This window comes from Oryza sativa, chromosome 2 (genome assembly GCF_034140825.1).
Source record: "Oryza sativa Japonica Group chromosome 2, ASM3414082v1".
NCBI classification, from domain to species: domain Eukaryota; kingdom Viridiplantae; phylum Streptophyta; class Magnoliopsida; order Poales; family Poaceae; genus Oryza; species Oryza sativa.
This window is the reverse complement of record NC_089036.1, coordinates 20439792-20583970: the sequence shown is the minus strand read 5'-3', so window position 1 is coordinate 20583970 and position 144179 is coordinate 20439792. Positions and strand designations below refer to the sequence as shown.

At 41.6% G+C, this 144179-nt stretch overlaps 8 protein-coding genes and 1 long non-coding RNA gene across 11 annotated transcripts; 4 read left to right on the top strand and 5 right to left on the bottom strand.

Annotated features, from left to right (window-relative positions):
• Positions 1 to 21710: 21710 nt before the first annotated feature.
• On the bottom strand, positions 21711 to 23393 carry LOC4329591 (U-box domain-containing protein 27). Its single transcript, XM_015768272.3, has one exon. The coding sequence runs from the start codon at positions 23374 to 23376 to the stop codon at positions 21859 to 21861; it is 1518 nt and encodes a 505-aa protein (XP_015623758.2). The 5' UTR covers positions 23377 to 23393; the 3' UTR covers positions 21711 to 21858.
• A 24875-nt stretch (positions 23394 to 48268) lies between these two features.
• Positions 48269 to 49103, top strand: LOC112937850 (protein IDA-LIKE 2). The gene has a single exon (XM_026022861.2). The coding sequence runs from the start codon at positions 48451 to 48453 to the stop codon at positions 48709 to 48711; it is 261 nt and encodes an 86-aa protein (XP_025878646.1). The 5' UTR covers positions 48269 to 48450; the 3' UTR covers positions 48712 to 49103.
• A 19908-nt stretch (positions 49104 to 69011) lies between these two features.
• Positions 69012 to 71322, bottom strand: LOC4329589 (uncharacterized). Its single transcript, XR_001543030.3, has 4 exons — positions 71014 to 71322; positions 70821 to 70904; positions 69817 to 70606; positions 69012 to 69729 (listed from the first exon to the last, which is right to left on the bottom strand). It is a non-coding gene; the product is annotated as an uncharacterized lncRNA (long non-coding RNA).
• A 1878-nt stretch (positions 71323 to 73200) lies between these two features.
• Positions 73201 to 79336, top strand: LOC4329588 (uncharacterized). Its single transcript, XM_015768791.3, has 8 exons — positions 73201 to 73371; positions 75354 to 76534; positions 76651 to 76741; positions 77053 to 77210; positions 77320 to 77371; positions 77497 to 77588; positions 77698 to 77791; positions 78426 to 79336. Exons 2-8 carry the CDS (start codon positions 75470 to 75472, stop codon positions 78896 to 78898), a joined length of 2025 nt encoding a protein of 674 aa, XP_015624277.1. The 5' UTR covers positions 73201 to 73371; positions 75354 to 75469; the 3' UTR covers positions 78899 to 79336.
• Positions 79337 to 91709: 12373 nt separating this feature from the next.
• On the bottom strand, positions 91710 to 99628 carry LOC4329586 (ribonuclease J). Of its 3 annotated transcripts, none has more exons than XM_015771724.3 (17): positions 99400 to 99628; positions 98346 to 98574; positions 97899 to 98022; positions 97434 to 97490; positions 97127 to 97318; positions 96972 to 97049; positions 96312 to 96494; positions 96136 to 96216; positions 95418 to 95483; positions 95248 to 95340; positions 94700 to 94825; positions 94423 to 94536; positions 93863 to 93958; positions 93675 to 93772; positions 93100 to 93515; positions 92458 to 92906; positions 91710 to 92121 (listed from the first exon to the last, which is right to left on the bottom strand). In XM_015771724.3, the coding sequence occupies exons 1-17, from the start codon at positions 99515 to 99517 to the stop codon at positions 92026 to 92028; spliced, it is 2616 nt and encodes an 871-aa protein (XP_015627210.1). In that variant the 5' UTR covers positions 99518 to 99628; the 3' UTR covers positions 91710 to 92025. The 3 variants fall into 3 exon arrangements, with proteins under 3 accessions (XP_015627210.1, XP_015627211.1, XP_066163837.1); XM_015771725.2 differs by having other exon boundaries at positions 97913 to 98022; XM_066307740.1 differs by lacking the exons at positions 96312 to 96494; positions 96972 to 97049; positions 97127 to 97318; ... (2 more) ...; positions 98346 to 98574; positions 99400 to 99628 and having other exon boundaries at positions 95418 to 95494; positions 96136 to 96202.
• A 3588-nt stretch (positions 99629 to 103216) lies between these two features.
• On the bottom strand, positions 103217 to 104766 carry LOC9268455 (protein MKS1). The gene has a single exon (XM_015768243.3). The coding sequence runs from the start codon at positions 104541 to 104543 to the stop codon at positions 103716 to 103718; it is 828 nt and encodes a 275-aa protein (XP_015623729.1). The 5' UTR covers positions 104544 to 104766; the 3' UTR covers positions 103217 to 103715.
• A 17569-nt stretch (positions 104767 to 122335) lies between these two features.
• LOC4329585 (E3 ubiquitin-protein ligase PUB23) lies at positions 122336 to 124004 on the top strand. The gene has a single exon (XM_015768786.3). The coding sequence runs from the start codon at positions 122462 to 122464 to the stop codon at positions 123788 to 123790; it is 1329 nt and encodes a 442-aa protein (XP_015624272.1). The 5' UTR covers positions 122336 to 122461; the 3' UTR covers positions 123791 to 124004.
• A 4189-nt stretch (positions 124005 to 128193) lies between these two features.
• On the bottom strand, positions 128194 to 132329 carry LOC4329584 (digalactosyldiacylglycerol synthase 1, chloroplastic). Its single transcript, XM_015771305.3, has 7 exons — positions 131597 to 132329; positions 131046 to 131078; positions 130350 to 130437; positions 129799 to 130265; positions 129455 to 129721; positions 129025 to 129374; positions 128194 to 128911 (listed from the first exon to the last, which is right to left on the bottom strand). The coding sequence occupies exons 1-7, from the start codon at positions 132278 to 132280 to the stop codon at positions 128392 to 128394; spliced, it is 2409 nt and encodes an 802-aa protein (XP_015626791.1). The 5' UTR covers positions 132281 to 132329; the 3' UTR covers positions 128194 to 128391.
• Positions 132330 to 137638: 5309 nt separating this feature from the next.
• On the top strand, positions 137639 to 142913 carry LOC4329583 (basic leucine zipper 34). Its single transcript, XM_015768007.3, has 5 exons — positions 137639 to 137853; positions 138368 to 139025; positions 140878 to 140953; positions 141298 to 141424; positions 142393 to 142913. The coding sequence occupies exons 2-5, from the start codon at positions 138457 to 138459 to the stop codon at positions 142599 to 142601; spliced, it is 981 nt and encodes a 326-aa protein (XP_015623493.1). The 5' UTR covers positions 137639 to 137853; positions 138368 to 138456; the 3' UTR covers positions 142602 to 142913.
• Positions 142914 to 144179: the final 1266 nt, after the last annotated feature.

Sequence of the window (144179 nt, the reverse complement as noted above, 5' to 3'; positions counted from 1 at the left end):
AATCTCCCGTGTCGCTCTCTCCAGGGCAACCCGGGAGGCGAGGCGACCGTCACCAAGGCCAGCCGTTCCCACGCGTACACCGCCTCGTCGCCACCGGCGACGCTACGCCCGTTGGGGCGGTGCCGCCGCCGGCGCCCCCCCTCCCCCCACCCAAACACCACGACCTCCTTCCACCGTCGCCTTCTTCCTTTCTCTCTTTTCCTTTTCCACATCCAAAACTCTTCTACTCGGTGTCTTGTCTCCCAGCCCTGTTGCAGCCTCCGGCGACGGCAGCCGGCCGTGGTGGTGGGTGGGGGATCCGCCTCCTACCACGCTCCTCCTCCCCTTCGGTCCCGTCGGAGTTGGAGCTTGCCGACGGCTTGCTGCTTCCGCCTTCTGGCGAGGTTGTGCGGTGGGGATGGGCCGGACGGCTTGCTACCTGCAATGTCGTGCGGTGGGTTGCGACTCCGCGTGTCGCCGGTGGCCAGATTCACCTTCCCCGTTTTGGTTGGATCAGCAGCGACCGAGGGGCTGTGTGTAGGGCGGCAGTGGATGAACTCGGGCTGCTCCACTGTGGAGTCGTTGGGTGTGTGCTGCCGATGTGGTCGCCTTAGTGACAACGCTGCCGTCTTTGCCAATGTCTGCTCAATTCCCTTTTCTTCTTGTCTACCCGGCGGTTGGAAGCATTTTGAGCCTTGCCACGACCAGCTCAGCCCAAAATTGCATGTCTAGGAGTTCGCTGGTGCTTGTTGCCTCCTCTAAATCTCCTCAATTCTAGCATGCTTCTCATTCGTTTACTTGGGTCTGTCTTTTCGTTGGCACACATGCTTCTCCAGCGGTTGTGATGCTCCCGATCTAGGTTCTTCTCTCATATTGATGTTCCATCCACCAGTAAGATCCCCATCTGTTTCATTTCTCTTTTGTTCAGCCCCCGGATCGCCTTCACCCTCTCCGCTTGGGTGTCCCTAACTGCAATGTTCAGCGGCCCTTCCTCCTTTGGGGCTTCCTTCCCTCGAAGGGCGTTAAACTGGCTAGCAATTTGTTAAAGCCCGATTGAAGACGACTTCTTGAGGGTGGCCTATGACCCCATCCTTCAGTGGCCTAGCCTCCTTTGGGGCTTCTTTCCCCAATTGTCGTTAGTGGGCATTGATTCAAGCAGCGACATGACTAAGTCGTATTTCTGACGGCTTGATGTGGATGGTCTTGGATAACCACAGTCTTTCGACTGCCAGAGAACCGAGCCGGCATGCGCGTGGCAGTGATGCCCTCTGGCACCTTCGATTCCTGGTGTTTCAAGTCTGCATGCGAATTGGATGATGTCGAATTAGGGTTCTAGCATTAGTTTGATTTGGAATTTGGTTGGGTGTTCTTGCAGGTGGCAAACGTCAAAGCTTCTCCGCTTATATCTATGCATTTGTGTGTGTACTTAGTAGGGATGTTGTGATGCATTTGTATTCTCTTCTCTGTATATCTCCGTGTATTTTTTTTATTATCCTCCAGCGCTTCTGTGCTTGCGCAGACGAATCTGCCCTGTGTAAGATCGTTGGAAGTAATATATTCAGGTGGGCATTAATTCGCCCCTAGTGACCAGTAAAAAAATCATGTGCTTTCACATTTTAGGAGAGAAAAAGGGAGAGTATATAACAGTATAGTAAACAGCTAAGCATCTGTGACCGAATATTTTGGGACATAGGGAATACGCAGTTAGGCATGTGTGCGCGCATATATGCGGATGCTATTCCAGAATATTTTCGAATTTTACTTAGTACCAACCAATTTTAAGCTGCCTAGATTTTAACAACATAGCAAATAAAGGAAGCATCCTGCGAAGATTTTGGTATATATGTTGCCCATGTGTTTCTCTCCCATGGACATGAATACTTTTAATTAACGTCAAATCAAACAATCAACTTTAACTCTACATTCTCAAAACGTTGGTTACCAGTTTTGGCATGACATCAAAAAACAAAATGGCCCATCATGATTTTTTTTTGCCTTTGTTTCTTAGGCCTCTCAAGTGCTCCTAGCTGGAGCGTTCATCAGTAGTGCCACGGAGGATTCGCGTCGACGTGGAGCGGGCGACCGCGTCTTAGATAGGTTTCTCGCCCCCAAGTTGAGCGACGCGAAACTTCGTTGCGGCGAGGGCGCGAGTGGAAGGGGAAAAGCAAGGCACGCGCGCTGTGGGCAGCGTTTCTTCGCTGCCTCGTGCCCTCGCGAGCCTGTGGGGGGGTAAATCCCCAAATCACCCTCCAAAATCCCCACGACATCAGAGATGCTAGCAATTTCAGATTGAAAAAACATCCATCTCGAAAGAATAATCAAGAATAGAAACAGATTGAATCACAATTATTCTTCATTAAAATCTGAGAAAGAGAACATAGATGATAAAACAAGAAAGCACAAAATCCTTTCTCTTTCCCAGCCGGCGGTGGAGGAGCTGGAGTGCGGCGAAGAAACCAAGCAGAAAACACAAAAACGCCGCCAAGAACGCTGTCGACCGCGCGCCCTTTCTTGACCCGCCACCAAGAACACCGAGGACGAGCATGCCCTCCTCCCGACCACCGCCTTGGCCAGGTCGATGCCGAGCTCCACCGCCACGCGAGCGGCCGACGGCGAGGCGAGGCGGCGCCATCGACCCCGCCGCCCTTTCTTGAGCCGCTGCCAAGAACGCTGAGGACGAGCGCGCCCTCCTCCCGGCCGCTGCCTTGGCCAGGTCGACGCCGAGCGGTCGGCGGCGGCGGCTGCCGCGCACCCTCCTCCTCCTCGCGGCAGCGGCGGTTGCTGCCATGCTCGCCGTGTCCACGTGCTTAGGGTAGAGAGCGGTCCTCCCATCACGGTCGCGCGCTTCCAGCGGATGGAGTCGGTGGAGAGGAGGCTCGGCGGTGGAGGGGAGGATTAGGAGCGGCAGAAGAGGAGGAGGAGGAAGAAACGCGAATGAATCGAGAGGAGGGGAGGATAGGAGCGGCAGAAGAAGAGGAGGAGGAAGAAACGCGGACCGCTCGAGGGTAGTTGAGGAATAAATTCGTTCCGCAGACCCGTGTCCATGCGCTTGGGGTTCCGCCCACTGTGGGCCCTGTTTCCCCACAGTAACTTCATCCAATTAAGCCACACATATATGGGTGTTTGCACTGTGGGGTGAATGTATTTGGACCAATTTTTTGAACTAGGGGTACGAGCCCCATAGCTTGCACTGTGAGAGGCCTTAGCATTAGCAACTGAAATTATGTTGCCCTCTAATTCACGGCACTATATACTTACTGTACCTACTTATGTACCTACATCTTAATAAATGGCACGCTAGCTAGGATGTGTATATACGTGCCCTCAATCTACTATCTCTCCGTCCTAAAGTATCGATTACCTCTGCGTTTTAAAATATACTCCTCGTCTCTGACACGATGTCGTTGATTTTTTTAAACATATTTAACCGTTCGTCTTATTTAAAAATTTAAATAATTATTAATTTGTTTTCTATTATTTGATTTATTATTAAATATACTTTTATGTATACATATAGTTTTACATATTTCATAAAAATTTTTAAATTAGACGAATAGTCAAATATGTTTAGAAAAGTCAACGGCGTCAAATATTTAGGGATGGATACAGTAAAAGATTTTGAATGGATATTTTATTATATATTTTAAGACGAAATGAGTATATAACAATATTAGCGTGTAATGAAGTACCGAACTTTTGTGTAAGCGGAGGGAGTATAGGATTATAATGAAAAGTACGGCTTCAGCAGACGATTTACTTAAACTCTAAGCGTACGAATACGATTCAGGCTGAAAACTAAAAAGATGTTTTGTATAGCTGCCCTTGATATTGAGTCATGTATATACATTGTTCGATTACAACTACTCCATTCCAAAATATAATAATTTTAGCATTTGGAATTGATCAAAAAATATAACAATTTCTACACTAACATTCTATTCTCAACTAATTACAACACCCTCCACTATTCAATTTTTACATATTTAATTTCACCTACTTTCTCAATAACTGTGTTCACCTTTAAAAATTCTTATCCAATTACAATCTTCACATATTTAATTCCACTTACTTTCTCAATAACTGTATTCACCTTTAAAAATTCTTATATTCTGGGAAAGGATAATACTAGATTACTTTCTCATCATAAAATATATCAACTTTTAACATTTATAATCTATTTCAAAATATAACAACTTCACTTCTCCAAACCAACTATAACCATCTCTAATTTATTACTTCACATACGTTATCATCTCAACAAATCACGGTGATTATCAATTTAACTTTCACAGCCAAATAAATTATACTTACAAAGTAGTACTTTTTAACAAGAAAAATGTTTAAATGTCATTCTAAAAGTTAGGGACGGTATGGTACGTCGTATATTTATTGTAAGTTTTTTTTAACTTTTAAATAAAAATATGATATAATTATACTACAATTACACTATAAATGTACTATAATTACAGTACAATTATATATATAAGTTGTATGTAACTAATAAAAACATGTGTATCTTATTCGAAAAAAAAATAAAAAACCTGTGTACGATCGGGTGGATACGGCTGATGCATCTGTACGGGCAGCTACCGTCCCAAAATACGGAGTATAAAGAACAGGGCGAGGTGGAAGGGGGTACTGATCGTATAAACATTCGTATTTAAAAGGGAATTAATAGCTTGGAACGTACATACGTTAAATGTAGGCAGCCAAGGACGTACAGATACCGTCCCAAAATATAAAGAATATGATTAGAGATGGATATGAAGAAAACATGTAGAATTATATTGAAAAATATTATGAGTGGTTGAGATGATGAAGCATATGGAGAAATTAAACAGAGAAAAAATTGTGATTGATTAAAAAGAGAACATAGATAGATACTACCTCCGTATTTTAATGTATGACGCCGTTGACTTTTCGATCAACGTTTGACCATTGTTTTTTTCAAAATTTTTGTGTAAATATAAAAATATTTATGTCATACTTAAAGAACATTTGATGATGAATCAAGTCACATTAAAATAAATGATAATTACATAAATTTTTTTAATAAGACGAATGGTTAAACGTTGAAAAAAAAGTCAACAACGTTATACATTAAAATATGGAGGGAGTAAGTTATTATATTTTAGAACAAACTTTTGAACAGAGGAAGTTGTCTATATACTACTATAAAAAGCCACTAGTGGTGATGGTGGCTGGTTTTGTTACCACCACTTTTATACTGTTTACATATATTTATCGATACTGTACAATAATTTAATATTTATTTTGAATCAAATAAAGTAAACAAGTAATACCATGATATTTGATAAGAAATACTCCCTCCGTATTTTAATGTATGACACCGTTGACTTTTTAATAAACGTTTGACCACTCGTCTTATTCAAAATTTTTATGCAAATATAAAAATACTTATATCATGCTTAAAGAACATTTGATGATAAATCAAATCACAATAAAATAAATTATAATTACATAATTTTTTAAATAAGACGAAATGTCAAACATTTGTCAAAAAGTCAACGGCGTTATACATTAAAATACGGAGGGAGTAGTATATTTTGCTTATGCTATTATTATATATATATATTTTTCTTTTAACCATAGTAAAGTATGCCATTTTGTTACTCCCTCCATTTCATATTATAAATCGTTCTATTTGTTAATTTTTTTAAGTTTGGCTAAGTTTATAGAAAAAATGACAACATTGACAACACTACATTAATTTCATTAAATCTAAAATTAAATATATTTTAATGATATATTTAGCGTTAAAAATAGTACTATGTTTCTCTATAAATTTAATTAAGCTAAAAAGGTTTAACTAGTTAGAAAATTAAAACGACTTATAATATAAAAATCAAGGGAGCAATACAGTACTCCATGAAAGTAGGCATGAGCAAAATCAGTCACATGGATGGAAGTACAGTTTGGTTTGTCTTTCCTTGGCAAGGTAGGCATGGAACTCGTACACATGGATGGACGTACAGTTTGGTTTGTCTTTCCTTGGCAAGGTAGGCATGGAACTCGTACACTCGTACTAAAGTAGTAATAATAAAATTAGTAGTACAAGTAGAGTAGAGTTGTATTTTCTTTATTTTTAAAATATAAGAGATTTTAATTGGATATGATACATATAGTACTACTCAATTTTCAATTTTCAGTACAGATTTATAGATTTATAGTATCAAAGATATGTCTCAACTATTCAAAATATCTTATATTTAAGACGTAGGGAATATGTGAGACCGGGGGTTGCTGTTGGCGCGCGTGCGCCGGCGGCACGCGCGCCAACTGCTTCCGGCCCATCAAGCCCATCAAACCATCAGCCATTTTTTCCTTTTCTCACGATTTGTTTTTCCTTTTTCTTTTGCGATATTTTTTTCTTTTTTTCTGATTACTTTTTTTAATCTTTAGCACACTTATTTTTTAAAAAAAATGTTTTGAGCTGAAAGTTTTTAAATCTTAAATTGAAAAATTTTTAAATCTGATTTGAAAGTATTCAAATCTCGAGTTGAAAGTTTTGGAATCTGAGTTGAAAATTTTCGAGTCTGAGTTGAAAGTTTTCAAATCTTGAGTCGAAAGTTTTTGAATTGGACTCGAAAGTTTTCAAATCTCGAGTCGAAAGTTTTTAAATCTGAGTCGAAAGTTTTCATATTTTTTCAAATCTTAACTTAAAAATTTCAAATCTGTACTTGAAAGTTTTCAAATCTCAAATTGAAAGTTTTCAAATCTGAGTTGAAAGTTTTTAAATCTGAGTTGAAAGTTTTCAAATCTCAATCTGGACAAACTTTCAAGTCCAGATTTGAAAAATTTGAAAACTTTCAATTTGAGATTCGAAAACTTTCAGATCGAGATTCGAAAACTTTCAAATCAAGATTTGAAAAAAATTGAAAATTTTCAAATCAAGATTTGAAAACATTCAAGTCCAGATTCAAAAATTTTCAACTCAAAATTTAAAAACTTTCAAACTCAAGACATGCTAAAAGATTAAAAAAATAATCAGAAAAAAGTGTGAAAAAAAACGAAAAAATCGGTAAATAAAAGAAAAAAAAAGGTGGGATGACGCGAGCGCGCGTCGGCGCTGGGCCCTTTGGGCCGAAACGCGCACCGCCGGCACGCGCGTGCATTAGCGATTCCGGTGAGACCGTGAGGGTGCAGGGCACGAGGAGTCCAGGATCGAGTAGGCAGTGTTGTGAAACAAATCTCTTGGAGATAAGTTTCTTGTGGGCCAATCCGAACCGGAGTAGAGATAAGATCTATCTCCTCCTAAGACCCCTATATATACAGGGGCAGGGTGTGACATCTATAGCTGATGGCTGGCTTGTACTTCAGATGAGATCTATAATGAAGAGATAGCTCCACCCTATATCTATGTTTATTGTCTACTTCTGCAATGTTCTTGAGTGCAAAGGGATGGGCGTGGGTGTTCTACATCATCTCACGCCTCTACTGCTGTGGGAGGGACAGGGAACGGATCCGGTGATCCGCTAATAGGCGCGTTGGTTTACAACATGTTATCAGCAGCTCTCCGTTCACCGGTTTGTCGTTCCAATCTGTTGTTGTTGTTGTTAGATTAATTTCTAATTACAGATTGATCTGCTATGGTATTGCTTTTGTCTACAGTACCATCGACGTTGTCGATCTGATCGGTCGTAAACTCGTAGCCACGCCGCCTTGTGTGCTCGTGCGGCAGCTGCGCGGCCGGCCGATCTCCTCCACGCCACGTGCACGAGAGGAGGCGCCGCCCAGGCCAATCGCCAACACAGCGAGTACGTGAAGCGATGTGGTCCGCTGCACCACGCCCGCAGTCGGCGGGCATACGACGCGATTTGCGGGCTCTCCACGTACGTGCATGCAGCTGCGGCCTGCGGGCACGCCTCGGAGGCGTGCGCACCGCCGGCCTGGGAGTTCGACCGTCTGACATTGGTTCATGCCATCGATCGGTTGTGTGTGTATGCACGCCGGTCACAAGGACCAAACGGCGAGCCAGCCGCAAAAGCCCAGCGCCTCGCATGCATGAATGAATTGGTTTGCATGCACGTTGGACAAGCAGATCGATCGACATGCATCTCACATCTACTTAGTTGAAGTTAATTTGTTGATGCTAATTAAAGATTGATTTTTTTTTTGCCTGTTTACATGTCCGGCCGGAGCTACGACGCGTGCGGTCGTACTGACCACGCGCACACATGTGCCCAGGACTGCGCGCTTGGACTCGCCAGATGGCTGGCCGCGTATGTGGTACGCGCGCACTACGCCCAGTAGGAGCCTTGCGATGCAGGTGTACGTGCATATTTTTTTGGCGAGCACGTAAACTGAGGTAATTAGTAAGATTAGTTTCTAAACTAATTTACTAATATATAGATGCATCCGGGCATGTGTCTATTAAGGTATGCGGTCTATATATATGTTTTTATGATTGATTATATTTTCTCGTTTTTATCATATTATGGATGCTTTGCTTGCAGTAGATTTGATCCTGCTCTTGATCTAGCGGTAGATTAATTTCCTGCTTTTGATCTATATATGCATCTATTTTATTTGATGAAAACTAGAGAAAACCGTGTGAGAGAAATCACTAAAATTGATGGGAAACCCTAGACTGGAGACGTACCTAATTCGGCTAGGCCAAATCGGCCGTCTCGCCCGCCTCCCTCGCATCTCTCTGTTTCTCTCTTTCTCTGATGATGCCACACCGGGAACACGGTGACATAATCTCAGTCCGTTTTGCTAGACTTGGAGACGTGTAAACCGTCGTTCGCTGTCGCTGTTGGGTATGCCGTCGACCTTGTGTCGATGCCGCCGCAGGAAACCGCCGTTTCGGAGAAAGCCCTAAACCCATGTCGTTGTTGCCGCTGGAGTTAATGCTGAAGCGATGTGCCGCCATCGTTGACCTCCCATCAACGCTGCCGTCGAGCCGTGGTGGGAGGATGATGGGTCGTCGCCTGCCTGCTACCGGATTAACCTCCACCGAGACGATATGGCCGGATGCAATTTGGTTGCCGTTGTTGAGGTCTCAGTTGCCGTCGTTGAATTCGCCTCGCCGCCGTCATGAGGATGCGCGGGTCGACGCGAAACTCCGTCGTGTGCCACCGAGCCGCCACCGCACCAAATTGCCACACGGGAGTGATGTCGTTGCCGCCGTCCTGCCAATCGGGGTAGTGGATGGGTCGTCGATGACCTCCTCGCCGTGCGCCGGCCTAAATCCCTTCAAAGTCGACAGTCGACGGCCTCCAACGCCGCCGCCGTGCCCGAGGGGCCTGTGTGCCAGGAGGTGGACGCCGTTGCGGACAATGAATGGGAAAGGGGAAACCCTAATTCCCCCCTTCCCTCTCTCGGTCACTTAGGCGAACCGGCTGGGTCGGTCTGCCTTCGCCATACCGAATAAAGCCCAATAGTAACGAGACAGCCCAAACAAATTAATAAAAATAATAAACCTGGAAATCCTCATGGGCCTAGAGTTTCGGAAATTCGGCCCATTAGGCATTTTGGGCTACACTGTGCTTGCTAGCCCAAATAAGATCGTGGCCTGAACGGTAATTCGGCCTGATTAATTTCAGTTTATTGACAACTTGCGTTTAAGCCCCCGGAGTGTTGGGTTTTTATGCTATAGTTCACTGTTTAAATGTCTTGTTGCTTAGGCCCTGTATAGTTTGGTTTTGCATGTGGGTCTTCGGACTCGTAAATAACCATGTAATGGTGTTTTTTAAGCATTGCTTTGCTTTTAAAATTGATGCAATTCCAACTAAATAATCTAGAGATGGTTCTCTAGGTTATGATGCTTCCATAAATTGTGTTCACATAGTGTAGAATCCCCCATTGGAAGCATTATGATGGGTTTATTTTCCTGCATTTATGTGTGATGGTTTTCTGTGTGGCATAAATATTGGGAATATAATGCCAAATAAGACCAAGTAAATAATAGAAAATCACCTAATGCATGGAAATTCTGGGAAATTAAATATCCATGGCTATGGATAAGACCACTCTTTACTGATACACTCCTCCATACATAAATGGTGATATCGATGTGTCTACAAGATGGAGTCACGTATACTTGTTGTACGAGATCCATGCTTTTGCCGAATTCACTGTGCAAATCGTCCGTTTGCGTGTTGCGTTCTCTAAGAACCGCATGAAACGATTCGGATGATAGTGTGGGTGATTTCACGTAAAGGCCCTCAATGACTATTGTCTGGCTTTGGGCATTAATGTAGATCACTCTATCCCTATGATCACACTCAAGAATGGGATTTTGAGTCGTTGAAATATGTGGAATTAGACAATGTGTTTGGGATTCATTGTGCCTTTCCTCTAGTGGCTTAACATCTCAATCAGAGTATGGTCGGACTACGGTCGACATTTTGCTTTCCCAATGGTTGAGAGCATGCTTTTCTGATTTGGAGATAAATGATTATACCTCAATTTCTGGCAACGTGGAGTTGCGAGGTTCAATAATTTGAGATATTTTTCACTCGGTCCGGTGAAAGATGTAAAGTGTTTTCCATGTGGTGGAACGACACTGTTCATATGGTTGCCCCTGGTGTGCACATATCTTCTCAATATTATTTGGAACCTATTGTCTTGCGAGGACACCGGAAAATTGGAGGCAAATCTAGCGGAATAAGCCCGAGGGTAGATGCTGTGAATAGGCGTGATTCCCACTCCACTATAGCGTCAACAGCTAAACTTGGGTGTTGACCCAGTCTTGTCCTCGCGTGGATCTAGCGCTAATGACCACCTTTGGTTGATGTCGATGGTTGGTGGTGTCTGTCTAATAAGTTGTTCTGACAACGGGAGTTGTATTGCTAGTTTTGAGCATGTCCTAGGAGGACATTGGCCGCTATACTATTGCCAAGCAGTTTATCTTTTGCTTAGTTTGGAACTTTGCATTAGATCGATATTTCTCAGATAAATAACGTTCTTGGTCTTTCATGTTCTATTCTAAAGCTTATCTTCATGCTGGAATTGATAAAATGCTTTAGTTTAGAAGAACAATTAGTGTATAATCCGAGGAGTTACAACCACTCACACAGTCCGATGTAACTGTATTTCAGACAAATGTTGGCTATGCACTATTGCGTTTTATCGCGCTCTCGTAGTCGATGACTACTCCCTAGTTGTGTTGGTTGATCATCCACGGGTTGATGACCATGCTTGTCGCACACTGGCGTTTTTCGCTTGTGGACATGTGCAAGCGATGCAAAGGTTCGTCGTGTTGCATGCGTTGAGCTCGTTATGCCAACGACGGTTGCACCGACACATTCCACTATTTTTGTGGATATGTCTGAATATAATGGTTTTATTATGAATATTACCATTGTCAGAGGTATTGATTATCTCTTGATGGCTATGTCCAGGGGACATTAGCAAATGTGGTTTGATAATTCGCTCATGGATCGTACCTAATACATGCTGCTTAACTATGACCCAATTCTAGAGTTTGGTATGAGTAATTGGGGTCAAACTTGGGCATTAAACGAGATGGACTTTAAAACAACTCTGCACCACAAAAATCTTCTTGGCAGCGCAGGCTAGTGGCCGCGCATTTTGCTATCATACTCCTTGTTGAGCGCATCAGAATGCGTTTTGCCACCATAGGTTGCCTTCTTAAGCATATGACATGCGATGTCTAACGCACGTCGATCCGGAATCGATTGTGAGTTTGAGTGGCACTAGGTGAGCATTAATCCATGGAGAGTGCATTTGGCTAAAGTATTTGCATGTTGGTTGCATATACATTTGGTAGCAATGGTGGTTTTTGCAGACCTGTATATCCTAACTAGGAGGTTGGGGATAACCCTTCGGAAGAAGGAAGAAAACAGTATTCATGCCACTGTATTGGTATATGTCCAGGCTCACTGCATATAATGGAAAAATCTCTCCTATTAAAGTGTGTAATATTTCCCAAATATATCACCACCGTAGCATACATTCGTGGGAGAACATTTGTGATCGAGGTGAAATTCCTTAATCCTATGCCACGATATGGGGATTGGTAGTATGCTATTGTAAGATATCTCGGCATTAGGGGGAGAGAATTGCCCATTTTGGAATGCCTGGAGATTTCTTTGAGTGAACGCACTAAATGAGCTGAACTTGTATGTTTAGTTCATACTCCTGGTTGCTTGGTGCACGGAATTTTTGCCAACAAAATCATATGAGGAACAACTAGATAGTTGTCAAAAATAGTAATGCTCCCAATTGTGGTAAATGTGGATAGACCCGGGAATAATATCGTGTCCATATAAGACTTATGGCATTTGATCATGTTATGCGGGGACGCCTGCTAACACAGTCCGTAGGCCTCAGTCAGAGCATTAGAGTTCTCACTGGATGTGAGCAGACTCCTCTAATTCTCCGAAAGGAGAACTCACCTTTGGAAGGTGACATACCTCACAATGATGTTCGTCATGGAGATGACATTCCTAGCAATGCGCGCATATTATGGTGCTAGGAATACGGAACAACCATGGATCGATCGTTTTGGGAAATGACGAAGATCTAGTTAAATGTGTAAGTGGGGATAAATGTGTCGACACTATGTCGCCTCTTGCTAATAATTCTCTGTGAGAGAACCCGGATCCGGAAAAAGTCCTTGGCATGAGCATGCGATGCTCAAATCGGGTCAAATGGAAATGCAATTGAGGCTGAACCGAATCGCTAAGTAAAAGTCGCGAATGTTGTTCAGATTTTTACGGGTCATTATTGAGATAATGAGGTGGTGATGTGCGATGGTTCAAGTAGGCCCTAGATGAGACATCTCCCACGTTAGTTGAATGTTCTGCTAAATAAAGGTATTGGCAAAATGGCATGAAATTAAATATGCAGTTAGCGGATTTAGGAAATCCATGAGGTCTTGAATAGACTCCATAGTGAAATTGCGGCATGCAAATCTTGTACCAATGGGTATTCCGGTAAGAGTACCATCTCCCGTTGGGAGAAAATCTCATTGACAGAATTTTCTCTAAGGGGGAGACCTTATTGATGAATTTTCCTCTGAGATACAAAATAATTAGTAAGTCTGAACACACCATATTGTATAATCCCTTGGAGGGATGATGACCCATTTATGACCCGGTAAGATTGAAATGAGGAACCTGATAAGATCACAGACGGGGTCTATAGGCACATGTGCATCTCGCGATTATCATTGGAGTGTGTACACTCGTGAAATCTGTTCCACCTGATGGTTGGAATGGTGGTGTCCTCTAATACCTATTGAGGTATACTTGGTGTTGTTGGCTGTGTGTTATCCCCCACAGTGCTTAAATTTTTAGACTAGCTAGTTACTCTGATTGTTACAGCATGTCTTTGGAAGGCTTATGGTTGATCTTGTGGATCCCCAATTGTTGTTGACATCATCAGAGAAAGTTGCAATGATCAAGACCTAGTTCTTGATGGAGTCACGCCGAGAAGGTGCGTACCGTTGTGACTTATTTATCCCCATAATCCTTCTGAAGGATGAAACAGATTGCGTTGCACAACACTGTGGTATTGTGGTATATGATAGTGATGGAATGCATTACTCTCTATGTTCCCTATTCTCGTTTTAGCGGTGAAATGAGACAAGTCTTTTAAGACTAATGGTTTGAGGATCTGAAGGATTCTTGCGTACGCATACATCTGAGAGATGTTTAATGCTATGGGAACATGGTCTGTGACAAAGGTTGTCATCAGGGGGAGTATGTGCTATGTGTTGATTGTCATTTGCGAGACATTGAAATGTCTTAGAGTATGCTCAGGGTATTGACTCGATGATGATCACTTAGACCTGTTTCTAAGGTCCTATCATAGGAAGACCTGTCTTTATTGACCGACACCAGATACAAGTGGGCTACCTCAGACTACTGAGGCGAGGTGAGGTGAGTAGCAATTTAAGTTGAGTGATAATCTAGAGTATTGATCACCTAGTCTCTCCCAACTGTTAGTTCTCGAAAGCTTTTCCGGAGAATTGGGATAAGAAGACTTTGATGTTTGCTAGGTTCAGGGGGAGAGCACCCTAGAACATGACCCACAGTATGGACCGTGTAGTCTATAGTGTTGTACTCTTTTTCCTTGAGTGAGTGGAGCTGTTGTTCCTCACATAAGGTTTTTAACGAGGCAACAACGTGCAATGCATGAGCGATAACTATGTACTCTTTCTCCTAGCCTTTTTCCCACTAGGTTTTGGTAGGAGTTTTGACGAGGCATGAGTTAGTCGCGGATTAGCCCAAGGGGGAGTGTTGCGAAACAAATCTCTTAGAGATAAGTTTCTTGTGGGCCAATCCGAACCGGAGTAGAGATAAGATCTATCTCCTTCTAAGACCCCTATATATACAGGGGCAGGGTGTGACATCTATGGCTGATGGCTGGCTTGTACTTCAGATGAGATCTATAATGAAGAGAGAGCTCCACCCTATATCTGTGTTCATTGTCTACTTCTGCAATGTTCTTGAGGGCAAAGGGATGGGCGCAAGTGTTCTACATCATCTCACGTCTCTATTGCTGTGGGAGGGACAGGGAACGGATCCGGTGATTCGCTAATAGGCGTGTTGGTTTACAACAGGCAGATTCTCCACGGCATGAATCTCACCGTAGGGCTAGGCTGAGCCTGGGGAGATCAGCCAGCCTAGCCCACCAGACGCCAAAGATCTCATAGTCCACAAACTAGAGTCTTCAGGCCTCATCTCTTGATTGACCTTTAGCCGAGAACAAATCAGCTCAAATTACGAATAAGTTCACTTTAAGTCCATCATGTTAACGTTGAGTTTGAATCATATCCCTCAACCGCAAAAACAAGTATAACGCATCCCTCATTTTTCCAAACTGGTACAAATGTAGTCCCAAGATAGTATTGAAGCCATTTTCACAGACGTGGAAACAGAAGCAAAATTTTATTAAAAAAAATCATGTAGAACCCATATGTCAGTGAAACATCATCTTTTCCCTTGTCCCTCTCCCTCCGTCGGTAGCGATGGCGGGCGGAGCAGCATGGACGCTTCGAGCAGGGAGCAACGCAGCAAGTAGAGCGGAGCGGCGGCAGGCATGCTCTGAGCAAGGAGCAGCAAAGCAGGCAAGAAGACTGGAGCGGCGGTGGGCGAAGCAGTGCGGGTGCCGACAGCCCCAATCTGAATGGTGCGTGGCAAATCAATGTAGGAGGCCGCCAGCTCCCCAACGGCGACGCGGACCGACGGATCATGGGAGTGGAGGCAGCGGTGATGGTGGTGGTCAAGAAACCGGAGGGGTTGCCGGTGCGGCAAGCCTCCATCACGTCGATTTGGAGTTGAGGGTGTCCCTCTTCATCCTCTTCGACACCATTGTTCTCCTCTCCACCGACCTGCTGCTCTAGATCCATCAGCACTCCTCTCATTGTCTTCATCGCCGTGGGAAAGATGAGCAATAGAGGAGCAGCGCCTCATTGTTTTTACTGCCGTGGGGAAGACAAACAATGGCCATGGTCGGCCATCCCCACTGCGCCATCGTTCCAATTTGCCTGATTGTGTCGTCGTCACCACTATCAACATCCGGTGCGGCTGCCGGCCTTCTCGCTTCCTCACTCTTCGCCTCAGTGTGGGCGTCGAGCTCCCTCTCTCTTCGGTGGTACAGCAATGGAATAGCTTGCAGGGGATGAAGGAAGGCACCGCTATAGCCACCTCCTTGACCTCCCCCACCATGGCGGTGAGGAACGTGGTTCGGTGGCAGCTGCATGAGCTCCACCGCCCGATGACCTCCTGTGCCACAAACGCCGTAGACGCGGTAACCCCCACCATAATCCCCTCTGCTGACATTGTCGCCGTCGCTTTCGCCGTAGCGGCCTCCGCCGCCTCCGCTACTAGGGCAAGATCCGCCAAAGAGCGTGCCACTGCCACCGCTAGGTTTGGAGAGATGTGAGCTGACTGTCGGCACGCGCCAGCCCTCATGTGAAGAGCTTAAAAGAGAGATAGGGGAAGAGAGGGATAGTGATGTTTTTTTGTCTAACATATGGACCCCATTGTTGTATATTTCTTTTTGTGGACTGTAATAGCCACGGCACCTAAAACCGGTCTCAATACCGCTTATGACTACACTTACACCGGTTTTAAAAGATCATGGATGCATTTTACCCTGTTTTTCGGTTGAGTGATAAGATTCAAACTAGGCCTTTTGATAGGGGACCTAGAGTGGACTTATTCCCCGAATCATTTACAGTGTGCGGCAAACCTCACTTCCAGCTTATTAGCAACGTGTAGTCCGTTTGCACCCATTAAAAAGCTGGCCCAATTTAAAAGACCAAACCGTTAGCGTTAGCAGGCTTTAGCTCCTCCTCGTTCACGCAGGCCTGAAAATTGTATGGGCAACCACGCAACGGATGACCACATGTGAGTTCCAAAGTAACGTGATTTTAAAAAGAGATCTCAATCCCTCCGCAACAAGGAAGAAAATTGCTTAGAAAAAGAAAAAAAATGTCGTAATTTCTTTTTAAGTTTTTTTTTTAAAATATAACTATAATAAATAATTCTCGCTGTCAACAGAGCAAAATGGCTTGGCTTGGCTGGAGCCTGGAGCAAGAAGCATCAACCACCGGCAGCCAGCTCGATCAAAATCAGCTCAACGTACCTCGTTGTCTTCCTTCAAAACTTGTTTGGTTAATCCTAAAAGAAAACGAAATTCCACATCAATACATATTAAATAAACCATCAACAAATCACCCTCAATCTCCTTCTGACATGATTAACCAAAAAAGATCTTATGGTTCTAATTGTAGAGCTCCAACTTCTAAATTTAGCTTCAGAAGTTAGGGTTTGAAATGGAGTTGTGGAGCTGCCTAAACCCAACTCCACTTTTCTAGTTCATTTTGTCATGTGAGAGAGCTCTATTCAGCTCCGCTCCTATTTTAAGTGGAGCTGAAACTGTGTGGCTGAACTCTAACTCCAGAAGAAATAGAACTGGAGCTGGAGTTGTACCAAGCCCGTACGTACGCTACATGCGCGATCAGGATCGCCTTGCCTCCTCCATCAACCGTTCTGTCTGGCCTCCTCTACTCTCCTATCCCCTTTCTTGAGGAAGACCGGCCACATTCGACCAATCCATCTATCATCACCATCACAAAACACCACAGCTAATCCAGCAATATTCTAGTTGCTGCACTGCAGTACTACACCCTAAGTACGCAGTCGCACACATGATTTAGCTAGTTAGCATGTTTTTTTTAATTGTTAAATGTCACGTTTTGTACATAAAAAACAAAATAAATAAATTGATTATTGTTTGATAATTAACAATCCATTAATTATATGCTAATCATAACTCTCGTGTGACTAATAAAATATTTTCAACCTTTGTCTAGAAGGACCTTTAATCAAGTGTCAATTTAAAGATGTGAGATCTCAATGTAGTGACTAGTGAAACGAAAGGAAATTGGAAAGAAGAAAGAAAACCGGCGATCGATGATCGAATGCAAAAGTCAATCGCGTGGCTAGCAAGTGATTGATTCAACCTCATCATCTTAATTCATTTCCTCCATCCATTTTCCTCCTCTCTGTAGCATCTTCCGTCTCTGCTTGCGTACCCTTCTCTTTTAACTACTGTCTTCACCGTACTTCTAGGTCGGTAGCCATATATTGGCTGTGTTTGGGTTAAAATTGGTATGATGTGACTGAAAAATAGTGTGTGTATGACAGGTTGATGTGATGAAAAAAGTTGAAAGTTTGGATTCAAAGTTTGGATCTAAACACAGTCATTGTCAGCAGCAAGTCGCATTAACAGCCAAACAACAATGTCACACATTGACCTTTTACCCTGCTAATAAAGATTCAGCCTAATTCATTCTCTCCTTTTCTCAATCAGCATATGAAGTAATTAACCAGCAGGTTAATAATCTCCTCCTGCTGAAATAATGCCCTTGTCATCAGGAAGTCTCTTGGTCCTTGGAGCGTTGCGCTCTTCCAGAAGTAGCACACGTTCGGTTTGACGCTGTCAATCTTCGGTGATGCCACTAGGAAACAGGTGGTCACGGACAATTTCTTTTCTGGACAAGGAAAAACGAGAGACATCGGTGTTCAGTTCAACCGAGCGAGCAGAAGCTACGGTGACCTAACATTTGTTCGCCGATGCAATGTGTATTTGAGAGAGAGAGAGGGGAAAAGAAGAAGATTGAGAAGATATATAAAACAAGGTGAGATATTAGTTAGTACATGATTTGACTATAAATTATTGGGGATGGTTAATTGGTTGGCGACATATTTTTGGGTCAAAAATCTTGCAGAATTCTTACTATGGGATTTGCTTCGTGATTCAGGTTTCAGCGACCTCTTCTCCAGCAGCTCTAAGGACACATTCTTCTCTAGCTCCGATAGCTCCAACGGTCCTGACATAGGCAAATTAATAAATTCGAGTTTAGAGTCCTAGTTTGGGGCGGAGATGGAAGGGGGTACATCGCTTGGCTTATAGGGATGACCGCGGGAGACGGTGACCGATGGTGGACATAGACGAGTGATGAAGCGGCGGTGGCGGTGGCGATGCCAAAGCCGTGAGGATATAGGAGAGCAGGAGAGCAGTGGGCCATTGTTGATGGAGAGGGCAAAAACAAGCTTATACTTAGAAGGTGGCTGCTGATGGTGATGGATCCGATGATGGGGAGTCACTAGAGACAGGGAAGATAGCGGAGCGGGGGAGAGAAGGGAAGAGGATGAGGGAAGGGGAAGGAGGCTGGCCAGGGAAGGGGGGGAGGTGGGGGCTCACCGGTGCTGTTGATGCCTTTTAGCCAGCCGACATGGCTGGACGGCAGCACATTGAGGAGGTGTCACGGTCGAGTGCTCGAGTCGTGTATCGCACGTGGTGGGGCTAGGAGGGAGAAGTGAACAAGGGAGGAGAGGATGTGTAGGGTTAGTTTAGAGGTTGTGTACAAAGCTCATAGCTATCAGGCGATGTAAAATTCACCTGATTAATTCTTAGAGGTGTTTTCTTTCAATTGGTAGATAGACAACCTTTAATTATTTTGAACATGAAAAATAAATAAATATGACTTTTTAAAACAATTTTCTTATAGATTTTTTTTTAAAAAAAACATACTCCATCCGTCCTAAAATATAAGCATTTATGGACCCTGACACGGTATCCGAGATGTTATTTTGACCAATAATATCTATAAAAATAAGATGTTTTAAATAAAAAGAGTTGTATATTATGATAGATTGTTTAATGATAAATCTAGTAACATCAATTTTACATGATTAATTTTTTTTACTTTAATGGTAAAAGTTATAAAAGTTTGACTTGTCATTACGCTAAAAATGCTTATATTTTTGTACGGAGGGAGTATTATTTATCGGTTCGATAAACGTGGACATGAATAACAACGGATTTCTTCTCTTTGTCCGCTGCAAAAGAACGCAGCCAAATCAAGCGTGGGTAACAACGGATATGCTTCGATCTCGATCGCTTGAGTTTGTTGAATCGAACAGCCAAATGATGGCGCCGCGCGGCGTGCAAAATCCCAGTCCAGTCAAAGGATTCATCAAGGATGCCTTTGCCGGGCAGAAATAAAGAAAGATTTGAGGTGAGATCTGATGATTCCCGGAGGCAAAGTAAACAGTGGCCAACTTGCTTTGCGATGCGTAGGGGCATATGCAGTCAAGCAGGGGCATCAATGCCGGCACGCACCTCCTCTACCAACCTTAATCCTCCTCCCTCACATTCCTTTCCTTCCTGCGCATCATGGTGAAATCACGTTTTCTTGACGAAATAACGTGACAATCTTGAGGTATCGACGTGGGACGAAAGCGGATTTCGGTGCGATTTTCGAATGGTTTTCTATAAATTCAAGTTTGAAACAGTGAATTCTCGATCGAAATTTGCCGATAACTTTCATACCTCTTAAGGTCAAGATCACCCTAGTCCATCATATAGGTAAATCCCATTGCCATTGTCAAATGATAGTCCGTCAATAGCTAAGATCCTACTGCGATAATACAAGGATATACGTCTAGATGTAATATAGAGAGAGTGAGACTCACGTTTTTTATATAGGTTCGAGCCCCAAAAGAGTAATAGCACTACACCAATTTATATGGATTGGCTAGAAATATCAGACCATTGCCAAGTATGAGGTGGGTTCTATAATCTAATCTAGCCAACACAACTAATCTCAACAGAACATAAATCGGAGATTAAGTCAGCGACCAGTCGTGGGCTCCTATAATCATAGCTTTAAACCCTGTCACTGAACACCGGATTACTACCAGATATGGTTCTGCTGACTATCACACGTCGATAGCAATGACAAATGTCAGTGAGGTAATAAACTGATAACATTTTCAACCATTAGCACTTTACCAAAATTTGAAAACTCTAAACTTCTACTTGAAATCCTCTACCTTCAAACAAAAAAAAAAATTCTCATCCTACCAAATTGTGGCAACGCCACCAAAAAAAAAAAAAAAGCTCTTACTCTCAAAATTGATTTTTCATCATTGTTCCGGTTAACACGCAATCGACTTATTAGCCACAACGTACAAATGTCTTCCAAAACATGGCTTGTATCTAAAGAATTTTGCTAACTAGAGTACTACTACTCCTAATAATTAACAAGGGTACCATTTTGTACCACGAGCTGCTCCATTTAATAAGCAGTATATATATATATACTACTCCATTGCTTAAGAATCAAGACAGCTACTACCATTACCGTGTTTCTTCTTAGCTGTACTGAGATACAAGTGAGAGTGGGCAGAGGAGCCGCGTTGCCGGCGTGAGCGCACCGCAAAATTGCATGTGGTCGTCGACCTGCTTCCTCTTCCTTCCACTCATCCCATCTAATCCATCCATTCATCGGAACGTACACGCTTTGCCGCCTCCTTTTAGAGCCCCATCGATTAGCCTAATAAACCAAAGCAAATGCTAAAATTTAAATTTTTAAACTTAATTTTGATATTGACTTTAAGATATTGTTAACATAATTTTTTATTAATGTTGGCTTTTAAGTCGCTACGAATAAATATATAAGTTTTACCTATAAATTAATTTTTATTTCCTGATAAAATGTTTCGAGTTATTAGAAAATATAGGTAACTGATAAAGCTCTCAATCCTCTCTTTATGGCTGTGTTTAGATCCAAACTTCTAATTTTTTCTATCACATCAACATATCATACACACACAAAGTCACATCGTATCAATTTCAAACCAAACTTTCAACTTTGAAAAGGTGCTCGGCAGCTGGTTTTCTTTCTCTTTTCTCAGGTCAAAAAGGCACTAGTCTACAAATCCTGCAATTTTTAGGATAGCCATGCAGAGAAGATGGATGCTGCTGAGTCAGATGAATAATGCCCTTTTGTGCCTGCATGTATTATGGTGAAGGAGATTTCAATGACTCTCGTTGACTTTTGTGTGATCTCATAATCTTTCGGTCCACCTGTCAGGATCCGGTCATCAGATCATGGTCAGCGGTCAATACTCCCTACTCCAGTATCATAGCGTGTGTAGCTGGATAATCTTTCTTTATCCTGATGAAACATGCTCCAAGATGGAGCAAAGAACCATGCTGGATGTGCACCTAATGCATAGTATTTTTTTTTATAAGCTCTTGTTTTGACCGATTTTAATGGAGAATCGAATCGTTTTGGTGTTTTTTTTTCCCAAACGATGGTTTGTGCGATGTGAATCGTGTGATTGATGCAAAGATGAAAGTCATTCTGCCCTTCCCTTGCAACACTGAATTTGTTTGAACACATCATGGCAGTACTGAATTTTGGCCAAAGAACAAAGAAGAAATTTGATCTGTTTCTTTCTAGGAAAAATTTCTCTAACCATGTACAAGTTTGTCTTTCTCCAGTCTCGATTCTTTTCCTCTCTATCGAACGAAGCTGACAAATTAATGGAGAATTTGAATTTCTCTTTTTTTTTTTGGGTTTTAGAAAGGCATGATGTGGGTGGTCTTGGAGTCGTAGCCGGCGAGGCAGCTCTTGGCGTTCACCTTGAACATCTTGAGGAGCTCCGACGCCATCTGCCTCGCCGCCGGCGAGCACCCGCTCTGCATCAGCAGGAGGAGCTTCGTCAGCCCGCCCTCCGACGCCGCCGCCGCCTCCACCGCGCGCCGGTCCCTGTACCGGTGGCACACCGCCCACAGCACCGACACCGCCGCCTCCGCGCCGCCCATCCCGCCGCACCTCATCATCCTCGACACCACCGCCGGGATCGCCGCCTCCGCCACCTCGCACACCGCCGCGCGCCCCTCCGCGCACCCCACGGCGGCCTCCAGCACGCGCAGCGCCTGGGCGTGCGACCCGCCGTGGTGGTCCGTGGCCAGGACGCGCACGGCGGCCGGGACGGCGCCGAGACGGACCATCTCGGCGCGCGCGCGCCGCGTCGCGGCGACGATGGCGGCGAGGCAGGAGAGGCCGGCGTCCACGGCCTGCGCGTCGAGGCTGCCCTTCTCGTCCGTGGGGCCGACGAGCCGGATCAGCTCCGCGACCAGCTCCTCCGACTCGGCGACCGCCGCCCTCACCCCCGGCGCGGTGGCGCCGCGCGCGCCGTCCCGGAGCAGCGACTCCACCAGCCTCGCCGCGTCGACGCGGGCCTCGAGCCCGCTCCCGCTCCGCATCACGCGCGCCAGCGACGCCGCCACCGACGGCGCGGCGCCCCCCGCGGCGAGCGCGGCGGCGACGCGCCTCCTGTTCTCCTCCTCGATGCAGTCCGACGTGGCGAGCACCGCGAGCACCCGGACGGCCGCCTCGACGGCTTCCACGCCGCCATCATCATCATCACCCTTCCCCCTCCTCCTGAGCACCGACGCCACGGTCTCCGCCGCGCCACCGGCCCTCGCGAGCGCGTTCTTGTCGAACTCGTCGACGTCGTCGTCAGACAGGAACGCCGCGAGCTTGCGCAGCGCCGGGCACGGGTCCACCCCGGGCGCCGCGACCCGGCGGAGGAGCTCCGCCGCCGCAGCAGCCGGGGTGGGGCCAACAGCCGATGGCGCCGCCGGCGACGACGGCGCGGCCGTGGAGGCCCAGAGCGCGATGAGGCGGCGGAGGGTGAGGTTGGGGACGAGGTCGGTGGAGGGGAGCGGGAGCATGGTGGCGGGGCAGGTGGTGTTGCCGGAGTCGATCCAGCGCTGGATGGAGGCGCGGTCGTAGGTGACGCCGGTGCAGAGGCTCACCGGCGAGCGCATGACGTCGAGGGAGATGGGGCACCGGAAGAACGTGGGTACCTTCACCTCCAGGCCCTGGTACTCCGCCGCGAGCCTGCCGCCGCCGCCGCCCATCTCCTTCCTCACCATGGATGGCTGCTGCTCGATCTCGTTCCGACCACAAACACTTGGTGTTGCAACAATGGCGATGGCGAGCTGAGGCCTGAGGGTGGAAGTGGAGGAGATGGAATGGAATGGAGTAGAAAAGGGAGAGGAGGAGGAGGAGGAGGATGAGGGGTCCATGTGGGGGGAGGAGGCTAGTATTATAGGCAGTGGTGGCCTTTTCGTTTCACACCCTGACTAAGGAAACAATTTACGAAACGCTCCTTGGATTGTACAAGTACTCTACCTGGAAATGAAATGCAGAAATGGCAGCTCAGTTCGTCCTCACGCGCTATTTTCAATGCTAGCTTTTTTTAAAAAAGAAAGAAATTTATCACCCACACGCTATTTTAATGTTAGCTTGGAAATGGACTTCTATGAGAAATATAGCCAATTAAATGTAGAAAGCATACGGCAGATCACCCTTTTGAATGAAAAAGGATATCATTGAAAGTAGTTTAATGGTAGTTATTCATCTTCCTATATTATTTTGTACTATCATTGGGGATTTTTTTTCTTTAAAAATAATGTTAGATTTGTTCCTAACAATCTGAAACATTTACCCTTCGAAGATATGCATGCAAATTACAATATCGAATCATAAATACATCTACAATAACTCTATTATGGAAGCACTCCCAAAAGCTTGAGTATGAACACTTTATATCTTTTGTCGTCATGCCAGCTCTAAGAAACGGTAGCGAAAAATCCGTGGACATATTTTGACCGTGATAACTAGCAAGAAACAAGCCAACCTTTTATATTCTTAAAAAAAATATCAGACTTAAAATTCTTTTGTGCTGGGCTGCGAGTAGCTTTGTATAGCTTTCTTTTGTCTTTTTGTTGACACCAAAATAAAAAAAAGGGCTATCCAAACTTGATGCTACACAAAGCTATACACTCTCTTTGAAATTCTTAGGATCTCCTAATTACAGACAAAAAATTAATTTTGCAATGCACTACATCCAACAAAAATTGGAGTGCTCAAAGCTACCACAGCTACCTAGTACAAATCTAAAAATAACAAAAAAAAAACAGTGGACCCACTACAACAAAAAACTCGTATAGAGGCACTTTTGTAGAGGCATTTTGTAAATTGCTTCTACAATCAGAAGTTTTATAGTGTAGAGACACTTTAAAAATTGCCTAGAAAACTTTTACTCTAGAGACATTTTTATATCAGTTTGTTAGATTTTATCTTGTAGAGGCATTCTTTCGGCACTATAAAATGCGTCTAATATGTAAAGGCATTTTGTTGAGACATTTTAAACTATGTAGAGACACTTTTTAGAATGATAATGTGTACTAAACGACTAAATATAAGTAATTAAAGGAACAAATATACAAGTAATGACATGGAGTTGAGTTGGTTAGTGTATCGAAGATTAAAATGATTTAACCAAAAGATCATGAGTTCAAGACTTATCAAAAGCAAGGAAACTATTTTATTCTCTTTTTTGACTGGTTTTATATGTTTGCGGTACAATTTAGTCTCTAAAAAATGCCTCTACCATCTTATAGACATTTTATAAAATGTCTCTTCGTTTGTAGAGACAATTCACCATAAGACACTTATTGGACATTTTTTAAAATGCCTCTACATTGTTGTAAAGGCATTTGATAAGTGCCTCTACAGTACTAGAAAAATGTCTATACAGAGTATTTTTCTTGTAGTGACCGTAGATGAACGTCCAAGCACCAAGTTGTAATTTTGGGGCTTTGCAGGGTGGCCAACGGAAGGCAGTGAGAAACTGAGGTGTGGAACGAGGAAAGCTGGGCAGAGGAGAAAGATGGTCAAAGGGGAGGAAACGAGGATGACGTATGGACGGGGCGCCGAGGAGGTCGCTGTCGTCGTCGACGCTGCTGCTGCTTTTTTGTGGTCGTTTTTCTCGGCATTGTTTTTCCCGTTTTGCCAGTTGTTTTTGCTGCCACTCGAGGCGAGGCGACAGCTGCGTGAGATGCTGAAATTCCATTCTCATTTTCTTTCACCTGTTTAATTATACGCTCTCGTTAAGGCTTCATTCTTTTCTCACAAGGAGACAGATTTTATCTTGATTTTTGTTATTCCGTTTTTTAAACTGCTAAATAGAGGCATTAAAAAAACTGCTAAATAGTATATTTCATATAAAATCTTTTTATATAGAAATTGCTTAAAAATAATGCTAAATAAATTATTTTTTAAATCTGTAATAATCAAAATTTAATTATTGATGCGGTGACAGCTTTTCTTGTTTATTTTTCATATCCTAACTTTATCTTTATATTCAACATCACCCTAGTACTTTGGAATGACCGGTTTTTGGTGACTTGGGCCCGTTATAGGCAATAGTCAATTTGCATACTACCGTCTCCAGCGATGTCGCATAACGAAATTGTGCTGTGATAGTGCTATTTAAACTATGGTTTATGCAATTTGGGCGGTGACTCGCATGATGCGTACGTAGCACGTCGCTAGTGTTCCCATTTGGGGTGAGATAGATTTAATTTGTTGTCCAGGCTTGCTGAATGCAGTCAACTCCCTCATGCATGGGTTGTTTTTTTTTTTTTTTATAGAAGTAGGGAAACAGAATTTGTGCATGAGAAGTTGCCTGGACGTCCTGTTCCTAAACGGAAACTAAGGCTCTGTTTATTCCAACTTTTTTTAAAAAAACTTTTAACTTTTTTATCACATCGAACTTTCCTATACACATAAACTTTCAACTTTTTCGTTACATCGTTCCAATTTCTTCAATCTTCTAATTTTGGCGTGGAATAAACGCAACCTAAAGTATAAACTTTCAGCTTTTCCGTTACATCGTTCTAATTTCTTCAATCTTCTAATTTTGGCGTGGAATAAACGCAACCTAAAGTAGTAGTTGAACGTTCTGACAACGAGGGCCCATTTTTAGCAAGCTTTATAAATATAGCTATGGATTATTTGCTTCACGTTTCTAAAAAAAAATATTTTTGTAAAGAACCTTTATGTATCGTATTAATTAGACCATATGTTCTAAATTATTTATTAATTATTAAATTTATTTCTAAAAATATGTATTATTATTTTACTAAAATAATCTAGCGAATAAGAAGTTTTAAACAGGCCTCATATGCATGCGAGGGATCATGAATTTCAAGGGGAGAGAGAAGAAATCTGTTTAACTAGAAGCAGATTAATCACTAGTACTACTCATTTCATCCCAAAATATAAGACTCAACCATCCCTAACATAAAGATCAAGGAAAAAAATTAATCACCTTCTTTATTGAATCATATTCATACATACTCCCTTCGTCCCCTAATATAATGGATTTAGACATTTTGCTTGTACTGTTTGACCACTCGTCTTATTCAAAAAATTTGTGCAAATATAAACAACGAAAAGTTGTGCTTAAAGTACTTTGGATAACAAAGTAAGTAAAAAATAATTTTAAATTTTTTAAATAAGATGAATGGTAAAACAGTGTAAACAAAATGTCAAAATCCCTTATATTAGAGAGCGGAGGGAGTACAAGCAATGGAGCCCATCGTTTCGAAATAAGCGAAACGACATATTTACAAACGAAAAATGATTTGTGAATAAAACTTTTATATACGTGTTCTTAGCGATTTAAAAGCAAATGCTGAAAAACAAACTTCGATGAAAAAACCCAAAATCAACTCCAAATTTAAGGTTGAAAATTCAAATTTTAGCTGATAAGCATAAGCATAAGCGAAAAGATGAGGCCAATTGGGGGGGTCTGATGGTAAAGGATTTAAAATAAACCAAATTTAAATGATTAAGAAGTGATAGTTAATGTATGCATGTATGCACGTCTTATATTATGAGACATGAGAGAAAAGTGGTTGTGTATTATATTTTGGGACAGAGGGAGTAGTAGAGCATCACCAAGAGTATCCCAATAATCAATTCCTAAAACTATATATTTTGGATCTTCAAAACTGAATATAGGAAGTGAGAAAACCTATCTCCAAGAGAAAGCCTAAAATTGATTTCCTATAATGAAAAATAGGCTCTCCCTTTAACTACCAAGTACCAACGGACAAAATTAATTTTTCTCTTCCTCCTTCATTTTGTTAATTTTCTCTGTGCGCGCGCGAGAGAGCGATTGGGAAAAAAAATCGCTCCCTTGAGCGGGAATGACATATCCAGAGTTGGGAATCTGGATTATTGGAAGACATGCTAGGGATTCTGTTGGATGCGACTTTTAACCAAAATTTTCTAAATTTAAGGATAGGGAATAGAATAAGAAAGCTACTGGTGATGCTCACCCTTAATTTGTTGAGTACTCCCTCCGTATTTTAATGTATGACGCCGTTGACTTTTTAACAAACGTTTGACCTTTCGTCTTATTAAAAAAAATTATGTAATTATAATTTATTTTATTGTGACTTGATTTATCATCAAATGTTCTTTAAACATGACATAAGTATTTTTTTATTTGCATAAAAATTTTGAATAAGACGAGTGGTCAAACGTTGGTTAAAAAGTCAACGGCGTCATACATTAAAATACGGAGGGTATATTATACAGCACGTATATACGTAGAATGGAGCATGCATATGGTACGTACGTATAATACCGGTGGATGTGAAGTACGTACTGGTAGCGTAAATGATGGGGACTAGCCCTAGTCCAGCCGTTAATCGGTTGTTTTTAGTGGAGAGTCGATGGCGCGTAAGTAGGTACGTAATTAGAGCAGGTACAGTAGCATACTATTAACTAGCTATAAATATATTTTAATGTGATAAACAATGAGAGAGAAAAGTAGCGGGCTACATATCTGTAGCTAGCTGCAGCACGGACTCCAAAACACAATATATGTATAATATGTGGGACCATATATTAATAGCAACTATTGTATCAATTGGCTATTAGATTGGTTATAGATGACCAGTAGTGGGCTATACTATTAAACTTGCTCTTTATGGTGGTGCATTAGAGCAGGTACAATAGCAGGCTATTAGCCGGCTATAAACATATTTTAATGATATAAACGATGAGAGAGAAGAGCAGCAGGCTACAGATCTGTAGCCAGCTGCAGCACGGACTCCAAGACACACTGTGTGTATAACAGGTGGGGCCATATACTAATAGTATAGTAAACAACTATTGTATGAATTGGCTATTAGATTGGCTATAGATGAATTGGAGCTGGTAGTAGGCTGTACTATTAGACTTGCTCTTAGCCATTAGCAACAGTGAACAGGGATCGAGGTCGGCCAACGCCAAGCTGGAAGAGGACGTTAGCTGGTGCCACCGCCCCCGCCCGCCGCCCACGTACGCAGGCACGCGCCGTGTGGCGCCGTTTACTCGATCGTATATACGCTGATACGCGCAGACAGCTCAGGGAGTGTACTCCAATATACGTCTACGTCTACGTCTACGCGGGGGATTTGACTGCGCCTGGCCCCCCGCGGTAAAACACAACCATTTGGCTGCGCCTGTGCCTGCGCCTGCGCGCGCGGAAGTTTCTAGACTTGCTACGACCACTACACGACGCCGTTTGCCTACGTGGATCCAGTCCGAGACGCCCGCGGCCGGAAGCAACTGCCAACGGCCAACTGGCACATGGTAGTAACGGTTTTTCTCGGCATTGTTTTTCCCGTTGCCAGTTGTTTTTGCTGCCACTGGAGGCGAGATGAGAGATACTGAAATTCCCTTCTCATTTTCTTCACCTGTTTAATTATACCCTCTCGTTAAGACCATGTTCTTTTTTCTCTTTAATTAACATAGTAGTATACTACTAGTCCTTACCTCAATTTTTATTAGCATGTTTTTCAAACTGCTAAACGGTGTGTTTGGTACGAAAGCTATATATACGAAAGTCGCTTTAAAATATAAATCTATTTTCCAAGTTTGTAATAATGAAAACTCAATTAATTTTATACTGATGGCATTCTTGTTTTTCGTACCTCAACTTTATCTTCATCTTCATACTACTCACTCCATCTCAAATTATACAACAACAACCTTATCTTTAGAAAAACCAAACTTGGTAACTTTTAACTAATAATTACGCTAGCAAGCCAAAATCTACATCAAGTATTGTGTATGTTATATTATTATTCGCAGGGGTGTGCTTGGACCTGTGCGGGCTGTGCTACTGAACATGGCCCCCAAATTTTAAGGGCCCCTAAAATATTAAGTATGTCCCATATATAATAATATTAGAGGCTTTAATTTTATTAATTTGCAGTCTAAATAGTAGTAAAACAAGGCCCAAAACGTTGCAGAAGGTGAACCGATCCATCTTCCATCGTACTCCCGTCCAGGCATCAGCGTCGTCGCGTATCGCCGAAGTCCCGACACCGCAGCCGCTTCGTCTCCTCTCCCCAATCCCCTCCGGCCTCCGCTTCTACTTCATCGCTGATGATCGGCTGATCGCCACGCCCGTTTTAAATTTTACTATAAAAAATTTACTAGGCTACTAGGACCCCATTTTAATATTTTATATGGGAACCCGATTTGACCGGGACGCCCCTGATTATTCGTATTTTAAAATGTTTTCATGTGATATATACTAAATTTATACATCCTGATGATACAATATAAAATGAATTAATAATCAAAATATACCATTGAATATCGTATAAAAAAATATATACTTATAATTTAGTAAAGAGGAGTAGAATTTTAGATGGACCGGTTTTGGTGCCTTGGCCCCGTTGGCAATAGTCAATTTGCATACTACAGTACTCTCCAGTCTCCAGCGATGTTGCTTAACGAAATTGTGCTGTGATAGCTCTAGTTAAACTTTGGTTTATGCAATTTGGGCGGTGACTTGCATGATGCGTACGTACCACGTCGCTAGTGTTCCCATTTGGGTTTTTGTTGTCTTCGTCTTGCTGAATATAGTTGTTCTTTTTTTTAGAAGTAGTGAAACAAATTAAATTGCACAACTATATAATCAAACACATATATAATGCGTGTGAAGTTGCCTAGGCGTCCTGCTCCTAAACGCAAACTAAAGTGGTAGGTGAAAACTCTGACCACGGTTTCTTTTTTTTTTAAGAAAAAAAAGCAAACTTCATTATAGAAATTAATACTAGATTATTTGCTCTACGCTTCTAAAAAATATTTTTTAAAAAAGCTATCTTGTACTCCCTCCGTCCCAAAAAAAGGCAAACCCTGGATTTCCGTGTCCAACTTCGACTGTCCGTCTTATATGAAATCTTTTTATAATTCATATTTTCATTATTGTTAGATGATAAAATATGATTAATATTCTATGCGTGACTTGTCTTTTTAATTTTTTTCATAATTTTTTCAAATAAGACGGACGGTCAAATGTTGGGCACGGAAACCAGGGTTTGTCTTTTTTTTTGGGACGGAGGGAGTATTGTATTAGTTAGACTATATGTTCTGAATTATTTATTAAGTTTATTTCTAAAAATATTTATTACATTTATCTCACTAAAATAATCAAGTGAGTAATCAGTTTTAAATCACAGACCCTAGATCATTTGCGTAGGGTCATGAATTTCAAAGGGGACACAGAAGAAAAAACTGTTGAACTAGATGAGTCTAGAAGCATATTATTACTCATTAATTTGTTTGTTAACCCCTCCAGAGAAGACGGCTAGCTCAGACCTGGTGAGAAGCTAATTAAGCAATCGGCGGCCTTGTGGACTTATTACCGGCCCGGCGATTTGTTGACTTTATCGTGTACAGAATGTACAGTGGACCATGCATATGGTACCGTAATATTGATCGATGACGAAGTAGCGTAATCGATGGGGACTAGCTAGCTAGTCCAGCCGTTAATCGGTTGTTTTTACTCCAACCGATCGATCGATCGATCGGTTTTGACCCGCACGCCCGGCCCGGCCAGTCGATCGAGATGTACGTGGAGAGTCCACGGCGCGTACGTACGCTACGTACGTATCGGGCGGCGTCAAGGTCGGTGTAGCAACGTACGCATGCATGCGGCCAAACGCCAAGCTGGCGCCACCGCCCACGCAGGCAAAACGCCGTGCCGTTTAATAGGATAGCCGACTACTATCTCCAAATCATCTTATATAATAGTTACTTACTATACAATTAATATTTGGTCCTACCTACAATACACATAGTACGTCTTAAAATCCGTGCTACAGCTGGCTACAGATCTGTATCCCGCTGTTCTCCTCTCTTTTATCTTATCTCTTTAAAATATATTTATAGATGGATTATAGTCTGCTACTGTACCTGCTCTCAGTGTCTCCAAATACGTGTACTACTAGTACGCGACTACGCGGGGGCGGGATTTGACTGCGGCTGGCCCCGCGGTGAAGGTGAGAAGCATCTATCTATCGCCGTCGATATCCAACGCTTGGCTAGCTAGCTGCGACGTTAACCGTGGCCACCTACCTGAATGCTTCTCTTCGAACGTCCGAAGCAAGTTGAAAAATCGGATAGCATCCTCTGACACATATACACATCTCTAACCATATAACATGCACCTTTAACGATATTTAAAACGAATTTTCTCTTAAATTATTTATCTAATGTACAATCCGATCACACCGTTGTATTCGTTGTAATTAAATCTTTACAACAAGATGTCTCATGATTATATTTCGATAAAAAATAATCATATGTTTCAATCCATTAACACTTTTTTGTTTTATAGGTGATAGGGACATGTTTCAATATGTGTCTTCAGCGTGTTTCACAAAATTCACAAAATAACTGTTACTACTCTCTCTCCTCTCTCTCTCTCCACCACATGCATGATGCATGCATTTTAGCTAGTTTCAAAACGATTTTTCTCTTAAACTAATTATTCAATCTACGATTCGATCACACCGTTGTATTCTTTGTAATTAAATCTTTACAACAAGATATCACATGATTATATTTTGATGAAAGAAAAACATATGTTTCAATCCATTAACATTGGTTGTTTTATTTGTGATAGCGATATGTTTTAACGTGTATCTTCATCATGTTTCATAATTTTTTTAAATGTTTCAGTTGCTGATTTTTTGTTTCACCCTATATAACTTGATGTTTCACTCGTTAGTTAACTGGAACATTTAACTGACTGATTCTTTTTTTGCATGCTGCATACGTAGGTGGTGTAATGACGTGTAAACAGTTGGGCGTCCGATATTCGGTGGAATATCGGAGTTCCGAAGCAGAGTCGTCTCCCTACCTGCTGTGTGTTGGTCGATCGATCGGCGCGCGCGGAAGTTTCTAGATCTTGACTAGCGCTACGCGACGCCGTTTTGTTCCGTATCCCTCCCGAAGGTACGTACGTACGTCGTCGTCCAGGTACAGAGTCGATCGACTCCTACGCGGATCGAGTCCGAGACGGGCGGCTGGAAGCTAGCTAGCTAGTGCCAGCTGCCAACTGGCAAAACTGGCACGTACTCTAGCTTACGTGTGATGCTCGCGGCTCCAACGCAGCTCGCTCCATCGGGGTCACGCCACTGTTTGCCTCCGCCGCGCTCTTGGATATTTTTCTCTCTCATTCTCTGCCTACTTAAACTAAAATATATAGCAATCTACACTGATTAAACATATAGTAATAAAATGTATTACATCTGTTATATTCTAAAACACGAAAGTAGCTAGCTAACCCCGTGACGGAGCCAAAATGTACTCAAGAGTAAGGCTGAACTACTATAATCTACATAAATTTGTCTTTTATTTTTCAATTTTTGAAGTATAATTTCTATGGATATTTGGGCATAAGAGTAAGACTCTACTCCTATATATCCGCCCCTTAGCTAACTATCGCGTCTCTACAATTGTTACGTTAATGATTTTTTTCCCCAAGACTAATAATGTTGCTACGATATGCTATACTGAGTGTACACGTACACTGCATTCGCACAAGTGGAACCAGGATTTTTCTAAGTCTAAGACTCAACTAATGTATAATTTACATAGTTTTGTTTTTTGAAGTTTTAAAGTACTACAATTCTAATGGATTAAAGTAGAAGATTAGAATTGTTATTCCTGTCTCCGCTCCTGATTCGCATTACTTCATCACCCCATATCTACTACTACTTAAAAAATAAGAGGTGCTTCCATCGTCCGTCAAAAAAACCGGGTGAAAAAAAAACCGGAACGAATCCGATTCATCAACGCGGTAAAAGAAAAATCGGGAAAAAAAAAGAATATGTCCGATTCCACGAAAATAGGAAACAAACTCCCATCTGTTATACCAAGTCCTATTCGGTTAGCATCACCAGGAGAACCGACACCATTCACAGAGAGAGAGAAAGAGACGACGCCGCCACCTCTCCCGCCCCCGTCGGACCGCAGCCGCCTCCATGCCGCCGAATCTGGCGGAGGCGAGGTCCGGCCCGCCGCCCCTCCCACCCCCGCCGGGCTGCAGCTGCCTCCACACCGCCGGATCTGGCGGAGGCGAGGCCCGACCGGCGTTCCATGACGTCCGCCACCACCACCACTGCCGCACCTCCCCACCATGCACAGAGAGAGAGAAAGAGACGACGCCGCCGCCTCTCCTGCCCTCGCCGGACCACAGCCGCTTCCATGCCGCCAGATCTGGCGGAGGCGAGGTCCGGCCCGCCGCCCCTCCCGCTCCCGCCGGGCCGCAGCCGCCTCCACGCCGCCGTTGTTCGGGGAGAGGGCGCCGCGCCGTTGGTTGTGGGGGAGGGCGCCGCCGCCGCCGCTCGCGGGAAGAGGGGCGCCGTCGCCGCCGCTCGGGGGCGCGGAGGGGAGGGCGGCGATGTGAGATGGGAGGGAGGGAAATGGGCTAGGGTTTCGGCGGCTGAGGAGAAGGAGGGGTTTTGTTTCCCCGATATCGACGCTCGGCCGTCCGATCAAAACCCTAAAGATCGGACGATCGGTGTCGTCCAGGCCGAAATCAGCCCAAGAGGGATCGAGAGTGAGGCCACTTTTCTGGCCCAAGCCCAGGTTGTGGCCTGGGGAGGGGAAGTGCACTTGCGCGTGCACAAAAGGCCGTGGACCGACCGGCAAGGGCCGGAAATAAGTCTATTTTAGGTCCCTCAGGCCCAAAAAAAGAGAATAAGTTCATTTTTAGTGCTCATTTTTTCAGAAGCATTACAATTATAAGTTATTGAATGTGTTTATTTCGAAGCAAACCTAAAAGGAAGTATTTTCTTTCTTTTTCCAAGTAAATAATTGTTAAATGACGTTTGTATTAATAAAATTAACAATTAAGCTCTGAAAAATTCAAATATAATTTCAAAGAGCGTAAAATTAACAATTAAGCTCTGAAAAATTCAAATATAATTTCAAAGAGCGTAACTAATCATGGAGAATTTAAAAAAAATTAAATTTAACCATGTCATTTTATTTCTCACACTTGCTTTACTTGTAAATTTATTTAATTATACACATACCTACTTAAAAATACCAAATATTTCAGCGAATTTGTATTTTAATTAATTGCATATTTTTCTAATCTGTACGCTTCACATTGTAACACACAGGCACTTTTGCTAGACCAAACAACACTTTTGGTCAATATACACACTCCGTAATCACCCGGTGCAACGCACGGGCACTTTTGCTAGTCTAACCAAAATTAAACTAATCATGCATGCCGTCGAAGCACTGTACACATTTAGATAAAACATAATTTATCACTCACCAACTACGACTTTAAATCATTTCGAGAGCTGTACAGTAGTTAGCTTTGACCTCTTCAATTATTTTGTTGAGAAAAGGAAAAAAAAGGAGATCGAAGCTGTGACGGACAGCGCGATAATTTGCATATATTGTGTGCATGCTGTGCGCTTTTGGTTGAGTTGCTCCATCCCACGAACGACTGTACTTCGGTTCGGTCCAACCAAATCTATTCTTATGTCTTCTCCTCCACAGCTATATATTGTAAACCACCAATCTCGGCCGGCCTCCTTGTATTGTCAACCCCAAATTAAAATTAGTCAATCGATCAGTAACCCGGCCGGCCAATCCCAACCACAACGAAGTGATTAATTTATTAGCTTCCTTTAGTACTCCATCCAGCCACTATTATAAGAAAAAGGAGTTATATATATGATATGCTATGGTTAGGAAAAAAAACTTTGCTAGTTCCAAATCAAAGTTAACTAAAAGTTAAAGGAGTATGTTTTTTTGGCGAGAAATTTTAATAAGGTTTGGTTACAATACAGTGGGAACATGCTTTTGCGACCAACCACATGAAAAGAAAAAGGTTAATGGAAACGACCGAAAGCTAGCAGCACTGGGGACCTAGAAGGCTAGAACTCGATCGATCGACGCAGGTCAGAACTCAGAACAACCTTTTTAATGTCTTTTGTTTGGGAATACACAAGACATTGATCAAAGGGCTGGTGCTGCTCTTTTATCTCATACTATGTTAGTCAAATTCTTATCCTAACAAAGATAAATACATTCTACTTATATTTTAAAATGGAGAGACTCCAAATTAGAGACATTGATACAAGGGCTAGGGCTAATTCATTGCTATTTAATTTAATAAAGTCAATTTTTGTAGTTTAATAAGGAATGCACGAATGTTGTCTTAATTAGATATTAGTTAATATCCTAATATATTAAAATTTGGAAACTTTGGATTTATATATATCGTTTTAGAAAATGTTGCTTTCTTCAAATTAGTATTACATCTTCGAAATAGTGTGTATCTACATCTGGAATTATCATTTAAAATCTTAAATATGTGCTCAAATCTGTACAATTCAAATTTTAATACAATAGTATTAGTGTTTAGACCATCTCCACTTAAATGATCATGGAATATTCAGAATATTTCGAAATATGCTGCAATTTATCCTTTCCATTTCAAAATATGGGACGTATTTTGTTTTGTAAGGTTAAGGCTTAAACTAAAATTGATTCCTTATTTATATACTTATATGATACAAAAGTATAATCATGCAAAATTACTTTTGAAGACGAATACAATAACATTAATTTTACTTCTCAAAAATTATATTATAATAGAGTAATTGTTTATCAAAGTCTTGTTCTAACAAAATAAAATACGCTTTACTCTATTATATAATATAATTTATAATAGAGTATATTTCAAAATGGAGTGAGTATTAACTAGGATGTCTGGATGTGGAAAACAAATCAATGGTTAAAATTGCTTGACTACATGTAGTTAAGATGAAGCTGAGGTGGACTTTCTAGGGAATGTGTTCTTGTTTGTGCAAGTTGCCCAAAACTTACATTTTTTCTTTAAAAAATAATAAGATAGATAAATCATATTCAATTTATACAAGTAAAAAAAATTGACTGCACGTGAATAGTGTTCGTGTGAGTACTATTTGCAGTCACTAATGAGTTATATACCGGCCAAAAATATTTCAAGAATGTGATATACCACTAATTAGACGATTTAGGCTGTGTTCATGTGTTATGGTTGGAAACTTCTTTCTTCTGGACAAGTAGCAACTCATTCCGTATAATTAGTTAAGTATTAGTTTAAAATTAACTTAAAACTAGATTAACGTAATTTTTAAAAACAACTTTTCTACAGATGTTTTATAAAAAGAATAATATTTAACAGTTTAGAAAGGATGTGCGGGAAGATAGACTTAATAATGCAGCCTTAAAACCGTGGGTAATACGGACTATGGACTATGGTAATTAAAAGCACCTTGTGTTCTTCACGCAACACGTGTTCATACTTACATATGCAGTCATTTCCAAAGGTCAAAAGTCCAGAACTATGCCGTTGAAATTCGGTGCATTCCGCGGGCCAGCAGAGCACACACACAACTCAACTCCGCCATGCTTGCTGGCTGCGGATCAGATAGCCAAGTTGCAAGCCCAGATTGACTACTGCGATAGTTTCTTGCATAGGTCAGCTTTTCACACGGCTTTTGTCTTGGCGTCGGCATGGTTCACAAGTTCTCTGGAAGAAGAAGAAGAAGAAGCAGATGCTTCCTGCTTCTGCTGCTGCTGCAGCTTTCAGATAGATAGATTCCAGATGGTCCGGTCAGCAAATGCCAAAGTCGCAGGCCCCGGTGAGAAAATGTTGATAGCTGGGTTTTGTTCAGAGTAGCTAGCTGTTGTTCGGACTTCAGACTTTCAGAATCTGTGAAGAGAGTTGTGATTCTTCCACGGAATAAGTTCACTTTAGGTGTCGTAGGCTGTATTTAGTTTCTGGAATTGAAGAGAAGTTTGGGAAAAGTTGATAGTTTAGAAAAAAAAGTTAGAAGTTTATGTGTGTAGGAAAGTTTTGGATGTGATATGATGTGATGGAAAGTTGGGAGTTGGGGAGAAGTTTGGTGTGAACTAAACACACCCTTAATTTATTGCCTAATTTAATTTTCGTCCTTGATCCGAAAATCCAGATACAACCATCCCTCAATTTATAAAACCGTGCAAACGAGATCCCTCGATAATATTGTCTCCAGTTTTGGCTAACGTGGTGTCTTTGATTAGATCTTTGTCCAACATAGCATTGATGTCATTGATGTAACGTTTACATGGCAGTTTGATCCAAAAAAAGAACAAAATTAAAAACTAAAAGAATAAAACAAAATATGTGGGATCCGTCGTTAGCCAAAAAAAAAATAGTGGGACCCAAATGTCTTCCAATACTCTTCACCTCTCGATTTTGCTATATATTTGTCGACAAATTTTCTCCCAAAAATTTTACAGATGTAATTACAGTACAATCGTAGTGTAATTACACTGTAACTTGTATGTAATTACACTGTAACTATAGTGTAACTTGTATGTAACTTTCAAAAATCTCTACGTAATATGTTATTTCGGTAAAATAGAGGTTGTGGGAACAACTCCTTACACATATGTGTGTTGTGATTTTATTTTTCTTCCCCACAAAAACAAATCTTACATGAAACTTATATACAAGTAACACTGTAGTTACGTGCAAGTTACAGTGTAATTACATATAAGTTACAGTGTAATTACACTACGATTGTACTATAATTATATTTGTCAAATTTTTAGGAGAAAATTTGTCGACAAATGTATAGGTGGTACGATAATTATACCACCTATACATTTGTCGACAAATTTTCTTCTAAAAATTTGACAGATATAATTATAGTACAATCGTAGTGTAATTACACTGTAACTTATATGTAATTACACTGTAACTTGCACATAACTACAGTGTAACTTGTATATAAGTTTCATGTAATTTTGAATCTTTAGATCTATTACAAGATTTGTTTTGGTGAGGAAGAAAAATAAAATCACAGCACACATATATGTGTAAGGATTTATTCTCACAACCTCTATTTTACCGAAATAACATATTACGTAGAGATTTTTGAAAGTTATATACAAGTTACATTATAGTTACAGTATAATTACATGCAAGTTACAATATAATTACACTACGATTGTATTGTAATTACATCTGTCAAATTTTTGAGAGAAAATTTATCGACAAATATATAGTAAAATCGAAACCAGATATAACTAGTCCCCCAACTTACAAAACTAGTGCAAACGAGGTCCATCTGCGGTTTGGATGGTGGTTTTGGCTGACGTGACGCATACGTAACTAGTTTGACTTGGTCCTCATCCTACGTAACGGTGATGTGGCGCTAGAGCAAAATATAAAAATTAAAACAAAAAATGTGGAACTCACATGTCAGTCAGATCTGGAGGGAAAGAAGAGCGGCCTCTCCGCTCTCACCACGCGTCGCGTGCCACTCCTCTCACGCTGCTCGCCGCGCCCGCTGTCCTCGTTGCGTTCCTCTCCCTCTTGATCTGCTGCCATCGGCGTTCTTGGAGCCCGCAAGCCACAGGTGGCCGGCTGTCACCCGCTTGGATGACGCAGCCGTGGGAGCGGGGGAGGATGGAAGAGTCCCATCTGGTTTTTGGGTGCAAGGACGAAAATAAGACTGGGCTACAAATTGAAGGATCTCAAGTGAACTTATTCCTTCTAAGGTTCTTCCACTATACTAAGGTTTTTGGACCAACAACAAACCGAAGGCCCAATACAATAATGTTTGACATGCAGTGCCTTTATGGGCTATAATTAGTTGGGCTGATGTAATATTCAGGCCAATAAATTAACTCGAGCTTCCTGTAAAAAAAAAGAAAAAAAGGAAGAAACTATTTCACCTACTTGAGCTCCCAGTTGCTCGCTTTAGCTGTTACATCAGGCTCTCTACCGATAATTGTTTTTCCATTCCTTTGTTTATAAAACTATTGAAAAAAAAACTGCCAACGAGTAGAATGGTCTCACACTCTGTACTAGCTTTGCAGCCTGGGCCTTGCTCTCCTTGTCTCAGGCCTACTCGAAGCAAAAGCTACACTACAAAACTACAAAGCTACACACAGCCCTACACTACGGGCTCCTTTGGATTAGAGCATTTTCAAAGGAAAAAAAATGAGGGACTTGGAATTCTTATTATTTATATCATATTTTGATTGTTTTTGCAAGATTTAGACTTGCAAAATTCATTTTCCTATGCCACAATTTCAAAGGATTCTGGGTTCGTTTGGAAGAAAGAAAAAGTAGAGGATTTTTGTAGGATTGAAATCCTATGAAATTTTTTTCTAAGTGCTCCTTTGGGACATAGGAATAGCACTTGAGATTCCTACAAAATTCCTATGGAATGGCTCAATTCATGGGGATTTTAGAGGATTTTATACATGAGGTCATACCTCATGTTAATGACCTCATGGAAAACTTTCCTTTGGTCTATCTCTCTCCAAATTCTTATACTTTCATATGGAACATTTGAACAACAATATTCGCACAATTCTTGTATTTTCGAATTTATAAGAATAAACTAGATATGCCATCTCGATTCCTACGTTTTTAGGGCCCCTTTGATGAATCGCAGGATTAGGAAAACATAGGATTTTGATTGGAATGTAAGTGTAAAACAGAGGATTGTAAAACATAGTAAAAACACATTAATGACCGTTTGATTGAACCGTAGGACAAACACATGAATTGGATGAGAGAGATGGACTCAAAGGAACGCTACCAAGAGATTGAAGCTCTTGGTAAATTACCTCCAAAATCTCTTTAGGATTCTCCATTCCATAGGGATTTCAAAGGATTAGGCCCCCTTTGAATCACAGGAATGAAAAAACGGGGGAATAGGAAAAACATAGGATTCTGATAGGAATACAAGTGTAAAACAGAGGATTGCAAAACACAGGAAAAACATAGGAATGACCGTTTGATTGAGCCGCAGGAAAAACACAGGAATTTGAGGAGAGAGAAAGACTCAAAAGATTTTTAACATGAGGTAGAACCTCATGTTAAATTTCCTTCAAAATTTGCATGGGAAGAGGCATTCCATAGGAATTTTATAGGATTCCATAGGATTCATTCCTTTGATTCAAAGGGCTATATAGGAAAAATTCCTATAGGAATTAAATCCTTTAAAATTCCTATGAATTTCCTTTGAATCAAAGGGGGCCTTAGATAGGATTCAATCCTTTGTTTCAAAGGGCTTTATAGGAAATTTTCCTATAGGATTGAAATCCTCCCAAATTCTTATGTTTTTTCTGCAAATCAAATGGGCCCTGAATCGTAGTAATAAAAAAACGGGGGAATATGAAAAATATAGGATTCTAATAGGAATGCAAGTGCAAAACAGAAGATTGCAAAACGTAGGAAAACACAGGAATAACCGTTTGATTGAACTGCAGGAAAAACACAAGAATTGGATAAGAGAGATAGACTCAAAGGAAAGTTTCCAAGAGGTCGGAGTTCTTGCTAAATTTCCTCCAAAATCTCTATAGGATTGTCCATTCCATAGAAATTTTCAAAGGATACTATGGGAATCCTTTGCTTCAAATGGCTTCATAGGAAATTTTTCTATAGGATTGAAATCCTTCAAAATTCCTATGATTTTCCACCAAATCAAAGGGGCCCTTACTGTTTCTATGTTTTTTAATTCCTGCGTTTGAAAGGAGCCCAAACATGAGCTCCAACCCCATGTTTTTATTTCCTTGGAAAATTACAAAGCAATTTCTCACTACTCTCACTGAATCTAAAGGCTCATTTGGAACACATGATTCTTAAACACACTATAATCGTAAAAAAACAAACATAATTGTACTACCCTAGCATCTCAAATCGTATGAATTAATAAAGCATGAGAGAACTACAGAAATGATTGTTTAGATGAAACACAGAAAAACAATAGAAATCAGAAGAGAGGTAAACTAAGTATTATTTTTCAACAGGTTGGACCTCATGTTAAAACTTATCTAGAATCCCCATGTTCATTTTTTTGCCAAACCAAAACTAGACTAGCATTTGGTTATAGGCAGGGCAGGCTAGCTAGAACGGGTGATAGTATATACTCCGTATCATTGAGCCATTGCCATTGCTAGTCGCTGTTTGTTTGCGTATGATTGAGCCATTGCGGCATTGCCAATCTCTGTTTGTTTGTTACGTTCGTGCAGTGGCATGCTAGCTTGTCAGTACATATACTAGCTAGCTAGTAGCTTCCAAGTATATATGGATGGCTCCATTTCTTTCTCCTTGATTCATGGTCATGGCCTAACTTCCTCTGGTTTTTCGTTCAACCTGCTTCCGTTCTTTTCCGATTGTTAATACTCCCTCCATCCTAAAATGTTTGACGCCGTTGACTTTTTTAAAAATGTTTGACCGTTCGTCTTATTCAAAAAATTTAAGTAATTATTAATTCTTTTCCTATTATTTGATTTATTGTTAAATATACTTTTATGTATACATATAATTTTACACATTTCACAAAAGTTTTTAAATAAAACAAACGGTCAAACATGTTTAAAAAAGTCAACGGCGTCAAACATTTAGAGAAGGAGGGAGTATATACTTACAACCGAACAGTGTGTACAACAGTAAAATTTAGGTGATGCAACTCCAACTTGATGACTCAACTGTAGCATATGCCTGTGTGGTCATTGTGGATGTCCTTTTGTTAAATTATGAATTTATGCATAAAAAGACAACGTACTACTTCCTTTTACCTCTACTAGCAAAATGTCTTGTGCGTTGCAATGATAATGAAGTATAACCTACATCACAATATGTTTTAAAGCCTCAAAAGTAAAAGAAAATAATTCATGCGGGCTATTCATCAGCCCGCATTTGCATAATATTTTAGACATGTATGTTGAGCTAAACATTAAACTAAATCATTGCTTCTAATAATAGAAAATAAATCTAAATTATTTAATTTATAATAGATTTTGGAGTAAAATATGGCTCGCCACGATTAAATCAACCAACCAAACCATAACGTTCCTAACATTTAGCATGCGATACATATCCTAAGTTTCAATCCTAAAATGTCAAGAGTTTACTCCTTCCGTTTCAAAAAATATATAAATTTTTTTTATCAGAACTGACACATTTTAGTACTATGAATTTGGATAAATAGTTTGTCCAAGTTCGTAGTACTATGATGTGTTATATTTAACCAAAATCCTTTATATTTTGAGACAAAGAAAGTACATGGGATACAATTATTTTGTCCCTTATTAACAACTCTGTAGTAGCATTGTTACTCTATCCGTTTTAAAATATATCAAGCTAGTATAAGATGAGATACATTTTGAATCTGAGGATACAATGAATATGTTACTATTTTAAGAGGAAGATAGTAGTACGCAGGAGTACTTCAACTACTTCTGTTCTACGAGGTGGATTCCAGCTCTCCCTGTCGCAATCTAAAGGAGCCCTTTGTAGTTTGTACAGGTCAGGCCTGCACTCTGCATGCAGTGACAAGCAAGCCAGAACTCTTCATTCAGTATTCACTGGTCTCTGCTCCCTCCCCATGCAGATGTGCCCATGTCGATCTTGATCGTCCGGTTGCAAACTCTTTGTCGGACTGGCCAGCTTCTTGTCGCTCCTACGTTTTCTAATCTTTCAGAAGCCGTCAGTCTCTCTCCTGTTTCCTATGAAGCTTGTGTCAGCTTGCACATCGTTGTTAGGTATACTTAATTTAGTTTCAGTATTGCTGCTGCTGTCTCTGCAGGCGCAGCCATGCTGTGAATTGCCGATTGCTGCCTTGCTGGTGTGCGAGTCTGAAGCTTATCTTGATGCAATGCAAGCCTGTTGTTTCTTGTGAGATACTAGCTGAAAAGACTTTGATTAATTGAGCAGCAGGAGCCAGGCATTATTAAGAGGTGAGTGAGTCCATGCATGTGACATTCCAAGATCTCACGCATTACCGGGAGCGATATATAGTTTAACATTCAGAGTTGACAATTTTCAGTCAGGGTCTTGTCAGATAAGATCGACCTTCAACGCCTACCCACCAAGCAGATATACTCCCATTGCATCTGAATCCTAGGCAGCGATGATAGTTCACCACAAATCTTGGCTTTATCATGCAAATGCTGAACCTGTAATGCAGTAATTCGTTGGAATGAGCAGAAAGCTAGCACATTATTATGGTTCATGATCAGCAATACGTTGCGATGCAAAAATGTCATTAGCAGCAGCACTGCATGCAGGCATAAGAATCTGCAATAATTTTCGCAAGGACATGAGATCGATCGATGGAGAGTGGGGCTGGGGCTATCCCAGCGGAAAGAGGAGCCTCGGCTCGAGATATAATTAAGTGGCGTTGCATAGCTTTTGCAGAGCAGCAATGCCTTTGCTTTGTCTGAGGATTCAGTACAGGGCTACCTGTAGCCACAAACTGTTTACTAGTTAGGTGACCACACTAATCGAACAAACCAAGCAACAACAAAATACTTCTAGTTTTAAAAAGAAAAAAAATTGTTAATCTCCTCCTACTAATCTATCTGCATACTGTCAGAGATAACTAACATGATTAAATTAGCAGGCAAAAATCATTATCTTAAACAAAATTAGCAGGCAAAATTCTGCAGCAGATTGCTGAAACCCTGGGGTTTGCTGCTGCATTTCAACCTGCATTTTCGTTTGGAACACTTGACTGCAAGCGACAGAAAGGCAACCGTGGGGTCGGTCAGCTTCATTAGCGGACGAGCATTTGAGGAGACCGTGCGCCATGATTGCAGGCACAAGCTTTGCCATCGCCAAACTTTAATTTAATCCCTCTCTTTCTTTCTCTTGTCTGTCTCTCTGCTTAATTAGCGACCTGGATTAGTGTTTCTTTCGCTGCACGCACGTACGTATTTTCTGTAGATGAATCCCTGCACAAGTGTTTAATCAGTTTGTTTTAATTTTTGTGTTTCTTTCTCGCTGTTGTTCCATGTGTGATCATCATATGTGGCATCTTCCTTTAATCATGAGAAGAGAAGAGAACAGAGCACTGCGTTCTTGAGCTGAGAACTTCTCATTTCATCGCACATGTACGTTAATTTTGGGTTACTTTGGGCTGCTTGTCTGAACTTTCTGAACCATCCGGAGCTGTCCGGTCTGATTACTGGCTGGTCGAACCGTCCATCTTTAATCGTTACTATTTCTGAGTTGTACTGAAGATTATAAAAAAAATGTGTATTCATTAGTAGATCGACGACAATGCTAATGAAGTAATGATCGGTGTTCAGTAACCCACCAGCCTAACTAATTTGGCCAAGGAAAAAAAATTCTCTTTAGTTTAGCAGACGTGGCAAAATTAATTAGGAGTAGCAGCTAGCGCAGGTGAATGCACACGTTGGGCTAGCCCTATACGAAATATACAAACACGAAATGAAGTCTAATGAAGATTGAAAAATTATGACATACTCCCTCCGTCTCTAAATATAAGAGATTGTACTAGAATATATCACATCCAACCAAAATCTCTTATATTTAGAGACGGAGGAAATATACAAACAAAAAAATCATTAGTATATTTTTAATTAAGTTTTAATTATTGTAAACTTAAAAATGAATTTATATAATATTTTAAAATAATTTTTATGTAGAAAGTTTTTTACGAAAACACTATTTAGCTGTTTGAAAATGTGACGAAAATCAAGATAAATCTGTATTTTGATTAGAAAATAATAGTATAGCCTTTGTCGAAAGAGCGATGAATAGATTCAAACGAGGCATTGTGGAAGAAGCAAGCAGAACAGAGATAGGGAGACGGGGAGATGTTGGCAGAGAGCAGCGCAGTGATGAACTGGTGATGCTTATTCTCTCCGTTCCAAAACAAATTCAATCCTCGGTTTGAATCGCGCCCAGATTCAAACTGAGGATTGGATTTTTTTTTTTTGACAGAAGGAGTACGTAGTTGCTCTCGCCAAGCCAAGCAGCACGCAACCACTAGCTAAATACCAGTAGAGAATTTTTATTTTAAAAACATTTTTTATTCCAAAAAAGAACCCTAAAAACCTATTTCCAAACCTATTTTCAAGTGTGACGAAACAACACCATCACTCCCACCGCATATAGTGGGCGGCCACACTCTAACTAGCATGAAAAAACCTCGTCATGCGAGTCGTGATAAAAAAGTTCAGATTTGGATATAATTTGTATAGGAGAGTTCAGTTTTGAAAATAAAAAGTTCCAAAAAAAAATTCAGATTGCTTTGTGCCAACAGCTTTTGGCCGTACAGGGGCAGTCAGTGGCGCGTACGATCAGTGGGTTTGGGTGGCAGCGCAGCTTAGCTTTCCCTGACGTACCCGATCGGTTTGACTTGAAATGGTAGGCATACCGCATACGCATAGCCATTACGTAGTACACGTCGTCCTAAATTGCAATCTCATATGCACATGTACTGATGTAATTACGCTAATTAACCAGGAGCTACACCCTCCATCTCGTATTATAAGTTGTTTGATTTTTTTCTAATCAAACCTTCTCCAAATTTGACCAAATTTATAGAAAAATATAATAGTATTTTTAACATAAAATAAACAAATTATCAAAATATATTCAATGTTAGATTTAATAAAGCTAACTAGATATTTTAGATGTGCTATTTTTTTCTATAAACTGATCAAACTTGATAAATTTTGACTGGTAATAAAGTCAAAGCTACTCACTCTATCCTAAAATATAGCAGATTCATCCTATAACTATAAAAATTCGTAGTAAAATATATCTAATTCCATCCTAAATTGTTACACAGTGGGACGGAGAAAGTAGCTAGCTATTGAATCGGAAATCTCTCCATTCAACCGAGATACTTGGTGCTATGTTTATATGCGTTTTGTCCCCATCCAATCGATCGATATTTTGTGTTTCAAAAGGGCGTGGAATGTGGATATATAGATATGTATGTCACTGTAGCCTAGCTAGCAAAAATCCTGCTCTCCATACCGTCGACAGAGAAGGGGCATCGCGTCCCATTTGTACTCGCTATGTCTGCTTCATCTTTTTACTAGCTCTAGCTCCCTCCTTCAATTCGGTGTCAACACTCAACATGCATGCCGACAGTATGCAAAATTACGCCCTTGTTTAGTTCCAAAATTTTTTTTCAAACTTTCAACTTTTTTATCACATCAAAACTTTTCTACACACATAAACTTCTAATTTTTCTGTCATATCATTCTAATTTCAACTAAACTTCTAATTTTAGCGTGAACTAAACACACCCTCAGTGACTTCACAATTAAAAATAAAACTGAAACTACACGTTACTTCACACTGCCTTTCGAATATATACATTGTCACTATATAGACACTGTTCATTTTTAGATTTTGACCGCTCATGTTTTGTAAGAAGATCATGTAAATACTTAAGTTAAAAGTTATAAGTATTGAAACTTTCACAAAACATAATGTATCAATTCAAACAAAAAAAAAGAAGTGTTGCAATTTTAAATCTATAGTCCTTTAATTAAAAGACCCCAATGATGATGGTGAGTGGTGAATCTCGTCACCATCCTTCATCATTGTCACGTGGGATCCCCAAACAGTGATGTAGGTAAACTTTTGTTTCTTTTCCAACTCCAAGTCATTAGAGAGAATTTTCTTTTGAAGTGAGGAAAAATGATGACAAATAATATGAACCGGAGATTTTACAATGACAATAATTTTAATTTTTTAGCCTTTAAAGTGTACGACAGGTTTTTCTTTTTTAATTGCCATTGCAATGCACGGACATTTAGTTAGTGACTGAAAAATTATAAAACAAAAAATTACGCGCCTAAAATTTACTCCACATTGCCAATGTGAGAAGGAGTGTTTTTCATATTTCATCGTCACCCTTTCCCCAAAAATTATCATCTGTAGATTAATCCTCAGGGTCAACAATTCAATTTATGATGCTGCTATATCTTTGAGCTTTGAGGGCATATTAGAATATTAATAAAACTGTTGCTTCGTATCTAATCATAAATCTTATATATAAATATTTCATTTTGGAAAGCCTTAAATTCATAAATGGTATTTAGTAAATGTGCACTAGAAAAATATATAGTTGTGCATAATCGTCCTAATAGAATACTATCTCCATCCTAAAATAGTTTTATTTTTAGCCCATCCTACATATACTACAAAATTTAAAAGACCGAAATACCCTTCACTCAAACAAATCCCAATACATTTATCCCATTTTATCAAGTACCAATATATTTGTCCACAACTTTTATCATGTCTCAATGCATTTGTCTTAACTTTATCAAACCCCAATATATTTGTACACAAATTTATAATGTCTTAGTGCATTTGTCCTAACTTTATCAAATCTGAATACGATGTATTTTGTAGGACAAATGAGTGGAGGAAAGATGAAATTATTTTGGGATGGAGGGAGTAATAGTTACAGTCATATTATCGATCGTCTGCATATATAATCATTTTTACTTCTTTTTTTTCCTTTTGAAGAAATGCGCAAACCATTATTTCATCAACAAGAATTTTATATAAATTGATTTAATTTCCCATGGGAACTGATAAAACGAAAATTCCTGTGTTCAAAGTTGAGGTGGGAAAACTACAACCAAGCATGGATGTTTTTCCCTCATGGTACCTCTTCCTTGGTACGTCATGGAAAATTTCCTAAGCAAGAGTTTGAAAGGAGGAGAAACATAATGCCTAACTTGCTCTAACATGCTCCCCTTGTTTCCTCCCCCTTGGACTTTGAGGTTTGAACAACTCCATCCCATCCTATACTAATATAATGCAATGCTAATACTAGCACTAGTAGTACTATATAACTAAGCTTAACAACCATCCCTTTTTTTAATTTCTATTGTCACACATATATCCTTTTATACTACTCCTCTGTCCCTCCTCTCCCTAACCCATATATCTCCACCCCTCTTCTCCCCTCACTCACCATTTGCTCTCTTCTCTCTTCTCTCTTCTCCACATCACCACAGCCACACCACACTAGCTAGTGTTCATCATCATCATCATCATCATCATCATCTTCTTCTTCTTCTTCTTCTTCTTCCTCGCTTCGTTTTGCTAGCTCGATCGTGTCTAGCTGGTCGTCGTCGTCGTCGTCGTCTTCGCCATGGCCGGCTGTTTGCAGACGAGAAGCAGGAGGAGGAGGAGGCGGCCATGGTGGTGGCTGGTGGTAGCGGCGCTGCTGCTGCTGCTGCTGCAGGCGTCGAGCTGCGAGGCGACGCGAGGCATGCAGCCGTTCAAGGGGAGGCCGCTGGAGAGAGGCGTCTCCAACAACTTCTTCGGGTTCTTGCCCCGTGGCCCCGCGCCGCCGTCCGGCCCGTCCCGGCAGCACAACGCCATTGGAGCCGAGGACCAAGGCAACCCATGAATTCGATACATGTAGAGAGAGAGAGAGAGAGAGAGAGAGAGAGAGAGAGAGAGAGAGAGAGAGAGAGAGAGAGAGAGAGATCAGAGTTGCATAGATATCATCGAAATTAATCTTCTTGGTTAATTAATTGTAGCTAGCACTAGCAGTAGCACATGTAGTAGTAGTAGTAGTACGTAGCAGTAGCAGTATATACACTTCGGCAAGAAGAAGAAGAAGAAGAAGAAGCCGCAGGTATAGTACAGTAGGATCAAGGATGATGTACATGAAGAAGCTTTTTTTTCTTTTCCTTTTTTTTGGGTAGGGCTCTCTGTCAAATGTGTTGGCTGTTCATGGCATTCTCTTCTCTTTTGGAAAAAAAAAACACAAACACTGGGTGCTCTGAATTTTGTTCAGTCTTTTGGTGGTCTGAATTTCGTTGGAGTTATTTCATATCTTTACTCCACTCTTTGGCTTTGCTGCCATCCCTTTTCGGTGCAGAGCTAGGTGTGCTGCTGTGTGTGTTTGATGCCTCTGCTGCAATCACTCCTTTTCTTTCTCCTTTCCTGCTTTTCTAAAAGCTAGAAGAGATCGAGTACGAGTGTACAACAACTACAGCTATAGCTGCACACATCAGTTACGTACATCATGCAGCTACTGCTTGGCTTTCTGATGATCTGCATGCGTAGTTCCGCTGCTGCTTCTTCTCCATGCATGCAAGATCTGAAATCTGATCGATGCGAGAACAGAGGACTAGACTACTAGAGAAGAGACACAGAGAGAGAGAGAGAGAGAGTTTGTGTGTCTGAAAATGAGGCTTTTTTGCAGCATGCAGATGGTTTGATGATGGATTTGGTTGTTGAAAAAAATGTCGAAGAAGAGAGTTTGGGAAGGGTGTCTAACCATTGATGTAGTACTTTTTGACTGCCGGACCCTCCTTCTCTTTTCTTCATTCCTTTTGTGTACCTCCATCTTTTAATCGCCATAATTTAATCCACTATTGTGTTACGTACTCATGATCTGCATCTAGGAAAAGAAAGAATTACTATTAGGCATTAAGGTGTAGAACTACATGAAAAAAGAAGTGATTTTGCGTAACATTTGTGATGCAAGACACATACAGATACAGTGTGTATACTGCTGTTTCTATGGATGCTGTCTCAGTAATCTTCAAGTTTAATTTCTTCATCGTTGTCAAGCATCTTCCGGTTTATTTGGTGGTAATAATGGCGATTATTTGCAACCCAAGAGCCTATCAGAGTAGATGCTGATGCATGTAGTCAGATTGCATTCACATACATACAGGCTAGTACTCCAATGTAATCTTGGTCAGTCATTGACTACTGCTATCACGTTGAATCCAATCCAAGATTGATTATGTTAGTCGCAGTAGTGTTAGGCTTCCATGGAAAAAAATGTGTTCAGTATTCAGTTCAGTAATCTGCCTTGTTTTCAACGTTTTCTTTTTGACAATTCTTGCACGTCATTTTAGAGATTGAGATGGAGAAGAAAAAAACAATTAGGCAGAGAAATCACGGCGGCCGGCCGCTACCTCTCAGCAGCTGAATGGACAGATCAGATAAGAAAAGGGGCTTCAGTGTCAACAGCGAAAGTTCAGTGTTTGCAATCTCGACCAAAAGCGACAACCATGTACTAACCCTTTTTTTAGATAATGGAAGTGGTAACTAACCATGTAGTACTTACTAACTAACAACTTAATTCCTTTTCTGGACTGCTAATTAAGCTAGTCCTAATCTAGTCTTGATCACTCTTGCTACAGATACTAAATACTACTAAACGAGATGCATGCATGCACGAAAGGTTCAATCAGCTTCTTGCGCAGAGCGAGAGAGAGAGGGAGAGTTCTGAGAGTTTTTGCTTGCGAAGCTAGATGAACCAAAGGACCATTCTTTATGTCTTTTGCAAGTGATGTGACAAGAGGATGATATTGCATCAATGTGTGTGTTCTCAAATGGGCCCCTTGTTTTGCGTCCTCCTTTTCTTCGACGATGACTTGCTGCCAACTGCACAATTCTCTCTCTCTGAATCTCTGAATGTTTGGTTCGTCAGGAAACAGAAAAGCAAGGGGCGGTAGGCCATGAAGCAATCCAAACCGGCACGCCCGGTTGACTTGATTGCCTGCACAGTGAACGTACCACGCACTCCTGATCAAATTACTACTGTCTTGGTCATCGGGTCGATCTGTGATCTGACGGGCAAGGCAAAAGTCTTTGCAAGAGAGTGGTTGCGAAGTTGGTGAATGAGATTGTGTGTCGAATTGTATCTCTCTTCTGAACTCTCTGAAGTTTCGTTTTTCTCTTCTCCTGGTGTAGGAAGCAACATGTTGGGATTTTCTTTTAAGAACTGACGACAGGAGTTCCACCGGATATTTAAGAAGAAAAGAGTGTTGGGATTGGGATTGATATGTAGGAGTATTATTTTTCAGTCAGATTGTGTAAACATGTCCGGGCTTCTGATCGTACTTACGTACGATTCTGATATCGAAGCTTGCTTGCAAATTGCAATGATGCAATCACAACAATCACTATGCTTGATTGTTACTAGTAAGAGTAAAAGGAAATTGATTCTTAAGATCAAGAGTGATATACTAGTTTGATCACTCTTTCATGTTCAGGTCTATTTTCGAAAGAAACAGTCTACTGTGGCAAAAGTTATGAGCACAATGTAGGATCAAATTACAATAACTAAGCCAACCAGAGGGGGGTGAATGGTTGGTATACCCGAAAACCGAAAACTTTTAGCGGAAATAAAAGTTATCCTCGAATTCGATGGATCGCGGTCTGACCGAAGTTGTCCTGCCGGTCTGACCGCCTGGTTGTCGTCGGTCTGACCGGTGTAGATCGATTGGTCCGACCGCCAAAGTCGCCTGCCTGTGCCTGTCGCCGCTGCCGGTCTGACCGCCGTGTACCCGCCGGTCTGACCGCCGCGATTCCGCTGGTCTGACCGCCGGTGTGTCGCCGGTTAGACCGCCGAAACCCGGTGAAACACAAATCGACGAACTCTCAAAGTAGATGACGACTTTATTGATTCTCTCTGTGTTTACAAAGTGCACCAACAGCACTCCTTACAAAAATTTCGACTAAACTCGAAACCCTAACTCAACTCTCAACTCAATTGCTCTCAAAAGCGATACCAGGAAGCTTCACGCTCCCCCTCTATTTATACCCGAGGTAGGCAGCCTAAAGCCACGAACCAAACTCATATTAGAAGTCCTAAACACCTTAGGAAACCCTCTAGTACAAGAAACAAACTTTACAAAACTAATAATACCAAATTTGTACTCCTTCCAAATTCGACTCCGCATCCCATACGCACACAATACCTCCATCGTATGCCATATATGGAATCTTCACCAACCACATGCATCAACTCTAGCCTAAGTATCCCGCATGATCTCTGACCACCACGGACGTCGTCTTATCCCCAAGCCGACTCCCGGTCCATCACCGTAAATACTCTCCCGAGGCATCGAGTCACCTACACATGAAATAAACAAGGAAACCATATTCCGAGACCAAGCTATCTCCAACTTGACTCATTAGTAGCAAACAACAATATTACATACGTATAGTATCCATCTAGAAGCCATAATCATGAAACAATCACGGATATCCAAACAAACAACCCGAAACCAAAACCGACACAGAGTCGGCCAGTCAGACCGTGGGCTGCACCGGTCTAACCGCGCGATACACGCCGGTCTGACCGGCAACGACTGCCCGGTCTGACCGGTCACATAAAATAACAGCACCTGTAATTTACCTGTAAATCCAATCATCTCCAAAACCACTTCGTGAATAAATTCCAAATATCAAAACCAATAATCTCCGATGCCAATTGTTCATCACAGAATAATAATAAAAAGCACCTTTGATTTTACACACAACGCCGCTAAATATATCTTTTAGGAGAGCTATTGTTGGCCAAAAGCTAATCGAGTGGAACGATTTGATCCTCGGGCTAATATAACTCTGTCAAATGAAAAGAATAGCTTTGTATGGTCGCTCCATAAGAATGGTCAATTTTCCATCAAATCTATGTATGCCACGATCATGAACTGTAATGTTCGGATCAAAAAGAGAATTCTGTGGGACTTGAAAATTCCACTAAAGATCAAGGTCTTTATGTGGTTTCTTCATAAGAAAGTAATTCTAACGAAAGATAATAACCTGGCTAAAAGAAAATTTGGGGAGAGGGGGAGGGGGACAAACATTGTTCTTTCTGCTATGCACAAGAGACAATCCAACATCTTTTCTTTGAGTGTCATGTCACTCAGTTTGTTTGGAGATGTGTGTTTTTTGCTTTTAATATCCCCCACCCCGTAACGCCAAAAACATTTTCGGTAATTGGCTTAGAGGGATATCTAGGTCCATTAAAAAGATGATTCTAATTGGAGCTAGTGCTATATGTTGGTTAATTTGGTGTTGTCGTAATGATAAAGTTTTTAATGGTAAACAATTATCTAACCTTATACAGGTTATCTTCATATCTTCCTACTAGCTCCACTTTTGGTTTACGATGCTACCACAGGAAGAGCAGGATACTATGCGCAATGGTGCTATACTCTTGGAATCGGTAGCTAAGGGTCTCTTGTTCCACTATGGGTGGCGTAGTTCTATTAGAATTGCTAGCTAAAAAAATTTTATGTGGTTTAACGCTAGTCAATAATAAAGGGGAGTTGGAGATTTGTCCCATCACCTTATTTCTCATTTTGATTTACTTTTACCTTACCTTTTTATTACTATTAAACTTATGGCTGTACTTATGGCTGTGTGTCTTATGACAGAAAGCCAGAGATGTAATCCATTTTCATTATTAAAAAAAAATGTTCAGGTCTATTTTTTCTACCTAGCCAAACCGTTGCAGAAATTCTGGTACTGTATATACGCACTTGTAAATAGTACAAGTAGTAGGAGTAAGCAGCTATGAGCAAGAAGGCGACAAGATGCAGGCGAAAAGGCCGACACACGAGTACGATCGATCCCTGCTCGATCGAATCCGACAGATCGTAATTGCAGCACCCTGCCTGCCTGCTGCCAAAATCTAGCAAGGACTCCATCTGTTACCAGCAGCGAATGTTTTTTCACGAACACACATAAAGATTGAACGCAGTGGCGTATCTAGAAAATTGATTCGTTGGTGTCATAATGTATCTACTAGTGTCATAGTATGCTAATTATGCTTAGATCATGGTGCTATAATATATGAATAAGTAGTTTAACTATAGGTTTTGCCAAAACTCGTCAGTGTCACCTGATTCCAGCCGTTACACTGTATATCCAACCCTGATTGAACGTCAGTATATAAAAAGAAATAGAGTTTTAGTTAGTAGCAACAAATGTTTTTTCCATCGTTTAACAAATTGTTAGGAGCATCGCTCGACTAACAAAGGAAAAGGATTTGAATTCTTAGGATGAAATTCCTCTGAAATCATTTGGAAGAGAGGACTGATGCATGAAAATCCTACGAAATGAACTAATTTATATAGAGATTTGAAGGAAAACATACATGAGGTCCTACTCCTACCTCTTGGTGGTATTCTATTCTCGTGTCTACAATTACTTCGTTTTCCCTGTGTATCACCCAAATGACTATTTTTAAGAACATTCCCATGTTTCTAATTTCCCGAGAAATTCACAAGATATGATATATTAAACCTACGTTTCTTGTGCTTATGTTTTTTGAAATCATGTGTTGCAAAGGAGCCGTCAGTTCCTGTCAAAAATGAAAGGCTGCCTACCAAGCACGAACACTGCAGTTGGGCCTTCCACACGATCGGTACGAAATGAGGACGGCCGCACGTGCATAAAAAGAAAAACAAAAAAGAGGAGAAAAACAATAAACTAAACAAATTTACTCTCTCCCAATTCTACCTTCCTTTCCCGGTTCAGCTGTTTCTCTTCGTTAATTTTCTGCCTCGAATCTATCTCAGCTCTATTCTCAAACCATATATATCCAATGAAGATTGTGATCCTCTACCGTTGCTGCTCGTTATACAGTAGCGTTGAACGTCATTGTGTATTAGCTAGTAGTTCCTTCTTTTTATATTATAAGATGTTTTGATTTTTTTTCTACTTAAATTTTTCTAAGTTTAACTAAATTTATAGTGTGGAGTGCCTTAACCCCGTTATAGAGTTGATGGCGAACAGTCATGTATAACGGTTGGCTCGATGTTAGTTTATGTCCTCTAATAGGTGTGTAGGAGTCGTCAGGGTGTGGAGGTGCGATTTTTTCACTTTTCCTGATTATAGTTTTCTAGGCTGTAATTTTATAGTTTTTTCTATATTAATATAAAATCTCACATCATCTGGTGTAGTTAGTTTCAAAAAAAAATATTGCGCATTAGCTAGTAGCGTTTTCTATCGCTTGATCTAAAATGAATGGTCTAAATAAATGTGCTACAATGTTCCTACAACCCAGAATAAAACAGCACATCGTGGCTGCAGTAGCCTAGTATTGTACTATGTACTACTCCCTCTGTCTCAAGTTATAGGGCATCTCTTTTTTAAAAAAAATTAAACTTGGTAACTTTTAACTAATAATCATACTAACTATGTATATATACTAAGTATTATGCATATTATATCCCTTGATTCATACTATATATATACTAAGTATGATGCTAATTTTAAATTTTTAAGAACATAATATGAAATAAATTAAAGTCAAAATCAATAACACCGTGTAAAAAAATATATAGGCATTATAATTTGAGACGGAGTGAGTAATAATCACTACGGGTAACTCATTATATTGTTATCGCAGTGGTAATTTGGCAATTATTTTACTCCGACAAAGCTGACTATAGAATTTTTCAAGTCATAAAAATCGTGGCTAGGATGAATATAGTGACACACAATAGCCGAGCTGAAAAAATCTACTTTCTCCTTTTCACAATGTAAGTCATTCTAGCATTTCCCATATTTATATTAATGCTAATAAATCTAGATAGATATATATGTTTAGATTCATTAACATCAATATGAATATGAGAAATGCTAGAATGACTTACATTGTGAAACGGAGTGAGTATTTCAAAACTATACCTACATGTTTATGAATATTTTGATAGGTAATTAGCCATCCCACGCAATGCATATGATTTGATAACTGAAAATCCATCACCTCCACCACCGCTAGTTAGGCCGGCAGCTTGGCGACTTCCACTAATAAATGTAAGAATAAAACACTACAGAAAGCTTTGTCATCTCGTAATTAACCTCCTTTTCTAGCATTTTGTCGGAATAAACTACTGGGGTGTCACCTATCCAACGGGTGACACCGAACTGGGGTGTCTCCTATACTGGGGTGTCTCTCTTTGGAGTATACGACATCTATCCTGATAATGAACTGCTGCTAGGGCAACATGGGCTCGTGGACAACATCTGTTCCCACAAGATTTATAAGTTGATGTCCTAAATTGCACAAAGTTCATTCATTGACAGTGCAATTTACATAAATCATTTCTTCCACTTGAAACCTAATTATGTGCTTTGTGCTATTCCGTCCATGCCCATTTCTGGAGCTTCAAAAACCTGATTTCAAAATTAATGTACATGTTTACACTACGTCAGAACTATTCACCTCTGACAGCCCAGCAGTGATGGGCCAAAGTACTCATCAAGGATAGCCTTACCTTTGATAGGTTCATCGGGAGACCGTATCAGGTGAGGCCACCGGCCGCGGCCCGTTTAAAACACTTTGGGACCCCTAGCATCTCGTATTCTATCGTTTTTTTATAACTTAAGGCAGTTTTGAACAACATATCATAAAAATTGGTTACTACGCCTTGCATCTACTCAATAATTGCTACTTTGTATCTTTCAATTGTTTTATCCCTTTTTTAAATGGCAGCTCATCGTTCTTCTTTAAAAGGCATATGCTACAAGTAATTTGGGTAAGTTTACAGCTTCATGTGCAATGCAAGAAATTGGGTAAGTTTGTGGCTTCACAAGCTCAAAAGAAATGTGAGGTAAGAATGTGCATTGGGAATATGTGACTGTCTATGTAATTTTTATGGGATTTTAGAATGCATGTGTAGAATGTTAATTTTGGGATGCATCTGTGATAAATTGTAAAAATATGTGATATTGGGTGTGGTTGGAATATCTGTAATGTACTGTTTTTTAGAGAGCATGCCTACCAAATACTGAGGCTAGCAAATATTTAGAAATTATTTTTTTTCCGAAATTACCTCATCACTAAAGGTCGTAAATAAAGACCGTCACAAGTAACCTCGGTTGTGACGGTTTTGGTATATCACTCCGTTAGAGGTGGGTAACTTGTGACAGGCGCCAAAGTAGATTCGTCAGAGATGGGGTCATCTCTAACGGGCCGTGAATTTTGCACCCATCACAGGTGTCTCAGCTCTAACGGGTTACAACCACATATTGATTTGTGGAGATCCTCACTTTTGACGAGCCAAAAATATACGGGCCCATTAGAGGTGTCTGTCGCCATTAACGGGGTGAGTGTAGTCATCAGTAACAATTCATCTCTAATCAGGGTCAAACCCATCAAAGATGATGGTGCGCGAGTCCGTCAAAGGTGATCTAATCCGGCGTAGTGTTATGAATTTTAAGAGAGTTAGGGCATCCCAAACAATAAGGGTGTATAACTGAAAATCCACCCCCATCAACTCGTTATGCCGGCAAGGAGGCAACTTGGTGACATTCCACTTCCATGTCGTTGTCGGAACATTTCAAACGTTTGTGCCAGCAAATTAGCGACATCTTCACCGGCATCTATCACGATCAGTTTGTCCGACGACCAGCACCGCGGTGACAGCCAAGATTTACGGTCTGATATTATATATCGATATGTGCACTGATTAATTAGCTTCCATGAACATTCATGAGCTCCATGATTAGGCATCGTCCTCCTCTCTACAGAAAACCGAGCAGGAATAACGTTTCAACATGAACTACTCTACTATATGCAGAATAAGAGAGCTAGCTAGGTCGAGGACCTAATTCTTTTCTGATTAATTAAGATATAAATTTTTACCTCATTTTTATTATCACATTTTTTAAACAGCTAACCGGTATATTTCGTACATATATTTTAATATAGAAGATGTTATAAAATATAGAGTAAATTTCACAAAACTACATATATTCTGATCAAATTATCACAAAACTACAGATGTAAAGTGATGTATCATAAAACTACAGATTTAGCACTAAATTTATCACAAAACTACAGATTTAAGATGGAGTATCGCAAAACTACAAATTTAATAACAAAATTACAGATTTTAGAGTTTAAATCCTTAGCATTAGTGTTATGTTTGAGTTATAAACGTGCAAGTTTTGTGATTAAATTATCACTAAACCTATAGTTTTGTGATAATTTTATTACTAAGTATATAGTTTTACGATATTCTACCTTAAATTTGTAGTTTTGTGAGAAATTTAGTGTTAAATCTGTAGTTTTGTGATATATCACCCTAAATCTGTAGTTTGTGATAATTTGGTCAAAGTATCTGTAGTTTTGTGAAGTTTACTCTAAAATATGAAGTAAATCTAATTTTTAGAGTTTGAAATAATTAAAGTTTAATAAACCATGGAGAAACACCAGGGGTGTTCCGGCTAACTCCACAAAGTGGTAGGCTAGGCGACCTGGGTTCGAAGCCTCACCCCTTCTAATTATTGATATTAGGTTTTTTCCTAACATTCACGTCTTATTTGTAGGATCGAATCACAATAACTAAGCCAACCAGAGAGGGGTGAATGGTTGGTATACCCAAAAACCAAAAACTTTTAGCGGAAATAAAACTTACCCTCAAATTCGACGGAGATCGGTCTGACCGAGATTGATCTGCCGGTCTGACCGTGTGGATGCCGTCGGTCTGACCGATATAGATCAATCGGTCCGATCGCCGAAGTCTCCTGCCGCGCCTGTTGCCGTCGCCGGTCTGACCGCCTCGCTCCCGCCGGTCTGACCGTCGCCTTGTAAGGTGTTTAGAACTTTTAGTATGAGTTTGGTTCGTGACTTTAGGCTGCCTACCTCGGGTATAAATAGAGGGGGAGCATGAGGCTTCCCGGTATCGCTTTGGAGAGCAATTGAGTTGAGTTTTAAGTTAGGGTTTCGAGTTTAGTCGAAATTTTTGTAAGGAGTGTTGTTGGTGCACTTTGTAAACACAGAGAGAATCAATAAAGTCGTCATCTACTACTCTAAGAGTTCTTCGATTTATGTTTTACCGGGCTTTAGCGGTCTAACCAACGACTCACCGATGGTAAGACCGGCGGCAAGCTAGGAAACCCTCTAGTACAAGAAACAAACTTTACATAACCAATCATACTAAATTTGGACTCCTTCCAAATTCGACTTCGCATCCCATACGCACACAATACCTCCATCGTATGCCATATGGAATCTCCATCAACCACGTGCATCAACTCTAGCCTAAGTATCCCGCATGATCTAGAACGTGTATTTTAAGTGTGCATTGACACATCTAGAACAAGTGGTTCAAGTGGTAAGACACATTCCTACTCCTAGCTAAGTGTGGGTTCAAATCCCATATGCTGCAGATAAAAACCCATGCTCACCGTATTTTTTTAGTTTGCCATATTCTGCATCATATACATGTAACATATTAACAAAATTATTTTATTCAAATTGAACAAATCGTCTTTTGGGTTTGATTCTTCTTGCAATCACATTTTTTATTTTTCTTTGCACTAAATATGTTTATTTTTTATTGTTTTTAACATATTAACAAAATTATTTTGTTCAAATTTAACAAATTGTCTTATGGGTTTGATTCTTGTTGCAATCACATTTTTCATTTTTCTTTGCACTAAATATGTTTTATTTTTTTATTGTTTTGGGCAAACTAGCGTATGATGAATTTAAAATCATACATTGTGACAGTCGTGATAAAAATGTCACGAGTTAGCGGGCTGTGAATATCCACTGGGCTCATCTGTGACGAAAAACAAAATATCGTCACGGTGTATGTTTGTCAGTGATGATATGTAAATCCGTCACCGAGAATCCGTCACGGATTAACAAGTTTCTTGTAGTTAGGAAACCCTCTAGTACAAGAAACAAATTTTACATAACCAATCATACTAAATTTGGACTCCTTCAAAATTCGACTCCGCATCCCATACGCACACAATACCTCCATCGTATGCCATATGGAATCTCCATCAACCACGTGCATCAACTCTAGCCTAAGTATCCCGCATGATCTCTGACCACCACGGACGTCGTCTTATCCCCGAGCCGACTCCCGGTCCATCACCGCAAATACTCTCCCGAGGCATCGAGTCACCTACACATGAAATAAACAAAGAAACCATATTCCGAGACCAAGCTATCTCCAACTTGACTCATTAGTAGCAAACAACAGTATTACATACGTATAGTATCCATCTAAAAGCCATAATCATGAAATAATCACGGATATCCAAACAAACAACCCGAAACCGAAACCGACACAGCGTCGGCCGGTCAGACCGCGGGCTGCGCCGGTCTGACCGCGCGATACACGCCGGTCTGACCGGCAACACCTGCTCGGTCTGACCAGACCCAATTCCAGCAGTACCTGTAGATTCACCTGTGAAATCCAATCATCTCCAAAACCACTTCGTGAATAAATTCCAAATATCAAAACCAATAATCTCCGATGCCAATTGTTCATCACAGAATAATAATCAAAAACACATTTGATTTTACATTATTAACCATGTGTTTTTTCTCGTTTTGTGTATGTCAACACTTAATCTTCATCCGTTATGTTATTGTCGAACGGGGCTATAGCTAGCAGGAGGAGGAAGGGAGTGGTCTATATTGCCATCAATCGATGCTACTATGTTGCTTAAAGGCGAAATAAAGCTCGATCGATCGATTGGCAGCTGTGGACAACATGATTGATCATTCTCTTGTGTGCGACAACACAAACCAAAAGCTAGCTAATTAAATCGATGGACGAGGGACAAATCATACGTATATATATGCTCGTGCATTTGCGAGAGCCTTGTGAAACTGTTGTCTACGATGGATGTACGTGCAGTGCCAGTGAGTTGACACTTGATAGAGAATTCTCGATCGCCCTTTCCAGGGTCTCTGCATCATGCACGAGACTAATTAAAATAATGGTTCGATTTACTGGAAATAATAAAGGTAGAATATACGTGTGTATTAAAAAAGATGAGCATACATATATTTATATTATGAGTGAGTGTGTTTGTACTACAATATTTCTAAGAAAAATTAATCACCATACATGCACGCTGAAGCTTCTGAATCTCAGAACCTGAGAGGAGACGGAGGCGCATGTGAAAATTTAAAATTCATCAAACTACTACCGCCATTTTTAATATATGAGGTTCGAAATAACCAATATGACATATAGAATAACAGAGAGAAATTCACATCCAGACACCATAACACATACGGATATATGGCTCTATCAAATCTCACAAGAAAGTGTCATATAACTCATAAATTACATTGCTACTCTTATCAATTGCATCATAATAATCGTTCTCAAAACAGGTACTTCCTCTGTTTCATATTATGTTAATGAATATAAATATATATGTGCGTCTAGATTTATTAACATCTATATAAATGTGGACAATGTTAAAAAATCTTATAACCTGAAACCTGAAATGGAGGTAGTAGTACAATTCCTTCAAAGGAATAGTACTCAATGAAGAAAGGAAAGACGTCTCTAAAAATATTTTGAATATCACAATGAATATTTTAATAATAATTCTAATTTTTATATGCTAAAACTTCGTAAATGGAAACGTAGAGAGTACTATTATATTTTTTCTCTTAAAATCATGAGAGTGCTACTATATATCGGAAGCACCAAAGAGGGAGAGGATAAACACGGAATAAGTTCGCTTCGTGATCCTTAAATGTGATCGAAATCTAATCCATGACCCTAAACTACAAAACCGGATATCTCGACCTCCAAACTTCTAAAACCGGTGCAATTTGACTCCCTCAGTGGTTTTGGAGGATGGTTTTGCTGACATGGCGCCACGTGGCGCTTACATGGCGATATTGACCGAGTCTTCGTTCCACGTGGCACTTACGTGGCAGCAGAATTAAAAAATATGTGTGGGACCCATTAGTCATTCACACAAAAAAAAAAAATGTGGGCCCACTGACATGTGGGGGCCACATAGCAGTCCTCTTCCTTCTTCCTCCTTCTCTCCCTTCTCTCTCTTTCTCTCCCCTTCTCTCCCATGCTATGCATAGGCGCTCCGCCCTGTAGCTCACACAACGGCGCCACCGCTTGCGCACGGTCGCGACACGCCACTGCCTCAGCGCAGGCGACCAGCAACTACTGCCCAAGCCGCATCCGGTCAGCTCCTCCTCCTCTGCCACCGCAGCTGTCACCATCAACCAGACAACATCGACGGCGGCCTGCGTCGGCGGCCATGATGGGTCGATGGCTGATACATCAAGCTGAAGCCATCATGGTGGCCTTGCAGACCCTTGGAGACGAGCTCTACATGTCTACCTCATTGCCATCAAACGTTGCCTCGTCCTGGAGGCTGAGGCTCTGCATCTGTTGCGCGGCGGCAACGTACGCCGGGGAGGTCGGTGTTGTTGATGTGGTTGGTGCGGTTGCAGGAGATGTGCGGCCAGGCGGCGTTGGGGTCCCATCCCAGATGAGGAGCTCGCCAGCCGGACGGCAGCGCCGCGCGCGAGGAGGAGGTTGCCGGCCGTCTGCATGCTAGGGAGGTAGACGTCGGCCATCCGCGCGGGGGGAGGAGCGGCACGCGCGGACGCGCGGAGGCCGCCGCTGCTCGTTCTCATCGCCCGCCGCAGGCCAAAGGGGAAGAAGGGGAGAGAGAGAAGGGAGAGAGGGAGGAGGAAGAAGGAAGATGATTGACATGTGGACCCCATATTTCTTTTTTATGAATGACTAATGGGTCCCATAAATATTTTTTTAATTCTGCTGCCACGTAAATGCCACGTCAACGTCACGTGGAACGAAGACTCGGTCAATATCGCCACGTCAGCAAAACCACCCTCCAAAACCATCGAGGGAGTCAAATTGCACCGGTCTTAGGAGTTTGGGGGTCGAGATATCTGGTTTTGTAGTTTAGGGTCATGGATTTCGATCACATTTGAGGGTTACGAAGTGAACTTATTCCGGATAAACACACACACCGACACACACGCAGAAATAAGCCGATCAGCGGCAGATAGGGCAGGTACTAGCAAGTGTTGCCTTTTGAGGCCCACATGCACAAGTTCATGGGTTTCGTCGCCATGTTGTTGCGTTTTAAGCCCATTTTGTACCTTGATGGCCTTTAACTAGTCGGGCCGAGCTAGTGCATCATTGTTAAAAGGAGGAATAAGTTCACCAGCATCCCTCAACTTTACGTTGAGTTTGTGTGACATCCCTAATCCTCAGTATCAGAAATCTTCACCCCTAAACTATATAAAACCGTGAAATTTATGTCCCATGGTATTATAGATGTCTGGTTTCGCTGACGTGGCATTCTAGTCAACAAAAAGAATAGAAAAAAATATGTGTGCCCACATGACAGCGGCCCTCTTCTTTCTTCTCTTTTCTTCCCAAGCCACACGGCCAGCCGGAGAGGGTGGGAGAGGCAACCGACGGGAGATGGGCGAGGGGAGAGGCGGTCGGCGTGACATTGGCGATGGGCCATCGCATGGGCTACTGCTGCAGGCGGTGTGCTGGATCTACGGCCGGCGGCGCCTCCTCTACTCCCAAGAGCGGGGGTCGCTGAATCCGCACACCGGCAGCACCCGCCCCCTAAGCCGCTGCCGCTCGCGAGGGCGGGGGAGCTGGATCTGTCCGCCCCAAGGCCGCCTCCACCTCCACCTCTTCCACCGTGACCGGCTGCTACGAGCACATACAAGGTGATGTAGGTGGCGATAAGCGGTGGTGTTGGCAAAGTAGAGGTCCTGGCTCCCACCGGTGATGGGGATGAAGACGGCGGCATTTGAGTTGAGGTGGCCACCTGGGACAGGTACGACTACGCAATCGAAGAGAATGTCGAGGTCGAGGTCATCGTGATAGTCCTCCTCACCATCGTGGTTGTTGGGGACGACGACGTCGTGGCTGCAGGATCCCTCCTCTTGGCCGCTGCTGGGGATGTGGCGGTGGCTGTTGTCGATGTAGTGCCCCTCATCCTGCGCAAACCTGTCCTCCACCATGCTGCTGGTTGGAAGAGTACCAAAACCAGCCGCAGCAAGGGTCTGGTCGCGCCGGTGCTGACCTTGGAGCCCGACCTAAGTCCAAGGTAGGCTTGCCGGCTGCCCCTCTCCCGCCGGCTACCGCCCTCTCCCTCGAGGCTTTGGAAGAAAAGAGAATAAAGAAAAGGGCGCTGACATGTGAGCCTCACATTGTTTTAATTTCTTTTGCTAACTAGGATGCCACATCAACGAAACCAGACATATATATTGCTATAGCACCTAGATTGTACGGTTTTGTATAGTTTACGATGAAGATTTATGGTATTGGAAATAAGGGATGACAAACAAACTCGATGTAAAGTTTAGGAACCGCAGGTGAACTTATTCCTTAAAAGAAAAAAAATTTTGGGCTTCAGTTCCAATTGACCAGCTCACACCTTCCATGTTTTCCGTCGACCCACACGGTTTAAATTAAATTAAGGGACTACCTATATGGGTGTCGTTCTATAAATTGTTAACTAAAAAACGCTAAAAAACTGTCGATGTAACTAGGATGTAACATCGTAGTTACACTGTAACTACACATTCTAAGCAGAAGTACAATGTAATTGTATATTTGGATATGGTTAAATTCTTATATTTGAGTAATTGTATATTCGGATATGGTTAAATTCTTACATTTGAATTATTATGGTGTTAAATTAGGTATAAATATAGATTGTATGTTGAAATAGAAGAGAATGAGAAACGAGGGCTGAGAAATGAACGCCTTTGGTGCCAGCTTGTAAAGGGTCATAGGTGCCGGTTTTTCATGCAACACTAATTCAACAATGCGTACTGGCACCAATGATAAATTTAGAATCAGCACCTTTATGTTCCAGGAGCCTTAAAAAAGGCCGACTCTCAACCAGCTCGAATTGAGTCGATTCGTTGAACCCTCATGTCCTTAAGATATCATATCCCCCAAAATGATGCCTCAGATCCCTGAAATAAAGATGAATACATGAACAACCATCAATATTCTATATAGGACTTTGTATATGGTGAGCCCGCCTAGCCATAATACATAAGTATAAGGTATCTCATATCTAGAACATTGACACAATCAATCCTTTGTTTTAAAATGCTTCATAATTATTTCCCATATATAGGATTTAAATCCTCTACAACTTTTATGTTTTTCTGTTTTGTTCTAGAAGGGACCTAAGTAGTAGCATGCCATGCATGGGACCAACTGAATTACTAGTAGACCAAGAAGAAACAAAGCTTCTGTACTCCTTTTTGCCTTTGCCACAACCACAAAGACGGCCGTTTTCGTTTTTAGGCTGACCGAATTGGCTTTTTGGAAGCTTGATAGGGTTTCAGATTGCTAGCTAGTGCTGCATTTAGATAGGGGAGAAGAAATTGCAGTGTGTAGAGTAGTAGTAGATAGGAACAATTGTACTAGTACATGTTAAATTGGTCCTAGATTGTTCGTTTTTCTCCCTGGAGTGGTAGGGATGCTGAGATTTTGGGGGCATATGCTTTTGGAATGGCTGGAATGGAAGGGATGAAGTGTGTCTGCTAGCTGCTGCCACCCATCTTCTCTGCTGTGATGTGAAGACAAACTAACAAAAGGGCTAAAGGCATAAAGATTACGGATATTTAACTAACTAATTAATTAAGTTTATTCTTTGTCAATTACTCACTTCGTTCTAAAATATAAGAATTTTTGTTATTTAAATTTTGTGTCACAATAAGCATTCAAGCACTGGCATCTTCATTTTGTGTGTGTGTGGGGGGGGGGGGGGTTGTTATGCAAATAATAAAAAACATCTTGGTAAAATAACGATTTTGTAGGCCATGGTGCTGAAAATATACTGCATGCGACGATGTGGCAACCAAGCATTTTCCATAAATAGCCAATTATGTACAATTTAACTGTGACAATTAAATGGGGACGGCCTATACAACTTTAGCAAGAAAATCCTCTCCCATCTCAATCTATTTTATCATCCCTCAAATAAAGATTATTCAACGGGCTAGATCAACTCTCAAACACTGATACACATATATAAAGAGAGAAAACCTAATCCTCTTGTTTTCCCACATTCCAGTCACATCACCCCAATCCCCGCTGCCCAGCCCCTTCTATGCGCCTCCTTCCTCAACACCGATAGCCAACGCCGGCGATGCCGGGCTCCCCAAACCGTCACTACCGCCACCCACCAAAACCTTTTGTCGCTCCCTGGTGCCGGTATCCTCTTCTCTGTAATCAACCACCCTTCTCCACAACCACGGTCATGAAGCAGCTCTCTAGTAAGGTTCCCCAACATCGTCGATCTCTCCTACCTCCAGCAGCTCTCTTACTACCATCTAACCAGTTGGCCAAGATGCCTCTACTGCTTGCACCATCCTCCACCGACTATGCTGCTTTGGCGGCACCACCGCTGGCTTGCTAACGACACCCCCTCCCCCCAACCCGTATTCACCACTATCATTGGGATCTTTCCCCCTTGGCCCCAACCCCAACCCTAACCCCGGAAGCTAATGAGTGGATGGAGAAGATCCCATGCTCCATAAATTACAATATTGCTCTAATTTTTTTTATCAAATGCCAATTAGCAAAATCTGATTTAAATATGTTACTACCCCTTGTGGTTAGAAAAGTGAAGCCAGAACAATTGATCTGTTTTTCAAGGAAACAAACGTGTACATATATATATGGAATCAAGAGTGTCTTCAGAAAATTCTTTTTCCAAAACTGTGTGCAGAATGTATTCCCTACTATTTAATTGTACTTCTTCTGCAATCCATGTTGTTTGGCTACTATTAATTGGTCCATTCACTGAAGTAGATGCTTAATGCATTTATTGTTAGAATAAATTTCTATGGGGGGCATTAACATATTATGGCTATTATGACTAGTTGACCTAAAAACAAAGCGATCAACTAGAGTTGTATTGAGATCTAAGCATCTAATTAATTATATGGAAGCGTACTTTTATATATGTGTAGAGACCGGATATTGGTTTCCTATTATGTGATGTGTTAGAATAGAAATCCAGCAACTTATTGGGGCACACGCACCAATCCACTATGCCTCGTCAATAGTTTAAGAAATTAGGTGTGCCTAATGTTTTGGTGTTATTCAACTCATGATTATGGCTACAGATTTTGGCACGCTTTCGCATCTTAACTAACTTATAAGGTGGATTTATTATGACGTTTTAGTTCTTCATGTAAGATCCTAGGTTGATAATTCCGACATGCATGGTGCACTTAGCATCAGAGCCATCGTTTAAGGTATATTTCGCGGAATAAGAGAAAGGCATATTTGCAAATGAAAAGTAATTTGTGAATAAAATTTTTATATATGTGTTCTTAGCGATCTAAAAGCAAAGGCTGAAACATAAATTTCGATGAAAAAAAAACTCAAAATCAGCTTCAAATTTAAGGTTGAAAAATTTAAATTTTGGCTGATAAGTATAAGAAAAAGATAAGGCTGCATATTAGATGGAGCATGGAACACATATTTCTCTTGATATAGGTTTGTGATAAGGTTGGAGGTACTCTATATTAACTATTGCAATTAATTAGTTATATTTGTTGCCGGAACGAAACATGTGTTTGTACAAGTTAATATTCCAAGCTAGTCGTTCTTTTGTTGCATGCACACATAATCTTGTTTGACAAAATGAAAAGAGAGATCGAGACGAAGTAGCCTCAAATAAGGAAAAGAATTTGGCATTTGCAAGATCCTGTGCATCCATCCATTGTGCACTTCAAATTTACCGTGCGAATTAACCGTACGTCCAACACGACCCTGAAACTGTATAACAACTGTCAACTATTACCATAATAAATTCTCAGATCAATCAACGGTACATCGTATGTATGTACGACTTTACACGGCATAACTCTTTGCTAGTAGCTATAGTATACAGCGTGCGTCACTGGAGATGGCGTTTTGGAGTGATCTAGCTTAGGCCAGAGGCTGTCACCGTGGCAGACATGAAACAAAATATATGACTCACTTTTTTATTATTTTTTCTGGGAAAATAAACCTCGATCACTTTGGTCGCCATCACGTACGTATACGCTCCGTATGTCATGCCAGCCAGAAGTTTTCTTGCTTATGAAACATGCATGCATCTTTAAATTTTATAATAAATAGCAAAAATACCAGTGCGTTGCAACGGATAAAAATAATTTACATACTCCAATTATAATGACTTTCAAGTTTCAATGTTAGATTGTTAGATCATATATATCTGGCTCAAATCATAATTATATTGATACATATTGATTGAATATGGTGCTTCTGCATGGGGAAGCGATGCAGATGAGAAAAAAACATGTCCTAAGCGCACCAGCTGCGTTCTCATGCATGCACGACGTATTACCGAGTCAGAATCGGATGGCTACATTATCATGCACGAACGACACGTCGCTTTATTGAGTCAGACGACTCGGACTCGGACGACGCTTTGCCTTGATATGCCAGTAAAGCGCTTGCGGCAGCCCCCTCTGCTCGAGCCATATTCTACCCTAATACGGGCATGGAATTTTTCCACTGCGTTCCCAAAAGATGTATAAATTTTCCCCAATTAGACCCTTGATAAGCATGTGAGAATTCGCAATAACACATGAGAAGCTGAGATGACATAGAAGCGATGTAACATGGACCTGTGAACAAGATTGAGGATGGAGATTGATGAGTTAAAAACCGGCCAAATAGAGAAAAGTTTCTTAAGAAAACAATAACCACATTGCTCTGGTGGCTAGATGAGCGCAGCATGTAGTATGTACCCTAGGAGACCGGAGTTTGAATCCCACACACACATGCATGTATCCCTGATTTTTGCATAGTATATAGTCCACGTCACCGGTAGATGGTTTTCCCAGTCTTTTTCTTGCCGGTAGACAGTTTTTTTCCGGTCCAACAGTCGTATCGCTACTATATGGTTTTTTTAGTCCGATCCGGGTTTTATATGTGTTTAACTCGGATGACGGACGAAAGCTAAGGTGAGTATGGAATCATCCTCAATTTTTATAATAGGTAAAGATTATTATTATTATTATTATTATTATTATTATTATTATTATTATTTGGACTGGGCTTCTTTTATTATTGGAGTCAACAAGTAACCGTCCATGCAGATATGAGGAGGTCACTGTTGGTGTCGTACATGTCGTCCATTCCAATTCTTTTATACACTTTAAATCCGTTACTCCCTCCGTCCCGTTTTGTTTGACGTTGTAGTTCATTTTAAAAGGAGTCTAAATGTTTGACGCTGCAGTACAATCAGAAAAACCGTTTCCATCTTTACCCCTCTGTTCGACGGCGACAGTCACCTTCCTCGCCGGAGACGGCGTGGAGAAGCAGGGGATGGCGGCAGCAGGCGCGGGACGACTTCGGGAGCGCCGCCAACGACGACGCTAGCGTGAAGAGTGGCAGCTGCGAGATGAGCCGCTCCATGTCCGCCGCGTGCTCCACCAACGCGGGACGCACCACGACGGGAAGCACCGGCGCAGCAGAGGAAGACGCCGACGACGCGGCGGAGAAGGCCGACGAGCCCCGGGCGGCGGCGTGGCGGCACATGTGGCAGATGAAGTAGTGGATGGAGACGGACGCCACCATCTCGTCCCATGTCCTCCACCTCCGTCGTCGGCCACCATCGGCACCCTCCTCTCCGGCGACGGCGGCGGAATCACAGCCGAAGACGACATCAATTCCTCCGGTTCTTGAATCTCCTCCTCTCTCGCTGCGTTCTTGCGTTCTTGGTGGTGAAGAGGAAGGTGAGCTAGCTTAGCTGCTGCACTTGTCTGTGGCTTATAAATAAGGTTTTTGGCATGATTCATCCAGCACACAGTGGATGCCCTTGCTCATCTTTGCTGTTGTCAGGGACAGGGAGGAACTGAGAAGTTCAGAAATGAAAAAGGGAAATGTAGGTTGGTTGTGAGATGATGAGTTCTTCAGACCTTTGTTTGCCTGAGAATGGTAGTTGTCTGCTTTGATGAAGCTGTAACCTAAGGTTTCAGCAAGGAGTGCTACTACTGTCCTGCGAATTCACAGTGAAATGCTGAATTCATAAGAACTGTCATAAATTCTGCTAAGGGGACAAAAAAACTGAAGTAAATTCAAGATTTAAAAATGAACAGTACTATTACAAAATCTGAATGTAGGTCTGAAAGTCACATCCTAATTGCTCTTGGATTCTTCCTCTCCAACATTATCACAAAATCTGAATTTCAACATGCACAAAATCTGACCATATTGTCACTTTTCAGGCCTATTATCACCTCACAAAATCTGACCATATTGTCACTTTTTAGTCCTATTATCACCTCACAGCAATGACGCACAAAATATTGCTCTACTAGGAGATGAAGCCAGGAAGGTTCAAGCAGCCCAGCGGCAAACATGGTTTCTACTGAAGGATTAATTCAGATTTTGTAAATAAAATGAAACTCAAGAACTGAGTACACTCAATACATACTCTTCCAGTTGAACTGCAACTGAACAAGTCTGAAGACACTGTCAGCCTTTCTTTGTCTGTCCGAGCATATCTGCCCACTGAAAATTACTGAGCCAAATTCAACATAAGATGATCTTTGTCTGTCTGAGCATTATATAACTCACTTGTTTGCATAGCTCAGGAGTTACTGTCCTGTTGCATTAGATGATGAATGCACTTCTTCTGGCAGATGATGGTCTGAATCTTCTTTTCCCAGAAGATTGGACGTTGAAATTTGATAAACTAGTGTACTACTGCAAAAGAGAGTTTTTCTGAGTGGGCAATGAAGGGAGTAAATCATCAGAACTGCTATGAAATTTCAGCCGAAAAACTGGCAATCCAAGAGCAGCTCTGAAAATACTGTAAAAACACAAACTTTTAAAGTAAAATCTGAATATTGTAAACACAACTGATTCATTCTTCCTTATTCATCTTTAGAAAAGGAGATTTGAATGTTCTACTGCTCACCTGCCCGGCCGAGTCAATCTATAGCTATTTCTTGCACAGGATAAGCACAATTTGGCAGATGCAGCAGTTGCAGCGTGCCTGAACCTGATAAATGATAAGGTTTTACAGTGTTCATAGATCAGTGGCAAATGGCAAATGGCTCAGGTGATCGATCGATGCCGTTGTAGGTGAAAAGGAGGGCATGAGATCTTACTACAAGTGTTGTAAAATTTTGTCCAAAGATTCTGCTGGGTCTCAGGCCTGGGGTGCCCAATTATGAGTAGCGGCGTCGGGAGAGAGCGCCGGCGGCTCCGGCAAAGAGGGGTGGCGGCGACGGTTCCAGCGAGTACGGGTGGCGGCGGCATCTTGGAGGTGAGCCCCGGCGGCTGGGCGTAGCGGCCGGCGTTTCCGGCGTTGGGGGTGGCGGCGTTTCCGCCTCTTTCTTCCGTCGCGGGCTCGCGGCGGCGACTCACGCGTTGAGAGGAGAAGGCCCAGGGCAAATATGTAATTTCACACGTTCCTTAATTTTCACGATCTGGTCGGAAACGTCAAATATAACGGGACGGAGGGAGTACTGTATACATGAAAAATATAACTCTGACCATCGTCCTATGTTTTAGGCCATCAAATGATCTGAGCTTCACATTATATATGCTATTGTGTGTGCCCCCTCCATTTTTCTATATAGTGTTGGTTAGTACAATATTTTGAACCAAACCAATGTCACATATAAAAGAATAGAGGGAATATATACTAATTATTTAACGAAAAACATTATTATGTTAGCGGTTAACTCGCTTGTTTCCCGTTATAACATGAAAATTTATTGTTATATCTATTGGAGATGGTAAGAATATTGTCTTGCACTCTTGGTGGTACGTAGAGTGAAATCATATTTGGCTGTTTCCTTTTATTGTCCTTTATTTATAAGATATGGAATGATATCTAACAATTGTATTGATAAATAGGAATAAAAGTTAGAAGAACAAGAGGTGGAGAAAAATATTTGTGTTGGAAACAAAATAGATCCTAGCTTCTTTCTTAATTTTTGCCACTTTTTGTTTGGTTTGTTGGCGGTTCTTTTTTGAAGTTGTGGGAATTTCAGACTTTCTAAACTAAGCCTTAAATATTTCGAGGTTACTAACCATGATGTTGAGTGAAACTTTATAGATCTATCCGTTTCAGATTAAAAAACAAAACGGACATATATAAAAATAAATATTATATGCCGTAATCATATTATGGCCCAATTAAACAATTCTTAAAACGATAGCCCAGGTTGCCTTAATTTGTTGTCCGTCCAGATGTATTGGTAAATTATGGCCCACCAATCTTTAGTATCAAGATGTCGTACAAGTCTTGTCCTTCGCTCAACTATAGCCATGCTCCTATTTAATTTTCTAGTATCCGTTATGCTTTGCTCGCTTCTATCGAAGCTTCTATTTAATTGTGCATCCGTCATCGTGCTAAGCTTAGACCTACTCAAATTAGCTTTTTTAAATTTTGTGGCATATATCCGCAATGCTTCGCTCAGCCCTTTCTAGACACCTATTAATTTGCTCCCGCGCTTTTTTGAAATGGCAACTTTATATGGCTAGTACACAGAGAACTGTTTTTGCACCAAAATTATTGCAAAACAATGAAACTAGAAGTATGGTGATCATCCTCAGACTATCAATTTAGAATTGAATGCTACGACTACAACGTGATTGTACGGTAAGAAATTTCGATGAATAATTTCATTGTCTATTCTTTAGTTTCTGCATATATCGGTGTCAACCTATTTCAATGTGTTTGCTCTGAAAATTTTCCAACCGGTTTTTCCCGTTCCACATCTCCAAATCTGATGCTTAATTAGATTTGAAATTCCAATACACATTTTGAAGGCAAATTTTTGGTGAACCGACGATCGAGAACGACCATTATTCCTCGGAATCACTACGTACAGGTACGTTTTGATAGATTGGTTTGCTTCCTGGAACAAGAAATATAGTGGCTAGCTAGCTAGCTTTTTGGATCGTTTACGAAATTCTTTGCTTTGCCGATGATTATTGTGCATCGCGTGTGGAGGGCTCCAGCCATACGAAAAGCCGGGCCCACATGCCAGCGGCGAACAGTGCAAAAAAAAAAATTGCAAACAACATCCCCCATCACATCACATGTACAGCAGCAAAGCATACGGTCAGTTTGCATGCTTATGCATGGGAAAGTCCAGAAAAAGACCACCTGGTGGAAGGGGGATACCGGGGCGTGCACGTCCACGTGGAGGGAGGAGGCGAGTGCCACCTGTCAGCGGCGGCAAAACCATGGCGGAATTGGCCCACAGGATATGCAATACCGGGCGTGCGTGGGGGGCGAGAGGGGCACCGGACACGACGTATTTAAGCGTCGGATTCGTCGGTCTCCTTCTTCTTCTTCAGAGTCCACACCATTTCAGAGTTCAGAGTTCAGTTCAGTTCGCTGATCGACGCCAAGAACCCTCCCGACCACCGGGAAACCGACCTGAGAATTCTTCTTCTTCTTCTAGCTGCTGTTTCTTGGCTCCGGAAGAGAACGATCATGAATGCCTCAGGTGAGCGATCTGCTGTTGGTTTGAGACTTTGAGCTAATAAGCTGTGGTGTTAGTTCTTCTTCTGCATCATTTCTGTCTGAATTTGTTTTGTTTTCTTTCTTTCTTTTTTTTTTTTTGGTTCTCCTCTCGCTTCTTGATGTGCTTAGCGATGGATAGAGTTGTGAGATGATCGTTGCATTTTTGGTCGTTCGAATGGAACAGTAGTAGTACTCTCTGAACAATTCAGTCTCTTTGATAAGAATTTCTGCTTCTTATGCTTGCTGTCTGCGACTCTCTATCTTGCGGTAGAAAACTAAGTGAATTCCTCAAGCTTATCTATGCTTGATTCTCTGTCGCTTGCATTAATGGAGGTTAATTTAATTTCCTCCCTCCAGCGCCGTACCAACAGATAAAAAAAAAAGATCGCGTCTTTTTGTTTTTACTGCCAGTACGGCCGCTGTACCTGCACGCCACATCAACGGTAACCGTCGCGGTGAGAATAATGAGATCTTGCGGCGGCGGCGGCACACGCGTCAGCCGCCGACGAGCTCTGCACCGTGCAGCCGTCTCTCTCTCGTCTTCTTGTACTACCATGGATGATCACCTGCTGGCCTCTGCAGCTGTCGTAATTTCTTGGGACCCGCGCGTGGCATGGGCGTGTGTGTTCCTGTCGTCGGATTCCCGGTTTCCCGACGTGACGCCCTGGTTGCCGGCAAGAACTGCAAAGAAAGAAAAGTTGCATGTTTGCAGAAGGATCGGATGCCATCGATCGATCAATCCATCATCGGAAACTGATGAGGTCCAAGAAAAGGATCCGAGTACATTGCTGCTTTAGTGCTTTTAGTTTGTCTCTGCACATTCTCAAAAAAAAGATTTTTCTTTGCAGTGGTTAGTGGTTGGGATTATTTATTGGTGTTGTCTTGTTGGCAGGGTTGCTTTTGTTCCTTTCTTTTTCTTTTCTTTTTTTTTTCTTTTGTCCTCTGATCATCTAACTCTCACTGTCAACCATCCATGATATGGGATGATTGGATTCACGCGCTTTATTGCTGGAGATGGCACAGTACGTATCTGCGCTTCTAGTGAAATACAGTAGTATACCATCACAATGAAAAGGAAGAATTCTAGTGCAATCTTTTTGTGTTTTGTTTCTCTTGTATCTTTTTTTTTGTCAGTTAGCAGCGGCTGCACATTGTGAAACTCTTGTTTTGCTTCCCTTGATGAATCCTGCTACTGCCAGCGTGAGGCTGACAACGGCTGGAGATGAGCAGTACAGCACGGCACGATCTGTGCAGTGCAGTGCAGCAGCAACTCCGGGCTTCAGAAACTGGCATCACTCTGTGCTAGCTTTTCTCGTCTCATCTGGATTGGAATTTTCTCTTCTCTTTAATCAAAGTGTTCTCCATTTGGTTCAAGACATAACGATCTCTATGTATAATTCGATACATGTTCGAAGTGTTGATGGGCTATTCGCCTATTCCGTTCTTCGTTATTTTCCTTCACTACTTACTCTAGTCTGTGCGTGTATATGTATTTCATTTGTAGTAGTTCAGTCGATCATGGGGGATGGATTCTAATAGCTCGAGTGGATGTCCACCCGTTTATTGCATGTCAATTAGATGATTACGAAAAATTTTCAAAAAAATTAACAAGATAGATCAATATGTAATATATCACTCCACAAACATGCAAATTAAAATTCAACTTCTACAAGTTGTAACAAAACTAACAAATTTAACTGTAAATATACATATAGTAATTTGAGTTTTATTTGTTATTTTTGTTACAATCTGTAGAAGTTGAATTTTAACTTGCATGTTTGTGGATTGATACATTAGATATTGATCTATCTTATTCATATTTTTTTAATTTTTTTCATAACCATTTAGATGACATGCAATAAACGGGTAGACATCCACTCGAGCTGTTAAAATAGTTTCCCGTCGATCATGTTCTAATGTTTTTCCTTGTCTAATACTTTGTTGGCACTTACGTCGGATCATCAGTTGGGAATTCTTGAAGATACCAAAATGTACTTGTTCCTACTGACTGAGTAATTAAGGACGTCCATCCTACGATCTACGGCCTTGTTTGGCAGTTCTGCTTGGTTTGAAAGTAGCTGATGAACATGCCAAGATCAGACTATTCCGATGATGGAGAAGACGACGTCTTCTTCGACGCGTTTGACGATGACGACGACGACGACGACGATAAGAACAGAAGCTCAACGGAGATTAGTACAAGTGAAGCTGGGTACGAGCTGTGGGCAGGTGAGCCGATGAGTGTCAGAGAAAGGAGACACAGATTCCTGAAAGGAATGGGGTTTCTTGAGCCCGGTCCTACCGGGACGGCCTTCCCCCAGTGGCTGGCAGAAATCGCAACAACGGATTGCTGCTCATTTCACGATTTCGAGGAGAGGATCAGTAGCATCTGCTCTTCCTTCCGTTCTTGCTTCTCTGACAGTATTTTGGCAGCAACAGACAATACTAATGATAGTGCTGATAACTGCACAAGGGATGTGGATTATAACAGTAGTGGAAGGAGAAGCACAACATCTCATGATCAAGGCCAGCACGATGTCCTCTCGGAGATTGTTGAGGAGGCTGGAACATCATCTGATGAAATGGTGACTCCAAATGCGCCTGAGATTGTGCCTGGATTCTCTAAACTAATGCGAAAACTACTGCGCATTCGCTTCGGTCACGGCCCTAAGAGAAACGAATTCAAGAGCTTGTGGGAAATCTTCATGAGGAAGAAGGTTTCAGATAGAGTACTTTCCATGGATGATGTACATGTCCAACCAAGAGGATTGAACTCAGGCACATTGTACAGGACAAAAGTTCATCAGCAGAACAAGAAGTGGATGGACTTCACTGCCGTCTACATGTGCCAGGAGATCCAGGCACACGAGGGATTGATCAGGGTGATGAAGTTCAGTTCATCCGGGTGGCATCTAGCCAGTGGCGGCGAGGATTGCGTCGTGCGCGTTTGGCAGATCACAGAGGTTGAATCTTCGCCTGATTTGTACGGCAGAGATGTTCCTGAAGACATGAACAAGAAGAAGGACGTGAAAATTAAGCCCCTCGCGATCATACCAAAGAAGGTTTTCAGTATCACAGAGACACCTCTGCATGAGTTTCAAGGCCATACAAGTGATGTCCTGGATTTGGCATGGTCAAAGTCAGATGTAAGTCTTCTGTCTCATGTAGTTTGGATATTTAAATGATTGAAGTGTATTTTTTTTGTGAGAAGTGTAATGTTAAATTTGGTATGAACTGATCTAGTAGTATATACCTCCTGCAGTTTCTCTTGAGTTCATCGAAAGACACGACAATACGCATGTGGAAAGTTGGCTGTTATGACTGCCTTGCAGTATTCAGACATGGAGATTATGGTATGTGCAAACATCCCATAGCAGTTAACTATGGTGATGGAAATATCAAACAGGCTTTGTGCTTAAGCGTTTTTATTCAAAGCTCAAATTCTGGGAACGTGTTATTTTGCTAGCATTCTTTATTTTAAACTGGAAATACTTCTTTGTAATAATGAATGGTTTAGTCCATGGCTTATGAAGAGGCCGGAATAAATATATTCCTTTTCCTAAAAAAGTTAATTGCCCACAAAATATTTTTTCCTAATTTTTCTTTCCTTATGTAGTAGATTCAACTTAATGATGTTGACCTGATATTCTTTTCTTGTCAACAGTTACATGTGTTCAATTCAATCCAGTTGATGAAAGGTACTTCATCAGTGGCTCAATAGATGGCAAAGTTCGTGTTTGGGATGTTTCAGACAAGCGAGTAGTTGATTGGGATGACACAAAATACATCATAACAGCTATAAGTCACCGACCAGATGGAAAGGTTCATGCTTTATCAAAATGCTATTTTTTTCAAAAATTGATTATCAAAATGTCATTGAATTTTATTTCCCAGTAACTAGCTGCTGATTCTTGCATTTTACCCTTGTCAGGGTTTCGTTGTCGGTTCTGTCAAAGGGAGATGCCGCTTCTATGATCAATCTGGTATATATGACTGCATTTTATTTTTATTTTTCTGATCCTTCAGATATTTCTCATTTTAAGGACAAGGAGGGAATAATGTTGTTATTAACTAAGCATTGTACATTATTATTTTTCTTTCCCAATAGGTCTTTTCCCATTAGGTCGAAACATTGAAAGGAACAAACTGATGCGCATAAAGCGGAGACGGTGTGCTGCCAACAAGATTACCAATATTCAGGTTAGTTGCTTAAATTTTTTTTTCATCCCATGCATATATATATAGTTTATGATTTTAGCCTGCTACACGAATACCGGCCAATTGATTATTATTGTCATCTCTCATGCAGTTCTCTCAGGGCCATCCATCTAGGATGATAATCACATCGAAAGATCACAAAATCCGAGTCTCTGAAGGTCATAAGATCACCCAAAAGTTTCAAGGTATAAAAGACTTCATTTCAGTCTCTTTCACCATTCTATTGTATGAAAACAAATCTCCTCAAAATTTCATAAGCGGTTTTCACTTGATATATATAGGCCCTGTTTGAGGGAGCTTTAAATTTTGAGAAGCAGCTGTTTGGTAGCCAGCTTATGAGAATCTGGAAAAGCTCTGAAACCCAGCTTCTCCAGCTTCTGGCTTCTTAGTTCATTTTTTAGAATCTGTAACTACAAATTCTCAGAAGCTGTGGACTGTTTAGGGCAGCTTATAGCAGAAGCAGCTGGGAGAAGCTCCCCCAAACAGGGCCATAGTACTCCATCCGTTTGAGTTTCAGATTATAAGTCGTTTTGATTTTGGTCAAAGTCAAATTACTTTAAGTTTGTCCTAGTTTAGAGACAAATATAATAATAATATTTACAACACCAAATTAGTTTCACTAAATCTATAATTGAATATATTTTCATAATATATTTTTACGTTTGGTTGAAAGTATTACTATTTTTTCTACAAACTTAATCAAACTTGGGGCAGTTTAACCTTGAGCAAAATCAAAGTGACTTATAATCTAGAACAGGGAGAGTATATGTCATCATGTTTTGGAATATTCAAAAAATCAAGCATTTATTATATTTCCAGGACAATGGAGGTCCAAGGTGTTGGTGCCTCCGTCGCTGACGCCCGACGGCAGGTACCTGATATCGGCGGGGAGGGACTCCAAGATCCGCATCTGGAACTTCGACGGCGGCGGCAGGCGGCGGAGGGTGGTGAGCTCGCGCGAGCTCTTCTTCTCCGAGGGCGTCACGGCGGTGGCGCCGTGGGCGAGGGCGATGGGCGGCGGCGGCGGCGGAGCGGACGCGCCGACGCTGTGCTACGACCGGGAGCGGTGCTCGTTCGGCACGTGGTTCGTCGTGCCCGACGGGGCGGCGGCGGCGGCGGCTACGACGTGGCCGGAGGAGAGGCTGCTGCCGTCGCTGAGGTACGTGAACTGCGCCGGGATGGACGACTGCCGGTCCCAGGTTCCGGCGGCGTGGAACATGGTGGTGGTGACCGGCAGCCGCGGCGGCGCCATCAGGGCCTTCCACAACTACGGCCTGCCGGTCAGGCTGTAGCCTGTAAGCCGGCGAGATGTCGCCATTGACTCTCAGCTGCTGCTGGCAGCTGGCAAGCTTGCTTGGCTAGTGATGAGCTATCGAGCTGCATGCATGCGTGCGTGGAGAATAGTAATTTTGGCAAAGTGCCAAAGCGGAATAGGTAGATTGGTAGCAGGGAAGAAGAGACTAGTATGAACTGTAAGAAGGAAAGGAATATGGTACTCCATAAAGTTAGAAATATTTCGCCAAAGTGAGGGAAGAAAGAAAGGGAGAATGGTTGTTTCTTGTTAAAGGAACTAGCAGGAGGGTGGCCCGCGCAATTACGCGGCTAGTATCTAGATAAAATTTTTTAATCTTTTTACACATAATTTTCTTTAAGAACTATTAAATAATAATATCATTGTCTGAGGACTTTATAAAAGTTGAACCCCATAATCAACGAGTTTTTGTTGTCTTGCCAGGTTTTGTATTTATAATTTTTAAAAGTCCAATTAAATGTCGTCACCATGCTCCTTTACTGTCCGCTTATTGCCCCTCCCCTCTTTATTATCATAGTAGTCTAGTCAACCACTATGAACCTATACCTTTATGACCTACCCACCACACTTACTCTTTATCGACATTGGGATTCTTAAAATTAAAATTAAACCTTATTATTCTCATGTTTTCAATTTTATAGTTTTTAAAAGTCATACCAACTGTCACCCTCTTTAGTCATTTGCCACGCTTTTACTTACTTGCTCGACCCGTCATAATTTCTATTCATCATCCTTGATGCCTTTAAAAATTGGATCTTATTCTTTTTAGATTTTGTTGTCTCGCCGGATTCCATTTTAATAAGTTTTAGAAGTTCCGTGAAATGCCGCCACCCTCCTTTCCAACCTATCCGTTGTCGTCTCTACTCTTTATTGTCATTAGGATTTTAAAAATCGAACTTGACTATTGTTGTGCTCTTTTTCACTTTCTAGAATTCCTATCAATCGCTGCGACCCTACTACTTTATGGTATGTCCGCTGCCCCAACTCTTTATTATTATTGGGATTCTAAAAATCAAACATATCTATCTTTGAGTTTCTATTTTATACTTTTTAGATGTCTTATCAGCTGCTGCCACCCTACTTCTTTACGGCCTGCCTGTTGCCCCCTTCTTTATTGTCATCTGTCACCCCTTGGTTCGCTCTCCCACAACAACCGTTGTTTCCTTGTTCCATTGTGGCCCGCCATTTTGCCCCGTCAACTTTGTTGTCATCAACACTTTATAACATTGAATTTTATCATCATCGGGCTCATTTTTATTCTTTTTAGATGCCACCACTACCATTTTACTTATTTGTTGCCTCTCGGCTCGCTCTCCCATAGCAATAACCACCTCACTGTCCCTTTATCGCCTATCCACTCGTTAGCACATGCAATCTCTCTTCTTCCTTGTCGTCGGCGCCAAAGAAGATTGGAACTTATCGTCGATGTGATTACGTTAGAAGTCCCACAACTATTGCCACCACCGTATCCCTTGCCTTACTCGTAGCTCTCTGGCTCTCGTAGCTCTCATTATTGGTCACTTGAGCAGCTTGCCATCCAGCAGCCTTACAGAAAACGTTTCTAAAGTCGAGATGCCCTTTTTAAATGTCAATCCTATATTTTTTTATTTTGTAATAAAAATTGAACATATATACATCTAGAAGTTCTTCTATAATTCTTCATTTGTTTTCTTTTCTTAATCTACAGTCAGATGGTGTAGCCTTTTCATTTTTTTCCTTCAATAAATGTGGTATTTTCTATATATCCAAAATAAAAATTGGTGGTTTCATTTAGGACCCATATATCATATTGCAACAACATTGTATTTCCAACTTTGGTTACTTCGAGATTATATTCCTACTTTATCCGACTTTTCATGATATTTTTAAAGTTACCAGGCGTTAAGAGACCCTCCTGGCCCAACCCTAGACACTCTAAGATCCTTTTTAATCCTGCCCTGCTTCCATTTTGACTCAAGAGATAGATAAATAGCCACATCCCATTGCACTCATCTAGGGCGCTCGTAGTGACTTAGGGGGGTCAAAGACCAAGAAGTGTCTTATTTATACCAAGCATTCCTCTTATGGATAGATCCAACCTCCCGGTCCCTGCGGAAAGGAAAAAAGAATTTCAAGTTCTTCCTTTTAGGAAGGGAGGATAAGGGAAGTCCTATTGATTACTACTTTCTCCAGACCTTCGGGAAAAGCATGAAAAAAGGCTTGAATGGTACGATAAGTAAATGTGGTATTTTCTAGATATCCAAAATAAAATTTGGTGGTTTCATTTAGGGCACATATATCATATTGCAACAACATTGTATTGCCAACTTTGGTTACTTCGAAATTATATTCCTACTTTATCCGATTTTTCATGATATTTTTAAAGTTTATACCGATTTAGTATTGAAAATTAATTTAGGAATTTATTATATTTTTTTCTGAATTTTAATTACTCTTACTTTTGGATATTTATAGGCTGTATTTTTCTATGGACTCTTCTTGCATGTGGTTTTTACTTATTTAATTTTATAGTCTATTTTTGTTTCAAATTTTAATGATATTTTTAAGTTTATCTGAAAATCATATTGAGAAATAACTTTGGAATTTACTTTATTTTTTATTCTAAATTTTAAGTAACATCGTTTATATTCTAGATGGTCTCTTCTTTCAAATTATTATTATTATTATTTTATTTTGGATTTTAATTATTGATAATTGTATACCTACATGAATTCTTTTTATTTTTTTCTCCGATGAGTATGGGAATTTATAGCATCTAGATTGAGTTTTTATTATAATTTTATTTCGTATTTTAATGATTTTTTAAGTTTCTTTGGAATTAGTATTGAAATTTAATTTTAGAATTTATTTTATTTTTATTCTAAGTTTTAATTAACCTCGTGTTATATTCTACATGGTGTATTTTTTTTTCAGCTGGCCTTATTTTTATTTTGAATATTGTATTCCGAATTGAATTATTATTAGTCACCAACCGAGTGACAGAATCATATGTGGGTAGTATTTATTGGTGTCTCCCATGGTGCTATTCTGATTTTGATTTGTGTCAGTTTGCAAATAGGATCTCATTCATGGTGTTGTTGATGCCATACATACTTCAATCCATATCTGATGCATAGTCCAGCTGTAATGCACCGATGGTTGAAGGACTGCAACTTTTTCCTTGTGCTTTAGCTAAACGGACTGCAATTTTTCAGAACTTTTGTACGGACTCATATTGAATCTCAACCATTAAAATCTAGACTTATTAGGATCTAACGGTTAATATTTTTTCTTTTTTCTGATTAATGTGAGAATTTATAGTTCCCGCAGCGAACGTGGTGTCTCCTTTCAAAGTTGTTTTAATAATATAATAGGTAGATAGATATATATGATAAAGTCAAAATGTTTCGCTCGTAAGGTTATCGGGTTTAATCGTTTTCTTCGTTTAGGCAATATCAATTGGCTGTGATTTGGAGATGAGGTGAGATTGGTTAAGGCTCATCCTAATTTTTTTAGTATAAGATGGTTCCATCATAAACAAATCCTCTACACACTACACTACTGTTTGACCAAGTCGGAGGGCAGTACTGCAAAGAAGATTTATCCCATTTCATCATATACTAGCGTACATGTTACGGTATGTTCTAAAAATTATATTGTTGAAATAATAAGGCCATTTTATCCAAAATGCAGCGTCAAGATTTTGTTGAAGGATCTTGTAGTGGTCTCGAAGAATATTCTACCAATGTTTAAGTGTGATGGGATGTTCCCAGCCTTCTTTAAGCATCAGGGCGATTCTCTCATGGGACGCTGATTGTTGGGATATAATATTTAACAGTAAAGAAGTTTCAGAAGTTGTTGATTGCTTACTTTGCTTTAAAACATCCGTTGATCCGCTCTGCAGTTTTAGATAATCTCCATCAAATCCTGAAAACCTTGGGGAAATATGCGGCTTTCATTTTACGTTGTATCTTGCAATCTAGACAGGACAATCATGTACTTGCAACAGCAAGCACAACGGAGAAAAAAGAGAAGGCAAAACGATACAAAAAATGGTAGGAAAAACATCAAGGATAAAATTGACCAAGGGAAAAAGTAAGGAAACCAGTACTGGTGACATGGGGCAGACCAATGTTCATGCATGTTAGTAGCAGAATCCTTACTCTCATCGAGAGGATGGCGCTGGAAGAGAACTCTCATCGAGAGGATGGCACTGGAAGAGCTGGAGCAATTTTCTGTTTATTTTTTCACGAATGCTATACTATCCCAAGGGGATATGATACATATTTCTTGCTAGTTAAAAGGTGAAAAAGGAGATGTTGTCCTAGGCATCCTAAAACTGAAAGGAGATGCTATCCTAAAAACATCCTAAACTGAAAGGAGATATTGTCCTACAAGCATCCCAAACTGAAATATGCTAGTCCTATCCTAAAAGCTAAAAACCAAAAGAACACAAAGACCAATCAGCACAAGAAGACCAACCGCACAAGACTTATTCTACCATTCTCCCCCTAAGTCTTATGCATCGTCTTGTAGGAAAGTTGGGCCATCCTAATCCTGGAGCAAAGCTCGAGGAACTTGATCCTCCCAAGGGGCTTGGTGCGCAGGTCCGCAAGCTGGTCTTTGGTGTTGATGTAGCTCGCCTTGATGCTCCCTTCCTCCAAGCAGCCTCGGATGAAGTGGTACCTCACCCAGATGTGCTTGCTCCGTTCGTGAAAAACGGGGTTCCTTGCCAGGGCCAGAGCAGACTTGCTGTCCACCCTGAGCTCCACCGCTCTAGTCTCTCTGCCAAGGAGATCACCAAGCAGTCAAGCAAGCTAGAGCACCTAGGTTGAAGCGGTGGAGGCCTCTATGTACTCGGCTTCGCAGCTGGACAAGGCCACCACCTGCTGCTTGACTGACTGCCAACTAACGAGGCACTCGCTGAGGAAAAAGAGCATCCTATTCGTGCTCTTGCTAGTGTCGATATCGCCGGCGTGGTCATTGTCGCTGTACCCGACGAAGTGTGCCTTTCCAGGACATTTCGGGTAGTAGAGACTGTGGTCGAGAGTCCCCACAACGTAGCAGATGATCCTTTTCATAGCCTGCTGGTGCTTCGTTGTCGGTCGTTGCATGAACTGACTAACATAGCCGACGGAGAATGCCAAGTCTGGCCGTATGTGGGTGAGGTAACGAAGGATCCACACAAGACGTCGGTACTTCGTAGCGTCCACCTCCTCCGTCGTGCTGTCGCGGCTCAGCTACAGTCTCTCCTCCATCAGAGTGAGAGCTGGGTTGCAATCGGTGAGCCCAGCCAGCTCAACGACGCGCTTGGCGTAGACGGTCTGTCGAAGCATGATCCCGGAGTCGTCCTGGTGCACCTCGATCCCTAGGTAGAAGGAGAGAGGCCCTAGGTCACTCATCTGGAAGGTGGCCTTGATCTCTTCCTTGAACAACGCCACCTACGCATCCTTGGTGCCGGTGATCACCACGTCGTCGACATAGACACCCACCAGCAGGGCATTTCCACCATTGCCCCATCGGTAGATGGCCGCCTCGTGCGGGCTTTGCTCGAAGCCCATCCCCTTGAGCATGGAATCCAGCTTGGCATTCCACACCCTCGGTGCCTGCCGCAAGCCATAGAGGGCCTTGTGCAGGCGTAGCACCTTGCCCTCCTTGCTGGGGATCGCAAATCCCAGCGGCTGGTGCACGTAGACCTCCTCCTTCAAATCGCCATTTAGAAACGCCGACTTGACGTCCATGTGATGAACACACCGGCCTTCCTGAGCAGCCAGCGCAAGGAGGAGTCACACGGATTCCATCCGTGCCACAAGGGCGAAGGCATTGTCGAAGTCGATCCCCTCCCGCTACACGAAACCGCGTGCCACCAAGTGAGCCTTGTGCTTGACAATGGCTCCGGCTTCATCCCTCTTCAGCTTGAACACCCAATTAAGGGTGATCGCGCGGTGACCACGAGAGAGGTCAGAAAGCTCCCAGGTGCGGTTCTCCTCAATCGCGTCCATCTCCGACTGCATCGCGGCACACCATGCCGCGTGTCTCAAGGCCTCTACGAATGACCGAGGCTCACTATCATTGCACACAAGGTGCAATTGCGCCTCTAGGTCACGAGGCACCAGTCCCGGCACCGGCTGGTCGCCGAGAAGGTCCTCCATCGTACGGTACCGCAGCGGCTCGCCATCGTGGTACGTGTCGATTTGCTCCTTGTTGTGGAAGAGCGAAGTAGTGAACTCTACCGGGCTATGCTCAACACGAGCTGGCATGGGAGTGGACGTGCCCATTAGGGTGGTTGTTGGTGCTGGAGTGCGTGGGGTAGCTGATTGTGGTGGTGTCGGTGAAGAACTCGTCGCAACTGAAGTCGTAGCTTGAGAGTGTGTTGCTGCCGGAGTCGGTGGAAACTCGGGGACTGGGGTAGGTATGCTTGGTGAGGAGGAACAGCTGCCTACTCCCCAGCTCCCTCGAAGTGGACGTACTCGACAGTGAAATCGTCGTACGTCAGAGTCGAGCCATCGTCCACCGCCTTGTCCCATGCCCACCCTCGCCCTTAGTCGAACACTACGCCGTGCGCACACGCTGTGTCTCCGGGTCGAGAATGCGGTAGGCCTTCGAGCCCTCCGCATAGCCGATGAACACCCCTGGGGTGCTCCTGTCATCGAGCTTGCCGATGTGGTCGTGCTCCTTGGCAAACATGAGGCAGCCGAAGACCCGCAGGTGGGAGACTGCCGGCTTGCGACAATGCGAAGCCTCGTACGTGTCCTGTCGTTGAGGGCCTTGGTATGCGAGCGGTTGAGGATGTAGACAGCCATCACCACCACCTCTTCCAGAAGACGGCCAGCATCTCTCTCTGCTTGAGGAGAGCCCGAGCCATCCCCACAACCGTCTGGTTGTGCCGCTCGACGACGCCGTTCTACTGCAGGCTGTACGGCGCGGAGTAGTGGCGTTGAATGCCCTCATCAGCGCAGTACGACGCGAATTCAGCCGCCGTGAATTCACTGCCATTGTCGATGCGCAACACGCGCAACTTGCGGCCGCACTCCGCCTCCGTAGCAGCCTGTGCGCGCCTGATGGCGTCCGCAGCCTCTCCCTTGCTGCCACGAGAACCATCAACCACATGTAGTGGGAGAGGTCGTCGACGAGCAGCAGGTAGTAACGTCGTCGTCCATGCGTGTACCATCTCCTTGGCACTGAGCTGCTTCAGAGCCTCGAAGTGGAGCTGCCCGAAGCGCTCGTGCCACTGCCACTCCTCGTCGTCCCAATGGGTGGCTTGGCAAACCGGTTGTGCCACCTACACGCTGAGGATGTAGAATCTATTGGTGCCTCTGATTACCTTGGCAAGAAGACAACGGCGGCGATCCCAAATACTCATGACTCCATGCTCGACCAACACGCGTGAACCATTCTCATCCAGCTGTCCCACGCTGATGATTGAGTTCTTTAATGGGGGGAAGTAGTAGACTCCAGTGAGCAGCCTGTGCTCACCGGACTTGGCGGTGAAGGTGACGGAACCGACACCCTTGATCTCCACGCCAGAGGCATCCCTAAACTTGACGGAGCCTCGGACGCTGGAGTCAAACTTGGTGAAGAACTCTTGTAGGCCAGTCATGTGATGGGTGGCGCCGGTGTCGAGGTACCACCCATCAGTCTTGTCGTTGCTAGAGCCATCTCCGAGGAAGGCATGTGCCTTCGGCTCATCAAGGTGGAGGAGAGCCGCTGCGGCCGATGCCGCTGGAGGTAGCTCGATGCTTGCGTGTGCCAAGAGTAGAGCCGGCTCTTCCTCTTCCACCTGTGCAACGTGGGCCTGGCCGCGTCGGCTGTCGACAGTATTTGGCCCAATGGCCAAGCTTGCCACAGTTGCGGCAGGCGTCGTCTCGTGCCAGCTTGTGGTTGCCAGCGGCGCCGCCCTGGGCGCCTCTGCAAGCGCCACCCTCGACGCGTCTTCGCGCCCACTGCAGCTGGACACCTCCGTGCGCCTTGCGCTGCTTACGGCCGCCTGTCGAGGAAGAGGACTCCCCCTTCCTCTCGTCATCCTGACAGGCCTCCCACTGCTCCTGAGTGAGATGGAGCTTCCCGCCAATGGTGGTATGCCCCGAGAAAGGTTGTGGCTCATCGCTGTCGACGAACTTGAGGCGACCTATCGCCTCCTCGATCGACATCGTGGAGAGGTCCAGCAAAGACTCGATCGAGCGAGCGATCTACTTGTACTTCTCTAGGACGCAACGGAAAATATTCTCGACTACTCTCTCCTCGTCGTAGTTGTCGCCGTCGTACTGCACCATCTTCTGCAGCAGAGTATTGAGACGGAGGGAAAAGTCATCAGCGTCCTCACCTGGCTTGAAGGCCAGGTTCTCCCACTCCTTGCGAAGCGCCTGTAGTGTGGACTTGCGAGCGCGGTCGCTGCCGATGTGTGCCGCAGCGATGGCGTCCCAGGCCTCCTTGGCAGTCCGCTTCCTGGAAAGCGAGAACTACATCTCGAGCGGGACTGCAGCGATGAGGGCATCCAGCGCTCGCCAATCCTCGTCGTAGTCGATGTCGTTGTACCGAACTGCCTCCCACGTGTGCCGCACCTGGATCCTTATCCTCATCACCGCAGCCCACTTGACGTAGTTGGTCTTGGTGAGAGTAGGCCACCCACTGCCGGGACTGACGTCCCTGTTGACGGCCTGGATCCCGTGAGAGAGAGTCGCGCCGCCTGCAACAGCCACGATCTCCATCGACCCAGCCGTTGCCACCAGGAGCGTCGCCATTATGCGCGCCCCCGCCAGGGGGTCCGTTGGCGCGTCCATGCCTGTCTATGCTGTCGCCACCGCGCGCATGGGGTTGCACGCTCCGCCCGCTCACGAGCTGCCTCCCTTGTCAGCTCATCATCGGTGTTGCTTTAGACGGTGATAGAGCTGCTGGTGCTACTGTCACGTAGAGCCTTGAGCTCTGCCGCCGCTACACGTGTTGCATCCATCGCCGTTGTTGCTTCCACTTCCGCCCTTGCCACTGCCAATTCCGCCGCCACCAGCCTTGGCGCCCTCGCTGCCGTCGCAGCGGTCTCTGCCGCCGCTCGCTCGCGTTCCTCTGCCATGGCAAGCTCGGCCTCCTGCCGAAACCGCGCGCTCGAGGTGACCGAGCGCTAAGACTGGGAAGAGGCTGCCGCTGCCGCGTGCCCCCCGCCAGGAGCGCCGCCGGCGTGTCCGCGCCTATCTGGGCTGCTGCCGCCACGCGCGTGGGGTTGCGCGGCAGCCCACTGCTCTGCCTGCTCACGAGCTGCCTCCCTCATCAGCTCATCATCGGTGCTGCCGTAGGCGGAGACAGAGCTGCTGGTGCTACTGCCGCGTAGAGCCTTGAGCTCCGCCGCCGCTGCACGCGCTGCATCCGTTGCCGCTGCTGCTTCCACTTCCGCCCTTGCCACTGCCAATTCCGCCGCCGCCAGCCTTGATGCCCTCGCTGTCATCGCAGCGGTCTTTGCCGCCACTCGCTCGCGTTCCTCTGCCGCGGTGAGCTCGGCATCCTGCCGGAGCCGCGCGCTCGAGACAACCGAGCGCTGAGACTGTCCTGCGGACATGGCACGCCACTGGGGGGCTACTGCGTGGGGAAGAGACTGCCTCTGACGAGCACAACTCGTCAACGCAGGGAAAGAGGGATGAGCAGGAACAGCTGGTGTTCCTACTGCCGGCTGAGAATAGAGGGGAGCTTGGGAAGGATATGAGCAGGAGATATCAGGCTACAGTATAGAACGGCTCAAATACCACTTGTTAGTAGCAGAATCCTTACTCTTATCGAGAGGATGACATTGGGAGTGTTGCGGCATTTTCTATTTATTTTCTCACGAATATCATACCATCCCGAGGGATAGGATACATATTTATAGCTGTGTTGCTAGTCCAAAAAGTAAAAATGGAGATGCTGTCCTAGCACATCTTAGAACTAAAAGGAGATGATGTCCTACAAATATCCCAAACCCGGGATAGGATACATATTTATAGGTGTGTTGCTAGTCCAAAAAGTGAAAAAGGAGATGTTTCGCTACCATCTTCCCCGACTTCTCTGATTGACTCTTGGAGACCTCATATATGGTTGTCAGGTTGGTATGCTTCCTCAAGTACCTGCCCACCACATTCCCGGCATTATAGTCCCCTTCTCGGGCAACCCAACCATAGACCTTAACATCTGTTTCCCCATCCTCTAACTTCACAGCATCTCCAGCACTACCCCTTGCAACCCATCCCTTCTTCCCAAGGATGTCCTAGCGCATCCTACAATAAAAGGAGATGATGTCCTATCCCAAACTGAAAGGAGATGTTGTCATGTAAGTATCCCAAACTGAAAGGAGATGATGTCCCATAATCATCCCAAAATAGTCCTGTCCTAGAAGCTGAAAAGGAAAAAAATACAAAGACCAATCAGCACAAGAAGACCAACAGTGCAACACTTATTCCATCTGCAGCATAAGAAGACCAACAGTGCAACACTTATTCCATTACTGCAGAGGTTAAGCATGCAAATTGTGATGAACATGCGATGCATGCTTTGTCCGACCTCTTGTTCTTAAATAAGTTGTTTGGGTGAATGTTATGTCCGACCTCCCGGTCTTAAATAAGTTGTTTGGGTGAACAATGATGTGGATTCTTATAATGAGTAATGAGGGTGGAGCTATCAACACTGGTGAGGGACTTCCTTTTGAACCAAACCGTGATTGCTAATTTTTTTTCAAGGCATATAAAGCAGCATGAGTCCACGGGTTCACGAGTAAGTGTACATCTCAAATTTGCTTGTTAAATTATTTAAGTATTTTTGCTTAGTTAATTAGCTAGCTAAATGTTATTTAGCATAAGTCGGTTCAGTTTACCTTAACAATGCTTCTTCCAATTCTAACTACAAAACTTTGACATCTAGTCCCATAAAACTAATTATGTCTAAAACTAAACATTTTTCTTCGCAGGATGCCCATGAAGAGGAAAGAATATTGGGATTATCAGAAATCGATTTAGTCATTTCTTATTTATTGGAGGAGCTTCTTAATATATTGGTATAAATTATTTTTCTTTTTGATTTAGAGACACATATGGCTAATGCAGACGCTTATAACAGGCCGAGTGGATTTTTTTCGAAAAATTTTGAAGTGAGATGCAGTAAAATGTGCGTGGTTTTGAATAACTGAAAATCAACGCAACGCCTGGCGCTTCCGCTAATTAACCTATGTGTATGACTTTTAAGACTCTAGATATGGATCAACACCGATATTGTTTGTTTTATTGGAATTATAACTTTTTCTAAAAGTTAAAAGATTTGCATATTATTTATTTTATAGTATAAGCAGAAAATATATATATTTAGAAAATGGTTAGGTTATCGGGATTAAAAAGTTTCTGTCATTTATTTTTCTATTTATCTTTTTAATTTCTCGAAATATAGGATATGTGGTCATGATACTTGCCCCGAATAATTTACAAATAATTTTACAAAAAAGTTTTGCTTCATCTTTTTTTCCTTTTTCCCCTCTTTTACGTGTTTGCACTTAGTTCGATCACGCACTGTTGGATTGTGGTGTTGCGTGGCCTAGCTACGCACATGGAGTGACTCTTCTTTTTTTTAATTCACCATCATAACTTGTGTGCTTGCCAGTTTTATAGTGATGGTTTCTTACCCAACGCTCTTTCTGCCGCTTATATCTTACCATGTGTCGGTCAACTAAAGGATGGCGAGGGCAACTAATCATCTAGCATAAACCCAACCAACATGAGATAGATAGATAGATTGCAAAGGGATATTGGGAGCCAACCAACATGAGATAGATAGATAGATTGCAAAGGGATATTGGGAAGCCTCTAGAATCTGGATGATGTGTATTTTGTTTGCTTCTCGGTATTTCTTTTTTTATGGATATTCTCTAGATTTATCTGAAGACAAGGTCAACTAAAGGATGGTGAGGGCAACTAATCATCTAGCATAAAACCAACCAACAACATGAGATAGATAGATAGATTGCAAAGGGATATTGGGAAGCCTCCAGAATCTGGATGATGTGCATTTTGTTTGCTTCTCGGTATTTTTTTTATGGATATTCTCTAGATTTGTCTGAAGACAGATAATTGAGAAGTCTATAGAAATTACATAATTTGACTATTTTTCCTTATGCATAATTTCCTTAGATTTATCTAAAAATTTAACATTACCATATGACCCAATAAGATAGCTTGAGACGAACCAACTTTAGAAAGATAGATTTGACGTGAGAGATGATATGCTTTTTTAGAGGATGACATAGCCCACATATCAATATCGGAGCGATTGGATTAGTCCATTGGGCTCCCTTTAAATCATAGGAATAGAAATACGAAGAAATAGAAAAAAAATATAGGATTCTAATATGAATGCAAGTCTAAAATATAGAATTGCAAAACATAAGAAAAACATAGAAACGACTGTTTGATTGGACCACGAGAAAAACACAAAAATTAAGGAGATAAAAACTCAAAGGAAACTTCCCATGATGTTCTACCTCGTATTAAATTTCCTCCAAAACTTGCATAGAATAAGATATTCCATAGAAATTTCATATGATTCATTTTTTTATTCAAAGGGCTATATAGAAAAAAAAATACTATAGGAATGAAATTCTTAAAAATTGCTATGATTTTTCTTTGAATCAAAAGGGCCTTAATTTTTAAGGTATAGAGCTAACCTAGATCTTAAATGAATATTCCTTTTTAAAGAATAATCTCATCCCACTTACCCTCAAACTACAACACCTGATAAATGCGTTCGCTCTAACCACCCTATCACGTCCCACAATCAAACATGTTAATTTACACGCATAGGCATGTGGGTAGCTCAATTGAAAGCCTTCGGATTAGCATTTGGTGTCTTCTTACACCAAAAATAATAGCACAACAAAACTTAGCTATTCAATTACTTAATCTAGTATAGTTGATCAAATAATATCAGCTATCCCTAGCCCTGTAGCACACTCATGGTGAATACGTAGCAGCTTAGTCATTCCAAGTGCCTGCCTCCCTTTTCGTGGAATGAATTATGGCATGTATATTCTCTGGAGAAGAACACGCTGCAGCCATCTCATCCTGCCACTTGATTGATTATGCCATCACTCTCCAAAATTACAACCACTAAACTACGGCCTTGGGATCATTGGGTTGCCATTTCCCCTTGGCTTGATAAAACCCTGTCCATGTCCAAGAAATACGGCCACGTCTTTACGCTTTCCTCATCTTTCTTGCTCTCCTGCCAAACAAATAAAAACTGAAGGGTTAAGCTTATCCTATTATGCTGCTTCTGACTAACAAATGCAATGTCAGCTGCTACGTTTGTGCAGTACATGATGCAGATATAATACCACATATATAAGCTATATGATGCACATATAACCAGATAAGCTATAGAAATTACATAATTTGACTATTTTTCCTTATGCATCATATAGCTTATATATGTGGTATTATATCTGCATTTGGGAAGCTATACCACAAGATGGGAAAACAAGTCAAACTTAATTATTTCCTCGCAATAAAAAAGATAAACTGAATTTATGCCAAAACTGTAAGGACGTCAATGATCTACCTCATATTTCTGAACCAATGATGTCCATAGAGACTTGCACTGTGCTGGTGTACGACTTATCCCCTGGCTCAACATGCTAGAAGATATCTCTTCCCACAGAACCATTCTCCCTTTCACAGTCTGAAATTGCTCATTCATTTCGCCACGCATCTGAATTAAGCTCTTAATTTCCTCAGGCTTCCACTTGTTCTTTTTTGAAGATTTAACTGGAGCAGAAGAAGGATCGCTAGAGTCCTTACCCACTATGCTGATCTTGCCAATCTTTGATTTACTCCCTTGAGCTGAACCATTGACAATTCTTGCAATTTTTACAGCTGTAGGGGATTTGAATGAGTCCCAAAAATGCTCTAGTGTTTTAGGCTTATGCAAATCTGAGGAGAAAAATGCTTCGCCATTGGAGCTTGTGGTTGCATCATCACGTGTTGTTCTCAGGACATCAGGAAGATTTTCTGTGTAACAAAGTAACGACAGTGTCGATACATCTTAGACAGCACAAAAGGCATGGAATCAAATGCACAGAATTTCATGAATCTGAACAGTGAACAAGAAAATCAGTATGATGGGACACTTAATACAGATAATAATATAGGGTTAGACCGCCACATTTTCAAAGGTAAGATTAAGATACTTTGCGAATAGTACCTTTAGCCTCTCCCTCTGTATTCTCTGGGCATGATTTATCACTTTCTTCAAGACTCCTACCTGAACTCCTGCTCGAATGCCTAGGAGCTGAGAAAGATCCAAACTTTCCAGATGATTTAGTTTCTGAGTCTTCTACAAAACTCACTGTTGTGTTCTCTGTAGCAACCGCAATGACATCAGGCCTCTTCCCACTATACTTCCTTACCATTTTCCTCAAGATTTCAGATACCATCCTCTCCATGTGACTAAGTGGACAATTCACTGGACAACTTGATAATGCAGCATATGCAGCTTTGTAAAGTGCATCTAATAGTCTTCCATTATCAAGCCATAGGCATCTTGTTGTTATTTTGAACTTCCCTTTCAATCCTGACTGTGATGAAGCAAGTTCCTTCTGAGGTCGGAAGATTTCCATGCTGCAAGAAACAAGATAAGTGTTAACAATCACCATATATGATTTTGCCGTTTTCACAAGAGCAGCATGTTAATATAATTTGTTCTCTCATTTGATCCCAGAGGAGATTTTTACTGAAGATAAACACCATAGCAAATGCACCAAAATTGTTTAATATTACCTGACAAAAATAACGCCATCAGATGCAATCCTTAATCTCTCATCAATGCAGAGATCAGTGGATGTTCCAAAAGCTTTATCGCCATCACTATACATTAGCTACAATATACAGTGCATCATGTTAGATTTAGAGTAGGTGAAGCCAAAAAAAAGAAAAGAAAAAGGGAATGGTACAAAATAGATCCTCACCCGCAAATCTTCCTTCCCTAATGCAACAAACCCATTAGACAAAACTCTTCTGTTTCTTAAATGTGACACGCCAAGCATCTCTCCATTTTTAATTACCTGAGATTGAAGCAAGCAATCTAAGAACAATAACAAGTACCAAATAGTTTTTACATTTGGCTAAAAAATACATATGATGGAATGCTGATACTTGGAATCCTGACCCGAGCACAAATGTTTACAAATAACTAAGGAAAAAACAAATTCATTTGCAGATAGATACTTCAGTAGTTAAGTGCTAATTCATTTGCAGATAGATGCATGAACAAATATTGTAAGAAGCTCAAAGAGTAGAGAAACGGAGCTCCAACCAGTTTACAGTTTAAAGTGAATAATAATTAAATCCTTTTGTTTACGCAAGTAATTTAAGATTACAAGGGGCATGGAGGAAAAGCAAACACTACATAAATTTTGTTTGTTCAAAATACCATAACCTTCAAAGACTTAAACTGATAAGTAGTCTCCCCCTTATTACAGAAATCCATTGCCCATGATATCTAAACCATCGCTAAGAGAGTACTTACAGTGGTGTGCCTTATGCCAGTAGATCTTCCAAGTAATTCATGTTCTTTAAGAAACAGGAGTTCTCCATGAACAGGCAAGAAATGCTGTGGTTTGACAATCTGTAGGACTTCCTCCTGGAAATAGTGAAAAAATGGCATGCCATGTCAGCTCATGTCAGGCGAGAGTAGAGAGTTATTTAACAAGGAGATTCAGGATAGTAGAAGGCAATTGCTATTGCAGAAAAGGAACTAATTAACATCAAAGAACAGAAAACAGTACAGGCGAAGGAGAACTTACAAGTTCATCGTGATAGGCATGCCCAGAGGTATGGAGACCAGCATCCTTTCCCATCACAATTTTTGGACCAAGCTCAGTAAGGCGATTTAACATCTTCATTACACGTGACTCATTTCCAGGGATAACCTGAAAAGAAAGCATATACATCACAAGATCATTTGCAATTCTAGCAATCAAAATATAAACCAATCAACCTGGACGCGTACGTAATACACAAAGGATGCATTATTGCCATAGTTTCATGAGTTCTTTTACTGATGAATTAGGCATCATTCTATATATAGTAGTTTTAAGCAAAGAGATTTTAATCGATAAAAGCACACACATACAAGAAAAGACAATTTCCTCAACAGAGCATAAGGAACTTCTGCTGTAGGAAGAAGCCAGCAAGGCAGCAAGTGAAAAGATGACGACTTGATCTAGGAAGCATGGCTGTGGGTAGGTAACATACAATGGCACCATCCCATTTAACTAATCTCAAAGCTTCTAAAGTAATGTATCAAGGTCAATAAAGTGAAGAGATGATGACAATGACAATGATGAAGTACCTTAGCAGAATACAGAAGGACATCCTCTTTGGATAGTTTAAGGGCATGACTTCCTCCAAAAGATGCAAGATTTAGAGCTGCACGTGGCTCTGCCTGAAAATATTTGAAAGAATTATAAGGTGGTGCATGGGCTACTGAAAATTGTAGATCTCTTAGGCTGTAAGACTTACTTGTGAACCTGTAGTAACAACTAGAAGATCATTTGGGGCATAGGCATCCATGTCCTCTACCTTAACCTGCAGAACGACTACTATGAAATAAGGAGGACTACATTCCGTGATATCATCACACGTCATACCAACAGAGTGATACGGAAAAATAACTCAACTCTCAAACTAGTGCATTACAGCACTACTCACAATCATTAAGAGTTAAGACATCTAAAGAAGACTCAGAGCATTTTCTGATATTATAGCTGTTTCACCATATATTACTGTTTCCATAAGCTCAAGTACCTTCAGCAAGAACCTAGATTCTATTAAGTGCACCTTGTCCAAGACAAATATATCAGAACCACCAGATAAATTTATTAAGAGATACGAAAAAGTATAGGTCAAGGCATACATGTGGCAATTAACCGGGAAGAATACAATCAAGCATCAAATTACTCTACGGTTTGTCAGAACTGCTGCAAGTAGCACCCAGGAGAGCCAAACAAGTTAATATTTAGAAGCTATAAAGATGTTGAGATGCAATGTCGATAGCTATAAAAATGGTAATGGAAACAAATTGTTAAGGATGTGCTTATCTCGATGCCAATTGCATAGATCACCAGGACAGTAAAAGACATTGTTCCATATATTGCATCATTAAGTTCCAATTACAACAAAATAGTGTAGCAATTCCACACAAAGACTATTGAATAACTCTAATAATATTATTGCATACCAAGGTTGATGGATCAATCGGTGACTTTCCATCCCTGAAAGCAGCATCAAGGTAAGTCCTGAGTGACATTCCAACAAATACCTGTTCCAGTTTATCAAAAGTACAAACTATTAAAAACATCATCCAAGTCAAACAAGACAAGGTAGAGTTGCACTATATGTTGAAGCAATTTCTACCAGCTTTCGACCAGTTAAGTCTGCAGCAGCTTTGATGCTCCCAATACGATGTATATTGGAAGCAAACTGTGTGGTAATTACTCTTCCTTTTGCTTCTGAAATATGTCGCAACAATGAACCAGCAACAACAGATTCGCTGATGGACCTTCCAGGGGATAGAACATTTGTAGAATCACTCATCATCTTGCATCAAAAATAACCAGAAAGAGAAGAGAAATAATGTTAGCAACATATCAACAAATAGCTCGGCGTGCCAGTACAGAAGTGATCTGACAATAGTTTCTTTTAATATGTGACACTGCATCATCATTTCTTTCCGTCCTACATGGTACTCTCTTCGTCCACGTTTATTTGTCACTTCTGACCATGGCACACATAGGAAACCATTTGAATTTATATGATATGCCCATAATGCCCTTCCAAACTAACCAATAAATTATGGACCCACCAAATATGTGATAAAGGACAACGAAAAAGAGAGAAAAAAAAATAGAAAACGGAAAAACATGCACTGGGAAACATGAAATATCAAGTATTTTGTGAACAAAAGTGAGTGACAACATTCATGGATGGGGGGAGTATAAGGTGCAACGTAGGACAATAACTTAAACCATTGAAAAGTACTGGTCCGGATGCATGGCTGATATTGTATAAACTTACAAGTGTAACGCCTTCTTTGGAGAGCTCTTCCAATGCTTGCCGATCAAATATTTTTCCATCCACTGGTGATTCGTCAATCTTTTATTGAAAAATTAGTTAAAAGGGGCACCAAAATTAAAGAAATTGAGTATGCAATCATTCCTTATATAACTTACTTTCCAGTCACCAGTATGGAAAATTATGCCATCAGCACAACGAAGCACTAAGCCACAGCAGTCCGGAATTGAATGAGTTACACGGAGGGGCTCCACCTCAAATGGCCCAGCCTGAAATCTCTTCCTTACTCTAAAAACCTTAAGCCTGGACGAGAGAAAAATTCCAAACTCCTTCAAACGCCTCTTTATTAGCTGCCAAATATGAAAAACTACATCTTAGTACTGCTGAAGATTAACGAAACAAATTATATGTAATAATAACGGCCAACAATGCAGAACATGCATAGTCAAAAGAACTGACTGTTACCTCCATGGTAAAAGATGATGCGAAAATCGGTGTGCTTGAATCCAGCGCTGGGATTACCTGTGGACAGCAAATACAATGGAAAACATAAGAATGAACGCGTATCTTGTTAGAGAGAAATGAATGCATCTTTCATGAGCCCCAATAAGTTTAAATGAAGAAAGTTTCTTGTTACTGACTTAGATATGCTGAGAGCTTTGAGTTTTAGAGAATGTTAGCTTTGACACAAGAACAAGGTTATATCCTTCAAATCAGTTATCTTTTTTCTGACTTTTTTGCAGCAGTTGACTCATGTTGTTAAAATTTACAGTATGGCACTCTGCTACCATCTTCTGCACAATCATTTGTGTCTCAAATAGCTGTAGAGGTTGTTAGTTGCATGTGACCGAAGCCTTTTTGGCATTTGTTGTGCAGTCATAGCCAAGCAGTAACGATGAATGATGTATGAGTAACAGAAGAATCATTTACCCAGGGCAACGCACCGATGTGATCTTCATGGCCATGCGTTATAATAACAGCTTCGATTTTGTGACTCCATTTCTTGATGAATGTTGTGTCTGGGATAATCTTTTGCACACCGAACTCATCAAAGCTGACACAAGTTTAAATTGAATTCACTTCAGTCAAAATATAGCAGTAGACAGGAAAAACAAATTAGCATACACGTAGACAGGAAAATGTGTGCAGGAACTCTATCAAAGTCTATAAATGCCAAGCGATCATGATCATGCCACAGTGTAGAAGAATAAGTGAGCAGTTATCTATCAAAGTCCTCACTTGTATACATGTTTTGCCAAAATAAACGCTATTCACAAAATGCAAAGTTGCAAATAGACACATGAAAATTACAGACAAAAAAGATGTGAATCAAACAGTAATGTAAGCAGCAGCAAGCAACAGAAACAGAATACATACTCTGGAAACATGACCCCTGCATCTATCAATATGTAACGGTCATAGTTCCCTACGAGCATGCAATTCATGCCGATTTCTCCAAGGCCACCTATTGGAAGGACTCGGAGAGGTGGACCATCCAATCCTTCATAAAACTGCTCCATCTTTCGCTTGACTGAATCTTCCAGGCTCTTGGTGGCACCCTCAGTTTTCCTCACCCTTCTACGTGGAGTTCTGGATTCTTGAGATCCTGTAGACATTAGGAAGAAATGCCCTTCACTTGTGAGTGTCTAAGCAGAGAAGAATTTTCCATTTCGCGTAACTGTGGCAGATTTGTAAACAGTTGAATACTGGGACTGAACTAGTACATAGTATCACCCTGGTGCACAGGACACCGGGTGAGACTTCCATTTTTAGGTGTTTTAGCTCATAATAGTTGCAACTTGATAATAGGAGTACTCGACGTGTTATAATATGCATAGAAACCCAGTTATTTTTACTGGATTCCCCCACTGGCTGAAACCATGTGTTCTAACTATCTATGCTTTTGTGTTACAGACTGGGAGACTCCATCCAACAAAATCACCTTGACATAATAAAAATGGAGACGATTTGCAGTGACAGATGATTCTCAATAGCAATACGCGACCTCATACAACACAACTATACGAAAGCGATCCATGATTCCGCAAATTAACAAAACCAACCTAACATAGGGCTTGGGGAGATTCACTTAAACCTCCAAACATTTTGGACACTAAACCCCAACAAAAATTTGACACTAAACCCCTAAACGAGTGGTACTAGTTCAGGGGTAATAGGTCCTAGGGCGCGCTTGACAAGGATGGGGAGGAGGTGACGACCGGCGGCTACCGGCGAGGTCCGCAATCACAGAGACTCGCAAGTGAAATTGGGACGATAAGGAGTACAAAGTTCGTCACGGGGGACGTGCATGGCCTGCCATTTTTCCGATTCCTTCCACATCATCTCCCTCCCACGAAGAATCAGCGTCGGCGGGATGGAGTAAGAAACGAGAGAGAGATGTAAGCAAGCCATGGCATGTATACGTATATACCTTTCGCGGAGGGCGGGGGCGGGGCCGCGCAGCATGAGATAGAGGCGGCTGAGGAGGCCGAGCGGCGGCGCGCGAGCCCGCAGGGGGAGAGGGACGAGAGGGAGGCGAGCGCCACCATGGCGCACGGCGGCGGCGGCGGCGGAGAGAGGAGGGAGAGGGAGTGGCCCGGAGCGAGGCGAAAGGGAGGGAGGGAAAGGAAAGCCAAGGGGATAACGGATGGGATAGTGCCAAACCTGTCCAAAATATCTCACTCCCCTTTTACGCTTCCAAGTTCTAAGATTTTTTTTTTATTTTGTTCTCCTTACATGTTTTGGTTTCAAATTTGTTCTTCGACTTGCGAAATGTAAGGAAAATCTTTTGGATTGAAAAAAAAATTAAAGGAATTTTAGAGAAATTTAAATTCTTATGAGTTTTTCTGTGAGCTAGGTAAAACAAAGAAATTTAAATCCTTATGAGAAATTTAAATCCTTATTAGAAATTACGTGTTTCAACTGAGCCTAAGAAATACATACACTGATGATATGTTATATATTTATGTTGAAATTACACAATAGGTAGGGCATGTCTAGTAGACCTTTTTATTATGAAAAACAGCTGGTAAAGGTATGAAGAAGTTGGGGTAACCAACCAATTTTTTTTTTTGGCTTCCAGTATATTTTCTGGATTCTGAAAATTTAGGAAAAAAAAAAGCTAAACAAGCTAGGAGCTTTTGTTTAGAGGAGAAGCTATAGCTACAAAAAGTTTCCCGAAATAAACTCTAAACATGTTGACATCTACCAATATCTTTTTGATTTGGCAAAAATCTCTTGAAGGGAGATCTTATAGATCCTATCTTCATATATAATTGGTACCCACTAAGAGACATTTATTCTTATAAAGCAAGATATATAAGAAGCCATATCATTAGTAGTTTTAAGCTATTAGATCATATTTGTGCAAAGATAATAACCGTTGGATCAATAAGCTACTTATTCATCCAATGTAATCATTTATTAGTTATCCATTCACCTCCCTTTGCTCCACCTCACAATCACACATAGCATTGTTACATATTGTGCGCATAACAACATGTTTTCTGGATACAATTCAAATTATTGTTTAATGTGTGATTATTGTTTAATATGTGTGTTTTGTTTTAGTATGCATGATAAGATAGCATATAATTATTATGTATTGTTACCTGAATCTATTTTCAGGAAAAAAAAACTTGAGTGAAGTAGAAATATGCGAATTGGCTAACTATAACTGTCTAACTATAACGATACCCATATTGCGCATGGAAATAGTGTTAATATATTATAACAATACACAATGACGTTTGAAAAAATAAATCATGAATTGTATTGTAATAATATAAGGCATATATAAATCCACATTATCATATATTTTGTATATAAATCCCCATTATCATGATTGCATGCTGAGCTTTGTATACTTAATGGATTTAATGGATTGATGTGGCATTCTTGCATATAGTTTTTAGGAGTGCTAATAAATAGTATGCTTGCATATTGAGCTTTAGGCATTTAGTGTGTATTAGTTTTATAGAAAGAAGGGATTAGGTTAGGGGTGTTTTATATGGTTTGCTAAGTTTATCAAGAAATAATGCTTGGTTTTAAAGTTTAATTATGGATGATTTTCATGTGTACTTTTCACGCAAGTTAGTGTGAAATTGTTTTTTCCTTTTGTTATAGACGAACTACTACATGTTACCTTTGTACCTATGCAAAATAAAGTCTTAAAGAAAAATCATGCACTTGGTAACTCGAGGTGCAATGCCATGTGGTTTATGCTTTCAATATTGTTATAGGCTTATAGCTCGTGCCACCCGTATTCACAAAGCAGGACATTTGCACAAAACTGTTTCAGATGCAATTTTAGTTGTAAAACTTGTTCGCATTTTTAGTAAAAGAAAATTTACATCCTTGAATTTTCAGGAAAGTATAAAATTCATCCCTAGACTTTAAAATCTGGTATTATTCATTCATGAACTGGCCATACCATTTACTTTACATCCATTATCTAAAAAAAAAATCACTTTTCATCCTTAGACTAGATTAAAGTGGTTTTGGATGACATGGCCTAGATGTGACAATGTGATACAATTATATGAATTATAAACATCTATAAAAATCCTAAAAAAATCTCAATAAATTATCTTATCTTGCACGGAGCATTTAAAACGATTTTTTTCTGCAAGCAACATATCATATTCCCTTTGTTTTTTAATGGATTACACTGTTGACTTTTAGATACATGTTTGATCATTCATCTTATTAGAAAAATTTATGCAAATATATGAGATATAAATCATGCTTAAAATATATTTAGCGATAAAAAAAATCACAAAAAATAATTATAATTACATAAATTCTTTAATAAGACGAATGATAAAACGTGTACCAAAAGTCAATGGTGTCATCTATTAAAAAATAGAGGTAGTATGGTTTTTTTTCCTTTAGAAAAAAGAGCTAAATTTTGAATGAAATCATATATTTGGATAAAATTAAAATCAAATCATAATGGACCAAATTAATGTACTTCTAAGTTTTTTTTATTTTGTAACTATTTTTGGAGAAATCTAAAATTTTAATTAATGTTTTCAGAATTTTAAAAGCTAGAATTATGTTTGGATTTTTAACTTTTATAATTTACATAAAAATATCTTTGAAAATTTTCAATTGGACATTTGTGTATATTAAAATGAAATAAATTAGATATGTTCCAAAATGAAGGTCATTACAAACAACATACTTCATCCGTTTCACAATGTAAGTCATTCTAACATTTTCCACATTCATATTGATATTAATGAATCTAGACATATATATCTATCTAGATTCATTAACATCAATATGAATATGGGAAATGCTAGAATGGCTTACATTATGAAACGGAGGGAGTACTATAGAATTATTTTTCCACCAGCCAATTATTTTTTATATAGCTCGCAAAAGATAATATGTATTACATGTCATCCAAAATCACTTTGAATCTGGTGATAGAATGAAAAGTGAATGTACTGAAATTTCGGGGATAAATATTGTCTGATTTAAAAGGTAAGGAATGATTTTTAGACTTTTATGAAAGTTCATGAATATAAAATGAACTTTCCCCTCTATAAAACAAATAAGACTAAATTTCAGAAAACTACAGATACTTTGACTAAATTATCACAAAACTATATATTTAAGGTGATGTGATGTATCACAAAATTATAAATTTAACAATAAATTTCTCGGAGACCTATAGATTTAAAGTAGAGTATCGTAAAATTATAAATTTAGTAACAAAGTTATCACAAAAGTATAGGTTTAGTATCAATTTAATACCAAAACTTAGATATTTATAACTCAAATATAACACTAGCGCTAAGGATTTAAACTCCAAAATTCATAGTTTTGTGATAATTTTGTTAATAAATCTATAGTTTTTCGATACTCCACCTTAAATACATAGTTTTATGATAAATTTATTTTTAAATCAATAGTTTTGTGGTACATCACCTTTGAAGGGATTGATATATCTTCAAATATTTTAGTTGCCTCAAAACTAGAGAATCGCAAGTAGTAATCGAAATCTGTCTAGCTTATTTTCTCTTATACTAATCTAGTTCTAAAACATGATGCTTATTTTTTTCCTGTTACCATCAAAACAAGGCTTTCAACATTTAAGCATCGATCAGACACATGTTTATGTACCAAAGAATTCTCCAGACAAAAAGCCAGGTAGACACCGGCGGTAAACCGAGACGTAAAATCATCGGCAATTAAATCATCTCAACCATACATGACCAAGTCTGAAGGGCTCAGGGTAATAAAGAATGAACAAATGAAACTAGCATTAAATCAACCAATCAATCATCTCCTTCGTTTACAAGTTACACAATCAGCAGAACGAAAAGAAGAAAAAGAGGAAGAAAAATAAAGCCAACGAGAGGTTAGCCTACCTAAAGCTGATTATAATATCAAATTATCAATACATTAACAGTAGGAGAGGAAGCAAGTATGAGAAGAGAAATTCACCTACTCCAACAATTAATGCTAGCTTAGCCAAGCCAACTTCCCCTCACCCACAGGAGAAAATATCTGAGAATATTGTTTTCTTTTTCCTCCATTAAAAAATCGAACGACCGTGCCATCTCGCCAACCCGCCCGCCTCGCTGGAAGTTACCTCACCGGCGCGGCAATGTGATTTTTTACTTTTTAACCTCGCCGGCGCACGCGGTAAAAGATTAATTAAGGATTAAAGTAATTAACCCCGGGGGTGACACGGACGCGAGAGGGAGTAATCAAATGAGGTGAGCTGGGATTAGTTTACAGGTCCGGGAAGTTGCTGCTGAAGAATTCCATGACGGAGAAGGTCGCCGGCGACGGCATGGTGGGCGTGGACAGCAGCAGGCTGCGGGGGCTCGGCGCGAACGGCGGCGGGGGTGCGGCGGCGGCGCCGGCGGAGTGGAGGAAGGGGCTGAGGTCGCTGAGCCAGGAGAGGGAGGCCTGGTCGAGCGGGGAGAAGAGCCCCGACGACGCCGCGGGCGGCAGCGCGGAGGGCACCGGGGAGAGGATGCTCGGGCGGGCGGGGCCGAGGGCCGCCGCAAAGGCGGCGGCGTCGCCGTCGACGTCGAGCAGGATGGGGTCGTCGGCGTCGGCGGTGTAGTAGTGCGCGGTGGTGGGGGGAAGCGGCCGTACGGACCTCTCGATGGCGGCGTACCTCGCGGCGGGGGAGAGCGCGGCGGTCGGGGAGAGCATGAACTCCTGCGGCAGCTGGAACTGCGGCGGCAGCGCGGAGGCGGAGGCGGACGACGACGACGACGCCTCGGTGTGGAAGCCAGCGGCCACGGGAGCAGCCACCGCCGCCACGGCGGCGGAGCCAGGGCCAGTGAGGCGCTGGACGAGCGCCATGAACTCGCTGGGCCTGGTGTGAATAACCTTCGGCGAGGCGTCGTAGATGATGACCGGCGCCCGCGGCTGCTGCTGCTGCTGCGGCCGCGACGGCCCAGCCACCACCCCGCCGCCCCCGCGCGGCTGCGGCACGACGGGCGGCTTCCTGACCTTGTGGGAGTCCTTGCTGACGGCCAGCCGCGGCGGGCGCGGGCCCTGCAGCTGCCGGCTCCGCGGCGACGGGCGGCCATCCGACGCGTCCATCCGACCGATCGAACACCTACCTCGCCGCAGAGGCGGGGCGCGGAGAGGAGGATGAGGAGGAGAAGAAGGGTGGGGAATGGTTCAACGAGGAAGAAGAAATCGGAGGTGGGAGAAATTCAACGGGGTGAGGATGGGAGGAGGAAGGCGAGGCGAGGCGAGGCGAGGCGAGCGGCGGAGGTGAGGTGCGCTGCTGTTGACGAGAGAAGGAAAAGTCCACGAGCTTAGTAGGAGATGAGTACTAAAGCCAAAGTTAAGCTAAGCCAAGCCGTCACCGCTGCTGATTATGGAATAATGGTATAATTTAATTGGGTTTTTTTCCAAAGCCAAGCAAATTGGAGGAGATTTTGGGATGGCTTGTGCGGCGCGTTTCCGAGTCACCGTGATCACTACTACTCCTGCCTGCTCCTGCTTGGCTGCTACAGTGCTACTACTAACACATCATCGTCAGCGAAAGACAACGTGTAAGCTGCCGCTGCGTCGGCTGGTTTCCAAATTTTTCCAATTTTTGTTACCGCTCACGGCTCATCTAACTACTATATGCCATTCCACAAGCATCCTGTTTGGGTATCTAATATCTTCAGCTCTTCAACTGAAGTTGATTTCAAGTTGATTTAAAAAAATGCATATATTCAATTGGATTTACATGCCGAGTAAAATAATACCCTTATATAGAAAAAACTAAATTTGGTTTCAGTTAGGACAAGTGCAATAAAGTTACCAAAGCCATCTATTAACCTATAGACGGTAGAAAAGTCTAAGGTGGAGGAGAGAGAAGGAAGTTGTCGAGTACTACGTAAATAATTGATGGTGATGCACGGGCGCCAAGGCTCATGCAACCAGTAGTCTGCTTTATCCTTAGACCCACCAAAAATATATAGAAACAAGATCATCCTTCATACAAATATTTGGGGGGGGGTCAAACCTGATTGAAACCGTTCATACCCAATCATCATAATAATATATCACTTCTACCTATTTATTTCTCTCTCATCTTTTTTTTTTCTAATCCTAAATTGTTTTCAGTTCTACGATGAAAGATAACAATTTAAGGTCTTGTTTAGGAAAGTTAAGATTTTAATAAATAGTTGGTTGATACATAACTCCTGGCTTCTAGTTTATTATAACCTTTTTCACCCTAGATCGTTTTGAGTATTTTGGAAAAAAAATGCAACAACGAGAACCACCCCCTCCCAAATATGCCCTAAGTTTTATTGGGTGATGGGATGTTTGGTTGATGCCTAACATTGACATAACTAAGTTTAGCCTAGTTGAGGTATGTTGGCACAAGTGTGGCTTGGAAATAGTTGTCCACAAGTGTGGCATGCTTAGCTCCAAATTTAAGAATATGGCATGTGGGTCCCATGACTAAGAAAGTATGGCACGACACAATTACGGTAGTAAAATAAACATATACCTAAAAAATTGTGGCATAACTAAAGTGTGGCAACCAACCAAACAACCCCTAAGGCCCTTCACAATGCGTTGACCTGGCGAGTTGCCTTACCGCACCAGGTCAGACTCATGCGGACGTGTCACCTTCACTCGCGCCTTTGCGTAGCCACTCGCATCTTATCTAAACCGCGAGTTCTTTCGTCGCATCGAGGGCACGCAACGCAGAAACTTGAGGGGCGCGTGTGCTGTGGAGTTCGTTGCTCCGGAGTCGCGGTTCCCTCGCATCACAGCGGAGACGTGATTTCCTCGCGCTTGCGTTGTGAAGCTCGTGACTCTGAATCTGTTTTCGCTGCTTCAGGTGGGCAGAGACACGCTATACGTGCGCTGCACTGCTACTGCCCTTAGGGTACACCAGCACACACTTGCCTTGATGATGTTCCTCCAAGATGAGCGTTCGACGAAACCTATCTATACCAAAAGTTCTGGTTTGTTGATGACAAGTTTCCAATATATTTGTAGAATCACGTCCTTATGCACCAAAGTGGAGCGCACACGGTGTGCTCGGCATGTTTTAGCGTAGAACATGCTACCGTGTCAACCGTAATTCAATCTTTGTAGGCTTTTTCTCTACCAAAACATAAAAAAGAATCTAGTTCCAACTAATCCTAACAATAAATCCAATAAAATTAACAAAATAAGCAACAGCTCTGTCGAGCAGGATTAACGGGCAAATAGGACAAAAACAGTCGCTTTTAAAAGTGATCCTATGTATCTTTTCTGTTTCTCCTTTAAGCACGTAGTACTATAGTAGTACTAACCTACAGCGAATCGGTCTGTGCATCCGTGGCTGCTCCATGCAAAATCCAGCAGGCCAGGACCATCCGATCCGATTCATGTATAAAAATTCTAACCACCTTCCCAACCACCCCGTGCGCCGTCGCTGCTCCGTGACAGCAAGCACGCGTGCTGCTATCACGGTTTCATTGCTACTTCATCCGTTTCACAACGTAAGTCATTCTAACATTTTTCATATTTATATTGATGCTAATAAATCTTTATTAGCATCAATATAAATGTGAAAAATGGTAAAATGACTTATCTTCATTAGCATCAATATGAATGTGGAAAATGTTAAAATAACTTACCGTGTGAAACGGATGGAGTACTATTCATCTGAAATTGCTAATGTTGGTTAATCAGGTCCCGCGCCCTGTTACTAAAAGGAGAGAATATATATATAGCAATTATGAATAATTAAAGGCCACTACTACCTCTCATGTTCTTTTCCAAAATCTAAGACGTGTACATAGATTGATCGATAGATATAGATAGATTTTAAAGGTATTGCTAGATTTTAAGTGTCTCGAAATTTGTAAATTCCTAGTCACTTGAAATTGCATATTCCTGAGGCTAAAATCGCAGTAGTATGCAATGCACAATTTTACTTCTTTTTAGCTATAGCTTTGTTGTTATATATGTCTTTACTTTATTTTTATCTAAGTTTGAATATTTTTCATGTGGTTTTGTAAATTTTATTTATTTTATGTAATTTTGTAATTTTTGAATATTTAAATATGTTGTTCGACCTTTTATATAATAAGAAAAAAAAGGGACAAGGGACAAGAATCATTGGATTGCCATCAAAGGCTGAGTCTCCAACTCCCCACACGGAAAACGGTGTTTTCCATTAACACATGATTAATTAAGTATTAGCCTAAAAACTTAAAAATTGATTAATATGATTTTTTAAAACAACTTTTCTATAAAAAAAATTTTGTAAATAGTGTAACCATTTAGCAGTTTGAAAAGTATGAGCGCGAAAAAAGATGAAGGAGAGTTGGAAAGAAGGGGGGAAAACACAGCCAGAAAATGGAGAAAAGTGAGTAAAACTTTTGGAAATTTTTACATTCTCAAATGATGTTTATACTTTTTTTTTGCACGGAAGCAAAGATATATGAATTTGCATGGCTTGAATTTGTTTCAGATTTTAATCCAAAATAGTATTGAATTTTAACTTTTGGCTTTTAATAAATTTATATAGATTCTTGTACTTATAATTTTAGCAATTATGAAAAAGAGTCAACCAATTAAAGTGACTCAGGCGACCTCAAATTCTATTTAGAATTCAATGAATGGCAGCAGAGTCATGCTCTAGCTGTCTAGCACAAGAATATGATCACAGTACTGTACGAGACAAACTGAAAAAAAACTCAGGTGGTACAACAACTGTACCCAACAAGGCAACAGCAACTGTATCCGAGGAATGATGCTCCCTGCAATAGACCAGCCGCAGGAGCATGGAAATTAATTTTATCGTGTTCTTTTTTTTATCTGCTAAAATCACCACGATGGTGGCGCGTCGAATATACTACTGGCGGTTCAATGGGGACTAAACACTGTTTAAGCTAAAGTCAACAAGACGCCTTCTCCTTGCGTTAATTTTTCTCACAGTTAATTACATTAATTTGTAGTCGCAATTATTTTCTCCTCTTGTTACGATCACAAATTCCACAGTGACATTATTGAGATCTGCTCAATATAGATCGACAAGGCAAATTTCTTGCCTTTTCAAAAGGAAAAAAAAAGAGGAAAACTACTGAGATCCGCACTAAGATATGGAAAACATTATCTGGATCGATTGGCCAAACAAATCGTCTCAAACCTGATATACTCTTAGCTTTCATAGGGCTTTTTCACTTTATTGATGAACAAAACTTTATTAATCTTTGATAATCCTAAATTTTGGCATTAGTAAATTTTGATAAGGTAAAATGAAGATGGTAGTGTTGTCAAATGTTGGCAGTAGTTTTGTGAGCAGAAAGCTATGGAATTAGCTAAAATAGATAAGGTCGTGTTGTTAATGATATATTTAATTTGCTAACTTACCAAATTACTGCCTTTATTTTTTTTTCTTTGATGTTGGTTAGCACAAAATTGAACTAGTCAACGTCAAACATATTACGGAGAAGGAGATAGTATTTGAAATGGTTGAGAATGATAAGGAACTGAATAAGCTCTTAGTACTCTACTCGGATGGCGGGCTATACACATCCCGGAGTGATAGAAATGTTAGTGCTAAAACAGATGGAGCAGGTGATGAGAACATTCTCCACTATTACCCGCTGACAAAGACGCAAAAGTCAGGCGGCGACCGAGTGAGCCTCTGAATAATCCCACTTGCTTAGCTTGGGAGGAGGAAGCCACCTTAAAAGGGAGAGCCACCCTTCTCCTATTGGACTAGTTTTTTAGGGAGATTAGACCTTTCCCCGAGTGGGTGTGCCTAAGAACTGTTGGGGTCTGAGCCGGATCGTTATTAGGAGGGCTCGTCTTTTCGCTTATGCTTATGCCGCATCAGCCAAAATTTGAATTATCCACCTAAAATTTGGAATTGATTTTGGGGTTTTTCATCGAAATTTATTTTTCAGCATTTGCTTTTAGATTGCTAAGAATATATATAAACATTTTACTCACAAATTACATCCTGTTTGCAAATATGTCGTTTGGCTTATTCCACGAATAAGCAAAACGATGGGGCTGCTAGTGCTACTACCATACTCCTTCCAACCTATTACAGGTACGATGCACCTTAGTACGGTGAATTTGAAAAGATACATGAAGGAAAAGGTCCACTTCGACTCCCTTAAAAGTCGGCCGAATCTAATTCGTGCCCCTTAACCACAAAACCGGATAGAACAACTCGCCAAAATATTGAAACCGGTGTAATTTGACTCACTTAGTGGTTTTGGAGAGTGGTTTCGCTGACGTGGCGGTGTTGACTGGGTCTTCATCACACGTGGCGTTGACGTGGCGCTTATATGACATTAGAAATAAAAATATATATATGTGGGACCCATTTTCATTCACACATAAAAATACAATGGGACCCACTGACATGTGGGGCCCACATGGTCATCCTCTCTCCAACCTTTCTTCCTCCTTCCTCTCTCTCCGACAGCAGCGACATCAATGGCGATCCATGCCAGGTCGCAGCCGGACGCCGGCGCTGACGACCTCTCCCCGTCCCCCACCCCGGCCGCGAGATCGTCGCCGTCGCGGATCTTCGCGGGGCCGCCGACGGCGCGAGGGTGGGCCGACGGCTCCTCAACCACGGCGAGCAGCACGTGGGGTGGACGACAGCGAGAGGTGGCCTCTCTCTCCCTCTCCCGCTAGCTTCTCTCCCGTCGCCGGTGGCCGTGATGTCGTCTCCATCGCGGATCTTCACGGGGCCGCCGACGGCTCCTCCGCCACGGTGAGCGGCACGTGGAGGCCGGATCTAGAGTGCCACGCCGCCACCGCTCTCCCTCCGCCCGTTAGCGTCGCAAGGTCATTGCCGAGTTGTTTCTATCGCGGGGGCGTCCCCGGTCGTCGCGGGGTCGTCATCGAGCCGTCTCCGTTGCATGGATGGTCGCCGCCCCATCCTCTCTCGTCCACCCTCCTGCCCGCCGCCGCTACCATCACAGCCGTCTTCCCTGCCGCTGCCGCCTCCCCTTTCGCCTCCATCCGCGCCAGCACCACCCCAAACGCTACCCACCCTCCCTCCCGACGCCACCACTCCGGCTCCCGTCCGCTGCTCCACCGCCCGCCACCGCCGCTCCAATCCCATTCCTTGCAGACGGCCGACGGGAAGAGAGAGAGAGAGAGAGAGAAATAAGGGGGGAGAGAGGGAGAAAGAAGAAGGGTTGGAGATAAGATGACCATGTGGGCCCCACAGTCAGTGGGTCCATTGTATTTATTGTGTGTAAATGACAAATGAGTCCCACATATCTATTTTTAATTCTAATATTACATAAGCGCAATGTTAACGCCACGTGGGACGAAGACAAGTCAACACCGTCACGTAAGCGCCACGTCTGCGCGAAACCACCCTCGAAAACCATTAAGAGAGTCAAATTACACCGGTTTCAATATTTCAGAGAGTCGTTCTATTCGGTTTTGTGGTTAAAGGGCACGAATTAGATTCGGCCGACTTTTAAGGGAGTCAGAGTGGACTTTTTCCATACGTGAATAGTAGTAGATGGAGTAGTGGGCTAGTGGCAAACTGGTAGAGTCCATCAGCATTAGGCCCATGCTCGCGGGAGTCCGGCTGGGCCGGCCCATGCACATGTGAGGTGAGAGGCCCCGATGTGCGTACCCCGGCTGGTACGTATACGACGTTACTTCCCACGTAGAGTGTACAATCTACGCCTACAACACTACACCAGAAATCCCAATTCCCCCAAAAAGGCGAATGCATCCATATGTGTCAGTACTTGTCCAACCATCGCACACACTTTCCACGTGCTTAATTGCACATTATGTTTCCCCTCGCACACCCACTTCGAACAACAGTTCGGATCAGGAATATAAAATCGGTATTTGAACAAACGGTCCACCAATTCCATTAGCATATTTTTTCCCCTCTGAAATTGGAAAGAGTAGAGCCGGAAACAGAAAACAATATCTAAAAACTAAAAAAAAAACATTTCGAAAATTTGAAAAACCATCCTATAAGTCATTTGAAGTTTGACATTTTAGCATATAAGTTATTTTGTTGTAAATACTCAACCCTACTCAATTTTGTGTAGAAAGTAGAAACCACGTACCCCCGTGCGCACGGCTTAACCGAATCAACATGTTTTTTTTAATTGTGAGCCGTTAATGTGGTCTCTTCCAAAATTAAATACGGAGTATAGCCTTGACACTTTTCTTGGATATTCCATAAATAAAATTACTAATGAGAGCTAAAACGTTATCTCATTGAGTTCCGTTATATGCATAAAAAAATAATGAAAGATGAAAAGTAAGTCTAATCAAGCACTTGGACAAGATTAGCTCAACTAGCTTAGTCTACGGTGGATTCAACTAAACACGTGCGTAATGGGGTGTTCCTTTGCAACAAAATTAAGTAGGAGGATGAGCATTTGTAACATAATGACATGGAATGAAATGCCAAATTTGAACTAAATGTGGTTTTTGCAATTTTCGTAAAACATAACTTTTCAGACAGGCATAGATAAAAGCATATACTCATGTCATAAATTCTGAAGTATAAAATCACAGATATAGCTTTACATGACTATATAATATGACCACATTAATTCATACTTGCATTATCTAAATTGGCTTCCCTTTAACTACGGTAACATGTCTAGAAATTTAGATATGGGTGGTCCACTTACATATTTTTTAAAATACTGTAAACATAATATAACATACAACAGAAATATATAATTGATCAAAAGTTTAATAAGCGAATTGCTAAATGTCACTCGTGCAAAAGAAAAATAATTGTTCTCCCCCCTACATTTTTTTTCTTTTTATTTATATACATGAGCTTTGGCTACATTAATTTTGAGTGGTCATCCGAGATATGCCTATGTTTTCCTACGTGCTCAAAGTTTAGTACTCCCTCTATCCCATAATATAAGGCGTACACATATTTCAAGATTCAGCTTTAAAAATATTTGACCAATAATTATTATAATATAAATTAAATTTTATTTGCTAAAATTAATATCATTAGATTGACATTTAAATTTACTTTATCATGTTATAATTTTGTTGCAATAAACCTTATAATATATGAGAAATTATAAGTCAAAGATTAGTTTTGAAGACTGTGTCAAGTTTGACCATGCCTTATATTATGGGATGGAGGGAGTAATACAATTGATGAGTCTCTACTATGATATATGGGCCGACTAAAGACGAGGACCACGTGTTGGAGTAATAAAATGATAAATTCCAAGAAAATATCATAAAACAATGTAACAGTTTGTAGAATAGCGAGATCATTTTGGTTTCTATTTTCATTTTTTTCTTATCATTTCCGTTTCTGTTTTTGTTCCGTTCCTAAAAAAATGGGTAAAATATAAAAACCGTTAGGTCAGGAATTACCGACACCATTTTCACCTTTAGTTCTTGTAACCAACATCGTTCTCTGTCGGCCATGGGTATTCTTAAGTCTCTACCATATTATAAGTATATAGAAAGAGATTAGACAAAATACAATCAAATGATAGAATTTGAGGATCAACAGAGATGTTTATGGCCCTGTAATTGGGGGCACCTAATACACCTGCCCAAACTGCACAGCATCACAGGAGTCAAGACGATATGCATTTCTAGTTGTCTATATATGTTACTTATAATATTATCTAGTAATTAGATTATTTGCATTTTTTTCTGGGTTTAATTACCAATAATACTTTCCTCTACACCAGCATGCGTGTCTTACTTTTGGAAATTTTTTTGGCTAAATTAGCTATCACTACTACAAAACATCAAATAGATCTCGGCACTATAGGTGCCGGAAGTGCTAAAACCATCACCTATAACCATTTTCCAACTTCCGCGGGTTGAAATCCAAAAAAAGGCACCTTTAAGCAATTATAGGTGCCAGTTCTAAATAAGTATCGACATCTATTCTACAGGTGTCGGTTTTCTTAAAAAAGACCGGCACCTTTAATATATTAGAAGTGTCGATTAATTAAAAGCTGACACCTATAATATGCTGAATTTTTATAAAAAACCGACACCTACGAATTGAGCCGAGCCGGCAAATCGATGAGTCGACGGGCCCCACCAGAACGAGGAGATAAGGTTCGATGACTTCGATCCATCCACTCACGTGAGCGTCTTCTATCCATCCCTTCCCTCTCTCTCCCTCCCTTCTCTCTCGCCCGGTGGCTGGCCGGCGGAGGCAGCAGCGGCGGCCACGCCCTCCCCTCCGCCACGGCGGGCGTCTGGTCGGCGGAGGCGGCGGCCACGACCTCCCCTCTCCTCCCTCTGCCAGATCCCATGGAGGGGCGGGCCAACTGGGGGGGAGGGAGGGAGGTGGCGGAAGGAAGGGGGATGCGGCGGCGGCAGGTGGCTGGAGGCCCACGGATCGATTTCTTCCCCTCCCTTCTTGTCCTTCCCTCCTTGTGTTTGTATTATTTCCTCTTTTGATTTGTTGAATGTGATCTAGATGTGTTCATGGATTTGATGCAAAATTTTGGGATTTGAGTATTATTTGGGATCAGTTTGATGGCTTGATGCATCGGCTCAATGCATCAAGCCGATTTTTCTTGGCTTGTGTGCGCCTTGAAGGTGTCGATTTTGAAACCACCACCTTTAATCTGTTGTGATTTGTGCCGTCTTTGTAGTGCCGGTTAGGAAAACCGGCACCGAATCCCTATTATGTGGTAGTGTATGGCGTAACGAGGTTGCGTACGTATAAAAGTTCAGGTGTACCGTGTACAAGAACAAGATTCCGTCTTCAGCAGTCTAGTTTAGAATGGTTCGTTACATCCTCGAATAATTTAGCATTTAACAGTTAATATATAACAAAAGCCGATCAAGATTCGAGAGCTGGCCTGGTCGGCAAAGCTAGGTCATAATAGTTCAATGTTGACAACGTACCGGAGTACTTGTTTAGCGTTAGTCATAATTCCCTGTCACTTTCATTTAGTTAAATCAAACAGTTAAAAGAACATTGTTTTGTAAAAAGAATTTAATACATGGGCGACCGTCGCAGCGAATGACGGCAAAAGCGGATAGGAGCCGCAGCGGAGGTACGGCGGTGATCGCCGCAGTGGACAGGGGCCACAACGAAGGGACAACAAGCAACTGCTGTAGCGGACGAGGCCACAACAAAGGGGCGGCGGAGGGACGGCGAAGATAACTACTATCAGCCCCATCGTTTGGCCTAAACAGCCAAAGAATAAGCCAAAATTTGAATTTTTAAACTTGATTTTGAAGTTGATTTTAAAATGCTTTTAACGTAATTTTTGTTAATGTTAGCTTTTAAGTCGCTACGAACAAATCTACAAAAGTTTTACTTATAAATTAATTTTAATTTTCTAATAAGCCAAATAAGCCATTTTGGGTAAAATGGCAACCGATGGGAGCCTATATCTGTTATATCTGAAACGTTATAACACTTTCTAGCATTATTTATATTCATACATATGCTAATAAATATGTGTCTAGATTCATTAATATATATATAAATATTGGCAATGCTAGAAAATCTTGTAATATGAAACAGAGGGAGTATGTTGGAGATGCTCTTTTATTATGCAGCATTGATAAGTGACCCGTTAAGAGGAGTATGAACAAAGTATGCAGAGGATCCGGATACATCAGCGGGAGGAAGCGATGACATACTCCTATGATCCTATGTACCTCCAAACTACTCTCTCCGTAGTTTTTGTTTGTATTGTTTGACCACTCGTGTTATTTAAAAAATTTATGCAAATATAAAAAATAAAAGTTGTGCTTAAAGTACTTTGAATAATAAAGTAAGTCATAAAAAATAAATAATAATTTCAAAATTTTTTGAATAAGACGAGTGATCAAACAGTGCAAGGAAAAACTCAAAATCTCTTATATCATGGAACGGAAGGAGTAATTAACTGATCGATCAGCATTAATTAATTGGTAAACGGTCAGCGACGGCACGTGACGAATTAATAGTAGGAGACGCACTTCGCACCAACATGCATGCGGGCGCGCGTGCGTTGAAAAAACTCCGGCCCCTTTCGGTCCGGTCAAATGACGCCGACATGCGGGCCCCACCGCCCGCACTTCTGCCGTCACTCGCGTCCTAATCCACTGGCCTTGTTTAACGAAACGTGCGTGCGTGCGCTTTGCTTGGCACCTTCGCTTTGGATTTGGTTTGGAAGCGGCTGATTCATTGGACGATGCATGCAAATGCTGGTACGGGTACTATAGCTTAATTAAGCTCATCTCGTGATGGCGAGAAATTAACGAACTAGTATATTCTTCTCCCTCTCTTCTGTTCTTTTAAAGTAGATGACGCTGTTAATTAATTTGTAAAACACATCTCACTAAAAATATAATTATTATTTACTTTATTGTTAGTTACTTTATCATATTTTTAAAAAATATATATATTTTTTAAATAAGTCAAATGATTAAACATTTGTTCAAATGTTAACAATATTATCATGCATTAAGACACGGAGAGAGAGAGTATATGAATGTGGCTATGGGCCTGTTTAGATCAATTTGCACTGGTGTAGAAACCATATTTGATCGGTCAACCCAAATCTATAATAGTCCCGGTTCCATTAAAAATCAGGACTAAAAATGATTTTTTAGTCCTAGATGATCTTTATTCCCGGTTTGTGCTAAAAATCATACCAACCGAGACTAAATATGATTTTTAGTCCCGGTTGGTACCATGTCAGACTATATTAGGCGCCTAGGATCTTTAGTCCTGGTTTGTAACACCAACCGGGACTAAAGATCTAACTTTAGTCCTGGTTGGTGTTACTAACCGGGAATAAAAATCAACACGTACTATATAATCCCTATTATTTATCCTCTTCTCTCGTCCACACAACAAACTCTATCTCTTTCTTTCTTCCTCTCTAACTTCTGCCTTATCTCTTTCTTCCTTCCTCTCTTCTTTTTGGATCGAGCGAGATCGAGCGGACCGGTCGGGTGGCGGGCGGCGCGGCCGACGTGGCGGCGGCCTGCGCGGTGGCGGGCGGCGCGCCGCGCGGCGGTGGCCGGCTGGCGCGGAGAGGAGGCGGCAGCGGCCGGCCGAGCGGCACCTCTGTGGTTCCTTTTTCTTTAAGAATTCGTGATTTATTGCATATGATCCTGTGATGTATTTGATTTGTATACGATGTGAACTTGTGACGTATTTGCGATGAATTTTGTAGAACTTGTGATGTAATTTGATTTGTGTAATTTTTTTTAGGATTTGCGATGTATTTGATTTATGTGTATAAGTAACTTAAAGATTTGTGATGTGGATTTGGGATGTTACTTTGATTTGGGATTTGGGAATATGCATGCCACTTGATTCAGGAGAAAATAAAAAAGAAAAAAAAAGAAAGAGGACCATCTGTACTGCTGTTATTCCCTCTTTAGTCCCGGTTGGTAAGATCCCTATATTTAGTCCCGGTTGGTGTTATCAACCGGGACTAAAGATTGATCTTTAGTGCCGGTTATTTCACCCGGGACTAAAGATAGCGATATTTAGTCCCGGATTCGTAGTCCGGATTGGACAACCGGGACTAAAGGGGGGGTTATGAACCGGGACTAAAAAGCACTTCTCCACCAGTGTAGGAAGGTAGCCCGCGCATATGCGCGGGCACCTTATTTGTTATCGCTTTAATTTATGTGTGGCTTTGATTCAACTCTAAACTTGTTTTTGTCAATAATGTATTTGAGATTGCTTTGAATGTTTCTTATATATTCTCATAGTTATCCTTGCCACATTTCTCAACTAAAATTACTTGGACCGTTGTATATGAGAAGATATTGTCGCAACATGGAGTTTGTTCCAATGAAACTTATTTGTAATATGTGTGATTACTTTTGGAATATTTAGCATATCTTGTTTTTGGGTTCATATACTTTAAGTAACAATTTTTTTCTCTTATAAATGTATTTATGGATTTTAGATATATTAATTGAGGATATTTCTATAAAAAATGGCAAATAGAATTGTTTAATCTAATTAAAGATAAAATTCTGTTTACTTGTCCTTTTTCACACGCTTTCTTATTTTCATTGAAATGAATTCTACTTGAAATAAGAGCGCAATTATATGCTAGTGTATTTTTAATTAGTATGTGTAGAGTATTTTTAAATGTTTAAGTGTCAAAGACTAACGTATGCTTGTATTAGGGCAATTCTTATTATAAAGTTTCTTTTTATTGCATGAATTCTCATATATAAGTTTTGTATTATTTGTGTTTCCTAATTAACTAAAGTTAGTATAAAGTTCCCACACATCATGCATATTCATTAGAAATCAAAGAAGAAAAAAATAATGTGTACTCTCTCTGTTCTTTTAGTTATTATTTAGGGCATAATATAATCGCCAAAACATATAACTTATACATGGTGGTAAATAAGATTGATATTTTAGGTTATTCCCGTATACGTCGAATAGACTGGAAACTATATTTTAGGCATATTTATATGATGATATAATCCATATCATTAAAACCTTAAAAAACAATTTCATGATTTCTTATAATTCTCCCATGCCATGTAGAGTGCCAAGATGCGAGCATGTAAATCTAATTCAGTCATGTATAATTATGAACTGACATGGGCCGAATAGACTGGATCCTACGTGATAATCAAATTTATAATCCATATCATTAAATAAAATTTCATGATTTGTCATAATTCTCGAATGCCATGTAAAGCGTCAACATATGACATGTTACTTATTGCCATCATAAATCTAATTTAGTTGTGTGTATTTATGAATTGATAATGGATATATAGTGATATGCTATATATTGTCATCTTGTTCACAATTTTTATGTTTGTTTGGATTACATGGAAAGAATAAAAATACGAGCTAAAATATAATTTTCTTTTACAAGTTGAAATATAGTTAATATAGATCATGTTTTGTTAACTTAATGGTAAACAATATAATGGTGCAAACTCTGTTTTCAGGCATTGCAGAGCTAATTTAGTTATACATGTTTGCAAAGTGATATATGATATTATAATCTATGCTGCCCATTTTCTTTGTAGATATGATGCAAATGGTTAAAATATGGTCCAAAATAATATTATATATATTTTTGTTTTCCACTATTGTTATGTGATAGGGCAAGACCCTAGTGGTACTTGTAAAGGCATTACGCTCTTTTAGCCTAAATTCATTTCATTGTATGTATTGCTTGGTTATGAATGTGTTACTGATCCAGGGATTAATACAGCTAAACACATGACATTTTCGGTGTTCAAAACCAGAGGCCAACACTTCTCTTGCTCAAATTTAAATCTTTGTGGTTTTTTTCACAAATTTAATGGCATTTTCTTGATTTTCGCTATATAGTTTTTACCCTACTTTTGCATAGGGTTAAAGCTCAGACAGACCACCCTAGAAATCATGACTAGATAATCTGTAATTTGTTCTTATAAGTTCTATTTTCTTCTTTCTTCTTTTCTCCCTCTCAGAACTTTTTGGGATTGTAAATATCTACTATTGCCAATGCATTTTAGTAGGAGCCTCTCCTGCTGGATTTTCGTCAATTTTTTTTTTTTTTGCTATATAAGCATACTATCATCCTGGAACTACGTTGCTAGCTAGCAACCGTGATTGTACGCAGTTAGTTTTTTTCTTTTTCAAAAATCTTCGAGGATTTTCTTTGAAAATTAATTTAATTTCAAATAAAATTGGATTATTAGCTTCTAATTAATTATTTTTGTGGGGCCAAAGCGTGCAGCTATTGCAGCGGCAAAGTTTGCTGTTGGGATCGATCAAATATGCATGCACGTATGTATATAGAGATCAGGAGAGTTGAGACTTAAGAGCACTTTTTCTAATTTATTTTATGATCAATATAATCTAATTTCTAAAATTAAGGGTTTATCGGTTTAAGTAAAAAACGATGCTTAGATGTTGAATTTTTAGGATTTATCTCTAATTTATTAGAGCGCCATTTATGATTTAAGAGTATTTTAAGAAAATTTAATGGACCTTTTTTAAAAAGTATATAGTAGACATAAATACATAAATATTAACAATTAAAAGAATAAATCCATGAAATAAAAAAAAAGAAAGGCCGGGCAGGGGAATCGGACCTTCCGTACCTACGAGCGTGCAAGAATTGCACGGGACGTACGTACGTATTGCATGTTACGATGGGGGCCTTTTTTTATAAAAGATATATAAATTTAATTGGTGCTAATTTTTAAAGGAAAATGTGGCGGCCTAGTAATGTTTGTAGGAATGCCACATGTTTATTAGAAGCGTTTGTACGATGTTTCATGTACTTTTAGTATATAATAGATAGATTTGATGTGGTAAATTTTTTTGACAAAAGATTTGGCATTGAAGTTTTTCTAGTTGGTGTTAGTAGAGGGAGAGCACGACTCCCAACGCACTTTTTAACAAAATTTGCTATTGTAGACTCCCAAATGACAAATGCTAAATTGCTAACTTTTGTTACTAGCATTTAGATCCATTTTAGAAAAAAATGTGTTCTAAAATAATAAAACTTTTATTATTTTGAACTAAGCAGGGCCTATGTATATATGCTGATATGCTTGCACATTCATCGCAATTACTACTATCCAAATCCAACGTGTGCGCCTTAATTTGGTGCAGGTCAGGACAAGCAGGCTAAAAGCCGCTATGCGTTGTTTTGTGACAGTGACACGTGCAAGTTATTGGGTGTACTGTTCCATATATAACCGCACGTGTTACACATGGAGTACGGCTGTTTGGTATTACGGCTCTTGGTCATGGCAAGAAGATATATACGGACCGTAATACTGTTCTATTCATCCCGCTAATTTGTTCACGTAAGTGTGCGTATGTTTTTACACTGTCCCACGTACACGAGCGGTTTCAATTAGTTTTTGTTACTAACAATAATACGGACTTAGATTTGTCATGCTTACTGTGCAAAACAAACATTGGATCTAGTGGTTACTCACACGGAGCTTATGGATGTGCTTCGCAGTGACAATAGTAGGAGATAAAAGAAAGTTTACTCCACTTTTAAAATAGTAGAGGAATGTAATTACACCTACTATTACTTACATGCGGTTTAAATAGTTATAGACATTTTCTTTTAAAAAAGAGAGATAGTGGATAGATTCAGTGATGCTATAAGTTTACACATAAATATACAAGTCTAAATTTGATCTGCACTTAAATAAAAAAGAATAATTAAATTTTATACCACACAACGCACATATCACTAGATATCATCAGAATATGTAAAACATCATATCATATCCCAATATGTAACTCTTTCTATTTAAAATAATTTATTATTAGGGAACCGAGCGTCGCTCGGATGGCTAGCGTCGCTAGGTGAGCAAGCAGCCACGCGAGTTCGATCCCTGGAATCGTAACTCGCGTGTCTCACTAGGGGATTTTTTCCCCGTTTCCCCGGGATCAATTTCGGTTATCCCGGTAGCCTTGTGCCTCCAATCTCAATTCTAGCGTGTGTTAAGAACGCGCACGCGTATGTGTGCGTTTGTGTTCGTGGCGTCCTGAGTTGCACCCTCTCAAAAAAAATAATTTATTGTTATAGATATCATCACACTAGTGGCGAACTGATATTTTCCCATGTTACCCAAAATCACAATTGTCCTGGTTAGATTAAGAACCAGTACTAAAAGTGTTTCAAGTCCCTCAAAACATTTTAGTCTAGGTTGATGTTACCGGGACTAAAAATTGATTTGTAGTCTAGGATGGTAACACTAACCTAGACTAAAGATAAAGATGAATGATCTTTAGTCCCGGTTGGTAACACCAACCCGAACTAAAAATTAACACCAACTCAGACTAAAGATGTCTCTAGAGTTAGTTCAAAAGGACAACATCTCTATTCAAGTTAGATGTGTGTAGTAGGTGAGATGGTTACGTACGTGAGGACTGATGAGATGGTTACGTGCGTGAGGACTGAGGTGAGAGATCTTGAATTTAAACCCACATCCCACATGTATTTTTCATTTGCTATGTAACTTTAAGTACCGGTTCTCTCAACTAGGACTACGATTGGCTCATCCCGGTTGCTATAACCGGGAGTAAAAACCGTTTCTCCAGCAGTGTCATGATATGGTTGTCAATTTGTTTTATAAAAACATTTTACTACTTATTATACCATAATATATAGTGTAAAAATATTTTCTACGTACAACACCTCCTCGGGCTAAAAGTGGTAATACGCGTTTCTCAAGCTTAGTCAGTTGTGATCAACCATAAGCATGAAATTATATTCGTAGTGGCAGTAGTGGTTGTTCTCTCCACCACACAAAAGTAACCGAAATAGCCACAGGGGGAATTAAAAAATGTGTGAAAGAAATGAATACCATTAAACAGGGCAGAATTTTCAAATTAGAGCCAATTCGATCGGCTAGGAACGGAATCTTTCAAGGGTAAGCGATTAGAAGAAAAGAAAAGACCAAGCAAAAAGACAAAGAAGAAGAAGCAGAATAGTAGTTAAAAAAAAAACAAGAAGAAGAAGAAGAAGAGAGGAAGGGATCCATTAAAAGCCAAACCGTTGAGCCGCTGTCCGGTCACTCGGTCAGCGCGGACGAGCCGTCCGACGCCGACCCGACACAACCACCCGTTTTTACCACCCAATTTACCGAAACTAATTTAATTTAAACAGCTATAGTAATTACTAATTTAGTTTAAACAGGTACAATTAATTACTCGCGCCACCTATCCAATTTCCCACGGCACATACGCGTTCGTACGTGTCGGCACATTTCACACCAACACGGCATGGTGAAGCGACGGGGAAAAAAAAACCGGCACGACATTAATTAATTTAAATTAACGCTCACTGTTCATCGCCGTAATTAAATTAAATTAAATTGATTAATACCAACCCTGGTCGTCTCCCTCCTTTTTTACCCGCGCGCGTGGACTTTTTCGCGCCTCCGTCTCTTCGCCCTATAAAACCAACGCGCTTCTCCCCTCTCCCGCCAATTCATTCCCTTCAACTCAAACTCCTCTTCTTCTTCTTCCTCCCATCGATCTCTCTCCTTCGCGATCAACTCGAGCTCGAACTCGTCTCGTGGTAGTAGCGAGCATGGAGGAGGCGGCGGCGGAGGTGCCGTCCTACTTCCTGTGCCCGATCTCGCTGGAGATCATGAGGGACCCGGTGACGCTGGCGACGGGGATCACCTACGACCGGAGCAGCATCGAGCGGTGGATGTTCGGCGGCGGCGGCGGCGACGGGGGGAAGGGGACGTGCCCGGTGACGCGGCGGCAGCTGGCGCCGGCGGAGCGGGAGGCGACGCCCAACCACACGCTGCGGCGGCTCATCCAGGCGTGGTGCGCCGCGCACGCCGTCGAGAGGTTCCCCACCCCGCGCCCGCCCGTCGACTCCTGCCGCGTCGCCGCGCTCGTCGACGAGGGGACGACGACGATGCTCGGCGGCGGCGGCAGGCAGCGGCAGCTCGCCGCGCTCCGGGAGATCAAGGCCATCGCCGCCGAGAGCGACCGCAACAAGCGCTGCGTCGAGGCCACGCCCGGCGCCGTCGAGTTCCTCGTCTCCGTCGTCGTCCAGAGCCATGCCGCCGCCTCCACCTCAGCCAGCTCGGACGACGACGACCTGTTCGACTCGGTGATCGATTCCCCCATGTCGACGAGCTCGCCGGAGGAGGAGGCCCTGGGCGTGCTCTACTCCCTCAAGCCGTCCGAGCCCACCCTGCGCCGCGTCCTCGGCAAGGACAATGGCGTCGGCTTCCTCGACACCCTCGCCTCCGTGCTCCGCCGCCCGAGCTACCGTTCGCGCGCGTATGCCATCCTCCTCCTGAAGGCGGTGACGTCGGCGATGCCGCCGGAGCGGCTGATGGCGGTGAGCCCCGAGCTGGTGGAGGAGGTGGTCCGGGTGGTGTCCGACGGCGTGTCGTCGAAGGCGGTGAAGGCGGCGCTGCACGTGCTGTGCCGGCTGTGCCCGTGGGGGCGGAACCGCGTGAAGGCGGTGGAGGCCGGCGCGGTGGCGGCGCTGGTGGAGCTCCTCCTCGACGAGGAGGGCGGCGGCGGGCGGCGGCGCGCGGCGGAGCTGGCGGTGGTGGCGATCGACCACCTGTGCGGGTGCGCGGAGGGGAGGTCGGAGCTGGTGGCGCACCCGGCGGGGCTCGCCGTGGTGTCCAAGAGGGCGATGCGGGTGTCGCCGGCGGCCACCGAGAGCGCCGTGCGCGCGCTCCACGCCGTCGCGAGGAACGCGGCGACGCCGGCCGTGCTGCAGGAGATGCTCGCCGTCGGCGTGGTGGCGAAGCTGCTGCTGGTGCTGCAGGCGGACGGCGGCGAGCGCGCCAGGGCGAGGGCGAGGGAGATGCTCAGGGCGAACGCTAGGGTTTGGAAGGACTCGCCATGCTTGCAAGCTCACCTTAAGGCTTCTTACCCCTCCTGATCATTTCATCACCATCACATCCATCCACCGATCTATTAATTATTATTAATTGCTAAGAGGAGCACATGCTTTAATTTGCACTCCTCTTAGTAGTTAATTAGATTTTGTGATTACTTTTAGTTCTTTAATTTGTTTATGATCTGAATGTACAAAATACACTGTAAATCTTTCATTAATTCTGTACAAAAATACACTATAAATCTTTCATTGCCTAGATTACATGTATCAAATTAATGTGCTCACCAAAGGGAAAAAATAATTGTTGATTTATTTGTAATAGGTCACGCTGTTCCTGCTCAAATGAAGTGTTTAATTAATTTGATGTTATGTCGGTCACAGCTTCCCTCTGTGAATACAAAAGGATTGTGTACAGCTATGCTAGACAGAACAATACCAGTATATAGATGGTCGCAAAAAGATAATTATTCATTAAACTTCAAATTTAGGGATGTGCTTCATATGGGCATTATCAACAATCTTATAGTTACTCCATCTAATTATATGATTCTAGGTTATTTGGAGGGGAAAATTGAATATGAGAGTTTGCATGTTGCTTAAGATACAGTATAACCTTCTTACACCAAGCAAGAATAATGCATGTAGAAAGCTGTATAAGAGGAGAAAGCATCTAATTAAAGACACTATTTTGAGGCCCATAGCATTCATGCGAAAGCCTATTAGATAGAGAGCTTGATACATTATTGGGTTGATCATGTGGATTCGTACCAAAATGATATTCATGTGTCATGATGTGGAGTTTCAGATAGGACTACAGAGTCACTGTGCATAGGGAAGGATGCTGCATTCTTGCGTTAGTTTTGGATCCTTAATTCATCTAGCTAAGTTAGAGACTTGAAATGTATTTTTACTTTTATTTGGTCCTGTCTAACTATTCACTGACTAATATGACGTAATTATGATTTTGTTTGGAAAAAAACTAACATGATATAAAGCTGTTAAGTTGTGCTTTGTTACATGCCATTTTGTTTTAGACTACCTGTTTATGCATAATCTTGCCCAGCCTTTCTTTTGTATATATAGCTCAAATATGAAAAATCCAACATTTTGCTCTTAACTTGGGATTTGATAGGCATCTCCCATAATTAAGTTAGTGACTCATAACATGTACAAAGACACTGATCCCTTGTCCTTCATTTATTTTCTTATTCAATATGCATGGAATAATTTCATTGAATTGTGCATTATATTAATTGAACAGTGGCATCACCTTCTATCAATTAATTAGACTGATAGTACTATATTGGATTTTAGAATAATTTGGTGTGCTGGTTACTTTTGCTTCATGACCGTAATGCCACCGGAAGAAATTAGCAGATACCTTTTCTGCATCTGAATTTTTCTCTCCACCATTCTTGATTGATTGCTTCTAGATCACTTGAAGCAGCCAAGTAAAAAATATTGTTAATCGGAAATTGGAGTTACTGAATCAGAGAGAACAAACTAAAATAAAGTTAAGAGTGTGTAGTTAGTCACATTTGGCTCAACCGGCCATGACCTTTTCTTCATATTTAATTTGGAGCGAAAAAAATTACACAGCCGAATCTATCAGCCGTTCACTTTGCGTAGTTTTGTTTCTTTTATAGAAGACCTTTTCTTCATATTTGGAGGGGAGAAAAAGAAAATCATACAGCCGAATCTATCAGCTGTTCACTCTGTGTATAGTTTTCCTTTTTCTTTTAGGCGACCTTTTCTCTCGTACATAACCAAAAGGTCCTCAAAAGAGGCGATAAAAATTACACTATAATTAAGTGTTACACATCTGATGGTTTGAATGAAACAACAAATATGATATTCATGATTGTTTGTAGTACGTCAATTTGTCAAACCTAAAATAAACCTCCACGTCAAATGCTTATCTCAGGCCTTTCCTCTGCTCCGATGGTTTCTGACTCAAAGTGTATAACCTGCATCTGCATCCATGGACAGCGGTTCAAGGTGCTAGTTTAGCTAGGTAATTCTAAGTTTCATACTCCCTTCGGTCTTGAAGGCATGTTGTTTTGGATATGTTTTAAGTCAAACTTTAAAATTTTGATTAAATATTTGGATTGGATGAATGAAAACTACATGTGACATTTGACTTCCGTAATGCTATAATTTTATTGGGTTTTTTAATGTTCCGCCGTATAAATTTGTGGATAAAGTTATATTCCGAAGACCATATCAATGTCCAAAATGATATGTTTTTATGATCGAAGGGATCAATTAATATAATGACATATGAACAAATCAAACCTGACTTAGACGGTAGAAAACCAATTATTGATTCTGTGCCGAAGGACCTGTTAAAAACTCAGACGTATTTGGAGTTAAGATGATCTAATCAATCACCAGGCGACAGACATGATAAAACAGTCAGATGTTTATCCTTGTTAAATGGGTACTCAACCAGGATAAGTACAGGGCGACAATTCAGTTGTACCACATTACATATTATCCCTTTTATTTTGCTTTGATGTTCTCTGACTCTTATCTTGGAGATATATTATGCACTCTGAAAGGTAAACCAGTCTCCAAAGCTAGCTAGCTGCACAGATCTGGTAACATTCAGCTAGATACACTTGATGCAGGCGCCGGCGCGTCGCCACCGCACATGATGTGACATGATCCGGATCAAAACCAAGTCAAAAACCATGCAAATCTTACGAAATTTCAATGCAGAATTTTCATCAATATGCACATGCACAAGCTTGGGAGATGCTGCTTAATTGCAAGTTGCAGCTAAGCCCATTCCATGTTGGATTAATACATGATGAGTGATGCAAAATGCTACTACTGCAGAAAAGTAGTAGTAGTAATTAATATAATCTGCAGTAAGACACGCTGTTCCTGATAAGACCGATGGAGTAAGTTGCTTAATTTGTTGATTAATTCGCAGAGTGTGAGAGTGATGCATGATAGTATATGGAGATATCGTCAGTGCTAGGCTAGCTACTGAATCTTCTCTCCATTAAATCCTCAAGACTTTTAGGCATCATTGAGTGGGTCGGCGATGTGTTAATTAATCGATCATCACTTATAGTTGGGTGGCGGTGGTGAGTGTGCAATCATTGAGTCCGTGTAGAACCTGCACAACCATCTAATGTGGAGATGCGTTGACGTAGAAATATGCTTAATTGTATACGCTATGGTTGACTACAACATGCAAATTCAGCAAGAACAATGTCAAACTAAACACAGACTGTACAGATCGCAGACCCCTTTTTTCCATATGTAAAACGTTATAGATTTGTCCCAAGCCAAAAAGATGTTATTTCACCACTAATTTTTAAAAGTTTTGGTAGGTTAATAATATGTGAATTATGTATTATGAAAGCATTTCTCATAATAAATCTAAAACATAAATCTTATGATGCTAAAGTATATGAATTTCTAAAAGTTGACGTTAAATACGTATGTTTGACTTGGCCCTATGCAGCCGAGGTGATTGCCGGGGGCCATGATGGTGTGGGGGGAGGGGAGTCAACACCTAATACTAGTCTAGTACCTCATCCGATGTTGAGATCAATGATTTTTATTCAGAATTAAAAGGTGCTGTAAGTGAGTTTGCCAGATTCTTCGATGTCCGTGCTTGAGATTCTAAAATTTGTTATGGATGCAGATTGCTATCCAAATATTTCAGTTGCCTATCGAATTCTGTAAACTGTACCTGTGACAGTAGCTTCAGCTGAAAGAAGTTTCTCAAAATTGAAGTTGTTGAAGAACTATTTGAGATTAACTATATCGCAAGAAAGGTTAAATGGCTTGGCTATGTGCTCAATCGAGAAGGATATCTTGGACACTATTGATCTTAATACCGTTTCTTGATAATTTTGCATCAAGATATGCCCAAAGAAGTATCTTTTCACGGGAAACAATGGATATGATGGGGTTCTATTCTTCATTAGGTTAATGAATAATGATATTAGTTCCAAGGTACAAATATATTGTTATTTTAGTCGACTTAATTTCTTGATAATTACCAGACATGTTAAATTTAATATATGGATATATTTGTTTTCGTTTTACAAGTAAAATTAGTGTCTACATATATATTATAAAATTTTATGTATAGCTTAGAGGTCCCATCACAATGAGTTCACCTAGGGCCCTCAAAATCATAGAACCAGCCCTGGACTTAGAACAAACCTAAAACAAGAAGTAATTTGAAAATTCGATAAAACAGTTTAAATCTAACCTTAATATTTCTTAGAACACCCACCATACAACTATCAGTAGCTAACTGGATCCTTTCAGGCATCCAACCACACCTTGTTTTCATCACATGTTCTATTTACAAAGTTAGGTTTTCTCCCACTCTTTGAAAAGGTATATACCATTAACTTGCTGTCTGCACAAAGGAGAGCTTCATGTTGACAAGGAACCTAGTACCAACGTACCATATATACTTGAAGCTCCAATTTTACTGACAAAAAACAATATTACTACAAGCAGTACAATACAATGACAACAATAGCTTAGACTAGTTACCCATGTTACAGTACGAGACTTTACAAAGATCTACATGACTTGTCATGTACAGTACATATGTACCTACAAACTATCCAGTAACTTAGTGCATGCAGATGCAGGTTTGGTTTACTTCACCAACCATATACAGGGTGCTGCACTTGAGGCGGCAGGAGGCCCATGTCCACGCAGTGTTGCTTGTCGTAGTCGCGCGTACCAGGAATCGCTCCCGTTGCCAGCCTGAGAACCTCGCTACCAGTTAGGCAGTGGTGAGCAAACGCCAATCCTCCATCCATGGCGTCCGACAGATTACTCTGAATTGTTCTTCTCGTCTTGCTTCTGTGCACGCCTTCTGTAACAGGTTGGCTGAGAACCTTGTCGAGGTCTGAGTACTCCATGAACCTCTCGGTTGCTGCCTCCCACGACAGGTTGTACCTTTGCTCCGGGGTGAGAGGCTGGGGTTCCCTGGCCATGGCCTCGTTCACCCTGGCGACGAACTCCTCCGGGGTCCTGTACGTCAGGCAGTTCGGGAACGACATGAAGAACTCGTTCGATGGATGCTCCGCGCAGATGACGAACTTCCCCATCGCGAGAGCTTCCGCTGTTGCTGTGCACAGGACATCACTGATGCTCGGGTTGATGAATACCTTGTACCTGAAAGTAGCACAAAAGAAAGGCAGCTGGATCAGTGATCACCAAAAGGTAAACACAGATGATGAAATGATATGGAACCTGAGAGCACACTGTTTTTCTTGAGTGATACATACCCATGGAGTGAGTCATCTGCATGGTCCCTTCCCTTAAAAAAGTTTAGATTCAGGTTCAGTTTCTTGGCGGTAGATTGGACTTCTTGTGAGTCCTCGCCACTTCCATATACATCCAACTTGAATCCTTGCAAGTCGCTTTTACGTTTATCCAACAAATCTAACAGTTCCCGGTAACCTTTGGCCCATACCATTTTGCCCAGAAAATATGCTCCCTTGGAAAATGATTGCTGCCCATTCTCCCTATCGGCCATTATTTTATCTCCAATCTTAAGGAACTTTGGATTTACACCATGGACGTTGCAAATAATAGACTTAGGAAGATCCTGAGTTGCTGCAGACAGACGTAAAACCTGCATAAGCCATTCATTAGCAATACTGAAACTGAAGTGCATCCAGATGATACCAGAACAAGTTGAGCTAGATACAGCACCTTATCGCAGTATGCTCTGGTCACCCAATTGTTGATGTGTTTGACCAGGAAAGCTTGAAGAGCACCATTCTTCTCTCTCTTGATATATTCTAGGTAATTCGTATGAACTACGCCAACTACATGATTGAACTTGTCAGTCCAACGATTCCCATGATGATACCAGTTCAGATGCTCTGGTTCTTCCAATATTGCTATATCAGCTTCTCTCGATGAAATGAACTGTGATGTATCCCCAGCAGGAATGATGCTACGGCGCTCTTTGGAGAACTGCAGGGTACGGCATACAGCATATCAGTTGAGTTATTCAAGATATGCACCTTGACAAAAAAATGTATGATAGTTACCTTGCCAGGATAAAATGATATCTTGAAGTTTGATTCAAACCCAAGCCTTTCCTCCAGCCACTTCTTTATATATGTTTCCTGCTCTTCTGGTGAACTGAAGGTCATGCTATTTGGATACACAAGTTCTTGATCTGACTTGCAAAGCCAAGGCACCACCAGTGTGACATCCTGTTTTGAGTTTCTTGCCAAATATGCTGCCCGGAACAATGGATTAACTGCTGTTCCTGTCATCCATGGTAGGCTTGCTGTGGTGACTATTGCAACATGCCTTTTATTGTCTGAAACCTCGTATTTTGAAGGTTCGTTCCATAAACCATCATCTGTATGATAACCAGTACTTTGTAGCACACTAGCAATTCTTAAATCAAGCTCATCCGTTGAGTTATCATCTCCGAGTAAGGATGAATCTGCTGAAAGGGAATGATTTTGTCTGCTATACAATGTCTCCACTAGTTTGTCACGTAGTTCTGCACCATAGTACCAATAGCATATAAGAGGGCCATCACCTAATAAATGGAATGAAATACAACAGTGTTGCTTTTTATGCATACCTCTCCTTAGACCAAGTTGATCCAAAAAGGGCCCAGATTGCCTAACTAGATTTGCCATAATTTCAGTCAGATCAAGAGGAGGAACTTCCTGCATTATTATGCTCAAAGATTATACATGCAATGATGTTAACCAAGCATCAAAAGTTCAGAACAAAAATTTGGCTATAGAGTGTCTTTTGATAGGACTGTTGGTTGCTTTCTTTTATGAAACATCCTACTTATTCACACTATCATTCCATATTAAGGCATAACTAAGCAGTATATAACTAAAGAGTTTAAGACTAGGCACTTTTCAGGAGAAATGAGGCACTGGATGAAAATCCATTTATCATCTAACAGTGTCTATACAGATTTAAAGTCTAGTTCCCTTCTCATGGCATGTTCCTTGACGGATCAGGCTCCTCTACCTTCAAAGGTATGTGCCTATGTCACTGACATGTGGGCCCGATGAACCATGGGCCCACCTATCAGTGACAAAGGCATGGTGCCTTTGAAGGCAGAGGATTCCTTGACACCAGATTGCTGCAGTTCATCATATCATAGAGGGAAAAAATTTACTGAACGTTGATTTCCCCAGAATTGTTTTGAAATAATGTAATCATATAATGCAAAGGGATGTCTTCAGATGGTAAATGAATGTTCTATCAGTAAACAGTATAGTTATAGTCATATTAATTTTATGGTTTGTGGAGTTACCTTGGATCCAAGAGGCTCCATGTTAAATGATTTCTGCACCAAGGGAACAAATATAGGTGAGAATGTGATTAAGCCAGATAGCACCTTTTGCTCTTAAAACAAACACTTGTGACAACACCACCTTTTTTTTTCTAATTGGATGAACCAAATGACATAATCATTCAATCAAGATATATAGTAATCAAGTTAGGAATCATATACATTGGCACACAAAGAACTAAAAATCATGCTTATACTTTTGTAAGAATGAACTAAAAATGAAGATAGCAATCATAAATTATTGCCTACATTTTCTTACTAGGGTTTGTAGCTATAATTTTTCCTTACATTTTAAAATTAATTTTTACATTCGGCCAGCATCTGAGATTGGCATGAGAGTGAGCTCGCAATGCGAGCAAGTCCCTTTTAGCAATCACCACTCATTAACAGATTGTTCTACTGTTATTGCTTTGTATACAGGTCATGCAAGTACCAAGTCTCGAATTCTTGTTTTTTTTTTTCATACAAAGAACTTGCATAAGAGAAACAATTAGGTTTAGGGCGGAAATTACCAGTCTGGACTTGAATTTCTCGACGAGCTCGCTGGGGCCAGGGATTCCCCCCAAGATCTCGCCGCTGCTCTGGCTGCGGCGCTCCAATTCCTTGAGGCCGCCGCGAATCATCCTCACCACCTCCCACTCCTTCTCCTCCTCCTCCTCCATCTCATCCCCGCTCCACCAGGCGGTGCTCGCCCCGCCGCCGCCGGCGACCTCAGGGACGAGGGCGTTGCGTATGGCGGTGATCCCGGAGAGGTCGACGCGGGCGGTGGTGGCGCCCCTGGGCGGCGGAGGCGCCACCCAGCCCTCGAGCACCCTCCTGCCGAGGCCGAGCTCCCAGTCCCCGGACGCCGCGTACTGGCGCCGCAGCTCGGAGATCTTGGGCTGGATCCGGTTGCGCACGAACTCCACCTCCGCGATGGGCGCCCCCGCCGCGACGGGCGGCGCGGGCGCCGCCACCGTGGTGGACGCCGACACCAGGAGGTGCTCCAGCTCCCGGTCGGCGAGCGTGCGCAGCGAGTCCGCCCGCGCACGCATCAGCCGCAGGTCCGCGCTCGCCGAGTCCCGCACCTCCCTCCACCCCTTGTAGATGAACGACAGCGCCGCGCTCGCGTCCCCTCCTCCTCCGCCTCCTCCGCCGCCTCTACCCATCGACGCAGGCCGCTGCGGCGACGGAGACGGCGACGCCCTCGCCTCCATGGCTCGCTGCTGCTGCGGCGGCGACCGCGTCGAACACCTCCGAGTTCTTGGGCGAGTCGAGTGAGATGGCGAGAGGAAGAAGAGGAGAGGAGACGGAGAAGACGACGACGTGACGTCACGCGTGAAGCACGCTGACGTGGCGGTTGGTGGGGAGGCTGGCAGGTGGGGCCGGGGGTGTCAGTGTTTGGAGCGGCGAGGTTTGGATTCGCGGGGGGCCAATGGGGATCGCGTGTTTGGGGTGGGGAAATGCTGACGTGGATGGGAATATCAGAATATGCTTTTGTGTGTGGGAGACAAATGGACGGCTGAGGTTTGCTTCATCTCTCGTCCATCAGATTGGCTTCTCTTTTTTTTTTTTTGTTTCATGCGAAAAGAACAAAAAAGAGTTTCGTGCCGTTCCGAATTTCTTCCCAGTAGCTTCGAAGTTTCGTGCCGCTTCGCAACCATGTGTTGACGATGGAAAAACCGAACAAATTGTCCAAATTAGATTTCTGTTGGTTTTGACTTTGGTACTAGGTTAGATTCTATGGTTACTTCATCTTGAGCGTGTTTAGTTTACGTCAAAATTGAGAGTTTGATTGAAATTGGAACAATGTGACGGAAAAGATAGATTTTTGTGTGTGTAGGAAAGTTTTGATGTGAAGAAAAAGTTAGAAGTTTGAAGAAAAAATTTAAAACTAAACTCGGCCCTTGGTGATAACCGTAACCTTGGTGACATTAACGGATCTGCTATGAGGGCAATAGGAGCTCAATGCTCAAGTGTCAAGTCCCCATTACCGGTGTTAATTGGGAAGTTGAGATCAGGGGAATTTTTACTGCGTCCAAGGGCGGAGCTACAATACTCCCATAGGGTTAGATGACACCGAGACATTTAACCAAATCAATGTTTTACTCTCTGTTTTTAAATCAATGACCCTATCGGTACAGGCTCGCTAACCCAGAAAACTACGGAGTACGTCCCAAATATAACTATTTCTATCACAGTATGTATATTGTCATAAAAATAAAGTTATTTCTCTGCATACCTCCTCTTCTCAACCAATCACAATAACTATCCTTCACATATTTTTTCTTTTCAATCAAGCATATACTTTCTCCAATCATTTTCACGTAGTGCTTTCTTAATACACTTGCCAACCTAAACAATGTTGGCAAAATTTGCCCTAGGACACTTAAAAATTGTGTAATTGGCTAGGAGACATTGAAAAATCACGTCGCTGCTGATGGACACCATAAATTTTGTGTAATTTGTTGTAGGACACCCGAGATAATATTTTATCATTTCTTATCAAAAAGAGGAGAGAGAAATATCAAAAAGACAAAATCGCCCTTAGCCCTATCTATTCCCCATTGTCGCAGTTGTTTCCCAGCTCTGCTCGCCAACCGCCGCCGGGCTTTTTGACCGTCATCGAAGTTGTCACCGCCGCCCATTTCCCAACGCCGCTTGCTGCTGCCTCCGCTATCACTGCCACCGTCGAAATTGTTGTCGTCGGGCTTGCCGACCATCATTGAAGCCACCGCCGCCACCGCCCGCTTCCCAGCGCTGTTGCCTCCGCCATCACCGCCACTGTCGAATCCACTGCCACCGGGCTCGTTGACTGTCATCAAAGCCGTCGTCGCCACGCGCTTCCTAGCGCTGCTCACTAACCGCAGTCGAACCCGCCGCTGCCGTCGGCCATCGTCGAAGCCGTGGCCTCCGCCGCCACCATTGTCGTTGAAGCCGTTGTTGCCGGGCTCGTCGACCATCATCGAAGCCATCGCCAAGCTCGCCAACCACTGCCGAAGCCGCTACCCCGGGGCTCACCAGTAGTCATCGAAATCAGCACCAGGCCTCTCTGCGCCGGGTTAGGGGTGTGGACGGGGCGGCTGGGGGGCGTGAGGGGCAAAAGTGTGACTCTAGTGGGGTTAGATAGGGCTGAGGGCAATTTTGTCTTTTTAAAATTTCTCTCTCCTGTTTTTGCTCGGAAATAATAAAATATTGTCTCTGGTGTCCTATAGCAAATTTTACGAATTTTATGGTGTCCATCAGCAACGACGCGATTTTATGATGTCTCCTAGCTAATTACACGAAATTTGGGTGTCCTATGGCAAATTTTCCTAAATGTTAATATTTTGGGACGAAGGAAGTAACGATTTATTGTAGCGTAAAAAAAATAGATTGTCTTGGGAAAGCTGCAATATTGTTTCACGCATTAGCTAGGATCACGTCTACACAAACCCAGTTTTCTTTGGTTACTCAACTTATTTCTTATAGTTTTGTTTGCCAATAATTTGGTAGAATCAACCTACTTTCACTCGGCTGATTTGCGTTTTGTTATCAGTTAAATAATTAGTAGAAATGTAGCTAGAGAAAAGGATTGTTAGCAACATTACTTTTTCATTAGGTTTATATCGTAGCACCGTATAGTGGTGTAAAAAACTCAAAGCAGTTCTATGTGCTTTAAAGTTTGCATAAGAATAACTTTTCTTACTAGTGGAGTAGATAGTATAGTAAGATACTAGTATGATTTATTAGTGATCTCTCTCAATATGTTTTCAATGTTAGTATTGTTAAATCACAAGGAGGAAAACCATAATCTGACAGTAGAAAGTGAAGTGTCTCATTTATAGCCTAATCTTTTCGTTTATTCTTATGTTTATTAGCTAAAATTTAAATTTTAAACCTTAAATCTATAGATGATTTTGGTTTTTTTTTATCGAAGTTCAAGGCCGGCTCTACAATTTTGAGGGCCCTAGGGCAAACTTGATAACATGACCCTTAACCCTCTCTCCCCTACAGAGAGACGTGTTATATGTATATTCACGCTTTTTGGTTGTTTAGATTAATGACATTTCAAACCATATCAAAATTGTCAATGATGTGCATTTATTTAGTTAATTACCAAACTTTAGTAAATACGTAAGAAATCCTACTAAAACTTGGCAATATTGCTAGATTGTCAAAATTTTAGCATTGCAAAAATTTGGTTAGATTTATTTTGGCTACAATCTGAACAACCCCTTTAATTTTAAAGTGTGTTTTCAAATCTAATCATAGAGAAAAATGAACATTGAAAATATTTCATATATATATGTTCAAAGAAATAGAAAAATATCAACACTTAAACTGATTTTGTTTATTTTTCCCATTTACTTAGCACCATAAAAATGCATCTTGAGTAAAATTACAGCTTTTCAGCACCTAAAATTATTAAGGAAATATATATTATGAACAAGAATCTATCTATACATACAATTTTGATTGTTGAATCTGGAATCTTTATTAATTCACTAATCAGAATTATGTAGATAACCAGGAGTAGTAGATAGTATGGAATTATTCACTAATATTAAATACCACTTTGGCTCATACAGTACTCATTTAGGCATGGGCCCCTAGCCAAAACGGGTCCTAGGCGTCGCCCTCTTTGCCCTGCCCCAGAGCCGGGCCTGTCGAAGCTTATTTTTCAGCATTTGCTTTTAGATCATTAAAAACACATATATAAAAGTTTTATTCATAAATTTTATTTTTCGCTTGCAAATATGTCATTTGGCTTATTTCCTGAATAAGCAAAATATTGGGGCCGCTAGGCTCATGAAAACATCGTTATGACCTTGGTATAGTATAGATAGTATAGTACAATGTAGCTACGATATGACCTTGGTAGCTCCAATTCCTGGCTCCGTCCCTCCATCATCTTTGTTTTTTTCCCCTAGATCCATCACATTAAGCTATCCTATCAAAACTTTAATGCTACCAACATACCAAATTTATTTTTGGTATTGTCAAATTTTGAAAAGGTTAATTTTGGTATTGATTTGAACAGCCCTGAGTGATGGAAGATTCCAAGTAAATACAAAGACCAATGTGCACCCACGTTGGCAGTTGGCACACACAGAACACAAGTCTGGAATAGCCTGCAGTAGCAGCAACTGAACAAGTCTGCCCTGCCCGGAATCCAACGGACATATCGCCTCCCTTTCTTTTCTTTACTCCACCATCAGCGTCGTCGTCGATCCGCTCAACCATTTGGAGTTAAATTACGAATCGGGCTGTCAGCTAGCAGCATCTTGGCAATAATCCAGTGCCAATTAAGCTCGTAGATCGTAGGCGTAGAGCTGTTAAAAAGCTCCTAAAGTTCAGTTAAAAATACAGTGAACTGGAATCAGCGGAAAGCATTTCGAGGCCCACTCGGTGTGCTTTTCCACGCGGGACGAAAGCAGATTCCTAAATACTATTTCGAACGATTTTCGAGTATTCAAGTTTCAAACAGTAGACTTGACCAAAATTTGTATTGAAATTTTTCAGAAACCATCGTACAGTTAAGGCTGAATCGAAAAGGTGAACCTTGAGCATAGCTTACCTTGTGTGCAGTGCACTCGAGAGGACTCCAAAACTTCGAACTTCGAAGGCCGGATGGCATGTGTGTGAGTGAGCAGTGATCAAGCTGAGGAGTGCAGCAAACGGAAACTTCTAGAAGCTTTGCGTCGCATCCACTCTGCGCGTCATTTTTTTTTTAAGTAAAACTCCGCTCCAAATTCGATTGCAATCAGGGTTCATAATTCAGTGGAATCCGAATTTCCGGACCGGGTCAAAAACACAAAACAACTTGGTTTTTCGATCAAGTTCAAACAAAATGAAGATAAAATTTAAAATTTTAACAAAGTTTAGTCATATTTTATCGGTTTTTTTGTCAACGGATTCTATAAAACCGGTAATACCTGATTGTGAGCAGATTTTGATCAGATATCAAAATTGTGAACCTTTGTATAACCCGTGTGTTCTTCCCCTTTATTTCTCAGCTCATCTCATTCGTTTTCCACACGCACGTTTTTCAAACCGCTAAACAATACGTATTTTGTAAAAGTATTCTATAGGAAAGTTTTTCAAAAGAAAATTATATTAACTATTTTTTAAGTTTTTTAAGGCCAATACTCAATTAACCTAGCTTTGTTTTTCATGTCAGGAGATAAACGTTGGGAACATTGCCTCCCGAACACAGCCGTGTTCATCAAACACGGTAATTTCGTGGTGTTTTCTGCGAACCTGACGTGAATTTAATCTTACCTCGGCTGGTAATAACTACTAAGAGAAATCAAGACAAGATATTTTTCTCTTACAGTATTATTACTGTATTATTTTTACATCTCTCTTTCTGCCCAAAAAGCGAGGCGAGAGATATTTGGTTGCCAAAAATGGGGAGGAGTAAACACGCATGGGGCGTGGTTGCTGGGCCTGGCCCATCCCGCGTACTAGCCCCGTCTTTTTGGGACATAAAATCATTTTTTCTTCTTCTTTTTCTTTCCTTCCTAGGAGTAATATAATTCCTCCTCCTCCTAAACTACTAGAACCCCTCCTCTCCCTCCTCCTCCTCCTCCGCCACCCTGCGCCGCCGCCCGAATCCCCTCCCACTCGCCGCCGCCGGCGACAGCAGGCACGGTGCGAGCGGCCGGACGTCCTCCTCTCCTCCTCCACGCGCGTTCGCTGCCGGCGAGCAGGGGCAGACGAGCACGCGACGCGGCGCCGGCCTCCTTCCACCGCCACCTACCTGACGCCGCCGCCTCGGTTCGAACCGAACCGAATCGAATCGAAGGTTCTCTCTTTTCTCCTTGGCGCGGCGCCGCGCGGCTCGATGATCCGGGCGTGGTGTGGGTTTTGGGAGTCCATCCGGAGGACTTGGGGGATTGGTTTTCCTTTGCTTTCCCTGCAATTAACCGAGCCTCGGTTCTCTTCTGGGATTTCTTTCATGTCCTTTAACTGATAGATGCTCGTGTTTCCAACCAAAAAGGTTTTTTTTTTTTTGGGTGTACATCCGAACCCCCCATTACCACCTCCACACATTAGGTCTTCCTCCTCTGCACTTGCTTCTGTAGTTTGCGCTTCAAGATTAATTTGCAATTGTTTTACATGTTGCACCCTTTTGATGTTTGTCCTCACTTACTGGGTTCTGATCCCACAGAAGATCGATCCTTTTATTATTTTGCAACAGGAAATGTTTCTGCGGCAATGTAGTTTACAAGGGGGCCTTGATTTCTAGTACTTGCTGGATGTTTTTGGTGTTTCTTGTCACATGTTTTATGTGCTATATGTGTTTCTGGTTTTTGCAGATGAACGGGATAAAGGAGATGATGTTGGAGGGGCTGTAGTTAAGTAGCACAAGAGAGGTGAACAGACGTCGGGAGCGTGTTCTCTCGCCATGTCTCGGTCGCCGCACCTCCCTCCCCGCTGCCCGCCGCTGGGTCCTCAGATCACAAGGAGGGACGACAGCTTGTTCACGCAGAGCTGCAGGTTTCCGTCGGAGGATCCATTCGTCGGTGAGCCGCCGTGCTGGCTCGATGATCTCCTCGCGGACTCCGGGAAGAGCCACACCCTTCCTCCTCTCAGGAGAGCCTGCAGCGATTCTGATGCTATCTTGGATGTGCTGACGTCGTTCCAGAGCCCAATCTACCCTATCGATGAAGGGGATCCGCAGCCGGTTGGCGAAGCTGGGGAGTCGTTCAATGCTGCGGCTGAAGGGGGTGGAAGTGGTGCTGGCATCGAAGGTAGCTGTGTTTATGGACCAAATTCGCCGAGACAGAAGACTAGGCTGACCAGTTCAGAGAGTTCCATGGTTAACGCTGTCTTGGAGAATGTCCCTAGCAACCCATTGCAGTACCTGATGATTGATGCCACAAGTGGTGTGAACTGTAATGTTGGTGCAGCCAATGGAACTGGAGACACAGGTGATGCTGTATGCCACGCTGATCAAGAGAAGTCACTTAAAAGGTACACCGCTTTATATTTATGATTCTCTGCCGTGCATTGTTCATAGCGTTTGTGATTCCAAGTCTTTTCAAATCAATTCCCTGAAATCAAAATTCAACAGTAACCAATGTAATATGCTCTCACTATTTCATATATATAAGTGGGAGTCCAGGTGAAAAGAATGTATTGCTAGGTAGTATTATATCAAAGAGAATCAGTACAGTTGGCTGTTTTGGCAAATGCTGACGCGATGTACCAGTATATCTGATATATTATAGCATTCTGCAGTGGAGGGTTAAGCTTGAACGCTAATCTTAGTGACTTCTGTTTGCCTTTTGTCTTTGCCACTAACAATTTAAGGTTTCTATCATCAGCTATTCAGCAGTAACAACTCCAGATATAAGATATTTTTGGCTTAGTCTATAGCACATTGGGTATATGCAACCTCTGCCTCCTGTGGCCTTGTTAAGTTCAATGTGGGTGGGGGGTGGGGGAGCTCCCTGTCATTCTGGAGTAAAAGGGGGGGGGGGAGCAATTGGTGGCTATTGCCACCCGGATATGAGGAAGATGGGTAGTGTTGCGGACAAAGCTCGCTGGAGTTAGGTTGGGTGTGGTTAGGGGGCCATGGGAGGAGAGTGAGGGCGAGGCAGTGAGGTGCTGCTGGTCACAAGAAGTGACAATGACAGTGAAGCAGTTATTGGGCAGGATGTGGAGAGTGGAGAACTTAGCCACTGAACATCAGGAAGAAAGTGGCACGAAGGGAATCTCATGGAGTTAGGTTGGGTGGGGCTAAGAGGCAGTGGGAGGATGGTGAGGGTGGTGCTGTACTGCAGGAGGTGAAGCAAAGAAATGGGGATGAGAGCTTGACACCTATACCTGAAGTCGTGAGTGAGGCTGGATGGTGGGCTGTTACTGGAAGGAGCATGGGGTGGAGGTTTTGAGGGACATTGGGATGAGAGGAGTAGCGGTCGGTGATGAGCATCAGGGAGGAGGCATTTGGCATATGACGTGACTAGCCATGCCCTTTAATTTTATGTGAACTTGTTGGTATAATATTTATTTACACAAATATTCAATTTGGAGCATGACCAAAATTCTCTACTTTGGGCTCATTGAACACTCATATTTAAGCGGGCACTGGATTTTGAAAGATCTATTTTAGGATTCTTTTTGGACCATTTCTCACAAATTTTTCATATATGGTGGTTCATTTCGTTTGTCTTTTAAGTTTCAGAAAGTTAAAGAAATTTGGTCTGGTATTGGTTCACAGTTTATTTGTTTAGTGGCACTAGTTGAGCTTAGTAAAGATAACGGTGTCAGCTATTGACGCTGACAAGAAATTCATTTAAAAGAGTGCCCTTGTGTTAATGATGTGACAACTTTCATTGAACTTGCAGTCATGAAATCGAAACAGCACTGCAGAAAATCTGGAAATCAGGACTGTGATATATGTATTCTTCAAAGATTATCAATTGGGTTCTAGTTCTCAGAATAAAAAAAGGATCTATTTCTCGCACTAAGGCTTTTTAACTGTGACAAGTGAATTATGCAAGAATCCTGTTACCAAGGGCATCCCATTGTATCTGTTGGAACACTGACAGATCTTAGATAATATATGTGGTTGAGGAGCTGATAGTATGACCATCTTGATGCCCACACTTCTGCTGATGAAAATCCATTACTAAGTTTTTAACTCTATGAAGCATGATGCTACCAAGTCAAGACCATCTTATCTCTGTAGATTCTTTTCATGTACTATTGTCATATTTCATACATGAAACTGAATTTCGTCAACTGTTGAAAATTCTGCTCTAGATATTAAGAACAATAGAATGTGTCTGAATATCGAGATGACATGTTAACATCTGTGCAGGCGCTCAGGCCAAAGATCAAGGGTCAGAAAACTTCAATACATTGCTGATCTTGAGAGAACTGTTGACTCACTTCAGGTAGTGCTGTTAATCCTTATTATTACTCCATTTTGGATTAAGTAGTGCTTAACTCTTTAGAGCAAGGTCAATAGTATAGCCAACTACTGGCTCCAAAACATCTATAGCCAATCTAATAGCTCATTCATACAATAGTTAACTATAAAAATATACTACACCATTAATACACGGTCCCACCTCTCATACACACATAACATCTTGGAGTCCGTGTTGCAGCCGGCTACAAATCTGTAGCCCGCTTTCTTCTCTCTCTTCTCTTTTCTTCTCAATATATGGTTACAGCCGGTTTATAGCTTGCTATTGTACCTGCTCTTAATGGCATAAATTTATTTTCTGATTTTCAGAACATAGGGGCTGATTTGGCTGTGAGGGTGGCATCTCTTTTCCAGCTTCGTAATGCTCTATCAATGGAAAACAAGCAACTGAGGAGGCAGATCACTAGTCTTCAGCAGGCAAAACTAATTAAGGATGGTATGTCAATCTGTTTGCCCTTTCATAAATTGCCAGCACAAATTAAACCTTTTCGAGTATGCATCCTTGTTTAGTTACATAGATTTTGCGTGCTCTTTAATCAATACCTAAGTACAATTCAGAAACAACACCTATCATTTGGTTATAAATTGTAGTTCTGTTCAATAAGATGACAGGTGAATTCAGTCTGTAGCAGAGATGATGTGACTATTTTTTGTTGGTCTATATAATGTTTCACGCTTTTGCTGTCATGCAAGCTATGCTCAGATGTTGAATGCGGGTTATTTGAAGGATTGTTACTGTTTCGTAGATATAGCTAGCCAAGCTATGTGCACAAGGTTCGTATGTGTCACAGAAAAAAAAACCTGAATCATACAGAATGAATCGTAGATATAGCTCATCCTGCCATGAAGGCAATTCTTATGCATCCAGCTTCATGCAATGCTAGTTTGACAATAAATGTTACAATGGCCACCAGATTTTGTATTTCCGTGCTTTACTATGTTTGATTCTGGAGGTCTTCTATTGTTGCTTCTAAGTTGTTTGGTGGCCTAATACACTTACCAAATTGTTAGGGCAGGGGCAAGCCTTGTAACCTTCTATCCAGCTGGATTTTTGTTGGATGTACTGTTTGATGATCAGCATGTTTCAGTTCGGATACCAATTAAATCATTATGATACAATCAACACAGAATAAAATTTGGATTTGTATTCATAAATATCTAGAAGCTCGTGTCAGTTTGATATCTTAACTTCAAAAGCTTTCAGTTGTGTCAATAGTTGCGAAAGCATTAGTTTGCACCATTCATGCCGTAGGTTTGATCTTCCATGTTTGGCTGTCCTAACATTTGTAAATGAAAGTGACAATGCCAACTTTTATGCCTTGCTTGAACTATATGTTAAATCGCGTTAAAATCATGTTATCATCTCGTGCATCGCAATGAATGGTTTTCGACGGAATTTCGCAGGCCAAACGCAGATGCTGAAGAAGGAAACCGAGAGGCTGAAGCAGCTCTCAGTGCGCCACCGCAGGAGCAGGAGCGTCACCTCTTGCTTTGAGGCCAACTCATTTGGAGGAGGAGACCCATCTGCGATCAACTGGCAGATGCTCGACATGTCAAAGCTCAGCTTGAACGGCGGCGCTGTTGTTCCTCCTAGAGGCGGCTACGGCATGTGAAAATTTGACAGCAACAACCAACATTGCCTGCACTGATCTTCACCTGTGACAGAATTGCTTGCAATATCATTAGTTTGTGGTTAACAGTTCACTAACCTGACCAACCATAGGTTTATTATTATGGGTCCATCTTTTAGGAGAGGGAGATTAAGAGAGGGAGAGAGTTGAGAGAACATCAGTCGTTATCGCGGAAGATTTGCTGAGGTTATCATGCAAGTTTTATCTTTTTTGTAGAATTCTGCAATGACTTCCATCGAACACATATGAGATGAAGCAATCTTTGCATTGCTTAAATTGCTGTGTTTAGCGTCAGAGTTTGCAGCTTGTGCTTTGGTGTTATTTTCTCTGCAGTTGAAGCTGCAATGCTTGCTGGCCATGATCCTCCGATTATCCTTGTTTTGGTCGCTTTTGGCGCTAAAATTGTACCTTTGCACGGCATATTCTATTCTATTCTTTTACTAGTTTTTGTAATTAGTTATTAGAAGGTCAGCACACCCCCAACCCACCCCCCCCCCTGCAAAAAAAAAAAAATCATTTCCTTTTTGTTTTAGCATTAGTTCTTTTCAAACTTCTAACTTTTCCGTCACATTAAATGTTTGGACACGTGCATAAAACATTAAATATGAACGAAAAAAACAATCGCACAGTTTGCATGTAAATTACGAGACGAATCTCTTGAGTCTAATTACACCATGATTTGACAATGTGGTGCTACAGTAAACATTTGCTAATGACAGATTAGTTAGGCTTAATAGATTCGTTTGCAGTTTACAGGCGAAATATATAATTTGTTTTATTATTAGTCTATATTTAATACTTCAAATGTGTCCCTATACTTCAAAAAATAATTTGAAAAGAACTATACACGGCCTAAATCTGCGGAATGATCAAATCGACAATGCGATGAACTTGGGCCATCTTGTGCTGCGTTTTGTGGGCATAAGATGGGCCCAGTTAATTTGTGCAATGGTCGACTTCCCCCTACTACTACTACCCCGATCCACATAGCACACCATTGTAACTCTGGGTTTTTACATGTAAATTCATTAAAATTTATGAAAATGATCCCACTAAATTATGAAGTAATGGTGTTTGCAAATTTTAATGAATTAATCTGTGCAATTGTCAGGAATGTAACAGCTAATAAGGTATTTAACGGATCTGATGGGCCCATAATTTTAAATTTAAATTTAACAACTCTAGGAACTTTTGAATGGATAGAAAACCTAATCGTTATATATTGTTACAAAGCAGGTACATAATTTAGTCACTAACTAAGATGCTCTATTTTGGCCTCTCCACATAACACAATTATGAAACTACATAGTATATTTTTCCTTTTTTACTTTTCAAAGCCAACCAACCAGATGGCATGTGCGACTTTGATACTAGTACTATGTTATGCTATACCTGATCATATGAGTAAGACAGAGATTTCGTCAAACCTCTAAAACTCTATATGTTATTTACTAAATACTTGATAATTCCTTTAAAAAAAAGGTACGCGTAAATTTGGATTAAGAAGTAATGTCACAATATTATAATAATGATTTTAAAAGTTTGACTGAATCTTATACA

Coding starts and splice junctions, on each gene's coding strand:
- LOC4329591 (XM_015768272.3), bottom strand. CDS start 23,376: ATGGACCCCTCATCCTCCTCCTCCTCCTCCTCTCCCTTTTCTACTCCA.
- LOC112937850 (XM_026022861.2), top strand. CDS start 48,451: ATGGCCGGCTGTTTGCAGACGAGAAGCAGGAGGAGGAGGAGGCGGCCA.
- LOC4329588 (XM_015768791.3), top strand. CDS start 75,470: ATGAACATGCCAAGATCAGACTATTCCGATGATGGAGAAGACGACGTC. Junction 77,372..77,496: donor CCGCTTCTATGATCAATCTG/GTATATATGACT, acceptor CTTTCCCAATAG/GTCTTTTCCCATTAGGTCGA. Junction 77,792..78,425: donor GATCACCCAAAAGTTTCAAG/GTATAAAAGACT, acceptor TTATATTTCCAG/GACAATGGAGGTCCAAGGTG.
- LOC4329586 (XM_015771724.3), bottom strand. CDS start 99,517: ATGGTGGCGCTCGCCTCCCTCTCGTCCCTCTCCCCCTGCGGGCTCGCG. Junction 97,319..97,433: donor CATCATCTTTTACCATGGAG/GTAACAGTCAGT, acceptor CATATTTGGCAG/CTAATAAAGAGGCGTTTGAA. Junction 96,495..96,971: donor CCAAAGAAGGCGTTACACTT/GTAAGTTTATAC, acceptor TTTTGATGCAAG/ATGATGAGTGATTCTACAAA.
- LOC9268455 (XM_015768243.3), bottom strand. CDS start 104,543: ATGGACGCGTCGGATGGCCGCCCGTCGCCGCGGAGCCGGCAGCTGCAG.
- LOC4329585 (XM_015768786.3), top strand. CDS start 122,462: ATGGAGGAGGCGGCGGCGGAGGTGCCGTCCTACTTCCTGTGCCCGATC.
- LOC4329584 (XM_015771305.3), bottom strand. CDS start 132,280: ATGGAGGCGAGGGCGTCGCCGTCTCCGTCGCCGCAGCGGCCTGCGTCG. Junction 130,438..131,045: donor TGGAGCCTCTTGGATCCAAG/GTAACTCCACAA, acceptor ATAATAATGCAG/GAAGTTCCTCCTCTTGATCT. Junction 128,912..129,024: donor GCAGATGACTCACTCCATGG/GTATGTATCACT, acceptor TGCTACTTTCAG/GTACAAGGTATTCATCAACC.
- LOC4329583 (XM_015768007.3), top strand. CDS start 138,457: ATGTCTCGGTCGCCGCACCTCCCTCCCCGCTGCCCGCCGCTGGGTCCT. Junction 140,954..141,297: donor GAACTGTTGACTCACTTCAG/GTAGTGCTGTTA, acceptor TCTGATTTTCAG/AACATAGGGGCTGATTTGGC. Junction 141,425..142,392: donor GGCAAAACTAATTAAGGATG/GTATGTCAATCT, acceptor GGAATTTCGCAG/GCCAAACGCAGATGCTGAAG.